The 144,179-nt window shown below is 35.0% G+C and overlaps 1 protein-coding gene across 3 annotated transcripts; it reads left to right on the plus strand.

Annotated features, from left to right (window-relative positions):
• Window positions 1-8,241: 8,241 nt before the first annotated feature.
• On the plus strand, window positions 8,242-83,083 carry LOC149580137 (putative 4-hydroxy-4-methyl-2-oxoglutarate aldolase 2). 3 transcript variants are annotated; one of them, XM_089789706.1, is made up of 2 exons: window positions 8,242-8,958; window positions 82,386-83,083. In XM_089789706.1, the coding sequence occupies exon 2, from the start codon at window positions 82,407-82,409 to the stop codon at window positions 82,905-82,907; it is 501 nt and encodes a 166-aa protein (XP_089645832.1). In that variant the 5' UTR covers window positions 8,242-8,958; window positions 82,386-82,406; the 3' UTR covers window positions 82,908-83,083. The 3 variants fall into 3 exon arrangements, with proteins under 3 accessions (XP_089645832.1, XP_089645836.1, XP_089645841.1); XM_089789710.1 differs by having other exon boundaries at window positions 8,713-8,958; window positions 82,293-83,083; XM_089789715.1 differs by having other exon boundaries at window positions 8,947-9,103.
• The last annotated feature ends 61,096 nt before the right edge of the window (window positions 83,084-144,179 follow it).

The raw sequence follows: 144,179 nt of genomic DNA on the forward strand, positions 1-144,179 counted from the left end.
ATAATTACCCTCTTAAACTCTCTCCCTATCACCATCTCTTTCACTTATTTATCCTCTTTCTCCAACTCATTTGCCTCCCATCTCCTTAATATCTCTTATGTCCCCACACAATCTCTCTCTCTCTCTCTCTCTCACTCTCTCTCTCTCTCTCTCTCTCTCTCTCTTCTCTCTCTCTCTCTCTCTTTCTCTCTCTCTCTCTCTCTCTCTCTCACTCCAACCCATCATCAATTTTATCCATTCAATGTCATAACTATTATTTTTCTCTCTATGTCATCTCTTTTTCCATCCTACCTCTTCTACATTTTATCCTATCTCCTACCCCCCCTCATACCATATTTTTTCACTAATTACCATCTCTCTCTCTCGCTCTCTCTCTCTCTCCCTATATCCCCTTGTCTCACTCTCTCTCACATCTTGTCTCCCACATGCCTCTTTTTCTCTAAAATTCTCTCACTATGTCTATCTCATTGTCTTTCACTCTCTCCCTCTCACTCTCTCTATCTCTATTATTCCATCCTATTATTACCACCTACTTTCTATAGTCTCATACACCTTTACCTCTCACAATCTCTCTTGGTGTCTACTTTATGTCTCACCCTTATCTCTTTATCTTATTGTCTCTGACATATCCTCTCTCTCTCTCTCTCTCTCTCTCTCTCTCTCTCCCTCTCTCCCTCTCTCTCTCTCTCTCTCTCTCTCCTCTCTCTCTCTCTCTCACTCTCTCTCTCTCTCTCTCTTCTCTCTCTCTCTCTCTCTCCATCTATATTGGACCCTATTTATCATTGTTCTCTCTTTACCACATCGCTTCCCCCTCTTATTCTCTCAATCTCTTTATCTCTTACATATACGCTCCTATAATTACCCCAATATCTCTCTCTACAAATATACATGTAAAACTCTTTTGACTTAAATCCACTTCTTGTAATAGTTGAAGTTGCTATTATAGACATAATTTTTACAATCTATAATGGGATTTCAGAACAAAATGCCAAACATCGGATTCCTGCTACAAATCCTCATCTTCGATGAAGTTAAAATATAGAGGGCACACCCCGACCACCTACTACTCCTCGCATTTCTTCATTAATCTCTTCGCCCTCTTTTATAAGAGAATGTCGAATTACTAAGATTAGAGCTGCCATGCTGTGCTTGGAATAGTCCATGGTTGTGGACCCACTTCCAAATGGGTACTTAGCCAGCAAAAGACATGTACCTTTAGAGCTTTTAACTACTGTCGACAAAAGATCGTTTCAATACAATCTCTATGACTGTTAACATATGTGAAACATAGTATGAGCCCACCGTGAATTGATTTTTGCAATCATTAAATTTACAGATTAAAGACTAATGTGTTTCGGTGTGTTGATGGTGTACAGTAAATTTCCATTTCAATCATTTATGACAGTTGTGAGAACCGAATTTAGACAATGGAATGCCTTCTTTCATACGCAACATAATGTTCTGTTCAAGTTTAGAGTAATCAGTCCTTTCAGCTTCCCAATTTCCCCTGGAATTTCTCCTTTGAGATTATTTCCAGATAGGTCAATAACAGTAAAAGCCGCAGGAATTGAAGAATAGTCCAGCTATCCTCAAACGTAAGAACGAAAGTCTTGGCCGTTTAAGGGATTCGCAGTTTGAAATATTCCTTCACGGTTTCCATGCATAACAAAGGTGGCAATTTATTAAAAGAAATTGAGAGTTAAAATGTCAATGAGAATACGAACCGATTCTTTTTTATGTACATTGTAACTGTCGTGCTGTGGCTGTATAGAATGCCTCTCGGTGTAATTATTCATGGATAGACATATTATTTGTAATTATCATATTAATATTAATATTACTTTCTATTAAGAAATTATTAAAAAAATAAAACTAGAATGAATATATAATATAATAAATATTTTTGATGGTAAATTTAAACGACCTTCTTTATCTCTTACTATAATGCCCTCTATCACAATTTCCTCGAAAAAGATTATCCTTTGATTCTCTTCAAAAATATTGTCAAACAAAATAAAACAGAAGGCTAGACATTTCACACATCTACAAGATTATGCATTTTTATATTGGATGGCTCACAAATAAGGAAAGTGTAGATCATCTACAAAAGAAGTGTAGATCATCTACAAAATTATGCATTTGACATATGAAGTAAGTTTTGTTCAAATGTTTTTCTACATCTTTATTATCATTATTAATTCTATTGGTTTCTTTCATCTAATTCTACGATTAAATGAATCAATTATATCAAAGAATTAAATCAATTTCTATAGTTCATAATTATTTTTTATTTTTCATTAATATATTAATCTTATTTACTTTTCATTTGATTGGTCAATCCTTTTTTTTAAGAAGAAAAAACAATTTTAACAAAGTGTACTATATAAATGTGACAAGAAATAAATTTGATGAGACAATGGTCATTAATAACAACTAACTTAATAAATAAGTGTGACAATAATTAATTTACTAACAATTTTAATTGTAGATGTGAAATGATTATGAATCAATTGTTTTTGTTTTTATTAAGGAATGTTTTTTAATGAATTTTTGATTGTTTTTTTTCAATATTAAATACTCTATGTTATCTAAAAAAATTACTATTATTTAAATGGTTAATAATAATTGAATGCTTATCATTCATTGTATTATTTAATTTTTTAAATTTAATTTACATTGATGAGTGATATTATGTTTTTAAAAAAAAATTATAACTATTAATATAAGTTAGTAATATTATGTTAATCTTACATTAATAATATTTTTTTGAAATCTTGATAGAGTTAGTCTTTAGTTTTTTATTATTTCTTTATATCATAGATAAAAAAGTTTGAAGAAAGACAAGAGCTAACTTGTGAGCCTCTCATGTGGGAGGTTGGGGTTCGAGTCTAGTCGAGCTTAACACGTAAACTTTTCTTTTGTCATGTTATTTTTGTGACAAAAATACATGCAATAAAATTGAAAAGAACAATGACTACAATTTTAAACAAAACAAAGACTAATAGATCAATATATCAAACAAAATGGAAGTAAATTGGTGGTGAACCTTTTATATTAATAATTTTAAATTCTTTATTACTTTAATTTATCCAAACACTCTTTCAAGTCAACATTATTGTTTCTCCTTTATTTTAAATTGGACATTATCACCCCTTACATTAACCCATGTCATTCAACTATTGCACCATATACCTTAAATATAAAATTGAAGTTTGTCAAGTACAAATATTTAGTAATTTAATTCTTAAAAAATATCAATAAGCTTATTATTTTAACATTTCATATAATTTTTTAAAGATTTTTTTGTAAATTTATTTTATTTAAATAATACAATCATACTAATTTCACCAAATCTAATTGGCATGAACTTTGACGCTTTGCGTCTCGTCAATTGATACACAATCCTTAAACTCATTTCCAAGTCAATCATATTTATCAATCTTAATTTTCATTCGCGTTTGCTAATATTTATTCTAACTTCCTATTGGAATCTCGACCTTGGTGGAACGTTCTAGGGACAAAAACAAAAACACTCTTCACATTATAAAGTTGTCATTTTTTATTTGAAGACTATTTATTCAACTCTTCTCGAATTATAATAGTATACTTATACTTACTATTCTTAAGATTACATTGACTACTACTTATATGTTTGTTGTTTTAGTTCTTTTTTCCTTGGAGAGTATCGTATGGAAACAAATATTATTTTAGTTTATTTTTCTTTGGAGAGTTGTGTGGAAACAAATATTGTATCTTGATACAAATGGGTATCTTGCATATTTTATTTAGATGTTAAAAAAATAGCTCACATAACATAAAATTTACCATTCTGTGTCAAGGGTTGATGTTCCGGCTATATCAATTTCACCTTGCTTTGGTCTCACCAAGGATTGTTGAGATTGATATCCCTGCTCACCCCAATCCCCATCCCCAACAAGTCCCCCTTAGGATCACAGGTCCTAGAGCCCCTACCCCATAGCCTTCGCCTAGTGGGTCCCCTGTTGAGTTGAAGCCCACCCCCTCAGGTAAAAAAGGGCTGGGAAAAGAGAAAGAACCAAAGGAATTAGAGGATGAGGGGAGAGGTGGTAGGAGGAGGTTGAGGAGGATTGCGAATCCAATGCTAAAAGGAAGTTGAGATTGGGGGCCTCACAGGAGGAGGATTCAAATTTAGAGGATATGGGTTGTCCTAAACAAAGGATTAAAGAGAAGATTTCAAATTTTGGTGAGGGGAGCATGGAGGAGAAGGAAGTGGAGATTTTTGATTCCTTAGGGTCTAGCTCAAGAGATGTGATTAAAGGGAGGAAATATATGACATATGTGTCAGCTACCATTGGGTTGGGATGTGTGGACTTAACTCGGGACTAGTTCCCTGATACTATGGATAGAGTGCCCTCCCCTATTACAATTTCCTCTCCTATAAGGGTTTCCAAGGATAATGTTATAGCTAACCCCCCGATTGTGTAGGATGTCACTAAGGAGTAGGTGGGTGGCTACCATTATGACAAGAAGGAGGTCATTGAGGAGGTCCAAAAGATGACTAGCAATGAATTGAAGGAGAGAATCTATGCTCTAGAGGAAAGAATGCATCCCTTGACTAAATTCACTATTAAGGTGATGCATGATGCTGCTACCATGTTACATCTACTAAAGGACCAGGAGGGTGATTTGACTAACATGGACTCCAGGATGTTGTTCGACTTCCTTGTGAAAGATTGGGCTAAAATCCTTCTAGGGAGGAAGGATGCCAAGAAGCCTCAGGGCCCTTTCCTCCTAGTCTCTTATGTTATTTTTTTGTTGGTCGTTGAACTTTGTTGGGTTTAAGGTGATAGTGTCTTTGTTTTTATACTTTCTTAGTTTTATTAGTTCCACTACAGGCAGTAGTTGTGTTATGCCTGTTGGTACTTTTTTTTTTTGTGATTCCAAACAATGCTTTTGTGTTACAAGTGGTAGGGGGTAATTTTGGTTGATGGTAATCTCCTGGTGGTTCACTAGTTTGATTGTTTAATGGGTCAACCCCCTTGTTTGGCTGCTTTTTAATTCAAACGCATAAATTTTAAAATACAAATATTGTTGTTTTCATATCTTATTTCATGTGACATAACTTTTTTTTTATGTCTATTTTATTGATTAAATATATTGCATAAAACATGTCTATTTGTCTTATATATATATATATATATATATATATATATATATATATATATATATATATATATATATATATATATATATATATATATATATATATATATATATATAAGTTCAATTTGTTTTCATTGGATACAAATAGTTTTGGGCATTAGTTCTATGTGTTTGTTATTTGCTAATATAGGCAAGTATGTGGAAATGCACAAGTACAATCCTCAAGGACATGCCATTATTCTTTCTTTCTTTACATTTTTCAACTCTTGCTTGTAGTTTTCAAAATATTAAGAAAATTATAAATCTATCATTTATAGAAGTATACATGTAAAAATACAAAAAAAATAAGAATATCATTTATTAGAAAGCCAAAGCTAAATAAACATCGAGGCATTCAATAAAACATCTACTATCAATTTTTTTTGTCATCCAATAAATTTAGTTTTAGCAATTCTATTAAATTCTCTACATCGGAATATAAAAGATTTGTAATTCATGATCTAATATTTGTACAAAGAACACATAAGAACAAAACATAATCTAATTGCAACAATATTCCTTGTAAAAGTAATTCTTCCAACTCAAGGAAAAACTAAATCCACAAATTCACTTAATTGCCCATGTTCAAATTGTCCATGTATATATATGATGCTTTATTATTATGAAGCTTTGCATGTGTTTCTAAATACATTATAGATTTACATAGTTCGATTATTGATAGTAATAGATGCATATATTAATATGACAATTAAATGTATTATACTATAATATAGACTCTAAATTAACATTATGTAGGACTTTTTGGAGTTATTTTAGGATAGAAGGGAATTCTTTTATAAATATAGTAAAATTGCATTTAATTAAATAAATAATCTCCAAGCTCTTACATTAGATATTTGCATGTATTCAAACTTTATAATATAGTTGGACAAAATATCAGCTACAATCCTATTATAACACAAGTAATATCTAAACAAATTTGATTATTGTCATTTGATTTCCACAAACCATTAGAAATACAAGAACTTCTTAATTTTTAGCATCAACGTTATCATCAAGATGAAGGAGAGTGCAAGAGAATAGAAAAATAAGTGGATCACTCTCCTTCATCTTGATGATGGATCACGAACTGAAATGTTGATGCTAAAAATTCAGACACAATCAAATTCCACAAAAATTTCTTGTAAGTTTGATTATGCCAATACATTTTGGATCATTGGACCATTTTAACTTTCATACAAAGGACAATATGCACCATTCTTGCAAAAACTATTTAATTATATTATAATGTTAGTTACTATCAAATACTTGCACCACAAATTGCAACAAAAAGTACTCACCACAACTTATTTTATAATGTTAGTTACTATCAAATACGTGCACTACAAATTGTAACAAAAAGTACTCACCACTACACCAAACTTGTTAGTAAATATGACATTTAATGGACTCTTTGTTTCTTGGTTTCAAATGAGTCAATTTGGCATAATGGATATCCCTAAGTGAGTCTATTGTGTTCTTGTATTAGATAGGATATTACTCAACCAATCACTATAGGTAATGTTCTCCTATGAAGCTAAAATTACTTTGTGGAGAGCTTAGTTGGACTAGTGTGCCTACCATGCTCACAATGTGAGCCTCTAGTATAATAATCAATGAATGATTGAAAGACTTTCACAATGTCCTTAATTTATAAACTATTTAAGTTTGGTAAGGATGTTAGTGTTCTAGGAAACACCTTCTAATATGGTACTTATGTGGTTGTATTCTTAATAGTGCAATGATGATTCAAATATTTTCTTGACCCAAACAATGTTAATGTCATGAATATAGATATCTTTATAAATTGTACATTTCATAATAATAAATAAAATAAAGAAAAAATTCAAATAATGTCCAACTGACTAACAATCTAAAGAATCAATAGTCAAAAGATCTTGACAGGTTTTAATATTCTTTTTAATATTGAATATTCATTTCAATATTGATTTCTCTATTGTGAAACTTAATAAGAAAATTACTAGTATCGTAAACCCCCCCTTTCGTCATAGGAAAAAAAACTTATTATGTCAAAGAATTCAATCCTATAGGCGAACATGGCGATAAAGAATACTTGGGAGCCAATATCAAAAGAATACTTGGTAGCTGATATCAAAGGAAAGGCTAAAATTTTAATCGCTCAAGTAAGGTATGGATCACACCATTTGAGATGTGAAATTGGTAGATGGAAGGTCCCTAAAGAAGGGTGAGATGAAAGAATATGTACGTTTTGCAACAAGGGAGTGGTGGAAATAGAATGACATTATGTCAAAGATTGTATTGCATACGAGGATATCTGCTACCAATACAAAGACACCTTATGGATGAACAACATAAAATGACTTTTTAAGGGATGAAACTTCATGGCCATTTTGTTAACATAGATCCACAACAAAAGTGACAACATGGAGAAGTCTCTTCTTTTAGTCCCTTAGACTGTTGGTCTCGTGGACATCATTAAAAGTCTTTCATTTCATTTCATTTGAAATAAATCTTTTTAGTGACACTCATCATGAAAGGGCAAAATAAGTGAATCAACCGTCAAATTTAGTGTCTACCAAGTCATGTGGGAAAAATAGGCAGGGTCCAAGTCACTAGAAGATGACGCTCAGCTATAGATAACACGAATACATCAGCATGAATATAATCTGGATTTGAGAAACGCATGAATCCGAAACTCTGCAGAACAGGGCATCCAGAAAAATGCTTTCGAACGTAGCCCCGTTCATATAAAACAATGAGGAACAAACAAAGTTGCTGACAGATGCTGCCCCAGTGCTGCCACAGGACAAACACTTTATTCCTGTTTTTAATTTAGGGCTTAAAACCAAATGGGCATGCACATTAGATGTATGTTTTCCGGAGTCACGCGCTTGATTCCACATACACAATACATATGTATGGAAGAAATGAACGACATTCATTGTATACAGCTACGAAGATTGTACGTATATACTTAGAAGTGGGCCGGGTTTATTGGCAACATGTATACATCTATGTATAGTGTCAAAACACGTCAAAGTTTATGTTATAGACATCAAGCTATTTTTAGTCTGACGCATTATAAAATCATCTATCTAGTTTAGTACAGAGCTCAATTTTTCGAAAAATAAATACATTGTCTATAATGTGGGAGTTTTTTGGTATGCGACCACTGTGCCTTGTGTTGAGGCGGCTGGAAAAGATTGACCGAGTGTAGGTATACACACATCGTATATCAGAAGGGCCCGCTGCACTGGTTGATATATACACATTGTTAATCGAATCAACTAGTGGTCAGAATTTAGTGGCGCCTAGAGTGTATATGTATTTAAGAAGTGGGTTGGAGTCATTGATATATGTATATATACGATGTATGGGTATACAGTCAAGAAGTGGGTAAAGTTCGATTTTTACATTTTTGGAATCTATTGAGTAAGTTTTTGTTTTATCAACGCTTAGGATTGAATCCGGCGGGTAAAGTTCTTTGGTATGTATACATCATGTATCTATGTGTATAAGATTTTAAGAAGTGGGCAATATTCCGAGGAGGAGAAATGACTGCATAGTTTGAATCATAGTCACACCTGCCAAATTCTGCCATAATCATTACTAGTTTTTTCTCTAACGATAGATTGCAGTTCTATCTACGCCGATTCACCTATCACTTCTTTTGGGGCCCTTCCGAATGCTTTGATGAATGTAGAGTAGAGTTAGATGGAGAGCTTCTGCTAAATTTGGAGGAGAGAATCAATACAAGGCTGTTCTTGCACGATCTCAATATTCTCTGGCGTTTGAGTAAGTATTAGCTCGCCTATTACTCTTTCTGATCTCTTCCTCATTTGTTTCTTTATGTTTGTTTAATCCATATACCCAATTTTGCTACATGGTTTGCCTTTGTAGTTAATTTGGAGGTAGATTGTCGTTAGAGCTTGCTTTGGAGGTGGGTTTGAGTTCTTAATTGATTTTGTGACGGGTTTATTGTTTTGTTAGGTCCTGGATCTTCTCAGCACTGAATTTTGATTGTTCTCATTGTCTAGAATCCAAGTTTTTTATAGTCTATTTTTCAAGAATACATGTTATTTTTCCTGTCAAACTTTGATCGTAGCTATGAGAAGTAATTTAATTTTTTAAAAACATATCTTCAATGAGCAAGAAGCAATTTAAAAAAAAAAAAAAAAAAAAAAAACTCTAAATTGTCGGAGGCTTTATGGTTTAAGTTGGTTTATCTCCATCAAATGTGGCCTGGTGGGCTGCTACTGTTTTTTGCACATACGTAGTATGGCCTTGCTGGAAAGCCTTGGGTAATTTTTAGCAAATGCAGTTGTCAGGTGTTAGCCTTTGTTATCAGACTTACGAATCAGCTTCAGTGGTATGCATACTGTGGAAAGTATATGGCAGCATTATCACTTGCTGAACCGAATGTCGCTATTCCGGCATGGTCTAGTTTTAATGAGTACAGATTCTGGACTGCATAGATTAATGAAGCATTTTAGAACTAGCTTTGACTATACAGAACAGGTTCATCTATGTTTAGTGGGATGACAGGTTCATTCTAGTATGATCCGAAACGTTGATGGTTAAAAATTTATACACAATCCTGGCCCAGAAATACAACTGCTTATACATATCAGGTTCATCTATGCTTAGTGGGATGACAGTTTGTGTTTCAGATATATGTGTTGACATTTTCCAGGCATTACTCTTCTGAGCTAATGGTATTTTTTTTGGTTGCCCGCTTACAACGTTTAGAGAAACAAAAATTGAGAGTCACAGCCATGACACATAGGCAGATAGATTCACGTGCTTTAGAGAACAGCAAGAGAGAAATTCAGTGCCAAGTACATCATGGCACTGATGAAGGCACATATGCCAGAGGTTTACATATAACTTAGAACAACAGCAGAAAACACTAGGTTCATCCCATAGATTTCTTAATTGAATGTTTATTTGTCTTTCACGTTCTTGCTTCACCATATGACTCTTGTTGGAGGTTTACTACAAGAGTTGTTGTAACTCAGAATTATAGGAGTGTTCGGTGAATTGTGACATAAAAAATTACTCAATATGCTTTCATGATGATGGTCCAGTTTCTGGTCTATTTAAAAACGTCACAGCACAAGATGGACAAAGGAGCATCCTTGCTAAGCATGCCAAATTTTGAAGTTTGTATGTTTGTGCGTTCATGGAACTTACCCCTTTTGAGTTTTTCAGACTGATTAGAGAAGTAAACTGTGTGAGTTTAGGCTTGCTAAGTGGTGATCAGCAGTAGCAATTCAGTTGCCTTGAAGTAATAAACTACATTCAATACAATCTGTACTTCATTGCCACTACTGAAAAAACAGATAACAATTCAATTGAATGTGTTTTTGTCTCTGTCAGTATGAGAATATCTTTTGTTCTGAGTAGAACATGTCAGAATTCCCTTATGTGATCAGAACAACTTACCTTTCATATTGATGAAGAATTGCTCCCACCCATTCAAGCTTAAAAAGACATAATTATGATCAATGACCACACCACTTTGAAATGTCAAGGGATATCTTTTGTTCTGAGTAGAACATGTCAGAATTCCCTTATGTGATCAGAACAACTTACCTTTCATATCGATGAAGAATTGCTCCGACCTATTCAAGCTTAAAAAGACATAATTATGATCAATGACCACACCACTTCGAAATGTCAAGGGATATCTTTTGTTCTGAGTAGAACATGTTAGAATTCCCTTATGTGATCAGAACAACTTACTTTTCATATTGATGAAGAATTGCTCCCACCCATTCAAGCTTAAAAAGACATAATTATGATCAATGACCACAGCACTTTGAAATGTCAAGGGACCTACAAATCTAAAATATCATACAAGAGGTGAATCCTCTATTGGTTTGGAGAAACTGGAAAAGATAGTCATAGGGATGCATTGGGTGAATCTTTTGTGTTGGAAGTAAAATGTAAATAGAATCATTTATTGCCGTTTCCTTTCATTTAGTGCCGTTTCCTTACATCATAGTAAAGCAAGCCTGTTGATCCTTAGTTTGAACTAGAAGTTGCCTTTTAAATAATTAATGTTTAGTGTTTCTGGTTTCGAATGTGTGAATTTGTTTGAATCAACGTTTCAGATCACACTCTGTGATTCATCATCAGGATAACCAAAGTGATCTGTGATCCATCATCAGGATAACCAAAGTAATCTCAGTTTGGTTATCGTGATGATGGATCACAAAGTGTGATCCGAAACGTTGATTCAAACAAATTCACACAATCAAAACCAGAAACACGAAAGATAAATCAAATGGATTGTGGAAAATTGATATTTTTAAATAATTGTTGCCCATTTTGAATCAAGCAACTCAATTGAATGCTTTTTGTCTCCATCAAGTGCTAGAACATTTTGCCTTGGTGAGTAGAAAATATCTCAATCCTCTTATGTGATCGGAACAACTTCACTTTCAGTTTGATGAAATGTCGCTTCCACTCATTCAAGTTTAAAGAAATAGAAAATTATGATCTGGGACCACTCTGCAATGCCAAGGGACCTACAAATCTGTAAATTGTCATGCAAGAAGCGAATTATCTACTGGTTCTGAGAACTTGAAAAGATGGTCATAGGGATGTGTTGGGTGAATCTGTTGTGTAGATAAATAGAGTCATTGTTGCTGGCTTACATCATTAAAATGCAAGTGTACCATGTTTGATCTGTAGTGTGAAGTAGGAATTGCCTTTTAAATACTTGTGACACATTTGAATCATAAGCAACTGTACAGTACTGAATATTTACTAGTAAAGATAGTCACAGTCATGGATTGGATGGAATGTATTACATTAGATATCTATATGAATAGTCTTTGTTGTTGGCCTACATTATTAACTATATAGAATAGGAGTGTGTCCTGTTTGATCTCTACTATGAGTTGTAGGACAAAAAGTCATAGCACAGTCAAATCATAGTATTTCTACAGTGTTATGTACAAGAACCCTACCATCTCAAATTGTTAATTTTCATGAAAGTATTATCATAAAACCAATTTAGTGTATTTTGTTTAATGATGAGGAGGAATCAATATGTGGACCTCTGCTGACTATTTTATACAGAAGGCATAGCTAATGTAAAATCAATAATTGTTTTCCCTACCGCATTCCTATATAGAAGGTGCATATCGTCTGTAACTTCATTACGTACAAGGCAAAATACATTTTCTTTGGAAATGCTAAGTATAGGTGGATATTAGGTACAAAGACACAAAGAATTTAACTCATAACATAGTTCATGAAGTATAAGATAATAAAGGCAGGCTTGGGGATTTTTTTAAACAACTAAAGCAACATATAAAGTGATATGACCCTGCCATAGAGGCTCAGATCATAGAGTCAGAATCATTTTGCCCAATAAAGAAAGCACCAAAGAGGAGTCAGGATTATGGACAGCTGTTCTCCAAAGGGATGTGTATCTTAACAAAAAAGGTTTAAGCAAACATTGATTGATTAAAAGCAGCGATTAGCATCAAGGGATGGTTCACTTGGAGGAGTTTTGTCTCTTGTGGAGGACTACTATGAACTTGTGACTCTTCATCTCTTTAAGGGTATTATAAAAGGACAGATCTAGTCTTGGAGAAGGCATCAAATGACCTAACAACAATCAGAAACAAAATTAAGGAATCCTAGCCAAATTAAGAGTAGAGATAAATATTTATAATATTAGCAACTATATTAAAAGATGAGTCCATGAATGAAGTAAAATTATAAGCGCGCATACACACATATCTGTCTATGTGTGTGTGTGTGTGTACATGTCATTGATCTTTGCGAGTATTTTGATGCTTCTCTTATTATAAATATGCTGAGTTACTGGTTCAGATTCAGGGACGGTTGCAGGTGCGGGTGCGGGTGTGGGTGTGCGAACTTGGTATTTGGGTGTGATATTTTTTTTCGGGGTTTGGTTGCGTATGGGAACATGTGTGTGTATATATGCACTTTTTTTACCAAAAAAAAGAGAAATATACAAAATTGTAAAACTAAATAATTTCATTGTATGATACTTGATATTGATCAATGCCAAATGCCAAATATAAATATTAAATACCAATTGATAGTTGAAAATATTTATATAAAGCTATCAATGATATCATATATGTCTATGTTCACAACTCCCAATGAATATCATTCCAATTATTGCATTACAAAATGTAGCTCATGAAATATGATTCAGTGTTCATCAATTATCAAATACAAATCACCTTTGAATACAATCACTTTTCTTCAAAATGCCAAGATGGAGAGAAAATATTGTGACAACAAAATGAGAAAGATGAAATGAATGTATGTTTAAAGGCCATAGATTGGGTCAGTTTAGGGTTAGGAAGGATTTAAAAAAAAAGTTTTTTAAGTTTGGGGCTACATTTTTTTGGGGCTACATTTTTTAAGGCAAGCTTGGGAGTCTACATAGGTACACTTGGGTTTGTGCTAGGTGTGCACATGGTGCAGGCCTAGCATTGTGGGGCACACCCACAATAGTTGGTGTACAACTTGTGCACACCCAACATGTACCCATAGATGCACCCTATCAGGTGCATATTCGAGCCCATATTGGGAATCCAATTTGGGGTTTGTAGGTATTGACCCCACAACTTAGTAAATATGTAATAATAGATTCATATAATAATCCATTTTATATTTATATAAGTGGACTGGAAATAGGAAGGACGACCAGCCTTCCAGGTTCACAAGAGTAGAAGGACAACTAACCTTCATGCTTCTCGTCAAGCTCGCCACACAAATATGGAATGGGTGACCAACCTTTCTAGTTCATGGGCTGGGGATAGAATGGTCAAGAATATTTTTGGTGCTTTTGGAATGGGTGACCAACCTTTCTTGTTCATGGGCTGTGGATAGAATGGTCAAGAATATTTTTGGTGCTTCTAGGTTCACAAGAGTAGAAGGACAATTGACCTTCATGCTTCTTGTCAAGCTCGCCACACAAATATGGAATGGGTGACCAACCTTTCTAGTTCATGGGTTGGGGATAGAATGGTCAAGAATATTTTTGGTGTTTCTGGACTTGATTGAGAAGGTTGACTAGCCTCCAGGGTGAACTAAGGGATGGAAGGAGACCCACCTTTCTTGCTCTTGCAATACAAATGCGACCAACCTTGACAGTTCGCAAATGTTCCAAACAAATTCCTATTGGGATTATTTTAGGAATATATTTTTGAATGACTATTGCCTTATCTAGATTTTAACGTGAATGACATTTATATGATATCATGATGGATTTTAATGCTTAGTCAACATAGATGTTATCTTGGCTTATGATATAATGTCAATTTGTAGGGATTGATATTGTGCACACAACCTAGACTGAGAATTCTCTAAGGGCATTTCAATTGGTGAATTCTCTAATGGCGTTTCTTATTTTTAATTGGAATTGTGGCATTAGGGCAAAATTAGGAATATCCCAAAAGGGGACATTACATAAAGAAAACAAGTACAACCAGTTTTGAATCTCTAATAGTCACAACAAACAATTTTGTTCTAGATTCAAGTAGTTTAAATATCATCTCATTTCGGAAAGTAGATAAGATAAGATAAATTATTAATGCTAAGATAAGATAAATTATTAATGCCCAACAAGAGACCATTCAAAGAGTCTAAGGGATTGAAAGTTACAACAAAGAGACAACCAATAGCTTGCACACCAAATGGTGTCCAAGGAAAGAACAAGCAACCAAGAAACAAAACAAAAGAGAGCCAAAAAAAACCACTACGAGGATGACCAACTAGGGGTCCCCAGTGGTGGTGAAATACCCCAAAACAAAAAGGTATTTGTTGGGGCGCGAGGGGGTCCAAACCTATCTTTGAGACCTACTGGGAGTGGATTGTTGTCGCTGTGATGTGTGACCTTTGTGAGGTCTCACTGACCTGGTATGAATTGAAGTGGAAGGGCCCAATGGATGCTTGACATCTCTGGTGGAGGTGACCGACACGAAGAAGGATGTGATGAGTTGTATAGGCCTCAGTCCTGAGGTAGGTTTTAGCTTTGAGGTGTGATCATGAAGACGAGTAGCCTCTTAGAGGTAGAGCTCTAAGCATTGTTAATCAATGTACATGAAAAAGGAAGCTAAGGACTGACAGTCTTTGAACAAACATTGGAACCTCTCGTGAATCTCATAGTAGATGGGGTTTTGGAATAGAAAGTGTAGCTTTGTCTCAACCAAACTCAACTCATAAAGCTAACAAGTTCGAGCATCTCTATCAATCTGGAGGTCGGTTTAGATGCAAAGACAATGGGATCCCACTTTGAAGGAGCCTAGAGGAATATGTAGGGCATGAGGCTAGCACCGCTCAACATAAGAGGGGCACACAATGATACCATCCTGAATGTCAATGTAGTGCTCAATGTAGAAGGCCATTGTGGGACGGAGCCTCTCTGGAGGGTCGATCTGGGTTGTGTGGATATACCACCTATAGATGTCCATCCTAATATGCTCGTTCAACTCCGATTGGGTAGAGAGGAGATGAGCGAGAGCATCCAAAGAGTATTGGAAGGGAGGCATATCATGAATATCAATGCCCATAGACGCTAAGAGACTAAACGCCTACGTATACCAGCAACGAGCCCTACCAGCAAGTTCGGTCATCACAGTGGCTTCAGAGGAGTGATAAGCCAATTAGGAATATCTTTGAGAACCCTTTGTTGAGTCAGAAAACCCCTAGAGTTGGTGAAGAAACCAGGTCAAATCAAAGATGGCCCCGAGTTTAAAGGGACGAGCCTTGAGAAGACCTCATAAATGTTTTTGATTTCAAATGCGTTTTCCATGTTCTATTATGTATATAATAATATAAAAATTTAAACTCAAAAATAAGCCATCATAGCATAGGAGCTTCTTCCATCTGATACATCCAAGAACATAAAATATTTAATAGCATTAGTGTTAAAGGTCACTTCTACATCCAACATCATTAAATTTCACTACATCCTTGTCCATATTACCTTTGTGGCACATCTATCAATTGAGCTTGACTTTGTATCCGTTATTGGAGGGCTACAATAGTTGTATGCATTTAAGTTTTCATGCGAATATTATATGTTTAGTGCTGCATAGAGATTTAGAATACTTTCTAGTGTTGTTTTGTATACACCACTTATTTTACACTTTGCGGTAATCACATATTAAGAAATTGCCCATTGACAAGCATTATGTTGAAGGAATTATTTGTGGAAACTCCTTGATGCAGGAGCCAAAACTTCTAGAGCACATAACTTTTGATCTAGGGATCTGGATGAGGCCCCCCCTTTTCCTATTTTCATATTGAAGATATCAAAGAGCTCCACATCACATGACCTACTTTATCTGCTACAAACTATTTTGACATATTTTGGCACCAAAATTGACCATCTAAGGCTCAAGTTTTGCAGTTTAATGTTCTGTTTCAGTTTTTTCAACTCTCCAGATTTTATGATTCAAATTTCAGTGTATGAGCATGATCTTGGGTCAATCTCAAAACTTTTAGGAGAGATGACCTAGTAGTTGAGCACCCTAACTTTGTGCTTCCCAAAATCTTACATGGAAATTTCATATCACTCCCAATTTTTTATAGCAGCTTACTTTGCAAGTCCTCTGCCTACAACTAAGATTTCAAGGTAACATCATCAAATATGATGCCACATCAGCATGCTTTTTGCCAAAGTGTCCAAAAAGGCCCAAGAAAGAGAGACCTATACTTCAGCACTAAGTCATGTTTTAATAGTGCGCTGATGTGACATCACAAGATTTGTTTCTTTTAGATCCAAGGAATACATTTCAGTCAATTATGGGTAGTCATCATCGACAATAACAACTTTAAAATTACAACTATTAGAACATTGTGTAGGGGTTAGGGGATAATTTTTAGGCAGTTTTTTTCCTTTTCAAAATTTATCTTTTTTGGTTACTCTAGGGTATTTTGTTATGTTTTTTAGTGTGTTAGTGGGTCGATTAGGGTTTAGTGGAGGAGCTAAATCAATCCAATTGTTGGATGAATCATAATTGTATTTAAAAATAGACTCTTTGAATTTGGTGGGAATGAGGCAAATTTTTTGTTTTTGTGATGGAATCTTCTTTTCTTTTTCCTTTTCATTTAAATTTTTTTTTTTCTTTGTATTCTTTATCTACACTTTTAGTTACACCATTTGGTATCAAAGGGTCTCCAATTTTGGAGAAATGTGAGTTTTATGGAAGATGGCATAAGATGTGGAAGTTATACAAAGATAAACAAGAATATGCAACATGTACAAAGGCAAGTGGAAGAGCTTAGCATAGTTATTGTGGGACATAAACATAGGCAAAGAAGTGCAAATGACACGTATAAAGAATGAAGGCTAGGGGAAGAAGCTGCAGAGGATGACTTACCATGCATTTGCTAGAGAAGAAAGAGTGAGAAGGAAGAGCAAGCTGAATCATGATCAATTGAAGAGAGGATGATTAGAGTATTAGAAGGAAGTGATGATGGAATAAAGGTTGTAAGTATCAAATTATGAGGAAGCATAAAACCAAAGGAGTTGATAAGATTGGTTGAAACGTATGCAAAAGTTTTTTGAATGGAAAACTATGATAGAGTAAAAGATAGTAAGTTTGCATGCACAAAATTAACATATCACACAATGGTTTGGTGGGATCGCTTGCAGAAAGAAAGACAAAGGAATGGCATGGAAAATATCAACACTTGAAAAAAGATGAAGAAGAAGCTTATGGAATCTCTTCTTATTGATTATGCACAAACCTTGTACAAAAGATTTTAGAATCTAAGACTAAAGGAACTTTGTGTATATGAATACACAATGAACTTTATAATCCATCAATTCGAAGCATGACGAAACAAATGATTAGATGGTAAGTATCAAATTATGAGGAAGCCATAAAACCAAAGGAGTTGATAAGATTGATTGAAAGGTATGCAAAAGTTTTTTGAATGGAAAACTATGATAGAGTAAAAGATAGTAAGCTTGCATGCCGAAATTAACGTATCACACAATGGTTTGGTGGGATCGCTTGTAGAAAGAAAGACAAAGGAATGGCATGGAAAATATCAACACTTGAAAAAAGATGAAGAAGAAGCTTATAGAATCTCTTCTTATCGATTATGCACAAACCTTGTACAAAAGATTTTAGAATCTAAGACTAAAGGAACTTTGTGTATATGAATACACAATGAACTTTATAATCCATCGATTCAAAGCATGACGAAACAAATGACAAGATGGGTGTAAGGGATGTAAATGACTGATATTTCTCTATCAAAAAATGGACTATGTATGCATAGTGATAGGATCAATAACATGTAGGATGCCTATCAACTAGCTTTGAAGATAGAAGATAAACAAATAGTTATGATTTTGAGAGATCATTTGGGGTGAAGAGAGGGTCATCATTTCCTTCCAAGAGACATAAGTGGGTTGTATTGCACAAGAGGAGAATGATCTAGTGAGGTGAAGAAAAAAGAAAATTTTAGATAAGGATTTCAAAATGAGAAAAATAATTTCTTAAAGAGACAGAGGATATGTCAATGATGGGGGGTTTAATCAAAATAGATTTGGAGAGGTAGGGACTATTATGGCGATAGAGGACAGAATGCTCAACACAAATTGGTTTGGTGAAGAAGTGTATAAAGCATTTAGAGTGCTTGCACTATCATGCAAAAGGAGGAGGCAAGAAGATTGCCAAGAGTGAATTTGGTTTAGTAGGATGAAGAAGTAATAGGTGTAGGTGAGTGTCTTATGACGAAGATAGTGATAGATCCAAGGAAGTAGAGCCTTGCGATGATAGCTAATGTCTGCATCCAAATTTTTTCCAAACTAAATGACACTTTAGGAGGAAAAGTATACTATTTAATTATTGGTAATGATGAGAAAGGTTATGAGAATGATGAGGAGTTTCATAAAAAATGGATTTTAGAGAGGTAGGGGCTATTATGGTAATAGAAGACAGAATGCTCAACACAAATTGGTCTGGTGAAGAAGTGTATAAAGCATTTATAATGCTTGTATTGTCATGCAAAAGGAGGCAAGAAGATTGCCAAGAGTGAATTTGGTTTAGTTTGAGTAGAAGAAAAGGATGAAGAAGTAATAGGTGTAGGTGAGTGCCTTATGACGAAGATAGTGGTAGATCCAAGGAAGTAGAGCCTTACGATGATAGCTAATGGTTGCATCCAAATATTTTCCAAACTAAATGGTACTTTAGGAGGAAAAGTATACTATTTAATTATTGATAGTTGGAGTTGTGAAAATATAGTTTGTAATCAAATGGTATAGAAATTACATGCAAAAAAATCCTTATCCTTGTATTTTCTTGGTTGAAGAAAGGAAGTGAAGTTACTATTTATATGAGGCGCTCAATCAAATTTTCAATAGGAAAGACTTATCGAGATGAAATTTGGTGTGATGTTATTTCAATGGATGCATGCCATGTGTCTCTAAGGAGGCTATGACAATACAAAGAAAAGCTTATCCATGATGGAAGAAGAATATAAACTTTTTGGAAGCACAATTTAAATGGGGTTCTATTACCTCTTAATGAAGGATGGAGAACATGCTTCCCATAAAAGATTTTATCAAGGAGATGAAGATAATAGAGCTCTATTTTGCTTAAGTGAGAATAAAAAAAGATGCAAATGCTGTGTCATATTAGTAGAAGAACCAAAATTGTTGATGTTGTAACTAACAAGCTACTGGATGTTTATAACCAAAGAGAAGCAATAACCAAAGAGACACATTCATTTTCACATCAATTACAAATTCATTTTACTCAATTAGGGAACTTACATAACGAGCTTGCCTAAACATACAAAATTGAAAAGGCAAGTAATTGAGCCAGTGGTGCAGGAGCACCTAGGCGAGCTCCTAGTCCTAGTTCGACACTTTGGTTTTTGGCTTGTACTGACCTTAGCCAAGTCAGTTGGTTGTATTTGGACCTTAGAAGGTCATGTGTGTTTGCTCCTAGATGGATTTGACTAGGCATTCAAGTTGTTTTTGAGTTGTTTTGCTTACCTTGTGTTTAGGTTGCTAGGAAGCAAGATTAGGGTTATGGGTCTTATACCCTAGAAGTTTGGGGAAAGTTTGTCCTCTATGGTGTTTTTACATCTTTTTACACAAGTTGGAGGTCATAATTTTTCATTTGATGCAAAGTTGGGAAAGATGTCAAAAATATGTAAATTGTTGCAAAAGTTGTTAATTAGATAAATTATGTGAGTGGATGCTTTGAAGGCTAAATCATGCCTAGACATCATAAAGAGACCATAATAGGCCTATTTGGAAGTTTCCAAGAATTATAAGACAAAGTTGATATGAGATGCAAAAAAGTTGTTGGCAACTTTGAAAAGTTTGCTTGACAATTTTTGACAATTTTTTTGCATTTTCAGGAGAATGAGGTTGATGGTTAGGATGACTATCTGAAACCTCTCAAGGAACCTATAAGATCATGAAGGAGGCCCATACCAAGGGTTGGAGTTTGTAATAAGTGAATTTGAAAAGCTAAAGGCACAAATTCGTGTTTAGTTTTGACAAATTTTCATGTTTTTGATTGCTCGAGTACTATGATGGATTGAAAGATTTCTGTTCTCGTTTGGTCCTTGTAGTTCATGTTCTTACAGTGCTTTTTGTTTTGGATTGCAAGTTGATAGGAGTTCATTTGGTAATAGCTCAAAAATCTTTTGTAGATAGGCAGTTTGTTGTTTTTATTTTGACAATTTTGGGAAAAATGGCTCCCCCATGAATCCTCATTGTGGAACCATCATGGCTTTGAGGGACATGGAAGTGGAGTCTTTGTACAGTGTATATGGTAAAGGAGAGGCCTAGACAAACTGGTTTGCTATTTATCAAGTGATGCCCTAGGCAAGCTTTCATTGCATGGCTAGGTGATCATAGTGCTTGCAAGAGGCTTTTGATGGATTGAATGTATCAAATAGTTCAATCTGAGAGTTGCAGATGGAGGAGGGATGTATGAGGCGGAAGGAGAAGTTCCCAAGACAAGTTTTGTTATGTATTTCATTAGACCTTAGTGAATGCTGATTGGAAATGCTTGAAACCCTTGGTTTTAGGCATAAAAATAGCAAAGGGGTGTAAGGATAAGTTGAGGACTTGAGACCCACAAAATCAGGAAGTGTTCCCAAAAGGGTATTCATATCTGAGATTAGTTTTTCACCTGGTTAAGAGAAATTTGGAGTTGTAGCCTAAAACCTAACTTTGGAGGCCTAATTCAGCTAGGCCTAATCAGGACAATTTTGCTAAATTTGAAGGAATCGATAAGGAGATCTATGGGTTTTGAAGTTGGAAGTTTGATAGAAGTCCTAAATCCCTTATTCCTGGATGAAGGTACAATGACCATTTATGGTAAAGTTGTGAGTTTGGGGGACAAGTTGGAATGACCCTATGATGGATGCAAGTTGTAAAACATTGGTGTAGTTGGATAGGGAAGTGTAGAGGATAAGATGACAATCCTCTTGAGGTTAGGGTGACAAAGGAGAACCCTAATAGGCAAGCAGGGAAGCCTAGATGAGTCTTTAGTGAAGAAAAGGGCTAGTAAGCAATCCAACTTACATCAGATTGGTATCAGACCCATCAAAGATTTGGGGTTAGTGGCATGTCTTTAGATACTGAAGAGTCAGTAGGGCAGGTGGACATGGTGACCAATGCAAAATTTGCCAAGGAGATGAAGGAGCAAAAGGAGAGGAATAGGCTCCTAGAGGAAGCATTAGAGAAGATGAAGATAAAATTGGAGGAGGTTGCTCAGGCAACCAAGACAATAGATCAAGAAGGAGAAACTGGTGATAAAGGTAAGGGAAAGGTTGATGAGGAAGACATAATTCCTGAATCAGACCCTCCATTGACTGAGGAGCCATTTGTAAAAGCCATCAAGGCATTGGGTGGAAAGGCCCTAGAAGGAGTCCCTTTGTTTAGTGGGAAGATGGACCCAAAACTTGTGATGGAATGGATTGAAGGGATGGAAAACCATTTTGAATGTGAAGGGGTCATTGAAGCACAAAAGGTCAAGGTAGCCAAATCTAGACTAAGAGGATCAACACTAACCTAGTTGAAGTATCTCCAAGAAGAGAGGGAGAAGATGGGAAAGAAACCAATTGCAAATTGGAAAGCCATGGTGACGAAGGTAAAGGAACAATACCTACCTGAAGACTATGAAATTCAAATACACAAGAAAAGACAAAGCTTAAAGCAAAAAGATATGGATGTGGCAACATATACTGAAGAATTTCAGAAGTTATGTTTGAGATCAAGGACTCAAGAAGAAGAACCTATTAAGGTGGCTAAGTATCTAGGTGGGTTAGAGTGGAACATACAAGAAGAAATCAACCTATGGACACCCTACAATAGTCATAGATGTTTCCAATTGGCACTGAAAGTGGAAGAAAAGAAGAAGAAGAAATCTGACACCAACTTTAGAGGCAGAGGTAGAGGCAGAGATGGTAGGAATCAAAGAGGTTATGGTGGTAGAGGTTCAGACTCAAGAAGCCAAGGGGAAATCAAGTGGATTGAACAAGAAGAAGGGAATTCTAATAGAGGGAGTTTCACTAGGGGAAGAAGCTCTAACAATGGTGGGAAAGGAAGAAGCAACAACCAAGGTAGAGGATCCTACTTTGCAACCATGAAGTGCTACAATTGCAACCAGATGGGACACCTTGCATATAGATACCCTGAGAAAGGTTCTACTTCCTAAGGGAGTGTGAAAATAGTCAATTATGTGCAAGAAGAGTCTAGTAACAACAATAAACCATCTGAAGTACCCTTAGAATTAGAAGAAGGGGAAAATCTAATGATAAGGACATCGATTAAGGAACCTATAAAGGAAGAACCAAGCCAAAGAGGAGCACTATTTAGGGTGAAGTGCAAGATGATGGGAAAAGTGGGTAAGGTCATCATAGACTCAGGTTCCATAGATAATGTCATATCAGAAGAGACAACTAGAAAACTAAATATGAAAAGAATTTCACATAGCAATCCCTATAAAGTTACATGGCTCAACAAGGGGCAACATGTTCTTGTAAGTGAACAAGCATGGGTTGAATTCTCAATAGGAAGGTATAAGGACAAGGTGTTTTGTGACATTCTACCTATGGATGCATGTCACCTCCTACTAGGAAGGCCATGGCAGTTTGATAGACAAGCAATGCATGATGGAGCTAAAAATGCATACTCGTTCAAGAAAGATGGTGTGATATTCAAGATTCAATCTTTAATAGAGTAGGGAGAGGTGAAATCTCCAAATCCTAATGTCCTAATGATGGGTGAGAGAGAGTTCCTAAAGACCTTGGAAGAAGGTGGAGTAGGGTTTGCTGTAGTGTTGAAACCTAAACAAGAAGTTGTTGACAAGGCAGGAAAGAAAACAGAGTTAACTAAGGAAGTGCAAGAAATGCTTGAAGAGTACAAGGACATTGTTAATGATGGACAACCTACTGCCCTACCTCCTAAGAGACCTGCTAGCCATCAAGTTGACTTTATTCCTAGAGCCACCCATCCTAACAAAGCTGCCTATAAAATGACCCCTTAGCAAAATGAGGAAATTGCCAAGCAAATCCAAGAACTCTTAGACCAATGCCTAATTAGGAAAAGTATAATCCCTTGTGTTGTGCCTACTGTTTTAGCACCTAAAAAGGGGGGAACTTGGAGACTTTGTACTGATTTAAGAGCCATTAATAGGATCACCATTAGGTATAGGTTCCCAATACGTAGGATTTGAAGATTTAATGGACTGTTTACGAGAAGCAAGGCACTTTACCAAGATAGATCTTAAAAGTGGCTATCACCAAATTAGGATAAGGGAAGGGGATGAATGGAAAATGGTCTTCAAGACTACAAAACGATTGTATGAATGACTTGTAATGCCATTTGGCTTATCAAATGCTCCATCTACTTTTATGAGGCTTATGAACAAGGTATTGAAGGATTACATTGGTAAGTTAGTTGTTGTCTATTTAGCTGACATATTGATTTTCAGTAATACTAAAGAGGAGCATATTAAACATTTGCAAATTGTTTTCAAGAAATTGCATGAGGAAAAGCTAATGATAATTTTAGAGAAGTGTGACTTAATGAAGCAAGAGCTAGTGTACCTTGGGTTTGTTTTGTCTCAAGGGAACCTCAAGATGGATCAAAGTAAGGTGGATGCCATCCTAAATTGGCCTACTCCTAAAGTTGCAACAGAGGTGAGAAGTTTTCATGGTTTGGCCCAATATTATATGAAGTTTATCAAACATTTCAGTGCTATTTGTGCACCAATGTTGGACACTATCAAAGGTGGGATGAAGAAAAAGTTTCATTGGACTCCTCAAGCAAATGATGGGTTTGTAACACTCAAAAAGAGGATAGCTACTCAGCCCATTCTTGTTCTACCTAGTTTTGACAAACTCTTCACAGTGGAGTGTGATGCTAGCAATGTGGCCATTGGGCAGTCCTAAGCCAAGAAGGGAGACCAGTGGCTTTTCATAGTGAGAAGCTCAATGATGCAAAGAGGAAGTACTCTTCCTATGACTTAGAGTTATATGCTCTAGTCCAAACTTTGAAAAAGTGGAGGCATTAGTTGCTTCCAAACGAGTTTGTGGTATATTCAGATAATCAAGCCCTCAGTTTCCCGAATTCCCAAGACAAACTTAGTAGCATACACATGAAGCGGGTGGAATACCTACAGGCCTACACCTTTAACATCAAGCACAAGAAAGGAGTGCAGAATAAGGTAGTCGGTGCCCTAAGCAGGAGACTCCTCATAGTACAAGAGGTTCAATTACAAAGCATTGGTATTGATAGCTTTAAGGACCTATATGCTGATGATGAAAATTTTTGTAGACATTTACAAGGTATGTAAGGAGTATAAGAACAATTTCCATGGTGAATTTTCTGATTACACTTTGCAAAATAATTTGTTGTTTAAGGGTAGTCAACTATTTGTCCCTAGGGGATCAATGAGGGAGAATTTGATTCAAGAAAAGCACAATGGGGCACTTAGTGGTCATTTTGGAGTCAATAAGACTCAAGAGTTAGTCACTAGGTTCTACTTTTGGCCTAAAATGAATAGGGATATCAGACAATATGTTGAATGTTGTGTGGTATGTCAAAAAGGAAAAGGCACATCTTCCAATGTAGGTCTTTATAAACTCCTTCCAATTCCTAGCAAGCCATGGGAGTGCTTAAGTATGGACTTTGTGGTAGGGTTACGAAGGACTAAGCAAGGGTTTGATAGTATTTATGTTGTAGTGGATAGATTCAGCAAAATGACACATTTTATCCCTTGTAAGATAGTCTATGATGCTTGCCAAATTGCTCATTTGTTCTCTAAGGAGGTGGTAAGAATCCATGGCTTACCTTTGAGCATTGTTTTAGATAGGGACACAAAGTGCACAAGCCATTTTTGGAAGACCTTGTGGCATAAACTAGGAACAAATCTGACTTTTGCATCTGCCTACCATCCTCATACAGATGGTCAAATTGAGGTCATAAATAGGAGTCTTGGCAACTTGCTAAGGTGCTAAGGAATATGGATAGGTTTGGGATCAACTGATTGGATAGGTTGAATATGCATACAATGATACAGTCAATAGGTCAACTGGGAAAAGTCCATTTCAAATTGTTTACGGGTTGCATCCTAGAGGGGTATTAGAACTAAGGGATCTAAAAGATGGTGCAAAATGCAGTGGATATGCTGAGGACTTTGCCCACTCCATGAGGGAAGTCCATGAAATAGTAAGGACGACCTTAACTGCTGAGAAACTTAAGCATAAGGTGGATGAGAGTAAAAGAAATGTGCAATTTCAAGTTGGGGATCTTGTGATGGTTCATCTAAACAAAGCAAGGTTGTAGAAGGGAGTTCCTCATAAGCTTCAAATGAGAAGGTTGGGACCTTGTGCAATACTAGCCAAGTATGACAACAATGCATACAAGGTGGAACTTCTTGAAGACATTGGGTTGTCACTAGTTTTCAATGTAGCTGATTTGGTTAGGTACAAAGGCCCTACTCAGATGTTGATCAGATACTTAAGGAAGTCATTCAAGATGTAGAAGACCTAAACCTAACTCCTCGACCACCTAAGGCAGCTGAAAAGGTACTTGACTCAAGGGTTTACAAGAAGACTAGGACTACAACTTATTGGGAACATCTTGTCAAGTAGCATGGCAAAGAAGATGCAGAGGCTACTTGGATCAAGGAAGCAGATTTCAAGAAGTTGGGTATAGACACTAGCTTGCTCAATCCAAGGATGGATTGAACTTCTGTGTTTGGGGGAGTATGGTGCAGGAGCACCTAGGCTAACTCCTAGTCCTAGTTCGACACTTTGGTTTTTGGCTTGTACTGACCTTAGCCAAGTTGGTTGTGTTTGGACCTTAGAAGGTCATGTGTGTTTGCTCCTAGATGGATTTGACTAGGCTCAATCCATTCTAGCTGTTTTTGAGTTGTTTTGCTTACCTTGTGTTTAGGTTGCTAGGAAGCAAGATTAGGGTTATGGGTCTTATACCCTAGAAATTTGGGGAAAGTTTGTCCTCTATGGTGTTTTTACATCTTTTTACACAAGTTGGAGGTCATAACTTGTCATTTGATGCAAAGTTGGGAAAGATGTCAAAAAGATATAAATTGTTGCAAAAGTTGTCAATTAGATAAAATTGGTCAAAATCATGTGAGTTGATGCTTTGAAGGCTAAATCATGCCCAGACATTATAAAGAGACCATAATAGGCCTATTTGGAAGTTTCCAAGAGTTATATGTCAAAGTTGCTAAGAGATGCAAAAAGTTGTCAGCAACTTTGAAAAGTTGCTTGACAATTTTTGACAAGAATTTTGCATTTTCGAGAGAATGATGTTGATGGTCAGAATAACTGTTTGAAACCTCTCAAGGAACCTATAAGACCACGAAGGAGACCCATTCCAAGGGTTGGAGTTTGTAATCAATGAATTTGAAAAGCTAAAGGCACAAACTGGTGTTCGGTTTTGACAATTTTTCATGTTTTTGATTGCTCAAGTACTATGATGGATTGAAAAACTTCTGTTCTCGTTTGGTCCTTGTAGTTCATGTCCTTACAGTGCTTTTTGTTTCAAATTGCAAGTTGATAGGAGTTCATTTGGTGGTAGTTCAAAAATCTTTTGTAAATAGGCAATCTGCTATTTTTATTTTGACAATTTTGGGAAAAATGGCTCCCCCATGAATCCTATTCATGGAATCATCATGGCTTTGAGGGAGATGGAAGTGGAGTCTTTGTACAATGTATATAGTAAAGGAGAGGCCTAGACAAACTGGTTTGCTATTTTTCAAGTGATGCCCTAGGCAAGCTTTCATTACATGGCTAGGCGATCATAGTGCTTGCAAGAGGATTTTGATGGATTGAATGTATCAGATAGTTCAGTGTGAGAGTTGTAGAAGGAGGAGGGATGTATGAGGGAACTATACGCGGAAGGAGAAGTTCCCAAGACAACTTTTGTTATGTATTTCATTAGACCCTATTGAATGCTGATTGGAAATGCTTGAAACCCTTGGTTTTAGGCATAAAAATAGCAAAGGGGTGTACGAATAGTTTGAGGACCTGAGACCCACAAAATCTTGAAGTGTTCCTAAAAGGTTATTCATATCTGAGATTAGTTTGCGACCTGGATAAGAGAAATTTGAAGTTGTAGCCTAAAAACTAACTTTGGAGGCCTAATTCAACTAGGCCTAATTAGGACAGTTTTGCTAAATTTGAAGGAATCGATAAGGAGATCTATGGATTTTGAAGCTAGAAGTTTGGTAGAAGTCCTAGTTCCCTCAAATTGAATCCCTCACTTCTCGATGAAGATAGAATGACCAGTTGGAATGTCCCTATGATGGATGCAAGTTTTAAAACATTGGTGTAGCTGGATAGGGAAGTGTAGAGGATAAGATAGCAATCCTCTTGGGGTTAGGGTGACAAAGGAGAACCCTAATAAGCTAGGAGAGAAGCCTAGGTGAGTCCTTAGTGAAGAAAAGGGCTAGTAAGCAATCCAGCTTACATCAACTGATGAGGAAGGGTGTATGAATGGAGACTATGACATGTTGCATGAGGGCAGAGGGTGTGTGGAAACAAGAAAAAAACAAAATTGTCATCAAATGCAAATTTCGTATACTTTGGCTTGATGACACAATGGATGTGTTTATAGGAGCTAAATATTTCAATAAGGTTGAGCTATCAGGTGGCTACTATCAAATACGAATTTGAGAAGGCAGCGAATGCAAAACAATCTTCAAGGGGATGGCTTAAACGAGTTGTTGATGGTGCCATTCAAACTGTTCAATTGACCCAACACATTTTTGAGGACGATGGACAAAGTATTGTGAGATTATATTGGTAAGTTTGTGATAGTCTAATTTGATGATATTTTGATATTTAGTGAGAGTAATGAAGAGCACCTAATGCATTGATGAGTTGTATTAGAACTATTATGGAAGGAAAGACACAATTGAAGAAATATAGGTTTATGTTGAAGAGTTAGGCACTCTTGGGATTTTCCATTTTAGAGGATGTCTAAGAATGGATGAGGAAAAGGTAAATGCAAATGTTGACAGGCCTACTCCAAGAAGCATATAAGAGGCAAAACATTTCCATGGTGCAACAACGTATTATAGAATATTTATTGAGAATCTTAGCAGCATTGATGAACCAACAATATATTATGAGGGGGAAAAAAGTTATGTAGACAAGGGAAGCAACAAAAAGCTTCAAATTTATGAAGAAGCTTTTACCAAATTTCAACAAGGTGTATGAGGTGTATTGCGGTAGTTCACATTTGGGAGTTGGAGTAGTAATAATCTAGGAAGAAATTTAATGAATTTTATTTTATTATATAAGCACTAAGACATTAGAGGCATTACTTGGTGCCTAAGGAGTTTATACTATATATAGAAAATGCCGCTCTAAGGTATTTGATCTCCTCCAAAAGAAGTTCAATAGAAAACATGCAAAATGTATAAGCTTCTTCTGGGGTTATACCCTTGTTTTCAATAATGACTTTGAAAAACAAGACTCAGTTGTAGAGACCATAATTTGCAAATTTAGACTCAACTAGGATTCAGTAGATAAAACATGCTAAATATACCATAGATGCATTTGCATATGAGTTTGTGTTGGGATTTCCATTAACATAAAGAATTAATGATTCAATTTTTGTTGTTATGGATATATTTTTAAAGATGATTCATCTTATTACATGCAAAATTACCAACGTTATCACTAAAATAGTTGATTTATTCTTCAAAGAAGTTGTTAGATTACACAGTGTTTCAAAGACCATTATTTTAGATAGGGATACACAATTCTTCTCATTTTTGGAGGACTTATGGCAAAAGTTGGGGTTCAAAATTTAAACCATAATTTGTAGTGCATGCTACCCTCAAACATATGGGTAGATCTAGGAAATAAGATTTGGGAAATCTATGGAGTTGTATCATTGGAGATAAGCCCAAGTAATGGGACTTGGCTTTACCAAAGATTAAGTTTGCCAATAGTAATTCTACAAATTTTAAGGGTATTTTAGTCATTGTACAATTGCCAGTTGTAGAAGGGGTTAATGACTATGCATAGGCACTAATAGAGTATGATTGATATTATAGGATGAAGTGAGGAGAAAGTTATAAAAGAACAATGATAAATGTAAGGTAGCGACAAATAAAACAAAGAGGTCAAATGAAGTTTAAAGAGGGCGATTTAGTGGTGGGATATTTGAGATGGAAACTTTAACAAACTTAATGCATGAGAAGAACATTTGGATATGACCACATTTACTTTTTATCAATGTTTCATATCACACTCCATGATCTATCATTAGCATTTTACTTCCACCTCTACTCCTTTAGAGGGAGCATGGTTTGCAACTAATTCTTTCTCGTTATCTTGATGATGGATCATGGAGTCTAATGGTTATACCTAGAAGCTCTTCTCATGCACAATGGAGATTTCCCCAAGGGATATACAATAATATGAAGCACAAGAGAATCGGTTCATGCAAGATCCTAAAGAAAATTATGACATTGCTTGAGAGGTGGTGTCACCACAAAATTTTGTTATCTCTAGCATATATAATGTTTGTGATTTATATGCATTTCATGGAGAAGATAATGAAGAAGAAGTGGATGGAGGGTAGTAGGTCCGAAGAAAGAAGAGATGATAGCATATGTTTAATGCTGAACGCAAGGTAGTTCGGCTACAAGAGGTGTTTGTTTTAGTGGGAAGGATTACAACAAAAAGGATGATATTTGGATTGCATGATGGGAATTAAAGAAACTTGATAGGAGCAAATAGTAGGAGCTTTATTAGAGCAACTTGTAGGAGCTAAGCTTTTTCTTAAAACTAGGGGACAATGAAATGGAGTAACCTACTGGGTGTTCATGATATATATTTTTTGTTTCAAGTAACTTGATCTCAATCTTGTTGAGTTTCAAAAACAAGATCCCTCAAGTTCTTAGCAAGTGATTTACCCACAAATTCTTGAAAATATCATGCATAGTGGACACATCATATTTTCACATTTTTTACTTTTAGTTCACTTAATTAAGTCAAAATTGTCAAAAGCTGATGAGTTTGAAGGTTTGTGTAGTTTTGAAGGCCTCAATTTGGGCTTTGAGGTGTGAGATCCACCCCTTTACCTTGTATTGTGACAAGGAACATGTGAGCAAAATTGCGCCTCAATTGGATGCTATCTCTCAACATCATAGGGGGTTTTCCCCCACTTTCGGTTTTAAAATGCAAAAATTAAAATTTGTTTTGGGTCCATATTTTCCACAAATGCAATTTGTGAAAATAACTATGTTGTTTGTTTTGGTATGGATCTCGGTCCAGCTTCATGGATCCGACTAATGTTTTTTGGGTTTGGGTTTAACCACTAATTTTAAACTTTTAATCATGAAATGGATTTTCTATATCATCAATATCATCATCATCGTTGACATTAGATGACGTAGGAACATTAGATGAACCACAAGTAGTGCTAGTGCCATTGCTGCTTGCACTAAAATGTGTTGTCTATCAAACTCCTCAAATGCACTATTCTAGGAAGTAAAAGCAATTAAATTAGTATCCTCTAGCTCTATATCTCACAACTTTGTGTCCCCATCCAATAATATTGTTTGTGTAAGGAGACACAAGTTGGAATGCTCATATACTAAGTTTTATGCTATTTTGAGTGCAATCTATTGTGCTCTATTGAGTGAATGAAGAAATATGTGCTCTAATTCCACTGAGATGCAATTATCTAGCAACCTACGAAGACAATAAACCATTAAAGTCCTACATTATACAAAAAAGTGAAAACAAGAAGTTAAACATTGTTAATAAAACTGAAAGTTGCAAGTTGAAACTTTAAAGTGTTAAAGATAAAAATAAAACATTATTTAACTTGTGATAAAACTTTGATTGCGAGGGGTTGTTGATTTTCAAATTGTTGCCCCAAACTACGATCTTCTCTCTTAAACCAATAACGAATAGCCTTAATACTTTGTGTACACAAAATCAATGAATGACTTGACCATATTTTGCAATTGAGTTTTAGGTTTGAATCTATAGCTACCTTGTTCCTTTTGGTCACTTTACATTCTAAATGGGGGAACTCTACTTGGCATAGAAAGAATCTCAATTTGAAATATTTTGGAGTCAATGTGTAACATCCAGATTTTCCAGGTCTATATTATCATCTAACATAAGCATAGAATATAGTTATAACTTCAATTTCATAAGAAGGCAGTTACATCATTCATGTTCATGTGAAGAAGATATACCGTTAAAGTCAATTGAACAAAAATTTCTTAACTAAATACTTGAAATACCTTTTAATGAAATTACTTCAGAAACTGAAATCACATACCTCGGAAAACTGAGACTGAAAATCATCTAAGTATGCTTCTGCAACCACTCGGGTTAGTCCACAAATACACTATAACAATTTCTCAAATCGACTGCTATCTCAAAAATCATTTGATGAATACAACTAAATACCACTACAACTTAAATTAGGGCATCACATATCATCTTACCAATTAGGGCATCAATTACCATCGGTTTATTTAGGGCTTCTGATACCGCTTTACCAATTAGGGCTTTCGCGACCACGGATTCAATTTAGGGCTTCCGCGACAACGGTTTATCTAGGGTTTTCGCGACGACGGATTCAATTTAGGGCTTCCACAACCACGGATTCAACTAGGGCTTTCGATACCACGGATTCAGTTAGGGCTTCCAATACCACTGTATCAATTAAGGTTCCAACTGTCACACAATCAATTAGGGCTTCGGATTTCTTTTCCTTCCGATTGCTTATCTTCTCATAAACAAAAATGATAATACCTGTTTCTGATAAACAATTGAATGCATGGCTTATCCCTGTCTGATGCATATCCGACATCTTGAGAGAGGTAAAACATTGTCAGGGGCTTAACCACCCAACCTTAGACCACAATATATCCCCACATGATCTCTAACGAGAAAGGCCCTCCCTACCCGGAATTGACAGGGAACATGATTCCATCCATTGGGCATCATGATATATAACACGCCATACGACTTGGCAATGGTAGATCACCATAATAGGAATATGCATGAGCAAATAAATATTAGTTTGTTTATACATGAACGTATAGATTACTGATTTCATTCTTGCATTTCTTTTTCACAGGCTCATCTACACCTCACCATAATCAAGCCATCAGGCCGGTGATTCCTTGGTGCTTGAACATTTAGTTTTTACTGATATGACAAGTACCTTATTCACCCTAATCTGACTCTTAGCCTGGTGATTTTCATTGGTCCATTGACTTATCTCAGTATCAATCATTAATTCAAATTTGAATATTGAATTTGCTTATGAAGGAAAGGCCATCCAAGTACGATTTACTATCTTATGACATCTTCTGTTATAAATATAAATTGATTCAAACTCAAATCACTATGGTAGTCGGTTTGATCTTTCATGATTAAAAAAAATTGTTCTATGGCAGACGGCTTCAACTATATATTTACAATAAGATGAAACATGGAATTCAGATCCACAATTTGAATATAGGATTTCTCATGCTCAGCTTGGGTTTGGAATTTTATTTGCATAACTCACACCTTCATCACCTCAATCTAGCATTTAGTTGGGTGAGCTCCTTGGTGCTCTTATTACAGTTATCAGTGATAAAATCTTATTTTGAAATGAATAGAAATAAAGTTTCATGAAGAACTTCAGAGACTGTTCATAGAGATTGTTTTCTTGAATGTAATCTATCTTTTGAGACATTCGACTAAAACAAAAGTATTTCCTTGGACAGGAAGATAATATCTATCTTTGGTTTTTGCCTAATTACATGGCACATAAAAAGTAGAGGCAGACTCTAAAGAAGATTTCAACTAGTCTGAAACATATTGAAGGTGGCATGCTTAAAACAAAATCTGGAACATGGAAATCTTAAATAGAATAATTCACAGCCGGCTCTAATTAAACATAGTAGATAAGAAATAAGCACGTCTCCTTATGTCACACACACTATTCTGTAGTCGAAAATGCTTCCTCTTAATTCAAATCGTTTCCTACTGGTCTTTTCATGGAATTGCACTTGTTTTTTGGGATGCATGAATAAATTTAGTTGGGTGCTATTGACACCGTAGAAGAGCAGGGAATATTCGAAGAGAATTTGTAAAGAAAAGAAGCTGGAAACTAGCAAGGGTGCCGGTATACGTCAAGGCTAACATATATTATCTTTTACCGAGGAAGAAAGTTATTAAAAAGAATCTATAGAATATTACTAGCAAGGAAATCAATGAAAGTTCATGTATGAAAGAAAGCCGATTTCCTCCCCTTTTTTATGTCGAGTTACATTGATGGTTTAATATTAAAGTTATGGCCAGACCTTTTGGCTTCCTTCGGTTACAAGATCATATTCCATGGCTTCCATAAGAGACGAACAATGACTTTTCGGCTCCCATCAATTTATAAAGAAAGCCCTTCGAATTCCCAAGATAACTATATGAATACATCACAAAAATTCAAATTTAAAAATAAGAAAAAGGAGTTGGAAAGATTAAAACTCAAATTGCCAAATGTTTAAATCGATCAATAATGCCAAGTGTTATCATTTAAACACAAATAATATTAAATTGGAAGAATAGAGTTGGAAAGTTATACTTCGAGAATTATAATAATTTATTATAATTCTAACGTTATTAAAATCTTATAAGTACAAGCAACAATTATTTTATTAATTATTAAATTATAATGGTACCAAAAATCATTTTATTTATTAAATGCATGTATATAAATTATTATTAAAATAATATGACGAAAAATAAAAATCCTTGAAGGTAAGTTAATTTATTTAATTTAATTATTAAATAACTCATGCAAGACCCGCAGATGTATTCTGGTTAGGTCTTTTACCCGTCTGCCCAGTGATGGTGATGACCTGCCTAATTCTTTTCTGACAATGCTTCCACCCCTTCGACAAGCTCCTTGCAAGGAATTCCTCTATAATTAAATTATAAATTATAAATAATCACATCAGTTAAGCATTCATCTTAATTCCATGAATTTGCGATTAACGAATAACTAGCATGTCATCTTCACTTGAAATCATAACGACTAACTATCTTACCATTTCGCCAGATTATATCAAATTAAACTGCCAATTGACTTCATGTGAACCTCAACGTCTATATTTCAAGCTAGGTCAAAAATTGGGATGTAACACAATGCAAAAGGAAGATTTAATGGGGTGGTTAGTTTGTTCCCTCTGTCCTCAATAATTGTGTGCAATTGTTGGAAGATAGTCTCTTCAAGTACTTGTTCTTTCACATTATGATGCTTTTCATCTTCTTAGTCATTGAGTCGATGCCATCATATATTTTCCCTTTCAAGGCTTGTCAATGTTAATTTAGCACATCATGCTCAAAATGGACTTGATGAAATTAAGGAGATACTCTAGATGATCCCATCACCAATTATTTAATATCATGTGAGTTGATGTACCTCATATAGATTGATTTTGGTTAATCACTATGCTAGAAAGTGCCTCTCTAACTTTCTCAAGTTGTCTCAAGATGATTATATTAGAGAAAAAATGAGACTTTGCAACCTCGTAAAAAATAATAAAATTTAGAAGTAAACTTTTAAAAAGAATTAAAATATAAATTAAATAATGAAAATGTAAGATTTTATAAAATTCACTAACAATTAAATAGCTCCAATTTTGAAAATGATTTGAAGATGCCTTGAGAAATGTGGTGATTGGTGATGAACATTTGGATGTTCTCAATGTCTATGTACAACTCTTTGATCCAATCAATTTTAATCCCAATCTCTTGTAGCATAAGCTTGAGAGTGGGCTACACAAGGTGTGCAAAAGATATGTGTGTATTGTTTCTTAATCAATGTTTACTGCTATACTTGATAAATTATATACATGGAATAATAATGATGGCAGCTCATATTTTATGCAAGAGTAAAATCTATCTTTATTTGCTTATGAATTTATTGTTGGAGAGGACTAGAGATGGCCAGCCTAGGATTACAATTCATCTGATAACACCACACTTCCTTGGCTGTATAAAACATAGTTAAAGGATCCGATGGTTGCCAAGAAGAACACAACCATCAATTAACCAAGATAGGCTTACAACTACCTAAGAGTGAGAACCAACTCAGTATGAACAATTAATACATTGCTGGATAACCAATACAATTAAACATAACAATATGCATTGTACACTGACTACAACCAACAATTAGAAGCACTAAAATTCTCTGTGTTGTCCATTATGAATTGAACGGTAATACTAGGTCCCACTTCAGTGGCTGCAGTGAGATCATCAGCAATAAATTGGCCATCTTTCACCTATCCTTCACAAATCATTGACTTTGCCTCTTAGGGGGCCTCTGGTATGACATCTATCTAGTGTCACCTTTTCATATCTTTTCTCCCAACTGAAACAATGGACATACCTCAATGAGTCTCTAACAATCTTGACCTCTTTTTCTCGTAAGGCACCATACACCACCTTATAATCTAGGACTTTGTACCCTTTTAGAGCCTTATTAATTTTATTTATTAGCGCTTGCCAATATGGCGAGCGAACCACATTGAGAGCAAACCCATTTGCATAAATACATCTCTCTATGTGTTAGTGGGTAATGTTTCAAGTTTCAATCGTCATTTTGAAATACAACTTCCAAAGGCCCCTTGGTTTTTGTTTGTGGTGGGTTCACTATGAAGTGACAAGTGGTACAAAAATGGGTTGTTTTCTACCACAACACTGGGATTAGATGAGGGTAAAGGGGCTGCATTTTTGTTGACCTTTTTTATCAAGCGGTGACTTGGTTTATGTTCTGCCCATTCATTTTCTTATTCTCGCCCCATAATATATCCTATCTGTGTCTCTGATTATGGTGGGCTCACTTTGATGTGAGAAGTGATAAAAAATGGGTGGTTTTCTACAACACTGGGATTAGATGAAGGTATAGGGGGCTGCGTTCCCTTTTGATCTTTTTTAATAAGGGGTGACTTGGTCTTATGGTCTGCTCATTCATTTGCATGTTCTCGCTCCATATATCTTATCTTTGTCACTGATGTTATATGTACATCATTCTTTCCATGGCAAGGTTTGATGTCATAGCTCTCAGTCCACACAAATGGGCTTTCACCCAATTACATGGACTAGAACATTTAACATCACTTCCATTGCAAATCCAGCTGTAACCCCCACCACTTGGTTCTGGTTGTATCATAAGAACATGTTTTCTATATAGAAGAGTTTGGATATGTTTTGTACTTAGGTTGAGCTATGGAGATAGTACTAGTTGCCATTGTGATTCCTTTGACAAAAAAATTTGTAAGCATACACATTAAACAAAATGAATACAAAAATTGGATATAGAAAACCTAGCTCATTTGAATCGTTGATACATTCATGTAACAAGCTAAACTTTCATACTAATTAATGAATTGAAAATATCTAGAAATAACATTTCATTTCAAGGTAACATGAAAGACAATTATAACTACCTATGCATGGATTGTCGTTTTCCTTTCCATTTATACATAATCAATTAAAGAAATAACTGTTTTAATTGCTTTTAATCCAACTAAAGAGAAATTAATCATATTATCTAACTATAATACATACTGAAAATGTAGAACACAAATATAAAGTCCAGTACCCAAATTTCAGATGTTTTGCAAATAGACTTTGACCTTGACCTTGAGTTGTGCAAGCCTTGGCTACTGGAGTAGAGGAGAAGCATTGCCATGGGCTTAACCTCCCAACTTTAGACCCTTAAATATCCCCACACAATCTCTACTAAGGAAGGCCCTCCTTACCTTGGGAATTAGGCTTGTGGCACCACTGTCCAGCCACTGAGCATCCTGGTGTTAGAGCGTTAGATAAACAACCAACTAGGCTTAGGATACCTTCCATACACCTTTCTGCTAACTATTAGCAACTCTGACCTCTAATGATCACAATAGCAAGCATACCACTAACCTACTTTGCCCAAGGATTTGTGAGGGCACTATGTACTCGATCACTCACCACTCAACTTGACAATAAGACTATACTAAGGACAATCATGAGCTGACACAGATTTTAAATATTACATATTACTTGCTTAAATTACTAATGGTCTTTTCTTTATCATGCAGGAATAACCTAGTTCAATGATTTCCATTTCACACCTTTCATCTCGACCATGCTGGTCTTCCTAGATGAATTACCAAGTGAATGTATAAACATTTGAAATCACAACCATTGTATCTGCCGATCTGGCCTTGGCATTATAAAAGATATTCTGAATGTTTAAGCATTTATATTCACAGCCAATACATCTGCCAACCTGGCCTTCGTGTTATAAAAGGTATTCTAAATGTTAAAGTATTTATATTCATGCCAATACATCTACTGATTTGGCCTTGGCATTATAAAAGATATTCTGAATGTTCAAGCATTTATATTCACAACCAATACATCTACCGATTTGGCCTTGGCATTACAAAAGATATTCTGAATGTTCAAGCATTTATATTCACAACCAATACATCTACTGATTTGGCCTTGGCGTTACAAAGCTATTATGAAATATCTATTCTTGATTTACTTGGAGCAGTTTCTTATCTCAAGGGATATATTACTGATATCCTTGTATAAGCCACACTCCAGATTTTCATGATTCTGAAAAGAGAATTCTTATATGAGAAAAAGCCACAGTTCTGAAGCATTCTTCAATTATAAACATAAGGAAAGAGTACTTGGATCATTTCTTGTTCGGTTCTATTATTATGACTTTGTTTCTCCAAGTAGATTTCGGCTATGACGCACTATATCATGTGAAAATAAAACATAATTTAAGTGGAGGTGAATTCCATGACTTGACTGGAGATCGACCTTGCATGGCCTCGAATACTTCTCGAATCAATGCAAGAATGCCCGATCACTGAATGCTTATGAAAACAAGAAGGTATCAACTGGTTACTGCCGTTCTTGTGTAGGAACCTCACAACGAAAATGCTAGTTGTGATCAACTCAATGCGTAGAGGAGGCAGAAGCAATTTTCGATGCAGAAATGGTGAAAACGGATGGTGTGTCTACTGGAAGAAATGGAAGGAACACGCAGCGATAATTGGGATGCAATAATGAGAGCAAATATGATCGTAGGTGGTAACATTTTTCTCATAGGTAAGAATGTTATATCTAAATTAGCTTTAATATCAAAATCTCTGCCTTCTCGGATGCATGCTCGGTTACAAGCAAGAATGAGAAAGGTGGCAGTGAGCTACGAGATACAAGGCCATCGGCTCAATGTGGCAATAATATTAATGTAGTCACCGAAAATAATATAAGGCCAATGAAATGAAATATAAAACTCTGGTCGCTCAAGATGAATGATAAAACTATTGCCAAAGAGTAATATTAACCCATGCTAATTACCTTAATATAATAGTATCATACCCTACCTACCTATACTCGTGTGTATGTACGCACACATATATATGCATAATATTCTAGCAACGTATATGTCTTATATTATGTGGGTGTATACATATGTCTTACATTAATTCACGCGCACACACACACACACATATATGCAAGCGTACGTAGATAATGTGGTATTTATTGTATTAAGGCATGCCAATATCACATTAAGCTTTGAGATCAACCAATTCATAAGGTAACACACACACACACACACACATATATATGCAAGTGTACGTAGATAATGTGGTATTATTGTATTAAGGCATGACAGTATCACATGAAGCTCTGAGATCAACCAATTCATAAGGTAACACACTTAAATTAACGTTCTTTGATTTTTTTAAAATAATGTATAATTATTGACTGGGTAGCTCATGGCAGTCCCTAGTATACTCTTGCTTGCCTAGCCGTTACCCCTTAAGCCTTGGTGGTTAGAATTCATACCCGTCGACTCATAGGTAAAGTGGTGTACCTTGTCCAATTCCTTTCTTGGAAATGCTTTCCCCCCTTCGATGTGCTCTTGCAAGAAGAAATTCTCCACGATAATATCATATTCCTCAAATAATCATAATTAATATAACAAGGTATTGATCATAAAACATCATAACGACTAACTACCATTTCACTTCTCATGAATGAATAACCAACTTTCCAAGATTTCAAGATAACATCATAATAACATCATAACGACTAACTAACATGTCATCTTCACATGAAATTATAACGATTAACTATCTTATCCTTTTACATGATCATAACTAATTTTAGCTGTCAACTGACTTCACATGAAAACTCAACAGCTATATGAGAAATTTTAAATTAGGCAAAAATTGGGATGTAACAATTCATAGAAAAATGAAAAAAATATAGATAAACAAAACAATGAATTTGTTTCTATTAGAATATTATGATGTTTCTTTAATGGTCATCCGAGTTAGTCTTTAGTTTGTTAGGAAGTTTCTATTTTCGTCTTTAGTTCACGATTGCTTCTTTTAGAAACACTGTCTTTGTAAATCTATAATAGGAGCTTTCATCTCCTTTTTTTAATACAACTACAACAACATTGATTTACCATAACATGGTATCAGAGTAAGTTGATGGGATTTTATAAAATTTGACACATTTTTGAAGGAAAATTCAAGCCTCTTTTGATCTGGAATTTTTTCTGAAAATTTGCTTTTCAATTTTTAGAAATAAAAATCATTAGAGTTATTTTATGAAACTTTTGTGGTTCGTTTTTGAGGATTTTTTGCTGGAAATTGCAAGCTTGTTTAAGTGTTTTGATCCCGTGATTTCTTGGTTGCAACAAGAGTCTTTGATTTTTGAGGGTCGCACGTACTTGCATATGCTGGTTTACCATGTGAAGTCTTGTGTTTTGCTGCCCTTAAGAAGATTTGATGGGTTTTCATAATTTTTTCCCTTAAAATTTTTTTGATAGGTTTTCATAATTTTTCCCGTAAAAAGTTTTTAATGGGTTTTCATAATTTTTTGCCTTACAAAAAAATTCTGTTGGGTTTTCATAAAATTTTCCCTTAAAAAATTTCTTATAAGTTTCTATAACTTTTCCCTTAAAAATTTGTAATTCTATAATTCGCAAAGTTGCGTTGGATTCCTTTGTGGGTTTATAATTTTTTCCTCAAAATTTATCTAGTGGGTTTTGCTGATTTTCCTCAAAAATGAAGTTGTATTCTCTTATTTGTGTCAAGTCAAAATTTATCTAGTGGGTTTTGCTGATTTTCCTCAAAAATGAAGTTGTATTCTCTTATCTGTGTCAAGTACATGCAACCCTCAACATGCATGTAACCAAGAATCAACCATGCAAGTACATGGAACCCTCGAACATGCATGTAACACTGTCTATGGTTTTTTCATCCTTTAAAGTCTATGCATTGTGTCTTGACTGAAATTTCTACTCCTTGTTTGTGCTGACCTAAATAATATGGTCTTTGTGTTTCTTTGATTGCAACCCAAGCTCTTATACCAAACTTTGTGAAGTCAGGTTTGCATGAGGACAAGTATCAAAGACTGCACCTACTTTTCTACTTTTGAGCTGTATCCAGACATGAGAAACCATGTTAACCCTATCCTGAGCTTGAGCATCATCCTTCACTGCATAATTGCACAAGAAATTCTTTCTTCTTTGTCCAACACATATTCAATGTCTTTCATTCAATGAGTTGTACTGATGTTCTTGTTGTTCTTCAACTTTTTGAAGGGATGTATCTCTATGCAACTTCTAATAGGCCTCTTCATTATGAAACTCCTTGTCACACTATTTGCATTCTCTCTTTTCTTTGCCCTTATTTTTGCTTGTCCTAGTGCTGTTTGTGGTTTTCTAGCTTTCCAATTGCTTTTACTCTCAATGGAATCCTTGCTTTATTGCTCCTTTTACCTTTCTGTTTTTCCTTATATGAGCTAGATTTCTTTGTATCCATCTTCATATAATGAGCCTGCATGTTAGCCTCATCAAGACTTTGAGGTTTAGCCATGACGACAACCTATTAAAGATGACTCCCAAACAATCCTCTGATGTGCTTCATGAGCGCATCTTTGTCCAACACATCTTGTCCAACCTACATTGTTGTTGCCACAACTCGCTCACATAGACTTGGACATTTTGCTCTTGTCATTGATGAAAGAAGTGTCGCTGGATTGTTCTCTCTCATAGTAAAATGGGTGAATTTATTTTGACAAGTCTCTAAGATAAGATAGATTTATTAATGTCCAACAAGAGACCAAAAAGAGGGTTTGAGGGATTGGAAGCAACCACCAAAGCAACAACCAACAACAGGAACACCAAACGGTGCTCAGGGAAAGAACAAAACAAGAAAGAATCAATCAAAAGCCCAAAGGAGTGAATGAGTCGCAAAGCAAACCTAAGCCCTTCTAGCCAAGAAGTAACCCAAAATAGAAGGGTAAGGACCAATGCAAGAGCGAGTCTCGGGTTGCCTCAAAGGTGTGGTAGAGGTGGAATGCTGCCGTTGCCGAGTGTACTCTCTATGCGGCCTCACAACCTTGGTGTGTCTAGTCATAGAGGATCTAGATGGTCACTTTGTGCCTTGGGTCAAAGACACATGCATGAAGGAGGTGATGACATAATCCAATTCATGTCTTAGCGGGAACATAATCTGCGAAGTGTGGTCTTGAAATTGCAAAGCCTCCTAATGGTACAATGCATGGCATCATTGATTGATGTAGCCAAAGAAAGAGGCAAAAGATTTGCGATCCCTGAATATGCGGTAAAATCTCTCTCTAATCTCATAGCAGGTGGGGAAAAAGAAAATAAAATGTCTCATCTTCCGTTACACCCAAGGAGCGAAGGCGACAGGTCCTATCGTCTTTGTTAATCTAATGATCTGTTCGAATGCGGAGTTGATGTGAGCCCACCCTAAAAGGGCCCAAGGAGATGCAGAGGGCGTGGGTCTAGTGACGAGTGAGGTATTGAGGGCAAATAATAATTACATCTTGAATATCCAAAAAAGTGCTTAGCATAAAAGGCCATCCTCAGACAGACTCCCCCCAGGGGATTACTTCATGTTGTGATAATATACTATATGTAAATGTCGAGTCTCACGTGATCATTTAGCACTTGCCAAGAAGGAAGGAGGTGAGTGGGGCATCTAGTGAGAACTGAAAGTGGGGAAGACAATCCATTTCAATCCTCACCGATCTCAATAATGTGGAGGCCTGAGCATACCAATAATAGGGCCTATTAGTGGAATCAATACCCATGATCTCCTTAGAAGAGCAATAGGCTGGGTAGAAGTATCTGTGGCAAACCTTGACCAAGTTAGCAAAACCTTGAAGCCAATGAAAGAACTAGATCTGATCGAAGATAGCCTTGAGACTAAAAGCATATGCCTCAAACTCTTTCGAAATGATACTGTGGGGAGTAGTCCGATGACACTTGATGATGAGACAAAGGAAGGGGATCTGAACTCTCTTAATTGAACCCCAATCAAACTCTAGGAGAAAGGGCCCCAAAACAACAAAGCCATAAAGCATGATCGATCTAGCTAGAGAGTCCAAGAGGGACATCTTGGACGTGGTGTTTGAAGTACTGTCTCTCCACCATAGAAAGGGAACCAAGCCCCTTATTGACATGGGGCTACATGACATGTCTCATACTCAAACAGGGACCATAAAACTTGACCCCTTGGTAAGTATAAGACGAAGTTATCTTGATCTCCCCGCCCTAGAAAAAGAGGTGGAGATGTGAGGTCTTCAAGTAGTTGAAGACCATCGCCCGAGTCTTGCTCAAATTCACAACCAATTGGTCAAGGGTGGAAGGGGGTGGTAGGGGAACAAAGTGCACCAAAAGAGATTGGGGGATTGCAAAAGGGAGGCACCAAGGGATCTATATTGCATTGTGAAGAACGTGCGCTTCCTATGGCAAAGAAAGCAATGATGAGCAAGTCTAAACTAGGCGAACAAGGGAGAAAGGGTGGAGAAGGCTGAGTGAACTAAATGATGGAAGGACGTACAGTCCTTATCGAATCAATGACTCATGGAACATGTATTCCTGTATTTGGTGTTGCAAAAAGAGGTGGTGCAATAGGGGATGGAGAGGAGGGCAGACTCTCATACCGTGGGCACAAGCAGGTCAAACAAGTTAGGGGTAGGCGTGGTGGGGGGATCCTAAGGAAGGAGTTGCTTGAGGTGGGTGACGAAGAGGTTGTGGTCACCATCGACGAATCAAAAGTGGGGGTGAGGGGCAACGACAGAGATTTGGAGAGGGGGTGGGAGACCATGAGGGTAAGGTTAAGGAGGGTGTAGTTAGTTAGGGGCAAGTGGGAAACAGTGAAGCACTTGATGAATGGGATGAAAGAAGCACAAGAGAGTGTAATTCTCCGTACTCGCACCATCGCAATGAGGCCAACATGTGAAAGCACTAGACCAAGGAAAATAGGAGAGCCTATTTAGGATTACCAAGTTCGAGGACTTGCGAAGCCAGAGTAAATGGTGACTCCCACTGTCTTGCGAGGAGCATTGTAAGTCCAGGATGGTCCAAGAGGGACATCTTGGACGTGGTGTCTGAAGCACTGTCTCTCCAACATATAAAGGGAACCAAGCCCCTTATTGACATGGGGTTGCATGACATGTCTCATACTCAAACAGGGACCATAAAACTTGACCCCTTTGTAAGTATAAGATGAAGTTATCTTGATCTCCCCGCCTTGGAAAAAGAGGTGGAGATGTGAGGTCTTCAAATAGTTGAAGACCATTGCCCGAGTCTTGCTCAAATTCACAAACAATTGGTCCAGGGTGGAAGGGGGTGGCAGGGGAACACAGTGCACCAAAAGAGATTGGGGGATTGCAAAAGGGAGGCACTAAGGGACCTACACTACATTGTGAAGAATGTGCGCTTCCTATGGCAAAGAAAGCAACAATAAGCATCTCTAAATTGGGCGAACAAGGGAGAAAGGGTGGAGAAGGCTGAGAGAATTAAACGATGGAAGGACTTACAGTCCTCATCGAATCAATGACTCATGGAACATGTATTCTTGTATTTGGTGCTAAAGAAAGAGGTGGTGCGATAGGGGATAGAGAGGAGGGCAGACTCTCATATTGTGGGCACAAGCAGGTCAAACAAATTAGGGGTAGGTGTGGTGGGGGGATCCTAAGGAAGGAGTTGTTTGAGGTGGGGGACGAAGAGGTTGTGGTCACCATCGACGAATCAAAAGTGGGGGTGAGGGTCATACTTGGGGGGAAGGGTGACAACAGAGATTTGGAGAGGGGATGGGAGACCATGAGGGTAAGGTTAAGGAGGGTGTAGTTAGTTAGGGGAGGTGGGAAACAGTGAAGCACTTGATGAATGGAATGAAAGAAGCACAAGAGAGTGTAGTTCTCCGTACTCGCACCACCGCAATGAGGCCAATAGGTGAAAGCACTAGACCAAGGAAAATAGGAGAGCCTATTCAGGATCACCAAGTTCGAGGACTCGCGAACCTAGAGTAAATGACGACTCCCACTGTCTTGCGAGGAGCATTGTAAGTCCAGGATGCTTGGATTCAATTCTGCAATGCAAATCAAATTATAACCACGGTCATGGACGGTAGTTCGAAAGTTTTTGGTTTGTGCATTAAAGTCTTCAAGAATGATGATGTCTTTCATGGTTGAAAGCTTGATAATGCACTCATGCAGGTCCTCATAAGGATCATTGCTCTCCGTACTGTGTATAGCATAGGACGAGGAAGTTGACGAAAAGTAGCACAAAACAATGAAGTTGTCCTTGTGATGTGATATCATCTGACAATGTGGATCCACATGAATTTGGCCAAATTGTTAGAGTGAGCCACAAAAGTCATGTTGAAGCAATGGTATCTAACCAAATAACTCTGCAATCGCCCTGACCCCACCAAAAAATCTTACCTCATCTCTAAAAGTAGATAGCCACTGGTAATCGGAAATGCTGGGGAGAGGACGATTGAGTCTCTCATGGGTCTCCATGACAAGGAGAATGTTTGTAGAACCAAGAGCATCCAAGAAGAGTTTCGGCAAGGACTGAAGGGTACCATTGTTGTTCTAGCAGTTGACATGCAGGGAACTAGTGCAAGGTTCCAACATGCTCAACTATCATTTTGCTTTGGTGGCTGACCTTGATTCTCATCTATAAGGAAGGGTACCATTGTTGTTCCAGCAGTTGACAAGTAGGGAACTAGTACGAGGTTCCGACATGCTCAACTGTCATTTGGCCTTGGTGGCCGACCTTGATTCTCATCTATAAGGAGGAGAATCCCAAACAATTGCTCTGAGGTTCTTGATAACCTCCCACTTCTGTTGTGTCTAGCCTCTGCAACAAGTCCCCAAGAATGTTTCAGCTCTATCACTTGTGATTTAGTGAGATCGTCATCAAGACAAATCTTAGTGAGAAGAGGAAAAAGTTTCTTCCTCACCCTAAGAACTCGAAAGTGGTCGACCAAGGAGAGGAGCTTGAGAAACAGGGTGCCATCAAGGCTAGCCCATGCCCCATCAAATGAAATGTATGCAATTTCTAGCTGATCGATGTGGAAAGAGTGACCCATTGAGATAGGATTGACAAAAAAGGGGGTAGCCCCCGAACTCTAAGATTGAGTTCATGAGCCTGCCTAACTAGTTCATTCGTTAGCCTAGCCTGAACTAGCTCTTCCACGCTAGAGAGGGCTGCAAAACTAGTGGTGCTGCAAATGGAGGCCCACAGCTTGAGTTGCTACTCTATTTCCATCAGTAGAGAAGTTTGCTTTCTATTGAGTTCCTTTTGTTTTTCCTTGATAAAATTGATTTCCGAGACCTGTTTTTTATTGTAGTTCACTTGCATTTGAAGGTCTATAGTTTTATCTTTCAGCAACTGGGTATTAGAATCAATGTGCAGCCACAAATCTACCAATGCTGTAGACAAAGAGCGCAAGGTATCTTGTAGGCTAAGATTATCCACTTCCAACTTAGCCATGCGATCAACGAGTCTTTGATACTTGACTTGTGTGGATTGGGTCTCCATCACGACCAAGGTTGCAGGTCAAAATTGTTGCAAAAAATGACATGAGGGGAGTGAGCGTGACTGGACAGAGTGAACAAAATGGCCGAAAGCAAGCACAAGATGTGCATAAGTGATTGTAGGAGAGTGTGTTGAGTATTGGAACTAGCAGGCGGCACAAGCTTGATGCAGACCACAAAAATGTAGGCCACAAAAATGATGTGCAATAAAACATGATTAGCCTAGGTGTGAAACAAATTAAATGCCATAGAGAGAGCCCACACAACCATCTCCAGGGAGACACATCAACACACAAATGCCTAGAGGAAGAAATAAATGATTGGATGAGGTTCTGGCAAGGTCCAGGAAAACACACGAACAACAGGCGAAGCCCGCCATGAGCTAGCGGCAACCAATGCAAGAGCAAACAACTAACAAATGCAAGAGAAAACAGGGTTGACGAGCTTTTTTTATTTGCAATCAAGTATCATATACCTCATACCATGTCAAAGCATGGCTAAATAGTTTCAAATGGGAAAAATATATTTTCTGGTGGGGATTCAAATTATGCAAGTTAAAGTTGATCTCCATTTGTGAAATTATTGGTATATAACTTCACCATATTCACCTTTTCATCAAAAGGCTGTATTTCAATCTTTGTCTTAGCTCTGAATGGACAATTGTCCCCACTGTTTCATATTTCACCATGTATGTAAGTGCTCCCAGGGTTGCTGTCCATTGGCGCTCTCTTGTGTACATATTTGTATGAATGATAGCAAGTAAAACATTCCCAAACATGTCTACTGTTTCCATGTGACAAGAAATCATGGTATAATCAGCTTCTAATTTCTGTAATCTCACCTCAGCTGTAGCACTGTCTCTGTTATATTCACATGTCATCCTTGTTTGTGCTTGATACCAATGTCAGGTACCAATTTTGCGCTTACTTTATTCCAATCTCCACTTTCACTCAACCTTATCATGAGCATAATTACTGAAACTAAACAGAAGTCTGGAAATTTTAAGTTACCTGTGTGAACCTGCTCTGATACCAATCTGATCCACAAACTGACCAAGATATGCCTAATGAGTTCACCAATTACACATCTGACTCTGTGACCACTCAATACATGCCTCAAACAAGCCAAGGTATAAACTGTAATAAAACCATGTTACAATTATTCATTTACATCTTAATATGATAATATCATCAGTAACCAATGTAAAACATAAGACAACAACAAGAGATCATATGATGTGGACATGCAACCCCACATGCTCCAAGAGGTAAACATGAATGCCAATCTGTGTGCAGTCTTCAAATCTGGTTTAAATGACCTCTGCACATTTACCAAGGATGTGGACATGCAAAAAAATTCTTGGAAGATGAAATGATCATAAGAAACCCTTCATATTCTAAGTTTATCATGTATAGTGATGAATTTACTGGTTTCTCATAGAAATCTGATGAGTTAGCTGGGAGGAATTACTATTTACTGCTGTGCTTTTTATGATTTTGTTAGGGTGAACATCTTTTCCTTATCTGCTGATATCCACAAACTCGTTAAAGTTGGAATTTTTTTGTCTTGAGACCTCCAGACTGTCTCTCCGTAAAGTGCTTTGGATCATCTCAAGTCTTCAACCACCCTATGTGCATGCTCCTGATTCTCCAAAACTGATGAAAACCAATTTATTTTCATGAAGGAACTCTTTGACTGGTCTTCCTTGCCTGAAGCAGAGGGAAAAAGATCAATTAATCATGAAGAAGACTGAATTTTCCAGATCAAAAACCTATGAGAATGAATATAACTATTTTTTGCCTATCCCTACTCCCCTGTTGTATTTACTGGATCTTTGCCATGTGCTAGATCTCTTGCAGTGTACTGTCCAATTGCCACTTTGTTCTTCAATCAACTCTAGTTCAAAGGACATCTGGCAAGATTTGCAATGTGTTGCCTGCACCACCCAAAAAATTGTGATAACCATTGCTCTAGGAAAAGTGAACCGATAGCGAGTTTCAATGATAATGTTGATGCATGACATGCACAGGCAACATATTGTCCAAGTACTTGGTTTATTTTCTGTAACGTCAATGAATGATAAGTTGTGATTAAACTAAGCATTGTATGCATTATCACTTCGAAACTTTTCTAGAACCTAGAATGGACATATCTGTGGAATGATCTTCCTCAGAACATTGTGCCACCCCAAAATTTCTTTGATAATTTCTTTTGCTGCTTTCCATTTTATGCTACCTTGTTTGCAACATGCTTCATCTCTCACCATGTACAATCCAAAAGTCACACGTCCCTCAAATTAGTTCCAGCACAGTCTTTTCTTACAATGTTTTCCACGCATTGTCTTATAAGATACATTGCCCAAGAAAATATAATAGGTATTGTTGCAGACTAGGAATTGTAAGTGCCCAGTGACAGTGTTAATGGGCTATGCTGCGAAGATTGAAAGATAGGTCACAATTTTCTATGCAAGATAGTCTAGAAAATTCCCCTACAATATACTTCGTAAACAATGTAATGTTAAACTAGTAACCTAAAACTCTTCGTTCATTCACTCTATTTGCCATGTACAATTAAGATTTGTGGTTGTGCACATTGCTGATCCAGAATCTTGAAGCAAACAATGAGTCTTTTGCTTAATCTTCCTTACAACTGTGTACAACATGACAATGTTCATCAAATGTGTCCCACCAAGAAGCCAATAGAAATCACATCCCTCTTCCATTCTTAGATTTTATGAAGCTATATGATAATCTTGTTGGTTGATGATATTTGTTTTTCACTCATTGACCCTAAAACATTTCTCAAGCTGATGGATAGTTTATTTCCTCGCCTATGCACAAAATAATAGCAATTTTCAAGTCTCTATGCATCGTTGATAGTAAAGGGTGTGCCGAATAAGGTGTTGTATTCCCCTCGGGCCTCGACCATAATGGATTCTTGAAGATTGATATCTCTATAGAGTTCCCTATATCCAGTTGTGATCAAAGCTATCTAGCAACCTTAGCAACTTCTAACCTCAGAGATTGTGTATTGTCCAATTTTCTGATTCTTCTGTAGTGGAATTGGTGTTGGTCTTTTGAGTTGGTGACAATAGGATCAGAGGAGTATTTTGATGTTGCTAGTGTGTTCAAATGGATTAATGGAGATGGACATGTTTTGGAGTGATTTCAGACAACTATTTATATTAAGTCACTATTTTAATGAAGTGCCAGTTTGGACACCAGTTGGTTAGGAGTTTTCTCGTATTATTTTAAATAACTTCTATTTTTGGCAGCTGGTCATAGCTTCAGCCTTCTCTTAGCTTCAACAAGTAGCATCTTCAGTTTTAGGACTTTTGGTGAACATTTCTATTTTTTAGCATTTCGCAATTTTTAGTAAGTGCTATATCTGTCAAGTCTCAATCATAGTTCTCTGTAGCATTAGAGAGTAGTATCTTCATTTTCAGAGTTTGGATGGGTTTGGCTATTTTAACATATTACTTTATGTAGTAAATGCTATTTTGAAAACTGGTCTTAGTCTCATCGTTTCCTTAACTTCAAGAACAAAGTCTTCAATTTTGAGTCTCACTAAGGCTAGGAAATATTATTCTATTATTTCACTTAAATGTTTATAAAGTAACTTTATGAGTTAACTGCAATAAAGTGTATAAAAGACCCCCTTTTGGGCCATGTCTAGGTGGTGATGAAATGTCCTCATCTCCTAGGTCAATAATTCCATATTATGCGTTGCTTAGTGCTGGTAGCATTTTGGAGCAGACTTAAATGATTTTTGAAGATAATTTCAGGTCTGAGTTTAATTAAATTAGAAGTCTTATTTATGTTTGCTTGATGTGAAGACATATTTTCTCTTGTAATGCTATAGTAGTTTATATGGTAATTTTTCCTAGCAATCTAGAAGATACTTCTTTTCTTTTTGGTCAGTAAGAGATTACATTTTTATCAATAAGATAAAAGTATTACATAAGAGTATTTAGACTATCATTTCCATATACAGCTTTCCACCATGGCCTTTGCACTTAGAACCCCCTTACCCCTCCCACCACTATTAACTATGCTTATTCATAAAAGTGGGCTAATCATCATTAGCCCCAACTTTTACACTTTCAGTTGTCCTTTCAATATCAACATTTTATATGTTCAGATTTACACATATTACAATGATTCAAACTATGACAAAGACCAAGATCCCAAAATACGTTTGCTGCTTCACCAGACGGAAGATCCTTATAGTACTGTGTAGAAGAGGACTCCCAAATCTACCATTCCTGGTCAGCTCTCCGTCATCAATCAGCCCTCCAAAAACCAGGGAATCCATTAAACCCTTGTCCCAAAATACAAAACTAAACTCCATTTCAATGCCTTCGAAAGCACACTTGAACATGCTTCACCTAGAATGAGTGTCTCCGCAGAAAAATCACAGGCATTGGAGGCCATGGATGCCCACCAAAATCCTGATAGCCCTTTATCGCTTGTTTCAGATTCTGCCATTCATTTCAAACACCTTCCTTGTATTGCTCCTAGTTTATCCGCTTTGGCCTAAGTTATCGATTTGGATGTGTATCCAGAAGCGGATGCGGGAAGCGGGTGCATAGATGAGTGATTTTTTTTGGGAGATGTGGATGCGTGTGTGTGTATATATATATGTTTTTTTCAATATATATACACACCCAATTATACTATGTATATGCAAAGAAATGAAATAAATATACAAAATTAAAACATTTGATACCTTGTAACTTCACCAATACAGATTCAAATAGTCAATACGATTATAAAATATAAACCATATCAATGATATGAATATCATATATGTCTATGTTCACTATTCTAATGCAAATCAATAAATCATCACAACTACAAAATCAAAATATAGTTCATCATTCAATGTTTATCAATCTGAATCCATATCATATGGATTCACAAAAAACTCATCATCATCTCCATCTCCTTCACCTGCTGCAAGTTCAAGATCTTTTGAACCAAAAATGATTCCACTTGTGCTAGATACACCACGTGTTATGATGTTATCAGAATTGTCATTCGTGATTGTGGTAAGATCTTGAATCGTTGCATCCAAGTTTGCACACTCAGGTTATACATCCCAAAGCATGGCTGACCCTTGTAGTGATCCTCCTTACGTGACAAAAGACGCAAGTTGGTATGAATGAAAACAAACTCTTCAATGTTTTTAGAGCCCAACTGATTACACTTTACTGAGTGGATAAAGGAGTATGTACTCCAATTCCTTTCAGCAGCAGAAAGAACTTGCAACCTAGACAATGTCTACAATTACAAAATTAATTATTAAGCTAAAACATAAAAATGAAAATCAATTTTAAGAATTGTAGAATACGTGAAAAAAAAGGAGTTAAAAAAAAATAAAACTTTAGAGAGGATTTTAATATCGAGAGGTTGTAGATGCTTGAATAGTTGACCATAAAGGTACCACCATGTGATAGGTTCCATGTCACATTGGTCCTTTATTGCAAGAGGACTAAGTTTTGTTCCCGAAGCAAAAAATCCAAATTCAGTCCTAGCTTTTCTGTGAACGTCATCATCTAGGAAGAGTCTTGTAAAAGCTTTGTAGCACCCACTAGCAACTTCTTCATCTGTATATGGTGCTACTCTATCAAGCATACCAAGTACTTCCTTGCTATGGTACCTTGGAGAGAAGGTATATGCAAGTAGGTGCAATGGTGTAGTCATCTTTTCTCAATGATTATGAATGATTGATTGAAGTTGATTGCATAAAGCTTCGCATTTTGTGGGGTCATCCTCATGTGCATGTATTGAAAGTTTTACCTTCTCAACCATTGTGTCCATGCCATCATATACATCTGCCAAACAAGGTTGTTTTGATCAGCAAAGTGGAGCATACTCATGATAGGGTCTGTGAAATCTAATACAAATTGCACACGATCCCAGCAACTGCCATCCAAGATCAATGCCCTGACCTTTCGTGCCCTCTTTGAATTTGAAGCCTTCCATATACCCCATTTACCTGAAATAACAATTTGGCTTAATGCTTCTTGCACCCTAACAAATCGTTTCCTAACAATAGTATGAGATGCGAATTGGGTCTCAGCCACCTAAGTAAGTTAATCATAACAATATTTCAATAAATATTGAACATGACATAAAATATATTCAAATAATTTAATTAAATAAATAAAAGAAATTTAGTATTTATTAATTACAAATTTGCAATTTGAGTTTACCTTTAGCAACTCCAAATTGGAGAATGATTTGAATATGGATTGTGACATGTGGGGCTCGTCACAAACATTTGTATCTCCTCTCCCTCCTATTATATTTTATTTACCTAATCTATTTGGATTCCAATTTGTTGCATGTCCAAGTTTAGGGAGTGTACGGTGCATGGTGTCCAAAAATTATGGTCATACCAACCCTCAACCAAAGCACTTGCACCTTGGCAACTTTTTGCATTATCTATAATCACTTGAACTACAATCTCACTACCCACTATATCAATGGCTTCAATGAGAATTTTGGAAACGAATTGTGAATCTTTCACTTCCCCTTCACAATCAGCTGCCTTCAAGAACATTTTGCCCCTTTGACATTGCAATCACATTAATCAATGACCGATTTCTCGTATCTTTCCATCCAACCAAAACAATAGAAACACCCGAACTTCTCCATGAATTTCTAATTGGTTGAATAGCTCTATCTACCCAAATCCTCTCTTTTGTTAATAAAGTAGTACGCACCTTTTCATATCCGAGACTTGTTTAATCAGCCGATGCTTTATTTATTGCTGTCACCATTTCCTTCTAATATGGTGATCTCCAAATTGAAAGGAAGACCATTGGCTTAGAGACATCTTGTAATGGCTTCATGAACAAGCTCTCTTGTGTCCATTTAAAATGTGGTGTCCAATGGACCTCTTTTGCGGGCAATAATTTCTACTTCTTCCTCTTCCACTTTTGGTATAGCTACTTGCAAGAATGGGTGTTTGGAGCATACAATTGGCTCCTTGGGTAATTGTATTGTTTTCTTCGAGGATAAATGTTGATCAAAACTTTGTTTTGACTTTTTTACCAATTTATCAGCAGCTTGTTCTTTCACAAATGAAGCTATTTGTGCATCAGAGAACCCCTTCCTATCTAAGACTTTGCACATTGAAAATCCTTTACCAACAGGGCCCATAAAATAAAGTTCTACCCTAGAATAGTAACCATTGAATGGTTTTCCTTTGTTACTTCGACAATAATTACACTTCCAAACATAGGAGCCACCTCCAGAAACTTGTGATATTCTTGTGGTTTGTCTCCATAAAGGAGACGTTTCATCAATTCGAAAACTATCGGCTTCTTGGCCCATTGAACTTTGACTACTGGTAGCAACCATTTTTCCACAATAAAATATAATTTCTTCGTGCATATAATAAGAAATTAAATAAATCTAAGTTAAAAAAAACTATGAAAATCAAGCATATAAGGGCAAAACAATGATAGAAAACTACTAAAATAAGTAGCTAAACTTCTTGCTTTACTTCTTTTTTTTCAAAAAATAAATTGAAAAAATTGGAAAAAATTCTTCCAAACTTGAAAAAATTCATTAAAAAACTCGAAAATGGGATTAAATGCTTACCTTAGTTGCTTAAAACTCATTTATGGAAGCTATCTCTTGCTCTATGAACGATCCTCTTTGAAAATAATTAGCTTGCCTTCAAAACCCAAAATGGAGAGCAAATGAGAAAAGAGAGGAGATGCAATCAAAATGCAACAAATAGTGGTCGAATGACCTCTTTTAGGGCCCTTTTTGGGGTTTCCAAGCAAAAAATAGGTTAACAAACCTTTTTCCCCATGTGCTAAATGGGTGTCTTAAGTGAAAAAAGGTAAAAAGTGCTTAATGAGTTGTGTGTTGTACATATGATTGATGTACTTGTGACTTATCATTGAGGGCTTTAGAATAGTGGGGTTGCTAGTCACTCTCAAGTAGTTCTAAGCGAGTTAAGGTCCCAAGTAGTCCCTCTTTTAGGGTCGGTTTAGGGTTTACAAGCAAAAAATAGGTTTAAAAACTATTTTCCCCATGTGCTAAATGGGTGTCTTTAAGTGCAAAAAAGGTACAAAGGGCTTAAACTTGTGGCTGGGCCTGTGGATTCCAACAGAGGCTTCTGGATGCGTGTGGAAGCCATTCTCGGCCAACCGAATCTGATCGAAAGCCATTGTGTGGCTTCTTGCCGCATCCAGCTAGTTGGGAATGGCTTCCGGCCTGGCTTTAGGTTGCATTAGGCTATCTGAGAATGGCTTCGGCTAGCTTCCATGCGCTTCAACTCCCACCTAGCCTTTGCCAGCCTTTGCTTTTGCTTCCATACTCCCAAGGGACGCATCAGTATCTAAGGTTTTGGCCAATGGACAAACAACACACCCAACTCTCTATCATTCTCTAGGTCTTCATAACATTCCTGATAATCAAAGGCAAAGCCAGGGTGCACCCTCTCCAAAAGTGATTCTAAGCCAATAATAACTCCTTTCTGAATAGATAATTCGTCACCTAATGTACCACACTCACATCCTCTTCTAATTCCAAACCCCGGACAAGAATCATGGTGACTATATCCACATTCAGTTTCCATCTCTGCGAGGCATTTTGAAACAACTCACCCAAATTTTTTCAACCATCGTCACCACCTGCCTTGTTAGGCATTTTAGAAAGAACTACAATCTATGGTCCTCCATCGGGCTGACCAAAGCTTTTTGTAGTAGACTAGGTACATGTCGCCTCCATTTTGCCCTCTTCCACACTCACCACACCAAAACATTGCAAGTAAAGTCCAATACCCCTCTATAATGACACTTCAAATTACACTAATGAAAACATCTCGACTACTTGCTTAAAAACACTTCTACCCTAAATCCTAATTGAACATCCATTCATGGTATATAGGTTACATTTAGTTATCAACCTAGGGACATGGTCTTGAAATGGGTCTGCACTGTATGTGCATTATAACCTCATCTAAGTTGCTATCCTACTTAATGAAAAGCAATTGCAGTAATACATAAATTAATCAACCCAAGATAACAACATGCAACAATGAACTAATATAGTAAAATTGGATGTACAAAGGATTCTATAGTGATATTGAACCTCGATTGATTAAGTAAATGGTCATTGCTACTAGATATTGTTTGCAATAACCAAAGCAATATTCTACAACTTCCTCAAATTCAGTAATAGATTCAATATCTAATAATGCACAAACAAAGATTGTAGATATATTACGTCAAGTGGCCCCCCCTGGGTAACAATCCCAGATGAACAATGGAATGGATAAACTAAATTATGAACTCATATATTCATGCATTCAACATCTATTTGTTACAATATTGTTGCACTTAGTAGGAAAGAGACTTAAAACATTAACTTTCATCGATATTGCCCTTAGCCTAATGACCTCAACCTCTACCTACCTATCACTCCTCTTCTATATCCAGGAGGAGATTTATTAAAATATAGGAGAGCATTAATACTAAAGAGTTGCGAAAGGATTGAATCACTTAACTATATCAAATAATATAAATATTCTATTTGTAATTATAGAACACAATCAATAAATGGCATATTGGAGCTGATAAGTCGACTCTTGAATAAGTCTCTAGTAACTCACATCCTCCAACTGCCCAAGATAACCAGACTATTGTTTTGACTCTTTCTAGATGAGTTTTGCCCATGGTTGAAGGAGCTCACATAGTCTCAATTGCAAGATATGGCTCAGTTGACCTTCTTGAGATGCTGCAAAAAATATTAGCATTCCAAACATCACACATAACACTTAACCATTCAAATTCATCACATTACACATGTAATATATATATATATATATATATATCAGCATCCATTAATGAAGATACCATAGTGCTTTATATGTATCTTTGGATAATAAAAAGAGTTAAGTCTTGATTATGTTCGCGACATACTGAACATAGAGTTTAACTAAGCTTGATAAAGGTCATATAGAAAGGCAAAGCCTAGGCTCATTGGTCTTTATGAACACAAGTTTGCCATTGGAGAAGCCCAACATCATGATCTTAAGATGGATGCATGGGCCCATGCCCATCATGACTTTTAAAGCTAATTGCATCTCCTTCTATTGAGAGTTTCTTTGAAGCTGTCCAAAATTTATTCCCGAGTGTGTTTACATACATGGGGTCTATAATGCAAGTTTTCTACGACATCGTTTTTTCCTTTGTCTAAATTGACAAGAGTGGTATGGGGTTGAGTAAGGGTATAAGATTTGGGTAAGTTGGGTCAACATTTGTTTTTCTTGGGTATGGTACAATTGGGTATGAATATACATATGAAAAGATCTAAAAAGTCTACATAATTGAAAAGAGAATTGACATATCATATTGATTTATAATAATATTGACATTTGAATTTGTGATGGTACAATACTTCATCGTTGATCAATGATTGTGACAAAGATAGATGATTGTCGATTGATAGGTCAAATTTCCAATGTTATGTCATATTTCATATTGTTGGTTAACAGTTTGTTCCCCTATTAGATTTTATAACTTGACTCTTTTAATGCCCAATGTTTTGGAGAAACAAAAGGATGTTATTGACAATGAAATGGCCCTTGCTGTAAAAGCCACTAAAAACCACTGCTGATCTGTAGCAATTCCTTAAATACTTGGCTAGCAACTGTTAATTGGGTGAGGATGTAATGTCTTAAAGTTGTAGCAACAGATTTACCTCATGTGATTGATGTAACAATTGCAATGAAGTACAATAAAAATAACAGTATCATAACATTCAGGAAATGTGATTACAATTCCTAATATGAGTATTTATGGTAATAGCTAGCTTCTACAAAATGGTATAACAATCCAATTGAAGCTAATGATTACAACATCTGATTCAAACATAAACTGGACTGTTACCACTAGGGCTGAGCATCTATAATCTGTACTTAATAATAATGTTTTTTTTGCAATCAAATAAATATCAAGAACCTGAAAATCCTTGCCTCTGTTGTTGACACCTATATGAAGCACTGATGGCAATCCTGCAGCCCGAAATATATACCTCTGCACCCTGCTGACAGCCTCCTGGTACAGGCCGTACAGTATGGCACCTGTACTGAGAAAAAAACTCAATGATGGCAGTCAAAATTACTCCAAACAGGGACGCCTAGGGATGTTTGGTAGTCCCTTAAAAACATTTAATGCAACTCTGAGCCGTTTGTGAGATAAAAACAATTTTTGTGACCCAAGCCCTAGTACGGCTTTGATATATTCGGCCCTGTTATAAAATAATCTGCTGGGTATTGGAGGCCGAAAATGGTATGATCTGGAACATCTAGGGTAAATATATATCCCCTCCAAAGCATAAATTCAAACTCCCAAGCAATATGGAGTTATGAGTAAAAATGTGAGTCCAGGCCCTGGTACGGACTGATCAGAAATTCTCACTAAATGACCTCTGAATTTTGCCAAACTGATTCTGTACTGTGATGAAGAATTTCCAAGCCTTCTACGAACAGTTCCAAATCCTCCTAATCAATTCTCAGAATAATTCACCATGAAATGGCTGAATACCATCTCCAATGAGCAACCCTTCAGAAGATATCTCACTTCCTCAGTTATGCAAATCCAAGGGAGTTTTCGTTCCCAAAGACCTAATGAAAATTTGCAGACCAAAGACCACAAATTGCTCCAATATAATAAGAAGTAGAATCCACAAAATCGCCTGCTCAAATGGGTGCCTCCTGCCCTCTATTTATTCACCTTTTTAAGAAGTCACTAGGAGCTTCTAGAAACATCTTTTATAAAATCTTATTATAATGCACTTTATTATTAAATAACTTTATAAAATTAAATTAATAACTTTATAAAATTAAAAGTGCAATCTCAATTCGAAATTAGAACATGTAGGCCCCACTTACTGGATGTAGACTCAATTATAACTCTCCGAGAGCAATATGCAATTGTCTGGCAACAGGATGACTCTCTCCGAAATCATTTGCCTACGAGAGTCAATGATAGGCAAATCTATTGTAGGATCATGTCACTAGAAAGGGGACATGACAGACAAATGGGTCAGTGTATGTGTTCTATCACTGCCCTCTGAATTACAAGGTACAACTCCCTTAGCACTTGCAATGATGTGCAATGAATATATCTTTTTTAGATCAGAAGTTTATGGTAGAATAAGCTCTTAACCTGAGAGCAGTAAAGGCTAACCAAATTGCTTGTAGACAAACAATTCAGGCAAGATGGATTTGAATAACTCACAACCCCAATGGAATGTTTGTCATGAATTATCTTGCAACACTTTTATCTATCTTCTAACTACAATCTATCTCTACTTATGCAATCCTAATTGTTAACTTTAACAAAGCAAAACAACAAGATGGAGAGAAGAAACATAATCATATATGGACAGTAAATAGAATTACTTATACTGCTAACACCATGATGGAATGGAATTCAAAAGGAGATAACAAAGCGACACAATTGTCTTTCAACTCTTTCTGCATAAACTACTTTAAACTAAGTTGGAACAACAAAACCTTAACAACAAATAGGGTTAGTGGAATTATAGAGCCAATTCACCATCAAGTTTGCAGATCTTTTCATTATCATCAGAAATTACATTTATAGTCGTCTATCATTCCTTATTTTTTGCAGTGCAACAGTCACACAACAGAAAGAAAACATGAAAATATTTAATTTGTAGCATGGTATAGATGTGTAGCATCCTTCTCAGCAATGATTTTGATCCCATGGCACCTTTGATAACACCTAGTGACTATTTATCTTCAGGCGACTTCAAAAGTCTTGCGAAAATCTTTATTTCTTTCATATTCTGTTGTTGGCACCTAATCTATGTAATTTGTATTTCAACGGTTATATTAAGTTTAAATTCTAGTCGTTGATCTTGAATTGACGATCACGATCTTATTCGTTAATGACTTTTTCTGTGTGTCCCTCTGTGTACACATGTCCAGTTCTCATTTTCCCGCATTGGTTATCTTCACACATCTTTGAAAAGTGGGAAAGCGACAGGTGTTGATTTGATTTTGATCAACGGCTTCCATAAACTAAAGGTCTTTTATAATAGTTAAGAAATCTAACCAACCCAAGCGTGCCATCTAGACAACTTTTTCTAAAGCATTCCCTTTTGCGGTCCACAATTGAGTCCAGTCCCACCATTTCTATGTGTTGGATGCTCGCTTTCTCACTTTGGTTATTTCTCGTGCAACTTTATAAAGTGTGAAAGTGACAGTCGTTGATCCTTAAAAATCTGACAGCTGACTACTATCTCCTCTTTCCATGTTGCATCTTCACTGCAATTCAAGACTTAACATTTCTTCTAATTGCGAAACAACGATGACTTAAACAATTAACCATATCGCAACTTCACAACTGCTAGAAATCATGTGATGTTGCGACCATTGTTTATATTAACTTTCATGTACTCTTCGCAATTTCACAACTTAGAACGTCTGCTTATGGCTTAACCATGCGATGATGTGAAAGCTCAGATCCGAACTGCCGTTGTTAGCTCTTTATCACTTTATCGAAAAGCCAGATGCGGCTTCTTTCGATCACTTAACTCATTTGATTACTGAATTCCTTATCGCCTCTTCGCAACTTAACATGTCTCCATCCTACTAATCGCAGTGAAGTAGCGATGACTTCCTTTGTGGGTCCCTTTGTGTACACGTGTCCAGTGCTCGTTTTCCCACATTGGTTATCCTTAATGCATCTTTGAAAAGCGGGAAAGTGATAGGCGTTGATCTGATTTTGTTGGGTGATTAGGATGCGATGATGATTCGGGTTATGTTCGTAGCTTTGCTACTTAAGATCTCTTAACTGTATTACTTCATGTGATGTTACGATCACTACATACTTAACTGCCCAGATTACCTTTCGTGGCTTCACAACCCAAATTTGAAAGTCAACCTAAACACTTGCAAGGCTGTGATTGTTAGCTTTGACTGTCATTTTATGCTCTGTGTACCATTGCAATTTGGAAACCTTCAAACCAAAATCAAGCCGCGATCATACGATCACCCATGAATTGACTACCTCGCATCTTTGTTGTGGTCTTGGACTTAGCATTTCTTTCACCTGCGATGTCGTGCCAGTCTTCCTCGAAAGTTAACATTAATGCCTTGCGACACTGCGAAGATCATTTTGAGTTTAACTATTACCCCATTCGCAAGCTTGCAACCCAACAAACTCACTCATCCTTTAACCTTGCGAAGCTGCGAAAAGGAGTTTTTGCTACTTCACAACCTTGACCTAGAGTTAACTTAAACCTCTGGCGAACATGCGATAATTGTTTGACTTAACCATTGTTTTCTCTCGCATCTTCGCAACCTTCTTTGAGGGTCAACATTAACATTGTGCGACGGTGCAATTTATATACTTTCGCCGCTTTGCAACTTAAAATGTCTTGAATGCTTCTTAGCTGGCGACCTTGCGAAAACTGTTCACCTTAATTGTTGTTGTCTTTCGCACTCTCGCAACCTTCTTTAAGAATTAACCTAAATACCTTGCAACACCGCAAATGCATGCCTTTGTTGCTTCGCAATCTTAACTCATGATTAGCTAACTGCCTGTGACCATGCGATAGCTTTAAATCTTAACTGTCATGTTCATTATTCACATCCTCGCAATATTAAACTGTTTTGCCACTTGCGATGTTGCATTAACCATGTGAAATTGACTATCCCTTTGTGTGCAACTTCATGACTTAAGATTTAACTTTCCATTGAATTGTGCAATGTTGCGATGACCTTTGATCTGATCTCTGATGGTCAAGGATCTATCTCTAAGAGCAATTGACTTTTCAACCAACCAATAGCATGTGTTCCTTTGTTGATTGACTTTTCCACCCGTCTACGTAGCTGCTGACACAAATTGGTTTCTCTGCATTCTGAGCTCGATCGCCTGTGATATCTTCCATGGAAATTATAACACATCGTGAATCTTCACCTCCAACATGATTAAGAATAGGGAGTGATGGATCAGTAAAGTATCCAGACCTTCTCATCAAAGGAACGCATAAACAAACCCTCCACAACTTAATCACCTAGCCTTTTGACTAGTGGAATGCTTACATAATTTCCCGCATAGGTTAGCTTGAAAGGGGATGATGAGAAGAGAAGTCGTCCTAGAGGCATTCTAGATATAGACTCAACATTGACACATGGACTTGACTACAACTTAGAGCAAAAAGGAATGGAACTAAAAACTAGGCAAAACATATATGTCTAGAATTCTAGAGTCAATATTAAATGAAAATCATTACAATAACAAAATTACGAAAAGTTTCAATATTACGTCATATTTCATATACATCTAGAATTCTAAACTCAATACTAAATGAAAGTCATTACAATTCAAAATTTGAAAACAATACAATAAAGTTGTTGTATCTTGGTCTTTAATCTTCATTGAAAGCATCCAATTAAAGTCATTGCTTGGTTCAACATCATTTGAACCACTAGAAAATGGAGTGCCACTCCTCGGTACATCATGTTTAAGAGACTTTTCATCATCCATGCATTCAAGTTGGTACACTGTAATAACTCTGACCTGGCTATAACTTGCACAACTCCGACTTCACCAATTTTTTACACCAATCAGGTGGTTTGGCATTTTGTCAAACACTTAGCAGATAAACTCTCTAGCAGTGTAATTGGAAATGCAAAATATTTAATGTTCTTTGATGTAGCCAAAGTGTATGTTCTGCTTTGTGTTTAATTCTCCTTTGAAATTTTGAAGATTGGCAATAATTGAAAAAATTCAATGCCAAGGAATAATGCAGCAATTTTAATTCTGCCAATTTATTTGATGAAAAGTAAATACAGTTCTGAAATTAACTTATTCCAAATTGAAATTGCACATAAGGAACCTGTTGTTCTGATTGATATGAATCTCAAGCTTGCCCAGCCTCAACGTGCAACTCCAGACTTGAAACACTGGCTTTAGACTCCTCCAAATCCAATTGCAGGGCTTCCGGTATGATTGCGGCCCTCACCCAATCCTCCTAAACACTTCACAGGTCACCCCCTTTGCTAACGCCAGCCTTTGTGAGGTATTACAAGCCTCTAAAAATTGCAACAGCAGGCCCAATTGCAAATCGCAGGGCAGAATGACAGATTGTGGGCCAAGAATAGGTAATGCAGAGCCCTAAATAATGGTCGCAGGCTATCATAGAGTGACTGCAGGCCACAAGAAACTCCCATCGTGCCCTAGTTAATGCACAAAAGCCTCTATATATGCACAGATATCTCCTAGACTCCAAATGCAGGGGTGATTTTACCACAGCAGTTTCAATAATCCCTAGACACAGTGCTTACGGTAGGGATGTTGGCAAGTAATGCTCCAGAATTTCAATCCACCCAGCATTATTAAATTTCCAGAATTTAATCCAACAAAGACTTCTCCCAAAGCAACAGGATTCACAGAAATGGAAGATACAATACTCAAAATTTGATCCACAATACTTAAGCAGTGGAATTAATGCACAAATTAAAATCAAACCCTTATACTTCAGCAAGGGCACATAAATCACCAAACTCAGAAATGTCCACAAAAGAAACAAAAGAAAATAATCCCAAATCTGATAAAGCCTCCCCGGATGTAATATCGCCGTCATAAAATAAGTTATTGATCAAATCTTTGTTAATGGGCCGATTGATTTAAAATATCTCGGGTCCATTTTAGTTTTGTTTCCGTAGGTAAGTTTAGCTGTCGGCTATCTTTGTACACCCTTAGAAAAGTTTTCCCGAAGGGTATTTAAGCACGGCTTGTAGGTAGTTGTAGGGAAGCAATTTGGATTATTTTTCTTTGTATTGCAAATTCCTGTTGGGATTCTCTATTGTTCGCCATTTCGGAAGTGAAAGACCTTCCCTATTTGGCTCTTTTGGTTTCAGTGGGATTCAACCCTAACCCTATTCCATCGCCTGTAGCACTTCGCTCGGATTTGGCAAGTTAGAGCATCATCATTTTGCGAATTGGATAAATAACTTGTTTAATTGGTTCTGCTCTCTTGTGTTCAATCTTTGGCAAACATTTGTGTTCTCTGGCATTATTAGTGTATCATCCATACTCTCTGTCATCTGCATTGCCATACATTATCAGCTCCGTCCCTCATCCATATGGCCACTGGGCAAGGACTTAGCCACTGAACGTACAACCTCCATAGTTGCCCATCATCCAACTACTTACCGTACAACCTTAAACCACCGTACGACTTTGTCTCCACTTCCTCGTACGGCTTGTAGTTATCCATCGTACGGCTTATCTTTAAACCACTGTATGACCTATAGGCATCTATTGTGCGGCCACCCTATTTGCCACCGTATGGCTGCCCTATCTGCCACCGTATGGCCTGTAGGTATCTACCATACGACCACCTTGTCTGTTACCGTACAACCTCCATATCTCTTCTTCAATCAACTCCGTATGGCCCTCCATAGCTTGAACTACCGTACGACCCACAAACCATTGTATACTGTACATTTCTTGTCCCACACACAGAGATCAAGAACACTACACTAGATACTCTCTTCTCCCCTATAAGGAAAGATGGGCTGGAAATTTTTAGGGCCCCCACTAATAAGCTGGATGTGCAGGACAAAAGGAACTCTTTGGCGAATTGCAGCAGGGCTCTAAATCTAGGTGTTTCGAAGGATGGGGCTGTTACTCGTAAAGACTTGCAGGAGTTGAAGGACAGGTGCATTGCGCTGGAGGAGGGCTTCACCCTCTTCTCGAAGTTCACTCTAAAGGTGACCCATGCGGCTGCAACCACTCTCCAACTTTTGGCTCACGAGTTGGAGGAGGGCTTGGGGAAGGAGGAATCGAAGCTGCTCTACAACTTTTTAGCCGAAGATTGGGCTAAAGTCCTCCTTGCTGGGAAGGGAAAGAAAAAAGATGCCAGTTAGTGGCCTCCTGGTGCCTGGTGTTTTTTTGGTTCTCTACTAGTTTTTCTATCCATCCTATGGTGATGGTTTTGTTTTTTCTGTTAAACTTGGATATTGGCTAGAGGTGGTACGATGCGATGACCACCTACATGCCTACTGTTAACTTGATAAACTTTGCTGTTTTTAAGAGTAGGAACTCTAGCATTGATAATTACTGTTATGTTGATACTTATGTTTTTGATGTAAATCCTTATGGGTTTGTGTAGCTCTTTGTTTGTTTTCTACTGGTTGGTTCACCACTGTTGTAAAGGGTTAATCCCCTAGTTTTGGCTGCTTTTATATCAAAAACAAAAGCAAATAATCTAAGTTATCGGTTTGAGTTCGTTTCAAGTTCGGGCTCGAAGAACCGATTCGCTGGTAAGTCAAAATCTTAAAATGGGTTTTGTGTTCATAAGTACAAAAACACACACACACACACACACATATATGTATGTATGCAGCTTGGAAAAATGAGTTAAGATTAGAATGCCACATAGTATTATAAAAACAACAAAAACACTATAAACTTGTAATCTGCATCATATCCATTAGCAACACTAAAATATTAAATTAATATCGAGTTCAAGTATCATTGTTTAGACTTTCAACAATTAAAACTTATGCTAAGTTTCAATCATCTAATGGATTATCTAAATCTTCATCTTCTTCTTCTTCTTCATCAAAAGCATTAGTTGGTTCACAAACTTTGTTGAAGTTACTAGGATCAATTGCACTAATAACATTCCTGCATTCCGAGTTGTCCAACGCTTATTACTTTTTCATTGTACAAAGAGCTTGTTTGTTTGTAATTAACATCCTACTTGAAAAAATGTTATATAAGTAGCTTGTAACTCCATCTATTGAAGATGTTGTTTAATGTTTCAAATATGATTTATCACTATACGAAGCTTCTAATTATTCGGATAGGGGCCATTATTTGTGTTGCCCTGGTTTTTCACCTTGTTGAGATCCCCAAAATTCGTTGCTAAAATCCAATGTTTCCCATCTAAGCAATTAGAGTTTGCAATTCTCATGTTCAATCGTGCCTTGGAAAAACCCAAATTTTTGTGCCCTATTGTCTCATAATTTCCTTTAGGTATTTAAAAAATTTTAACAATAACACCTTTGATCAGGGTGGGAGTTTAAAATAAAAACCTAGTTACTAATGTAAAATATTTTGAAAAACCCTTTTACCTTTCTAAGTTTATTCTATAAGGTTTTCTTTGTTATTTTTGTAACTTTTCACGAAATTATGTTTTTACCCAAGCTTGTGACTCTGTTTTTAACCCATGGTTGCGTTGTGGTTAGCCTATCCCCCAAGTTTCCTATTTGCAACCCTCCTGGTGAGTTATTATTGTAACCGTTGATCTCTTAGAAGATCTACGGATGGCGCATTCTCATGGTTTGAAGATGCAAAGCTTTGAACCAAAGCGAGAGTGACACTTGTCCTGTGGGACCTAAGGAGATGCAGAAATCAGTTCTTTAATAACAACCCTACGATCTTTGCCAAAATCAACAGATGTCGCATCCTCGCAAAATCAAGATGCTCTGTGTTTAAAGAAAGCAAGAATGCGAGATTTTGATGTGTGTCCTTGTGGGTCCCCAAAGCATGGAACAAGGTAGATTTTCCCAATCGTTGATCAAAAGGCAGATCGATGGTCCTCGTATTCTCGCATAATGAAGATGCAAGTAGTTTAAAAAGTGTGACAATATGAGAAATTGACAAGTGTCCCTATGGGCCCATATTACTTTCAAGAGGGCTGAAGAACGAGCATCTTTTCAGTCATAGATTCTGATGAAGATCATTGGTGGTCGTATTCTTGCAAAGGCAAAGTGCAAAGTGTTTAACCAAAGTGAGAAAGCGAGAACTCGACACATGGAATTTGTAGGACCAGCTTGTGTTGTGAGTAGCAAAACGATGATATCAGTGTAGATTTCCAGGTGGCATGCTTTGATTCGCTCTATGTACTAAGTATGACAAAGACTAATAATTTCTCCCAACCGTTAGATCAAGCTATGATCAATGGCTGTCACATCCTTGCAAAATAAAGATGTTTGAAGTTTACCTAAAGCGAGAATGCGAGAATTCACCACGTGTTCGTGTGGGCCAAATTTTGAATAGAGCAGCAGACAAAACTCTTAACCATTCATGTCCCACTAGGTAAAAGGTGATGCAATTTCAAAGTTTAAATCACAGCCGTTAGATTCTGCCCAGATCAATTGCCAGTTTTCAAATTTATAGTGTAACATGCACAATTTGACTATTGGAGCATTAATGGTGTTTCAGGGCAACCTCGTGCGAAAGAATTCTGCATAAAGTTTGTAATTTACTCCATAACTTGTTACAAAGCGAAAGAGATTTGAAGCTTAATAAAGCAGAGCTTGGATTGTGGGTTTTCATGCAGTGAATTGTTACAAACAAATTATCTTGCCGAGATCAAAAAGTTTGTGAATAAGTGCCTAAACTTTTGTTGTTTGAACAGTTCCTATTTTCAAAATTTACTGAATTGATAAAAATGCCTCCACGAAGAGATTTTTTTGGAAAGATGGATTATCAACATAGGAATGTACATGACGATTTCCTTGAACAATTGCCCCTCTCTACCAACGAAATAGCCCAAGGAAAGGAGTTGGTTCCCAAGAACCCTAGATTGATAATTGGTCAAGGTTTTTATGACAAAGGAAATTGGTTGAGAGATGTAGAGACATCAATAGGCAGTTTGGAGTTATTCAGAAAATGGTTTTCGTAGAGGAAACATGATACCCCGCAGAGTAATGTATGGGAATTTGATATTGGTAAGCTGGTTGCCCCTAGTGTTTTTATGGATGATGACTTACTGACAATGTTGGCAAAAAGATATGATCTTGTGCTGAGGGTTGTGAAGAACCACATTGGAGATAACCTTTTCAAGGTAACAACTGGGGTGATCAGAGAAGTCTTCATGCTGAACCCTAACCACGCATTGCATGAACAGATTGACTTGGAAGATTTGCAATCAAGGTATGATGCTCAAAGAGTATACCTTCGGGGAGGACCATTGCAAGAACACTTTGTAAATGTAGGGCATCTTTCACTGGTACTCATACACTAGAGGCCTTACTAAAGAAGTACTTCAATCCTAGGGCATAGTCCCTTTATATTTCCCCTTGCAAAATCTTTGGCATGGACGAGCAAGATCACATCCAAGGGTCTTTAGTTTTTATGATTGCTCAAACTTTGCAGTATGGTATGAGTTCTATTTTTGATTTTGCATCTTACCTAGCTAAGGAGATTCATAATTGGCCAATTGGCATTAGCAAGGGTAAGGTTGATAAGCCCTTTTGCTGGTATTCAATTTTGATGTACATGTGCCCGTACAAGGGAATTTTTGTCTTTGCAAAGGATATGGAAGTAGAGTTAGAGAAGGATGGGGAGAAGCTACGAGTTCAGCTCTGGAGTGTAGACATGACATGGGAGGTCACAGATGCCAGTTTTGTCCATTTTGACAGGTATTTTGCCTCAAAGACGAGGATTTTTTTAACTAGAGACAACCCTAGGATTCCCCAACCCTTATTAGAGATGATCAGACCTAAAGATCATGCTAAGGGTTTGAAAGTTTGAGGAGATATTATCCCTTACTCTATTTCAACTGTATTTATGGTTTCCAAGGGAAACCTCATGTCCTGCCATACCAGGTGCTCTTAAAGGTAGGAATTTCTGAATTCTTATGGTAGGTAGGTGGACTTGATGAGAGCGAGTTGCTGGGGAGATCTAGGGGAACGATCTTTCCAAACCTTATAGTCATCTACAGTTTTGTGCTCACTAAGGGAGGATGGAGACACTTAGGTAAGTTCCTAGATAAATATCAAATGACACAGTCCCATTCTCGTTTTATTGATTCAAAAGGTTTTTATGGCATGTTCAAAGAAAGAACTAAAGCCAAGTCATATGAACAAGTAGTTTACTTTCCTGAAGATATTATTAGGAATGAGTTTTCTTTACAAGAGCAAGAAGTGAAGAAAGAAAAATGAAAAGTATACAGTAGGGTTTTGGAATTTGTAAATGCCCTAGATAGGAAGTATGACCCCTTAGCTGATATTAAATACTAGGGAGATAAGATAAATAAACTAATAGTTCATGTTGTTGGGATCATGCAAACTTTATATGAGAAGAAAGAGATACTAATAAAAGCATACCCAAATCAAGCTAGGGAGGTAGAGAAGAGAATGGCTAATAAAGTAGTAATAAGCCTAGGGCAGTACACCCTACAGAGGAGAGTAGGGTATGTAGTTGCCAGAAATGTGGGGTACAACCTATACCTTTATACAAAAGACAACATTCAGAGAGCCCACCCTCGACACCAGTTGCAAAAAGGCTAAAATTGGAGCAAGGATCTTCATCTAACGCTGAAGAATATTCCCCATCCTAAACCCCTATCCACTTGACGGTGAAGACTACTTAAAGGAGCAATTGAAACAAATAGGGGAGCCTGATGACATTTTGATAATTGGAGCAAGGATCTTCATCTAAGGCTGAAGAATATTCCCCATCCTAAACCCCTATCCACTTGACGGTGAAGACTACTTAAAGGAGCAATTGAAACAAATAGGGGAGCCTGATGACATTTTGATAATTGGAGCAAGGATCTTCATCTAAGGCTGAAGAATATTCCCCATCCTAAACCCCTGTCCACTTTGATAGTGAAGACTACTTAAAGGAGCAATTGAAACAAATAGGGGGGCTTGATGACATTTTGATAACTACATCAGAAGTAGAGGAGGGAATACCTGAAGAACCTCCAATGTCACTCTTGGCCCTTACTGTTGAAGATTTCAAAGGGAAACAATTGATCCTGTTGTAGAGCAGGTTGCTAGAAAATTCTTGGATGATGACAATTTTGTAAAATCTAGGGCCTTCATCTAGTTTTTGTGGAGGAGTAACATAGAAAGTTTTGAGGCCAAGTGTAAAAACAGAGCAACCTAACAGACAAGACTCTGATATAGAAGAGGAAATAAAGACTAATCCAATGCACGAGTTTAGTCAGATAGCCCCTTCATGGGGGAGGCAACTACTGAAGGATTCAGGAGTGCTCATACTTTTGGAATGAGACATTGCTCATGCAATGATTTTTGATGCAGTGAGAAAAGAGAAGGAAACAAAATTCAGAAATGAAGAAGAGGTCAAGGAAGCCCATAAAGGGGTAAAGTATGGTGATGATCACAAGGCCTTAGTCATATGGTCTATATAGAAGAGAGATAAGGCAAGAGTCCAAGAACTCTCAGATGTTGAACACATAGGAAGCTTGGTGGTGTACAAGGTTGGAGAAGTGGACAGTGAGCAAGTTGCTTAGATGAATAAAGAGGTGGCTGATTTTGGTGTGGAGGTAGCTGCAAAAGACAGAAATTTCTTAAGATGAATGCAAAATTTGAAAAGGTGCTAGAGGCATATGATGAGAGGGGAAGAAGAATAAATGAAATGGAAAAAATAATTTCAAACTTACAGAAGCAACAAGGAAAAAGAAAGGTGGGAGAAGAACCTAGCTAGCCTTTAATTGCTTCCTCTGCTGCTCCCTCTCCTTCCCACTGGACCTATAATTGAGATCCTAGATACACCTTAGCATCAAGATGTTTACACTGTAGAGGAATTAGATGAGGAAAAGACAAAGCTTTGGGCATTACATGTAGAATTGGGTATACAACATGAAGATAGGATAAGAGATACTATCTTGTTTTTGGTGGATAGAATTAATTGGCCCCTTTACTATTTCGAGTTGTCAAGGTTGGTAGATGTATGGAAATAATTGGATAGCAATGAAGCTACCTTGAGGGAAATTTTGAATAAATGGATCAGCAGGGAAGATGATATCAATGCTTTATTTTTCTCTATCATTCACAAATCTGATGATAAGATCGAGAAGACTTATGATCAAGCATGGGACCTGCTAAATTTTGATCAAAAAAGAGATGTGCTACAAAGGAAATTGAGAATCTGCTTCTCAAGATATCTTAGTAAAAATTCTGATCTTTTCCCCCATGTATTAAAAGGCTTAGGTGGTATAAAAGGTAAGGAGAAGTGGGACAATGAACTAAAGAAATTAATGAGTGTCAGATTGAATAATGTGGTAAATAAGGAGAACTATATATGGTTTGCAAGAATAGTTGAAGAAATAGTTGAAGTACAATTATTGTTTGATTCTTTCCAAAAGGATTTTGATTAAAAAAAGAAGTTGGGAAAAGAGATCCTGAACTTCAATTGGCCAGATGACACAATTTTCAATAAGTGGATGGCAGATTATTCTTCAGCCTCACAATTGCTATAGGTGGCATCTGAAGAAAGGTTCGTAGACAAGGCAACAATTACAAAGGAATTGCAGTCAGTTGACAAGGCTGCCCAAATAGATGATAAAGAAGAAGATCAGCAAACTACTATAGACATTCAAGTGTCAGAGCCAAGCACAGTAGAGGAAGAGAAAGTGGTCCCACAACCTGAGGAGAAACAGGAAGAAAAAGATCAATCATCAGGTATAGGGGGAACAAGAAACTGCCAAAATAGAATTGGCCCCACCACAAAGCAACTAATGAAGGGGTTATTCTATTATCAAACAAAAGGTCACAAGTATTTTGGTTCTTCTCATGCAGCATTTGAAAGTGACATTTTTGTCTTTTATGTAATTCTTTTGTTCCAAGGACAACTATCCTTTTCCCTCTAGATCTGAACCTTGTTGCAACTCACTATATAAGTGAGTTTCAAAGGCTAGAGGAAGCTTTGAGTTTCTTTTGGCTACACTAAGTTTGTAATTTCTGAGTTGGTCAATGAATATTGCAATTCCATTCCAGAATTGAATAGGAAAGTTAATAGTTGCTGGTCTATTTGTGTTATTTTCTGATAGGGATAAGCACTGAATTATATACAATTTCAAAGAAGTTAATACAAATGCAAAGAGCTAATTTTTCATCCCAAATCTTGTCTCTTCTCTTATTTCCATTCTGTTCTCTGAAATCTAATAGCAAAGTTTATTAAGTTTCAATTGTGATTCATTTTGAATTATATTTCTATTTACTTTTGCTAATAATCTAATGAGTTATGTAAATGCTTACTGTGAATTGGAAGAACCTTATGGTTTTTATTTGAAGATACGATAAGTATGAGATCTGGAAATGAATACTGACAATCTTTTCGCAAAGTGTGAAGATAAGATCTAGAAATAGGTGTATAATTCCTGTGAGTTATAGCCCAATAGATAAGGCATTGGCCATCTTTAGAAGTTGATTTAGTTGGGATGCTTTACATGATGCAGAAATTCATACTAATTAATCATTTAATATTCTATTGTTGAAGTTTAAAATATTAGCCTATACTTGATTTATGGAGTTTAAGGTTTGATAAAATAGCTAGTTATCATATCTTTGTCACCATTGAATTAGAAGAAAGAAGGCTAAACCATCTGTAATTTTTGAAGTTCATGTTGAGAGTCTGAATACTAAGTGAATAAGAATGAATTCTTAGGTAAACCCGCCTGAATCTTGCAGAATTCAAAGTGGAGAAGACATCAAGGTCTTGTTAGTTGGTCCTTTTATTTTGCTGCTCAAAATGCCCATAATGGTTTTTAGCTAATTCCTAAGTTTTCTGACATTGTAAAAGGTTGTTGCAATTCTGTCAAATTAGAAGCCATCAATCTGCAATTGGATATAAAAATTTCATTGGAAGAAATCTTGAGGGCTAGTTTAATTTGATGTAATAAATATCTGAACTGCAACATATTTTGTTTGTAATGTTAAAAATCTTTATTCAAATTTTGTAATAATTGTTTTCTGCACTAAATTATAGATTGCTCAGAATGGTACTGTACTTGGTTCACACTTGGTCTACTTGGGTTTGCCTTGGTTTGACCTAAGTTTGACTTGGAGGAACCAACCTTCTTGGGTTAAAACCCAAATGGAACCCAAAAGGGAACTGGGACCAGAACCAAGAACTGGTTCAAAATTCGCTTGGTTTGAAAGCCCAAGGGGAGAATTGGGTAACTAAGCAAATAATCAATTTGATGCTTTTCCATAAAAATGAGCTCATATTTATAACCCTCATTGGCACAGAGTTTCCCAAATGCAACTTCAGTTAAGAAGCTTCACCAACACAACATTATTTTATAATATTATTATAAGAAAGTGCTCTTATAATGATGAACTTTTAATAAATAATTAATAAATATAAACCGGTACAATAAATAGCCCCATCTGATGGAGGTGATGACCAATTGCCAACAGCACCACTTGCATTGCCAAATATGGCAACTACTTGAATTTGACTTACTAAAAATGATAAGTCCACAACTGAGACCCCCAAATCACCCTGTCAGCTCACAAGGGTTGCTATAGTGAACTGACTCAATCCACTGCTGGAGCTTGCCAAAACTGGGGATATTACATACACTTATAGGTTATATCATAGTTCTTCATTGACCCTTTCTTGTAGTCATCTTTCTTATGTGATAAGAGTTATAAGTTGGAATGGATATAGACCAAATCTTTTGTTTTTTGTCGACCAACTAGTTATGTTTATTGTGAATATGTACTCCAATTCCATCTAGTTGAAGAGAAACATGCAACCTCTTGAAATTGGAGAGACTCAATACAAATTAGCAATAAGAAATTCAGAAGAATGGTATGTAATAATAATATAAAAAATATCCTTACTTATGATGAAATTTTGATTGTAAGATATTGGGGGAACAAATAATTTGTCCATGGAGGTACGACTTGTTGATGCGAGTTTTATTCCACTGCAACATGTAGAATCAAACACTTCATGTTTCATAGTGAAACACCAAATATTCAATCCTCTCTTGATTTAAGGTCATCTCTCATGCTAAGCTTTCAAAGTAAGATCATGAAATGACTTCAAGGTTCCCTTCAACGGTGGATACTCGTTTAGTGAAATAATGTGATTCGTTGGTAATCACTTGGGGGACTTACACTATTTATTCAATGGACATCAATTGTTTGCACTTTAGAGCTAGCTTCACAATGTGCAATGAAAATATGGTTTAACTTTTCCACTTCAGCTCTAACTTAAACTTCTAACCTCTATTTCTACTTCTACCATGAATGCAAGGAAGTGTGGATGGACTTGGACACTACTAGATGTAGCTTAATTAGTGAATCCACCCACCTAGTGCAAGTTTCTAAGGATATACTTAAATGGTTTTCAATTCAATATCTACCCTCTTCAATCCCATTAATGGATGCAAACTAAAATTGGATATCAATTGAAGTTAAGTACTTTCACTAGCTCACCACACAAGGCACTCCTACCATCAGCAAGAGGCTAGTGGCTTAGTTTATATTCGAGTCAAACAAGTAAACATCCATAATTCTTTTATCCAACTAAACTACTAAACAACATGAAATGAAATCCTAAGCTAAGTGAGGAAATATGGATCACCATGCAATAATGCAAACTTGATCACCAAAATTAACCATGCAAGACACAACAATGAAAACTAGAGCAAATTTGGTATTATATTAGCAACAATTCTCCAACAAGTCCTGCTTTACAAATGAGGGGGGTGGGGTTTATATAGGAGCTCCAATTACAATGAATGACCAAGATTGATTTAAAAAAAATAAAATCAAGGGCCCAAATTAATCACAAACCCTATTTAGGGCAACCAAAAGTAGCCAATAGAAATGAAGCACCACAAAATGAGCCAATGAAAAAAATCAAAGGCTTGGGGACCAATAAGAAGCATGGAAGCCGCCTAGTCATCATACAAGTCATCATCCAAGATGTAGACTCCCTTCTCCTTTCTAGCAAGATCAAGGAACTTAAGCAAAATTCTACAAAGTTCCTCCATGTCAATACTATGAAGGCCTCCATGCTATAACTTTATGACTTCTAACTTCTCCATACAATTTTTTATCTTAATTGACCACCTTATCCTTAGGAATTCTTCATCGTTCTTGGACCTTTCTCTTGAATGGATGGACTTTACAGTGCTTGAAGTCTTGGTATTTTCACCTTCATTGTTTGGAATTCTTTTGTCCTCTTCATCTTCGGATTTAATCCTAGAGCAATCCCCTAAACACATTAACATCTTCCTTGGCATATTAAGTCCATTTCCTTTTGTGGCTCGATCATCATCAGGATCACTCCTTGGATGGGACCTTTATCCTTGAATTCTTTGTTTATATCCTTGCTTGATGAAGGTTTGGTCTTGGGATAATTCCTTCATCTTGATCCTTCATCTTCTTTCCTTTATTCCAGCTTCAAATTGCATCATCTTAAAGTGTTGTCCTTTGAACTCAATCGCGTTTAGACTAGTCCTCTTTCATTTTCTATCCTTCACCTTGAGCTTGAACTTGTCTTCCAACCTCTTTTGTTCACTTCTTTGTGACTATCTCTGCTCTTGATCCGAACATGATTCTTGGTACAAAGCTCAAAGTTAGTAAGGATTAAAGACTTAAGAAACTATTCAGTTTAGATCATGAAAGTGCTGGATTGTATCCATGAACTAAACGATTAATTTCACATTTAGTCTTAACGAACTAATCCAAGGAAAACAAGAATCAAAATGCAAGCAAGAATATCAAAAGACCAAAGATCCTTAATACTTGGCCAAACTTACGAATTCTGATTTTCAAATCAGTCATGATAACATCCTCAAATCAGTCCCTTAACTTATCAAACTAACTCCAAATCATGACCTAAGATTTATACAAGACCTTGGAAACAAACAGGAATCCAATCATGACAATGAAGTAGTTGCTTAAAACTTCTGAAGAGAAGTCTACAATTTCATTTTAATTCCACCTATGGCGATCCCAGCGTTCCACATTAAGAAAATTCTATAATCATGGAATCATTGGTGAACATTGAACAAAATGACCAAGCATTAAAATCAAGTTCATGATCGAAACTAATTAAAATTTTTCTGAGGACAAGTCTGAAAATAAGTTGCAACTGATCCAAACCATGCTCAAAATCCATGCACAGTAATTGTTATTAAGGTTGGAACCTGAGTTTGTGCTTATCCACGAGTTGGAACAATAATCCATCACTAAGAATAATAGAATCAGACCTCAGCAAAGTTCTGTTTTTCTGAAGACAATCCATGGAATGTCTGAAAATGCTCACATAACAGTCCTAATTTATCTTAGATCATGACTCAAAATCTCACTATGGAGTAAGAATCAAGTTGGAGATCAAACATAACAGCAAATTCATCATCATCATTCTGAAATTCTTCCGAGGACAGGGCATGGTAAGTCTGGAGACATACCTGCAACATACATCCACTGTGGCAATTTGTATTGAAAGTTAGTGATTCCTGCACAAGAACAAACCCCTAACATAGTAATGATCCTTAGGATGATCTTTCAATTTGGTCACTTATGGGATTTTTTTTTTTTCAAAATCACCCGTGTACATAGATACTTCAGATTTGGTCTGTAACTTTCGTTTCAGACTTTCAGATGGCTTAGAATGTGCCTTAAGATGTTACCAAAAGCCTGTAACAAGGTTAGGATTAGATTGCAAACAAAAAAAAAAAAACCCAGATTGTTTTGATAGAAAATTAGAGTTTCACAGCAGCCTTACCACAGGCTTTCACTGTCCAGTAATGGTTGGAAATGATGGGCAATGGATAGGAGAAGACTCGGCAAACAAGTTTGGACAGGTTGGGTACTTAGGTGATTTTTAATGAATTTTCTGACAAAATTGCCACTGTTTAGGAAATTTTCAGATCTGTGCTTGCCTACCTCTGAGTTGGCCCTCAAATGGCTTCCAGATTGATGTCTAAGGATGGGGGAATGATTTAGAACGAGTGCATGGCAGTTTGGGCACATAACGAATCTCTGAGATTTTTCAAAAAAAAATCCCTTTCCAAGTAGTTTGCAGACCTGGTCTATAAAATCCTTGTCTTTGGCCTTCCAACGACCTTCAATGTCTCAAAATCCACTCTCGATAAGTCTGTAGTCATAGCTAGACTAGTTTAGAAGTTAGGATGAAAATCTCAAGTTTGGCACAAAATTACGTCCATGGAGATCATTCTCAGTTTTCAGTCACATTCATGGCTTACCTCAGAGTTATAGAAAGTCGGGCCTCCCTCTAATGACAGCCACCTTCCTTCCTCACCTAGACTCCAATCACCAATGTTGGATCGTGCCTCACCTTGGTCACTTGCTCCAGACTTTACAGCCACCTTCCTTCCTCACCTAGACTCCAATCACCAATGTTGGATCGTGCCTTTGCCTTTATAAATCCTTATGATTTCTTCTCTCAGTTCATGGCCTTTTAAAGGGGTTCAGCTTGTTGATTTACCTCCCACAAGCAATGTAGGATAAAATTTTTATACCCTTCTAAAGGCTTCTTACTTTACTCCATTAATTTCCCTTTATTTGCTTTATTTAATAATAGAAAAGGCCCTAAAAGGGAAAAACGACCCAGGTATGGATTCCCCCCAAAAATGCTTAAGTCCACATTTCACTCTCCAACACATCATCCATGGATCCGAAGGTCACATCCACACTCTAATTTCATCCATGCAAAGTGGAAAAATCAATCAATAGAATTTTTTTGATCTTGCTTTGCTATCACAAGAGGAAATATCCACCCTAGTATGGACATTATCAACACTTTGAAAAATTTAAAATCCACCCCAGTCCAGACATTTCCAATACTTAGAAAAATTTCCACCCTTCCAAAGTCTCCTTGAGGGAAAAATCAGCCTAGTTAGGACAAATTTGATACTTAGAAAATTTTTGGACTCCATACTCGCCACCTAGGGAAAAACGACCCTAATCTGGACAGACTTAGAAAAAAATGCATAGTCTACTCTTGGTCTTCGGGGAAAAACAACCCGTTTGGATTTTTCCCTGACTTAGAAAAATTTTGAGTTCCAAACTTCCCCCAAGGGAAAAGAGACCCTAGTCCTGACAATTTCTAGACTTGAAAATTTTCAAGCTCACACTTGGGGAAAAATCACCTCTTGTCTGGATTTTTTGAACACTTGCAAAATTTTCTAGCCAAGATCCTCTAAAGTGGTGGAAATATATGGTAGTCCACTTGACCTTGAACACTTGGAACTTCTTTTGGGAAATTCATGTGTAGTCCAGATTTTGGCGAAAATATGAAGGGAAATTCATGTATAGTCCGGATTTTGGGCCAAATATGAAGGGAACTTCATGTATAGTCTGGATTTTGTATTAATTTATAAAGAAAAACTGATTTTCCTTAGGATTTTTGCCGTTTTACGTGTGGAAAATCAATTTTTATAAGGATTTTAAGGCCCTTATGCATGAAATATGCCTTTACACTGAATTTTGGACTAATTGACTAGCCAAAATTTACATACAACTAGGATTTTACATTCAACCCATTACAACATGATCCCGATAGACTTCAATTTTAATGTTCCCACTTTAAAATCACAACTTGGACATTTGGCTTTTTGCGTTACCTCTCAGTCTTTAAAGCCCTAAATTGCCAAACCCTAACGGACCTAACAACTACGAGAAAAAACTTAAAAGAGGGGGCCCTCATTTGCAATGGGGTGATGGTGTGAAAATCTCACAACACGACCATGTATACGCATCTTCCTTGTATTGGTCTCAAAGAGTTCAAACACTATGAACCTGTCTTGAGATGAATTTGCCAAACTCTTTTCTAGCATAATCCACAACTTTTGGATGTGAAAAGATTCTTTGGAATGCTAACTCGTATCCATGAGGAGCTTTGCTATCTCTATATGATGCAATTCTTCTTGTCAAATAATGTATCTGTGAGCTGTAATGGTTCAGCTATAATGCATATGCAAAGAGATGCACATGTCAGTCCGTTTTGTTCTAAGAGTGATGAATAATTTTTTTTCACACTTAGACAAATGCTTCTTTGTAGTCATTCTCTGTTTAAGTTATTGTGACCTTTATTTTTTCTACAAAGGAGTAGTCACCATCATAGATTTCCCCCAATGGCCAACCTGTATTAATAAACCTGATCATACTCATGATAGGCTCAATGGAATTTAAGACATAATTCACATGGACCTAATAATAATCATATAGAGACTAGGATCAATGACCTGACCTTTTGCGCTCTCTCAAAATCAGATTGCTTCCAAACACTCCATTGGTATTCAAGGACCATTCCACTCGATGCCTCTTGCACCTTCACAAGTTGTCTCAAAACTATTCTTCTTGATGCCAAATTTGTATGAGGTACTTCTGGTCAAATACTCAAAACAGTAGTTTCTCCTCTGAAAGACAGTATGTTTTTTGTATTCTCTTCTTCATTGCAAGGAAAAAGAAATCCATTTAATATATGAAAGACATGCCATATTTAAGGGCATGCACTTGGAAGTTTCTCCTTAATCTGCAGGTGAAATGATTTATATAATATCTATCAACAGAGGTTGTAAACTAGGACTTGTTTTATTCTTTGTATAAATCTTGAATGTAGAGTAGCTTTTCTTTTATGTTTACTGGAGAGGGCATGAGAATTAGATGCTACCAGTATACTCGATTAAAATTTCTTGGGAGAAGCATCCACCCAATTTAAGATCTCGACAGGAAACATTTAGTTTGAGCAGCCCTCTCAAGATCAGAAATCTTGAAACCTACTAGGCAGCTATCGATCTTGTCCAAAAGAGGGTGATCACTGCGATTCTCAGCAGTTGGACAAAAATATCTTGTCATGAACTTGAATCTGCAATATTCTGGTCAGCAAAGCAAAGCCAGTTGCACAGAAAATCATACATATGAATTTTCTCAACTAATAAATTTGATGAATATTAATCTGAAATTTACACGGAGATATATATGCACCAAGAAAACACTAGCATAGTTTTAATATATGTAAAGGAGTCTTGCAATCAATTATTGAAAATTTGAGTTTGGTCTATATTTCCCAATTTCTGAATGGAAGATTGAGAGTCACAAGGCAGATTTGTCGTGATAGACACAAAGTATTTACATCTCTTAGAAAACTAATTTATCAATATCGGTCAAATGTTATGGAAGAATAAATTAACAGACAAGTGCTAGGAAATATATTTTGCACCAAAAAATAGTTTTCTCTTGAATGTATATCTCAAGCTAAATCAATATTCTTGAACTATTTACTGTCATCTCCATCTGCTAAGCAGCATATCCAATAAAATAAAAAAGGATTTATCTTCAGCTGCGCAGAATAGTATCCATTACAATGTGGCTTCGAGCTGGTCCAAAAGCTGTCAATGAATCTCCCTAATTCTGGATATCATCCGAGAAAATGCATATATGATCCTAATTTTATAGCATCACTTGGGAAATGAACAAGACTAATCATGGATAGAATTTTTAACTCTGCCACATCATATGCCATTCAATCTAGGAACCATTGGGTCAACCTCATAGTTATCTGAGGAAAAAACAATGTGATAAAAGAACAAAATCTGTTTTACCTTTTTTATCGAGTTTCATTACTAGACTTAGCTGCTGGTTTGGATTCAGGAACGGATGTGGGTTCGAGATTCATGTTTGAAATTTGTCCATTTTTTTCAGTTGGGCTTGGATTCATTTGGGTTTGTCTGTACAAGTTTTGTTTTAAAATATATATGTTTGTGTGTGTATAACCCTGTTTAGATAATACTGTAACTTTATGTGAATATAATATTTTTTCAAGGTTTAGATTTTATGTAAAGGGATGTGCCCCCTCACTCCCTTTATTAAATTATTTTTCTGTAAAGGAGGAAAATTTAGAGAACCTGTTGGGTTTTGGGGTATGGCTAGTCTAGTCTCTGGGATTTTGATAAATACCCCTGACATGTCTCCAAATTCGACAAAATATTGAGAATGGCATTAGGACATTGCTGACCCTGCATACTTGAAACATCTCTTGCTGGGGACATCCCTTGTTTGGCCCAAAATGCATCCTTAGGTTTCATAGTATGGTATCATTTTTTGTTAATTTAATTAATAGCCAGGTAACATTGGACAGTTGCCTTACCATTAGCTCCTTACATTTTCTGACCTCATTTATTGATAATAATTTAATATGGATATAGGGTATATGATATTTTGTTTTCTGCTTGTTGTGCAGTCCATGCGTTGCATTTCAGACAAATGATTTAAGCACTGGTTGGTACTGTGGAGGTGGTAGGGAATATTTATAATGTTAGTGTTATAGTGTGGATATTATAACATTTCATACAAATGATTTCAGTTTTCAACATTTGGACTGGAATTTGTCCGAAATTCCAAACACTGTCATTATAACATTACAACATTACAACTGATACACTGTCTGAATTAGAACTGATATATTTCAACCCAAATTTGTCGGAATTCCATCCGGGTTTGCATGACATTGTCAAAATTCGTCGAAAGTCGCAGCAAATTCGCCCAGGGTCTCGTTCGCTGAATTTGAAATGATTTTCTCTGACTGATGCCAAATTTTCGACAACTCCAAGTTGAATTCGAATTGTAAATGAGATGAATTTCGAACCCTAGGGTTCTTGAGCGAATGTGGTAACGTGTTTACTAGACATGACAAGAATGAAACAGAACAACAAGATTATATAGTTATACTACCAACGTTTTGGAATTTTGTAGTTGAGCCCTATAGCTAAAGATCCATGTGCAGAGATCTAGAGCTATGTTAGCGGGTTCAAATGTTTTATGGTCAGGCCAGGGTTGGTTTCAAACCAGTTCCTGGTGTGGGTCTTGCTAGTTCGTCCAGGCCAAACCCAGGTCGAACTAGAGCAGACCCAGGCAGATCAAGTGTGAACTAGGAACATTTCCACTGAGGAACATTCTACAATTTAGTTGGGAAACAATTATTACAGAATTTGAATAATATCTTTAACATTATTACAAAACAAGATTACATCAAAGTAAACTAGCCCTGAAGATTTTTTCCGGTGAAATTTTTATTTTCAATTGCTGATAATGATGCCCATCTGGTTAATTGCAAGCATTCTACAGTGATAAGTTATATTTTAAACATTAAACAATATCTTCAATAGGTAAAGGGATTTGCAAGCTACTTTTTAACTTTTTTTCAAGTAGTATGTTAATTACAAACAAACAAGCTCTCTGTACAGTGAAAAATTAATAAACATTTAAGGACTTGGAAAGCAAGAATGTTAGTGGTGTAGCTAATCCCATTGGCATTGGCACTGTCTTTGGATTAACTAATGCCAAGTTCAACTGATCCCATTGGCATTGGCATGATGAAGAAGAAGATTTAGATAATCCATTAGATGATTGAAACTTAGTATAAAGTTCCAGTTGTTGAAAGTGCAAACAATGATACTTGAACTTATAAGTTTTTTGATGTTGCTGTGATGCTATGATGACAAGTTTATGGTGTTATTTTTTAATGATACTATGTGACATTCTAATCTTGATTGACGCTTCTAGGCTTGTATATATATAAAATTTATACATGTTTCTGAACAAGCAAACCCAAACCCTATTTCAAAATTTTTCTGTACGGGCAAACTGGTTCTTCGAACCTGAACTTGAACTGGCAACTTAGATCTAAAGTAATAAATTATACATCCAGAACTTCAATTTTTATTTGACTTTAAAAAATTGATGAACCTTAATCTTTCTTATACATTTTGAATGTTTATTCATTATTAGCTTTGTTTCATTCAATTTCAATGGCTCAAAAGCATTTATGTATTGGTCTTTTCATCAGAAATTATTTGTCTTTTGATCTAGCTACCAGATCTTTTGAGCTGTTCATTTATAGTTTTGGTTTGGTGATATTTCTGGTACAGGAAAATTTCAGCAAACATCAGCTCTGATCTCCATTTCACAGAAATTGAATGAACTTAAACTAATAGCAATATTAAATTCCATGTTACATGCAGGTTGGTAACAAATAAGCTTTCATGGCAGTATTAGCAACTACTGAGATTTGCGACACATACCCTGCTCTTGTGGAAAGTGGTGATCTCCGTGTCTTACTGCCAACTTTCCAGATATATGGTGGTCGTCGAGCCTTTTCAGGGCCTATAGTGACACTTAAAGTCTTTGAGGACAATGTTCTCCTGCGAGAAATTCTGGAAGAGAGAGGTAATGGAAGAGTTTTGGTCGTCGATGGGGGAGGAAGTCTCCGATGTGCCATATTGGGGGGTAATATTGTTGTTTCAGCGCAAAACAATGGGTGGTCTGGAATAATTGTGAATGGTTGCATACGAGATGTCGATGAAATAAACAGGTGTGACATTGGGGTGAGAGCTCTGGCATCAAATCCACTGAAAGCCAACAAGAAAGGGGTGGGTGAAAAAAATGTGCCAATTTATATTGGTGGCACTCGTATTGTCAAAGGGGAGTGGTGCTATGCAGATAGTGATGGTATCCTTGTTTCACAGAGTGAATTAATCATATAATTACTTGTAAGTGGGTAGGGCAATTCAATTAGATTTGATTGCCCTAATTTATGGATTCTTAGAATCTAGTACATCATTAATCTCAGTGCACTTATTATCTTGCTTGTGATTGCAGTACTGAAGTTTATCTCCTTATATTCATGCACACTATATTTATTGTGTACTTTTTTCTGCAATCACTATCTATCAAGCTTTGTTAGAGATCTAAGCTCCCTAAATCATTTTAGACTGGATGTTGTTTATAGTTTTAAGAGTTCATTTTTTCTCAGCCCCAAAGAACCAACATTACAGTGTAATGGATTTACCATGTAAATATATTGTTTACAGGGTTGTGATCTACTGCTTTTTTAAAAAGAAACTGTGTGTAGAGGGAGCAACTTAAGTTAAAATCATCACTCAATAATAAGGCGACTCTTAACATAGAGAGCATGTGTTTAAGAATGCAAGAAAGATTTGGACTCGTTCACATCACAAAAGGCTTAAGGTTCAATGTTACCCTTACAAAAAGGCAGACTACATTTTCTTTTTGTATTACTTTCTGCTATAATTCTAGCTTATTTGTAGAAAAACAAATTCCACTTAAAATATTGTGAAGGGAGTCTACACTAGTTTAAGCACTGTACAATGAATTTTTGAATGCAATGTGGATTTGAGAAGAAAACATAGGAATCAACTGGTTTTTGACACATTTTTTTTGTGATGAATATGAAAGCATCTTAATGGTTGATAGCATGCCTATTTTAGATGTGGTAATAATGAGGCTGAATCCCTCTCAAGACACTCCAAAGCTACTTATCTCGTATTTGAATCATGGCCCTCCAAAAGTTAAAGCAAAAGTGACTAATAAAAAATGACTCTCCAATGGCTACACAATGAAACCTTCTATAAATCTAGTACCATATCAAAAATTTGAAATTACTTTCATATCAAATAAGAATTTTCCCAAGGCAACAAATGAAATTCCAAGATCTAGATGCTTGATTGATAGTACAAGAGAGATAGACTAAATGATATGATCAACTAATTGATTCAATACTGATCAATAATACAATGCTCAATAGCTTATTCAAATACAATGTAGAAATTCATAAATATATAGGCTATACATGATAACTAGAAGATATGCAAAAGATAACCTATCAATCATGTACTAGGTGTAATCAACATGTCAACTAATGGTGAATCATCTTGCATTGTCAAATAAAGCATGTGCAAAATTTCCAAAAATAAGAAGATAATAATGTGATAGGATCACTAAAGGTGGATGTTACACATAAAGACATATGAGATAGCAGCTAACTTCACCTTAAGTGGATTTCTCTACCACCATGTGCTAAAATGAAATGCCAACTCCTATATTTCTACATGAAAACTAATATGCAAATGTATTACCCTAAGTAAGCTTCATTAAAGTGTAATTATTGAGTATTTAATCACACAATTGCTATACTATTCATCATATGTGTCATATACATGTTATATCATGCACGTGTTATTATATGTAAATGTTCCTTTGCTTTATTTGATTGATGATGATGCAAAATGATAGCACAATGTTGTCCCAAAAAGACTCTTCTTTATGCCTTTTATGTGACCTCCTTCCATTGCACTTTAAGGGATGGTGATACTTTATTTTAATATACTCTTGATATCCATGAGTTATCATCTTATCATACAGGCCCTAGAGTTCGTAGATCTACTTTTTAATCTCTTTTATCATGTATTTCATTTCCCTTGGTTTTGTCTTGCTTGGGATCATATCAAAATTAAAATGTCTCTTGTGGGTGCATGTATTCTTTGCTAAAACCATTTATTTTGTTAAGAAATTTATAGTTTCTTTAACATGAAGGCATACACTTTGCTCCTTGATTTATATTTTATATACACACATATTGAAATCTCTTATATCGATGGCTAAGGAGATGATGATTTTTGTTGTGTTCACTTTATATTATCTTGATCTATGCATTATTCAATGGTTCCTAAGTATGATCCTTAGTTTATTTGGTCCTTAGATTGACAACTTTTTTGGATGCCTTAATAGAGACAAGCTTTAATAAGAACTTATCCCTATGTTTTGATGGGTTGATTAGTTTTTTATCCTTTTCTAGACTATGAAATTCATCTTTCACAACAATGCTTTCCCTTTTCATGATCAATAGAAAGGCAATACCTTACTAGGCTAGATGGTCATATTTTTCTTTATCTCTAAGCGTTTCCTCATTTATCTTTGTTCTAAATTTCATGAGGACCTAATCAGTCACTTGAGAGCTTGGTGTTTCCTTGTCTCCTTAACCTTGATGGAATTTTCCAATGCATTTATCTACTTTATCATGAGAGGTTGTTTCATAATCTTGCTAAATGGGAGGCTAAATGAACCATCCTACAAAGTCAACAACCATATTTGGATGCTTTGTTAAGCCACATTTTGTCAATTTCAAGATTCCATGTTCGTTATGCTTGATCGACCTACCTATCTCCCCTTGATCTAGCATATATCATATCTTCCTACCTTTTCATTTAAATTTTGATACTTATTCCTAGGTAAATAATCTCTAGGAATCTATTTTATGTAGACTCCTACACTATTAGCCTCTAACACCCCCTATGTTTTCCCCTTAGCTTAGTGGTTGTGTGGGACACAAACAAATTTATGTTTTGACAAAGGCTAATACATATTGGTCTATATAAGTTTATAACCACTCTACAAAGGCTGTCTTCTCTCCAATTCCCATAAAGTTTTCATGTGTTCCTCCAAAAACTTATGCTTGAAAGGGGTCCACCAATGCATATTTGGGGAATAATATTCCATGTAAATACTCCCATGACCAACAACATTATAGACAACTTTTTCCTTAACATTGTTTGGATCAGCTCATGTAATAATGGTACACTTGATCAAACCACCATGGTTTTTCTTTCAAACATAATTTCAAGGCATGTTGTGAATAACCAATTAGAGATACATTTTCCTACAATACATACACTAAAGAAATTAATGTCTGATTCTTTGGAATCACAGTCAAATGAAACAAATTTATAAGTTTCATTATATGGTCATGTCAATTGAGGGTTTATCTATACTTCCATAATGACTTTTGAAATTATAAAGGTTGGAAATATTGGATTTTTGTTCTATAGGAGAGAAAATATTTCGTATTATTCATAGAGTTTTACTTATCTTAGAATAGGACTATATGGTCTATTGACTAGGGGCACACATTGTAACATTTATTTTTTGTGGCATCCTCTCTCACCTTGGCATGTTTTCTTGAAAAAATCATCGGAACTATGCAATGGTATCATTTTCCTTTTTGTTAATCAATGTGTCATGTGTTGAATCTTTATAGATTTCATCTTGTTTATTTGTCTTCAACTTTCTCCTCAAGAAGGTTATCTTTAGGAAGTGAGGCCTTTTCTTTCGACCCTTATTTGAACTTTTTTTTGTCTAGCATGAAATAGTGTTGAGTATCATGTCCTTGGATGGGAAGGTTTTCACTTTTTCGTGCCTTAATTCAAACCCTTGCACATTCTTCCCATAATTATATATGAATGAGTGATCCCTATGTCCAACCACTTTGGCTCCTCATTCTCCTTCCAATAATGAAGGGAATGTTTTCACCATTTCTTGATCCAATAAGAGCATAAAACTCTAACAAGAAAGGTCAAAACCCTACAAAAAAATCAAAAAAATTATTAGTGCGTCCAATAAATCTTTGACCTAACACTTCCCCTCCGTTTATCTTAGGTTTTTTTTATTAAGGTTTCTATTTTATTTTTTCTCAAACACCACCCATGAAGAGCTGAATTATAAAATCCAGGAGTTTTTGAACTTCAAAGATCACCTTGCTCTACTCTTGTAAAACTTCCCAAGTTTCCATCTTTTAGGTGTGAGCCTAACAAAGGGATTGCCATGCTTCTATGAAAAAAATCCTAGGGCATTTTGTTCCCCAAGGACTGGACTTGAATTTGAACTAGAACCCTATTGCGATATTTCAATAGGAAACTAGATCCCATGGTTGGCATAGCTTAATTTTGAATCCCAAGACAAGTCATGAATTATATAAATACCCCATCTCTCTTCATTTTTGCATCCATCTATTATTGAGAACTATGAAGAAACCAAGCAATCAAGCAAGTTCAAGCTTTCAAGGCATTTTAAAGGAAATCTTCTCCATTATAGAAAACATGTCTCCCATTATGGTTAATTAGAGGGTTTATCAAGCAATAAATAAAATCCTTTGTCTATTCTTATAAATCTTTCCTCCATAAAAACTGTTTAGTCAAGCATAAGAACATTGAAGATAGGAGTGGAATTTATATATCCATGCATTTGCAAAGGCATCCTTGATTCCCTTATACATTCCAAGGTCAAGAAATAAAATTAAAGCATCTTCATGAATATTTACAATCTCAATTTTCATTGATGAAGTTATTGGAAATGTAGATCTAATATTTTCCTTCATATTTACTTTCCTTCACATAATATTATATCATTTTCAAGATTGATTCATAAATAGATGTTTGATCAAGGCTTTCTAGAAGATTTTCCCTTTTTTCCTATGTATGGGTACAAGTGACATAACTGTCAAGAAAAAAAACATTAAGGTCAGGATCTATGAGACTAATTGTCAAAGTTTTGAGAAGGATCCCTAGGAACACAATAAACTAGATTGTTTTGTTTCCATTGGATTCCAATTTGTATTCCATACACCACCCATAAATTTAGATATCAAGTTAGTAGTGCTTTTGAGTTTTCATGTTAAGTCATTGTAGCTTCCTATCTATTTTCCTTTAGCCTATCTTTTTAAAAACTTCTTATATGTGGTCATTGTCATTTATCTTGCATCAAGAGATCATTTTTATCCAAATTCACCTTATCCTAATCATCACCAAGAAGGATCATTGCACTTAGTGTTGAAGTCATTCTTGATCCTATTAGGTCATCTTCCTTCCAAATGTGCACGAGAAAAATAAAGACAAATCCTTTGTCTATATCCCCTCCTCTCTTTCTTATTGTATATTTTCTTACTTCATTTTTCTACCTATCCACTTTTTCTCCTAAGATACCTTCTTCTATTAACAATTTCTTTCTTTGATTTTCTACTTAGCAACTTTGTCTATTTAGACATCCTTAATTCTCTCCAACTCTTCTCCTAGTTTTCTTATTCATCCACTAAAGGTTCTTAAATTAATAATCTTAATATTGTACTAAATAATAATGTATTTGTGTACTTTGATATTCTACTTAACCACTTTATCTATCTAGACATATTCCATTCTCACCAATTCTTCTCTTAATTTACTTATACTCATCTACTAGTGGTTCATAAATTAATTAACTCAATGATTTTACTGAATGGTAATGTCCAATTGTTCTTATTCTCTCGACATTTATTTGAAATAAAAATAAAAATATATTTGTATTCCCTCTAATTCATATCTTAAGCTTATTTGTCTACATCTAACTATTACTTGTAGTTTATTTCTCCTAAATCCCCTTTTCAATCTTATATACCCTTAGATATTACAACTAATATCTTAGTAGGCATGTGTTTGTAGGATCACCTCCCTTCTTTCATGTCATCGCATTGGTGCCTAGTCCCTTGGGGGAGCTAGGTGTGGTCGATTCTCTACTCAAACCTCCTCCCCTCTAAAAATTGGGCACCAAAATGAAAATGGTGCCACCAAAATTTATATACTGTTTTAAAAATTTATATACTGTTTTAGGTTGTTAGATTAATTATATCCTTTTGGTTGTTTCTAGTCTTGGTTTAATGTCCTCAAATGAGAGAAATGTTTATGTAATACATGCATACAAGGTTTACTATGTTTAAAAAAAGGTTCTATATATCTAAATTTTACATATGCCATTTCTTTCAATATAATTCATATTCACTATGTGTACTCACATAAAATAGTTGGTTTGCTAGTCACAAATGTATCTTGCATTAGTATCTTTGTTATATAGACTCATTATGCCTCTTCATGCCATATTTTCCTAACAACTTGTAGTACACTCCTTTCCATGTGATTCTCTCATTTTAAACCATTTTATCATGTTATACTACTCATGTATTCATATAATAATTAAGGGGTACTTAAGGAATATATAACCCATTTTATGTTAAAAAAAACTTTAATTTCATGTATGCTATTGTTCAACCTCTTGTATTTTATATTTTATCATATTAATAATCTATGTAGTGCCATTGAGACTTTTTATACTCAATCTTACCAACAATACTTATGAGATCAACCATTATCCAAGCAAAAAGAAAAATGATTTTCTAATAAGTTTTAAAAATAGAACATGTATAAATACACAATCATAAATGTTTAAGGGGATTTATAATTAATGGTTCCTAAGGTACAATATCTCCCACTTATTAATTGACAAGTTAAATAAGGTCTTTAATGAATAGTTCATTAGGCACAATATTTGTTGAAGGTTTTATAAATGGTGTAGCAAGCTAAGGGGTCTTAACATTATAGGAAATTTCATACTTCAGTGCACTTGAGTTGTAGTAGTATTGGTATGGTTGACATCTTGGGAAGACCCAATGCTCAATCACCTTGGATATCTTTTATCAACCATCACCGTTTCCCCTCTTTCTTTAGACCCAACATTAATCTTAGATTATATAGACTTTGCATCACAAATTGTTTCTTGCAAGGAACTATTGTCAGATTAGGGTAATGTATGAAAGGATATTTTGCTACCTCATGCCCTCACAATGGAGATAATAGTAGTCATTTGGAGGAGGAATACCCAAGTCATTGTCCACATTCTCAAGCACACAATGTTCCATTTATTCTCACGAGAGATGAGTTCTTCAAAACCATTACACATCAAACACGAGTCAGTAAGTTTGAATAAAAACTAAATAATTGAATCTTAATAAATTTATGACAATTTATTGTGCTGTAAAAAAATACATATCTTACTTAAATTCAAGATATTTTGATACATATACTCAAAAAGAACAATCAATTTTTAAAAGTACTAATTCGAAAAAAATATATTAAACTTTTAAATATAAAATAAGATAATTACATCATTCAATTTTTTTAAAAAATCACATGTATAACCTTATCCACAAGGGGAAAAAATGCTAAAATTTCACACTTATCTTATGTACAAGACAACTAAGATGATTCTAAATAAAAAATTAAATACTAAGATTATAGATTATAGTTTAAGAGACATATATATCTTGAAAGGTTTTTAAAATATACATTTATATTCCTAACACGTTTACATGTGTTTGACCTCAAACAAGTTTTTTAAACAGTTGATCATTTACATAAAAGTTATTCTAAACAACACATGTGAAGGAACAATAACTCATACTACCCAACACAAAGAATAGGTTATAATTATTGATCTATTCTAAATTAGATTCTCTATTATGTTGGTAAACAATAAAGGTTAAAATAGTTCAAATGAATGCTCAACCACAAGTGTTGCCTCTTAATTGTTTTCATAAGATATGGACAATAATGTCTAATCTTTCTCTTTTTCGAATGTAGGTAACGTTTCTCTATCTAGCTAATCCATCTTCTCTATAGTATGGCCAATAATGGATTAATATTTTACATCAATCATTTCAAAGTTCTAACTATCATACTTGTCACATAGATTGTCTTTCAACCTTTTAGGCGCATATTTAATAATGGATTTTTTTTGTTTTTGTGGGGAACACCAAGTATATGACAAACATGAGTATATGCAATGAATTAGAATATCTTGAATTGGATTGAATGGCCATTTATTGACAAAGAGCACTAGTACCCACAACTCTACCGTTTTTTGGGTTCTTGATATGGATTTCACTTTACGATGGAATTATAGGTAATTTTAAAATATTTATAAATAAAGTTGTTTAAGAAAGTCAATTGTTTGTTATATTAATATTGGAAGGATTTTTTTAATAATAAACAAGAGTCAAAATATTAAATTATTTAAATAATACAAGTCAAATCAACATAAAATAAGTTAATTCTGGACAGTTCTTTTGTTCATGACTAGTGTGTGGGGTAGAAAATCGATTCAAATGGCTAGATGGGTAGTTTCTTCCCCATCTTAGTTTGGTATCTAATTGTTGTTGCATGTTGTTACAATGGCATGGAAAGACTTTTTGAGATGACTTTGTCTTTTGTTGTTTGGTTTGGTCTTGCCCCAACTTGGAGCAGGGGTGGGTTGTAGCTATTTAGTGATGTTGCCTTTTCCTTGGTTTGTCCCTACTCCTCAGAGGCGGTGAGCACAGTGATATTTTGAATGAAATTAAGGTTGTTTCCTCTTGGTTCTTCTCTTTGGTTCGTCCTGACCCAAATAGGGAAGAATAAGGAATGGTTGCAGTGGGTTTGGTACTTCTGGATGAATTCTTCTGTCATACGATAGAGGTGGATGAGTGTCCTATTGAGGTGGTGACTACTATTGTGAAGTTGGAGGCAGTCATCTCTCTTAATGAGTTGGTGATTTTAGGTGCAGGCCCTTTCAGGCTTCAAAGAATGGTTTATGGTTCCCCTATTGTGTTGGAGATTTTCTAGGCTCTCCATTATGAGGAGGTTGATGGTTGGTGGTTTCATGGCTTCCTTGTAGTGTTGTTCATTTAGCTTGTTGTTCCTATTAAGATGAACCCCTTTGCTATTGAGATGAGAAGGGAGACTGCAGTTGGGGCTCATAATGATTGGCAAGTTATTGTTGTGTACAAGAAGATCTTTGTGAGACTTGCCCTCTCAAAATGTTTTTTTGAGCTTTCTTTTGTGGGTGGCTTCTAGTGTGTTGTTGATTTCCTCTCTTTTAGCTATAATGATAGTATCTTTTAGTTTCTTTCCTCCTTGTGATCAGGTGATTGCTGGAAGTTTTAAAGGGATCACTCTCGTCTCTCGTTTTTGTTTTTGGTTAAAGCTTGCAACTTTTGTGGAGGCTTGTCCCAAGATGATCTTTGACAATGTTGACCATGTTTGGTGGCCTAGTCACTTCCAAAATTTTTATTTGACAAAGGTAGATTTGAGTATTGTTTCACCTAGTCTTGTGGCACTACTTATTGTTAATGCTTGTTAATGTGTTGTTAATAGAATGTTAGAGTGTTGTTAATGCATTGATTAATGGTTTCTAGTGTCATTCCTTTGGGCTTTCTCTCTGATTGTTCAATGGCCCAACACTCTCTTGCTGCTTTTTAAATTAAAAAAACATAAAATAAGTCAATTCAAATATTATTAATCTATTAAATATTTAATTTTAAATTATAAAATAGAAAGGAGAGAATGTTTGGGTGGATGACATTTAGTGCAGAACAATTTTTTAAGAGTTGAATAGAGATCAAGTTTTTTAATCACTTTCTTCCTTCTCTTAGCTAAATCATTTTGATTTTCCAACAACATCTACTTAATCTTAAAATACAATCCATTAGCTTCTTGAGCTCAGTGTTTTCCTAAATGGTATCATGCTAAATATTGGCAAGATTGATAACAATAGTTGACAAGAGTTTTCCATAATCCATACAATATTGAAAATATTTATTTTAAAATTAATTACGTCTATTTTAAAGAATTTGATGATTTAGAAAGGAATGCTAGATTATGACTACATTATTTCAACTCCAAGAGGTGGGATTTCATTAGATTTGTTTTTAATAGTATAACTCCTTGCTTTGAGATAAAAATAATCATTGTATGATGGCATGATTTAGATATGACATGGCAAGAAGTCTTAAATTGGAATAAGGTATATTTTGAAGTCAATTTCACAAGTAGAGAAAGGAAGATAGATTCCTATAAGGTCTAGGAATGATAATATGAGGAAAATATGTGTTTGATAGTATTTAGGTTGCAAAATAGACAACACGGTGGATTGGTTGAAGGTTACAAAATTGAATGCTAATAGGAAATCGATAATGGATATTTTAGACTAGAGATCTAATGTGCAGTTACCTTTGATTTTGAAAGTGCATTATCTCAATTTCATTTTTGGTAGAAAAGGAGCATCTAAATTTACATTTTACTCTCTCATATATACCACAAATAAAAGTAAATGTTGGAAGTAAGGTCAATGGTTATTATTCTTGGTTTTCATTGATGTCAGCATCTTTATCTAGACCTTGGTTATTCTGGTGGTGCATCGATGCTTGTAAACCAGTTGGTTTCTAACAATTATGGCATATTAGGTGGCTATGTATTAGTTCTCATTCTAATCAATATCACATTCTTTGTACTTTTTTCATGATTATTGTCTAAGCATTACTTGATTCATTATTTCATAACTTAGTGGCTTCTTAGATTGTCTTGGTGATGTATGGAGCTTATGTTTTGGATTGGTCCTTTATGAAGCATGTTGTTGTTGTTTGGTCACTTTTCTCATAGAATTTTCATAATAACCTTTGGCATTGATGTTTGTAGAGGTGTGTCAACATGATTGAGAGCCTTCACATTTCTCAAGGTGACGTGTCCCTTCCTTTATATATCTATGTGTATACATATATATCTATATGGGTGTATATGTGTGTGTGTGTGTGTGTGTGTGTGTGTGTGTGTGTGTGTGTGTGTGTGTGTGTGTGTGTGTGTGTGTAGAAGAGACTTCTACTTCTCAAACATTCAAATACACGAGAAATAGGGGCTTCCAAACATAACTCTCAATCTAACTCAAGTTAGATTAGAAAAACCCAAATAGGATGAAGGGATTCTAATACTAAATCCAAATTATAGTAACAAAGTATGTAAGAAAGCCCACATTCATGTATTGTTCATTAACTTTAGATGTACAATGTGAAAGTAATTTGATATAATTGATTAAATGAAAAAGATGAATTAAGACACTAAAGATTACTATATCTAGGTTAAATATGACAAAAATCATTCCAATTAAAGTAGGAAACAAGATCCATGATACAAAATGAAAATAAAGGAGAAATATGTCCTCAAAATGTGCAAGGATTGGTACCTTTCTTCTCAGAAAACTATGGATATGGAACTAATATAGGAAAACTAACTACGAATCTAGGATCAAAATAAAAATCCCAGAAAATCCTAAGTATATCATATCTCTAGGTATAGGTTTAATAGGTGGACCTATAGGGGTAGGTTTATGACCGAACACACATGTTCTTAGAGGGAAAAAAAAAAAGTTGACCTCAAATCTCCCAGAAGCTTCCAACTCTAGGTTTCCAAATTCAAATTTACAATTTCAATAACTTGTTCTTACACACAAGAAAAAATAATTTTGTTTTTTGGGGGGCTTTCCTTGGTCAAGCCCTAGATTAAGGAATCAAACTTGAAATTAAAATGATAATAATGATAAAGGAAATTCTAGCAAGTAGTATAACTTGATCTAATAATGAGTAATAAAATTACATTTGTAGATGAAATTGGATTTAGTATGTAATCAAGTATGACAATGTAATAGCCTTGACTCAACACGAATAAACCAAAAGGAAACTATGAATGTCAAAACTTCATGAATGAGAATGCTTGTGGTCTTCCTTGATGAAGAATGGAAGAATTTTAATGAGTGAATGGAAGATCTCCTCCTTGGAAGCCAAAATCCATTACCACCTTGAAGGAAGAATCTTGATGCTAGAAGGAAATAATAGATCTTGATGAATGCTTGAAGATCACTTGATGTATGCCTTGAAAAATATTTGCATGAAATCTCATAAGTGAGCATAAAATTGATCTTGAATACCTTATGGGTTGATGCATGAAAATGAAATACCAAGACCCCCTAAATAGTAGTTTTTAGGATTAAAAAAAAAGAAATCCAACTAAGGCATAAATAAAATAATTTAAACACATAGATAACATGTTTCTCAAGACCAAAATCCCTCTAGGTATATGTTAACCACATTGACATATACATGAGGGTATCCCAAGGAGAGGTGTAGACATAAATGAGAAATAATGAAAGTGATGAACAATATTACAAAAAGGTGATAAACTAGCACCTAAAGGGCCATGCATAGAAATGAGAGATGCCCTATATATTTGGGAGAGATTGAAAGAAGATAAAGGGAACAAAACCACACTAAGGAGGGATACTAAGGTCTCAAGATCAAGTTCTTCCATTTTAAGATAGTTCATTTAGACCTCACTTAAGTAGGAGTATGAAGCATGACATACTCTCAGTAAAGAAAGAAGAATAAGAGAAATGAAAAGACAAGTTGAAATGAGATATAACATCACCAAGCTCAAGGATATAAGCTCCCAAATCTAGTGCCCTAACAACATTCCCATGTATAGGAACGTGAAAGAACAGAAAAAGAAACAAATGAAATGAAAAGAAAAATAATAATAAAATAAAAAAAGACTTAAAGAGGTTAGTACTAAAATCCAAATCAATTAGTAGAAGAGACCTCATCCGAAGAACCCTCTCACCTAATAATATCATGTTTAAATGGCTATTACAAAAGTATAAATGATCATATATAAATTGAAAAGGCATTATAATCCCTCATGATTATATCCTACTACCATGAAATCATAAAAGAGATGTGATTATCTTACCCAAAAAGGTTTGTGTGCCTTACTATGAATTAGAAAAAGGAAAAACAAAAAAACAGGATTGAATGGTCTAACAAGTTTATGCTCCTAGTAGTCAATCATATGCACCTTCCAGTGGCTTTTTCATTCATGTCTATAAATGTGTGTGCACACTAGTGGATTAATTCATTGGTATAATCATGGAATGTAAATATGTCCATGCTCATGATGGATTGACAAGAGTCAATTGTCCATAGAGTTATATGTGTGCATGTAAATTTATTTCCATTGGATGGACTAGGGTCACTTATACCTATTAAAGGGTGATATGTTTCAACATAAAAGTAAGAATGCATAAAAATTAAACTATAATACAAGGAAGGTTGTAATGCCCCATCCAGAGATCCTTGGAAACAAGGAAAAGCAAAGACAAACCATTTTTTTTTTTGAGATAAAGCATAGAAACATGCAACAACAAAAATAAAAGAGATTGAAACAGAAGACATAACTAACTAGTCAACTAAAGATCTACAAGCGTTCATCACTTACAAAAACACTTATTTCCATCTACATGAGTTAAACATACAAGGTTCATTCCATTAACATACTAACAATATTACGATGTTCAATTGAAATCCCAAACACAAATTCCTAAATGATTAAACCATAAAAGTTCATTTACTAAAAGCATAGAGCATGAACAAATTTGTGAAGCCATCCTAAAATTAGGCTAAGTCAGAGTCCTGAACTCTTGAAATAAGACTAAGTTTGAAATTCTATAAACTTTAAAATCCTGGAATTTTTATCTCAACTCCTACAGAGATGAAACTATCTCAAATGAATCATCGTATATATATATATATATATATATATATGTATGTATGTATGTATGTATGTATGTATGTATGTATGTATGTATGTATGTATGAGGAATAAGAAGAAGAAGAGTAAATTAAGAAGAGAATGCCACTTATACTTAAATGATATATTTTATATGTGACCCAAGCTCTTCAAGAAGCAATATGAAACTTCTTACTATAGCAGTGTGATACTTCTCACTATAGAAGTGTGATACTTCTCTTAACTATGGTCTGATACTTCACCAGTATTGTATGGTATTTCATATAATTGTGGTGTGATACTTCACTAGTATCATACAATACTTCTTCCAACTAAGGGTGATACTTTACCAGTAATGTTGAGATATTGTCTTAGTGTCATCCAAGAACAACAAGGTTAAAAGACTAAACTAGGATGCAAATAAGGTTAGAACCTTCACATAGGGGAGTACCAGAACCACCAAACATAAGAAATGAACACTTGAGAGCATCAAATGCATAGAGAAGATCTAGATAAATCACATAAACAACATGCTACTCTAAATAATGATAAATAACATTGCAATGAAGTAAAAACAAGATCCACATAAATACATGGACATAAGAAACATCTCAAGAAGGAAAGTACAATCATATGATGAAACCAAATCTAATCAACTATGCTCATTTCCACCCTTCCATAATGACATCATGAGACCTCAAGGGCCCTAACCATACCCCTGAGCATAAATCTCAAATTTCCAACAAGATAGTGTAATGATCCAACCCATGCAACTACTCTCAATAATCTTTCTTCCGATATGGAAATTAGATGGAGACCTGTATGATATTTTGGAGGGTAGTATGGTTAGGTGGAGTTGGTGCATTGATTCCAAATGCAATGGTATAGACAATCTGGAGGCCATACAGTTTGATACAGATGTATCGTATGATGACATAGGGGAAGGCCGTACGATATTTGGGTGATTGTACGATATGAGGGAATGGAGATGGCAGATGGGGGCCAAACACTAGTGATGTGAAGGTTGTATGATGTGAAGGAGTTGTATGATGGATATGTGGGGTTTGTATGGTGAAAAAGCACAATGGTTGTACAGGGTAGAGAAGCACAATGGCCGTATGGAGGAGATTCGTGGCCATACGATATGGGAAAGACTGCGTGTTGCTATTGTATAAAGGGAAGATGTTTTCCAATCTTTCAAGCATAAAATTGTAGTTCCAAATTCCATAGATAAAATCCAAAAAATAATGGAGATCATACATAAAATAATTCTTCAATTTATATTTGCCAAAAGATGGTGCTTTGATTTTCTCGATTCGAGTGAAGTATTACAAGTGATAGAATAGGATGAGGGTTGGATACCACCAAAATTGGAAGAGCCAAGTAGGAAAGATCTTTCACTTTCAAAATGATGAATAACAGAGAATCCCAATTGCATTTTGTAGTACAAAGAAATAATCTAAATCACATCCTTGATGACAACCTACAAGTCGTGCTTAAATACCCATCAGGGATTACTTTCCAAGGGTGTATAAAGATAGTCCACGGTAACACAAACTATGAAAAAAAAATAAAAATGGGTTTGAGATATATCAAATCAACAGTCCCATTAACAATAGTTTGATTAACGATTTATTTTATAATGGGAACATTATAGTCCCCTCGTACCAAATTTTTCTTGTCCTCAAGCAATTGCAATGCTAGATGCTGTAGAATTTGCTCACCCTCCCATGTCACATCCTCCAATGAAAAGTGTTTCTAAGGTACCAAAAATTCCTTCACCATGTAGTTCTGTAGGGTCTTCTTATGTACTTCTATAATCTCAACTAGTTCCAATATGAGCTTTCCTTCTTCATTGAGTGGCTGTAGGTTTGTAGCTACTATGACATTCTGTCCCACAACTTTCTTCAGGCAAGAAACATGAAAAATATTATGAATACAACTCCCCTCTGAAAGTTTTAGCTCATAGGTGACTTCACCAATGCGAAAAACTACACGATAAGGGCCATAAAATTGTGGCTTCAATTTTTATTTTCCCTTTTCCTTTAATGAGGATTGTCGGTATGGATAGAGCCTTAGGTAGACCAAGTCTCCTAATTTGAAACTCCTCTTTTTTTGATGCCTGTCGGCGTACACATTTTGTTGATTTTGTGCCCATTGTAAGTTTTCCTTTAAGTATCTTAGGATGTCCTGTCCTTCCTAAAGCTAGTCCCTTACCCTTAGTGCACAACTATCTCCCAGAATTATGTCGATGAAGGAAAGGGGGTTTGTACCCATATAGAGCTTTGAATGGTGCCATCCCAATGGACATGTGGTACGTGGTATTGTAATAATATTCCCCTAGGTGTATCCATTTGACCCATGCCCATTGTTGTGTCGACACATAGTTCTAAAGGTATCCTTTGAGCCACTTGTTTACAATCTCTATTTGTCCATCTGTTTGAGGGTGGTAACTAGTACTTGGTGACAATTCTATCCCTACCAACTAAAATAGTTCTGTCTAGAAGATATTTATAAATTGCCCATCCCAATCACTAACAATGTTTTGAGGTAACCCTTGTAGATAAAAAACTTCTCTAAAAAATAGATTGACAACTTGTGCAGCCTAAAATTTTGAGGAAATAGTGAAGAAATGCATGTACCCTATCAATCTATCAACCACCACAAAGATACAATCCTTTTCATTCACCTTGGGAAGTCCAATTATGAAATCCATTGAGATAATTTCCCACTTCTATTCTGGAATTGGTAGAGGTTGCAGTAACCCAACAAGTAGAGTATGTTTGGATTTTTTTTGTTCGTAGACCACACACTCTCTTACATACTACAATACATCTCCTTTAAAACCCTTCCATGAAAGCCTCTCCTTGAGATGTCTATAAGTTTTGAAGAAACCCAGGTGTCTGCCCAAGGATGAGTTGTGTACCTCCTTCAAGATTTTTTCCATCAATTTGGATTTCAACACTAAATATATCTAATTCTTATGGTAAATCATGTCATTCACCACTTTTTACTGATCATCCTAGGCATTTTTTTCCATTAGCTCATAGAAAAATGTGTTTTTGGAATATTCTACCAACAAATGTACTTTCCAGTCCACTGAAATCTAGGCCAGTAAGCAGATGGCAGGTTTCCTAGACAAAGCATCTGCAACCACATTATTTTTTTCCTTTCACATATTCAATGTCAAAATCAAAAGCCTAAACCTTGCTTACCCATTTTTGTTGCCTCTCATTGAAGTCTTGTTGCTCCAGAAAATATGTCAAGCTATTGTAATTGATATGAACGACAAACTTGGCACCCACTAGATACTGCCGGAAGTTGGTTAGTGCATGTACGATGACCAACATCTCTTTCTCATAAATGGAATATAATTGTTCCATTTGTGTAAGCTTCTTGATTTCATAGGCTATGGGGTGTCTATCTCGCATTAGTACTATGCCAATTCCTTCTCCAGACGTGTCGCACTCCATAATGAACAATTGAGTGAAATTAGGTAATGCAAGTATGGGACAAGTGCTCATTGCCTCTTTCAGCTTATCAAAAATGCGTTGTGCCTTTTCATTCCATTGGAAAAAACCCTTCATTATTAGATTTTTTAAGGGTGTGCTGAGCTAAGAGAATCATTTAACAAACATCTAGTAATAACTATACAGTGTAAAAAATCCTTGCGATATCATGAGTGATTTTGGGGGAGGCTAATCAAGGATAGCTTGAATCTTCTCCTAATGAACGTGTACTCCATATTTATTGACAACATGCCCCAAGTACAATATTTCTGTCATATTGAATTCACACTTGGATTGCTTGGAAAATAAAGATTGATCCTTCATGATCCTTAGGACTTCATCTAGATACGGTAGTTTCTCTTCCCATGTCCTGCTATAAATAAGAATATCATCAAAAAATACTAGTAAATACTTACACAATTATTTGTTGAAGATGTGATTCATGCATGATTGGAATGAAGTAGGTGCATTCGTTAATGTGAATGGCATGACCAGGAACTCATAATTCCCATAGTGATAACAAAAGGCTATCTTTTCCATGTTTTCCTCCCTCATGTAGATTTGATGGTATCTAGAATGATGATCTAGTTTTGAAAAATAGACTGCGCCATGTAATTCATCCAATAAATCATCTAGCCTTGGAATGGGATATCTATTCTTTATTGTTTTTTGGTTCAACACACAATAGTCCACACACATACGCATCATCTCGTCCTTCTTTTTGACCAATACCAATGATGACATGAAGGGGCTAGAACTATGATAGATCCATCCTTTCTCCATCAATTCTTGAATTGTCTTTTTGATCTCATCTTTGAATTTCTTGGGATGGTGGTAGGGTGTGGTTATGATTGGTTTGGCTTCAGCTTCCAAATTGATAGTATGTTCAAACCCTTGATGAGGCAGTATGCTGGGAGGAATGTCTATATTTTTTTTATCATGTTCACTAAAAATATTCTAGAGATCATCACCCTGGGGAGGTGTCTATTTCCCTTTGATAGGTTCTGCCAAGACAAAATAATGTGCAACCTAAGCAATGTTATCACGCCAAAAAATTGCCTCCATCCTATGTGCAAAAAATTCCTTCATACCCTCATTTGCCATCCTACAGAGAACAACCTTCGTTCCATCGACAACAAAAGTGAAGTCCATCCATTTGAAGCTTTGAGTGTATTCATCAAGTGTCTCCATCCATTGTATGCCCAAAATAACCTCCATATCATCAAGGTCTACTATGAAGAAATCCTTAGTCATCGTGTGACTCACCATTGTGATACTTAGCTAAGGAATAAGGTGCGTTCAGGGCAGAAGTTTCAATCCAACAACTTTGACCTAGAATCCTCTGTGAGTCTTCGTAGGTAGACCTCTTCGCTTTACCAAAGATGAGTTTATAAAGTTTAGACTGGATTTTCTATGGAGCATCACCATAACCCTTTGTCCTTGAAGGGTTCTTGATACATAGAAAATTGTGCACCTTAGGCTACTAGCTAGGGTGATAGTTCCTCCACACCGCACTAATGCTACAATTCTTTCCATACGGGTCAAACCAACCATTTTGGTGTCCTCATGGGGTTGGTTGTCTTTGGAGGGTATATCTTCATGTTCATCCTTGTCATCAGACATGACCTCAATGTAGTGGATTTTTCCTTTCTTGAGGCATCTATGCCCAAGTTCTCATGGTCTTTTGTAGTTGAAACATAGTTTCTTCCTTCAGAGCTCCTGTCTAGTAGCTTCGTCCAACAATGACTTTCTCGGTGGAGGTTTGTTATCTTTGTCCCTTGAAAATATCAATAGTTTGGAATGTGAGTAACTTTGTGAGGATGACACCACTGATGATGCCATACTCCTTTCCTTCTTAATGGCCTCCGACATGGTGGTAGGATTGAATCCTTTTACCCAACCCTTCAGTGGTTCTATCAGTCCATCCATGAAGAGCACTATTTGTCTCATTTCAGAAATGTTTGTGACCAAAGTAGAAAGTTTTTGAAATTTTGCAATGTACTAATCGACTGATCCAATTTTTCTTAGTTGTGCCAAATCTTTGAAATTGAGTTCTAGATCTTTAGCATCAAATCAATCTATCAATCTTTCAGTGAATTTTGCATAGGTATTTATTTGATCATACCCCAATGTGATGGTGTCATGATTCCACCATTCATACGCAACTCCCTCCAAGTGTAAGGCTACAAATTTAATTACTTCTTCTTCTGGCATGTGATTAAGCTAGAAGTAAGTATCTGCCTTCATTACCCACACTTGCAAAGATATGAATCCAAATCCATCAAATGGTGACATATTTACTTTACTCAATTTCGTCTTGAGATCATCATTAAAATATTCTTTGTTTTTGCCTCCCAAATATCTCATTCTCAGATTTTCATAATCTTTGTAGGATATATCTTCCTCCAAATTTATATTCTTCCAATCTTCTCTCAATTGATCTTGCATTTATTTAAAGGTCAGATGCTTCCCTCCAGGTGGTGCCTCTGTCCGTGGGGGAAAAGATGACATGTAAGGTCAAGAGTGTGCTAGATGACAATTTTCTTTACTCAACACCGAGTCTGCGCTATGACCATTTTGTTCTCTTGATATTTTATTGTCTTCCAACTTCTTGAGAGTCTCTTCCATGAGTCACTAAGTATCATTGATCTATGCTTGATTTCTTGCAAGTTCTCTTAGTAGTGCCATGAGTTCGCTAGCTGTGGGCTCTGGTTTGGCAATCATTCTATTAGTATAATGGGTTCTTCTTCTCTTGTAGCTATAAAATCTCATTCACTTTCCATAGTCTAGTAGGATCGAAGCTCCAATATGACTGTACTAATTTGACCCACACAACTACTCTCAATAATCTTTCTCCTGATATGGCAATCAGATGGAAACCTGTGCAATATTTTGGAGGGTAGTATGATTAGGTGAAGTTGGTGTACAGATGCCAAATACAATGGTATAGACAATGTAGAGTCCATATGGTATAGGCTATAGGGTTTGATAGAGATGTGCCATATGGTGACACAAGGGGAAGGCCATATAGTGTTTAGGTGGCTATAAAGTATGAGGGAATGGAGATGGCAAATGGGGGCCATACACCAGTGATGTGAAGACTGTACGATGTGAAGGAGTTGTACGGTGGATATGTGGGGTCCGTATGGTGGAGAAGCACAATGGCCATGCCATACGAGGGGGGGGGGGGGGGGGGGGAAGCAAAATGGCAGTACAGAGGAGATTTGTGGCCACATGGTATGGAAAAGACTGTGTGTTGCTATTTTATGTAGCAAAGGTGTTTTCCAACCTTTCAAGCATAAACTTGTAGTTCCAAATTCCTCAGATAAAATATAGACAATAATGGAGATTGCACATAAAATAATTCTTCAATTTATATTTACCAAAAGATGGTGCTCCAATTTTCCAGATTTGAGTGAAGTATTATAAGCAATGGAATAGGGTGAGGGTTGTATCCCACCGAAATTAGAAGAGCCAAGTAGAGAAGATCTTTCACTTCCAAAATGGTGAACAACAAAGAATCCCAACTGGAATTCACAATACAAAGAAATAATCTAAATCACAACACTAATGACTACCTACAAACCGTGCTTAAATACTTATCGGGGAATTTTTTTTGAGGGTGTACAAAGATAGTTGATGACAACCCAAACTACATAAATAAACTAAAAATGGCCCCGAGATATATTAAGTTAATCAACCCATTAACAATAGTTTGATTAATGATTTATTTTATAACGAGAACATTATAGATAGTTGGAGTTGTCTTATGAGATTGTTCTTACCAATAAACCATCCATTAACGTCACATAAAATATGAAAAATCTAGCATGTTAACCTGCCAATAACATCACTAATCCAAAGTAGTGTTAATAAGTCTCAACTAAGCAATATAATAAATCATCATGATAAATGAATGCATCAAGTAACATACTAAACATTATCTAAACATGATATCGAATACATCCAAAGTAAAACATAAATCACAAGAGAACATACTCTGGATACATTGAAGTACCGAGTGAATATCTAGCATCGACCTTAAACTAGAAGTAGACCATCTCTATACACCACTCCCTAGTAGTGGTATAAGTAACCATGCCTCCCAACCATGTGGTAACCTGCAGGCCCACTCCCACCATGTTGATGAAAATAATGACTCAACCACAATCAGATAGGACAATTACCCAAGGCTAACACACACACACACACACACACACACACACACACACACACACACACACACACACACACACACACACACACACACACACACACACACACCAATCAAGTATGATATCAACATCTATATGATCATGAGGAAAATGTAGTACATCAAGTCACTAGTTAGACCCAATATAGGATAACTATGTGGGGACTCTTCTAGAGTGTAAGCACTTAGCACTGGAAATTCCAAGCTATATGTGACATAGAAATGTAATTTCCCTAAGAGGATCAATACCTAGTGTGGTACCACACTCTCGCTAGAGGCTCAACACCTAGTGTGGTAACATGCTCCCACAAGAGGCCCAACTCTACACCCTCACACTAACTCCCTCAAGATGCTTAAAGAACATACATGTATTCACTTATCTTATAATTAAGTTTATCTCCCATTTATTAATTTTGATTATCAATTATTAAAACCTCTTCATATTATCTTGTCGTCTAATTTTGGGTCAATATACATGAGAGAAGCTAGTTCGCATGTCTGCCCTATATACTCATGATCATTACATGATGAGTGCCCAAGGCAATGTAAGTTCCCAATTCAAGCCCCAATTGAATAATCCCTCAACCGGCCTATATCCAAGAGTTCGTGTCTTGCAAGATCTTGTCATATACATACACGTGCTTGTGTGTGGGCACAACCAAATTTAGGAATGTAATCACATAAAACTAATGCAAGGGTTGGATATGAGAAGTGAAACAAATGATACAAGCATAAAAATATCACTGCACCCACCTATATTCGGGAGAATGAATTGCACATGAATCCCATTAATACAATAAATTTCCAAGCATCATGAAATCACTCAATTGGCATAAATCTAGGTGTATGGATTCTACACAAATCCTAATGTCCATGAAGTAGAAGCATAACAAGAAAGGCAAGATATCATACAATCCATTTTCGTAATCCAGGAAAGAACTACCAAAACCCCAACTAAATATGGGTGCCACACAAAATGAGGCAAGACTAAAAGCCCAAAATTCAAACTTCTCGGATATTGACAAAAATAAAACCTCAACTCAAGAATATGGTCACAAGACTAAGGGTCCAATAAAATTCCCTAAATAGGCTCAAATTCACAAATCGTCAAATCGACCAAAACACATAAATCCAGAAAATCTAATATGGAAACGCGAGTTCAGTTTAGGAAATAAAATGCCCTATGTCCTATAATCATTTTGATTCCATGATCTTAAAAATTAAGGCAATATCTACAAGATACAAACTCTAAATAAGCCAAATAGAGAATTGAGCAATAACCAGATGACATGCAAAATGAGACAATGCCAAATATACCCAAATTTCAAATACAATATAAAATGATAGAATTAAAACCCATTGGTTTAAATCCACACAAAATTACACTTTTCAAATGAAATCATGAATTCAGAAACTTCTTAAAAATCCAACAACATAACAATAGGAAAACCCCAAACCCACATGCTAAAAACATAAAATTCTCACACCCATCCAACCGAGTGTTGGAATTGCATGAAAATGGAGGGGAACACTAGTTCTCCACTACCTAACACATTTGGTAAAAACCAAAAATAGAGAGAAATAAATGAATACCATTAATGCGATCAGATTTCCACAATACCATATCAAATTTTTTGAAACCTTCAGTAAAGCAGAGAAATCCTGATACAAATCCAACGAGACCAATCTCACAAAAATCAGCCAAGCCAAACTCCCTCAAAGAACAAATCTTCGTTTCAGCCCAAAGAGGGTTTGAGCATTTTTCTCTTCAAAACATGAAACTCAAAGTGAAAAGTGAACAATAAAGTTTATTTTTGCCAATATAAGCACTTTTCCAAAGTGACTTATAAGTTAGGTTATTAAAATAACTTAATAACCAACCCCTTAACCCAAATAAACTAGGCAATTCTAATTGCTTGGTATTCAACTATGATAAATTAGCCAAAAATAAAATAAAGATTAAATTAAATAATTAAAATCCCTCTAAGCCATTAAAATAACATTTAATTTAATCTTTTATACAACAACTGTGGAATCCTAAATATACAAACATGCTCATGAGTTTAATCACATAATGTATTATGAATCAAGGCTTACCAATTACTAGAGGATTTAAAAAAAGAAGAAGATACATTGCCTATATAGGGATGATATTGGCTTAACATGGAAGGTTTGATCACTAACTCCATGTGCTATTGCCATGGATATAAGTCCTCCACACTAAACTAAAACAATCAAGTGTAGATGCACAATATCATAGCCAAAACAACAAGTACGTAAAATCATGTAACTAAAGCATCTAATAAATTTTATTTAAATAATTATTTAAATATCCCATCGTAGCACATAATTTCATAAATCTAACATGGATAGATCATTTTAAATTACTCTAAGCATTTAATAATGGAAATAATTATGAGTTACTCAATAACAATTAAGGCACAATAAACACATAAGTCAACATGGTCAAACACATGAGTAAACACTATTGTAGGAATCTAGTCTAGTGCAATAGGATAAATAATACATAGTAAAACCACTATTCACATCATAGGGTAATCATGACACAATATTGTGATGCTACATCAATCTAGGTAACTACTCGTACAAACCTCAGTAAAACCACCAATCATCATAATCTCAAGAATCAAGCATAAGTACAAACTAATTCAATTGATACAATGACATAAAAAAATCACCAAAGGGTGTTGACCACTCATGGGTCCCAATCGTGATTAGTTATGAAGAAATATCATCAAGGTTGCATCCTTCAAGATGAATTATAAAGATCAAATGGGAGAGGCACTACAAGGGTACATATGTATGACCCAACTCCCTATGATTACTACATAGCTACCCATATCATAAGGAAGAGAATCAAGGATAACTACTTCTAGAAAAAAAGAGATATCATTTAAGAAATAATGTATGCCACAAATTTAGCTAAGAGAGTTGGCTCTTGTAAGCAAAGAAAATAGATAATTCTGAAAGGACATGTCACTTATGAGAAGAGACCCTTCAAAGGAAGAGATCATATTAGAATGTCATCTACCTTCAAGAGGAGTGTTTGAATAAAGATGACACATTCAAGAAAAAAGAGAGTGACAATAACAAGAATGCACATATTATCCCCATGTGTCTAGGTAAAGTAGGGGTCCTTCGATGAAGGATGATAAAATTTTCCCCAAAAAGTAAGGGTAAATACTTACAATGGACATAGTTTTATAAATGAGGAAGAGACGATGATCAATGACACACACCTCTTTAAGAGAGAATTCTAATCAAGACAATAATTCCTTATAACACAAGAATGTCACATGATAAGAAATACCACTATACTAAGGAAAGTTGATCCTTAGACAAAGATAGTAGGAATTTACAAACAACCTTTTCCCCCAAGTATAGAGGAAATAAATGAAAAATAAGAAATAGGAAGAATGAGAAGTCCATGGTGGATTATGGAGAAATAAACATAATCTTGTAAGATATTAAGAATAATTTGTAAGTAACAATCATAAAAACTTTGCAAAAAATCAAACACCATACCTGAAAAAAGATGTATCATAGAATAATGCAACACCATAGATAGAAAGAAGGAAAGAGACATTATAAGATAAACAACATAAGGTATAACATAAATGATAGAAAAAGGATGATGTTATAGATGATTAGTAATTAACAAACACTCAAATCCAAGGCATATTAAGACTTTGTTAGGCAATGAAAATTGTGTCTTACATGAAACAAAGAACTAAATATCTAAAAATAGGAACATATCATAAAATAATATAAAGAATCTATAGCGAAATGAACTTAGAGATAAAAGGATATAGTGTTATACTTATTGATCACAAAGGTAATAGAAAAGAGATAATATATTCTTGGGGGAAATGAGAAATAATGTCCAATATATGCCCTAAATGATAGATCATGATGCGCTACAAGGTAGTTGTACCTCCAAAGGAGATGACCAATCCCCCAACAAATACAAAACAATAGAATATAACATGGTAAAAAATTGCAAATAACACACTTACAAGAAAGAGATCTTCATATACAACACTAAATACTGATTGATAAGACAACTTATGCTATAAAATGATAAGTAACATGTTAGGTTATAAGGCCTTCCTAGTTAGGGCCATTCACATTCCAGATTATAGACCAAATTTTCTCTACCAAGATTTCTCAGGTATCTCCTTAATCACCACTTCCCTTAGTATCCTTTCTATGACTCAAGGACACTACATATATAGCCATCATGACACATAGGTCAGCTAGAGATCACAATATCCAATAATAGGAAACATGCATTACAATATAGAACTAATCATCAAATAACTAATGACTAAATACATAATACAAGAGATAATAAAATGTGGCCTTAGGTTTAGTTCCACATGTTAATTGACTGTCTAGATCCAAGAGCACATAAGATAACTCTTAAATATGGAATGTTGGTGTGAAATTTAAGGTTCTCCAATCATCTTGAAGAGTTAATAGGTTACACATAGGGTTAATGTGATCATGATCATCTTTTTTAACAAGACGTAATTTGATTTGAGATGCTTCTTCCAAGGAAAAAAAAATCATGAAGGATGTGTTTCTCCATTTCTAAAGTACTATTTGGAGAAGGAGAAATGTAACTCATCAATGCCTCATATATAGAAGGGATATCAAGGAAATTCATAGGAAGTGGTCGATCATTATAAGAAATAAGCATGTTATCATCTAGTTGTTTAAAATTTTCTTAATGAGGAAGGAAGTAATTAGTGTCCTTATCCAAGGGTTCATCAATGTTAGGAAAAAAATGACTCACTAGAGATTGATCAACATAATATTTGGAAATATTACTCTATGGAGAAGAAGTGTTTTCATGATAATCAATGAAATAAAAGTTTCATCATAAGAATCAAATAGAATATATTGAAGATCATGAAGAAAAAATGAAATTGAACTAGCGAATAGAGATAAAAACTATGTTGAGAGAAAAATACAATTACTAGGAATGTATATATTTTTGTATAATTTTAAACAAATGAAATGCAATTTAATAATGTAGGATGCATTTTTTTGTATTTTCACAATGCAAAGAAGATAATCTAAAATGAAATATAAATGCCACTAATGCAAATAAGAGCATACAAAGTAGATCTATATACACAAAGAAGTAATCTAAATCCACAAAAAAGAAAGGGACACAAGTGTGGTTCACTAAAATATTTAGGTGAAATCGATGTAAAACAAGAGAGGTTTAGGGATCTAATTCCAAAATTAAAAAGTGGAGATGCATTGGGTTCACAAAAATGTTTATGGGAAAAATGTAAGTATTCAATAAAATATGTAAGTATAAGACTTCCACTTTGCAAACATCCAAATACAAGAGAAAGAAGGGCTTCCAAAAATAATTCTCAATATAACTCAAGTTAGATTATAAAAATCCAAATAGGATGAAGGATGCCAATAATAAACCCAAAATATTGTAAGGAAGTACACAATCAAGTCCTCTTTTTGATGGAATGTTCATTAACTTTTTATGTGCAATGTGAAAGTATATTGATCCAATTGATTAAATGACAAAGATAAATTACAATACTTAGGATTATTAGACCTAGGAGAAATATGTATGAAATCATTCCAATTAAAGTAGGAAACTAGATCTATGATATGGAATAAAAAGTAGGGATAAATCTAAGCTTAGAATGTGCAATGGAAGTTTAATTTCTATTAAAAAAACTATGGATCTAAAGTTAATACAAAAAAATTGATTGAATATTTAGGGTTAGAATAGAAAACATAAAAACCCTTAAAGTTTCATATCTCTTGGTATAGGTCAACTTGGTTAACCTAGATGAGTAGGTTTATGCCTAACAAACATGTTCCCAAAGGGAAAAACAAAATTAACCTTAGATCTCCTAGAAGATTCACATTATTAGTTTTAGAATCCAAATTTGCAACTTAGATAGCCTATACTTGAACACACAACAATTTATTTGTTTTTGTTGGGGAAGGGCTTGCCTTGGTCAAGCCCTAGATTTAATAACTGACCTTGAAATTAAAATAATAATAATGATAAAGTAAATGCTAGCAAATAGTATAACTATTACTAACAACAAGGAATATAATTGCATTTGTAGATCCAATTGAATTTAGTATGTGATATAGTATGATAATGTAATAGCCTTGACTCAAAATGAATAAATCAAAAGGAAACTATGAAATTAAAAACCTCATGGATGGGAATTTTTGTGGTCTACCTTGATCAAGAATCAAATAATCTAAATGAGTGAATGGAATATCTCCTCCTTGGAAGCCAAACTTTGCTACCACCTTGAAGGAAGAAGCTTGATGTAAGAAGGAAATTATAGATCTTGATGTATGCCTTGAAAAATTCTCTCTTAATATCTCATGCATGTGTGTAGACTTTATCTTGAATGTATCATACATTTTGATGGATGAAAATGAAATTCCCAAGCTCCCTTATATACTAGTTTTTGGGATAAAAAATTAAGCAAGCAGAGTGGGGCATAAAATAAAATAATATAAACACCCAAGATAAAACTAGCCTCAAGACCAAAATTATTCTACCTATAGGTTGAATTTATCAACCTATACTTGTATTGGTCAACTAGGTTGTCTAATGCATAAGGGTATCACAAGGAAAGGTGACCTTGAGGTCTTGGGGGAAGTGCAAAAAAAATGAGAAATAATGAAAGCATTGGAAGATATGAAAAAAAAGTGAAAATATAGAACCTAAAGGGCCATACATATAAATGAGAGTTGAATTAGATATTTGGGAGAAATTGGGAGAACAAAAAGGGACCAAAATCACACTAAGGAAGGTAGAAATGTCTCAAAATTAAGTGCTTCCATTTTAAGACAATGCATATATACACATGCATAAATTTATAGATACATATAGACATGTTTACATATTATTTCATTATATATACATATACATATACTTTCACATGCATTATTTTCTTTGGACTGAAAATGTTGAATATGCTTTCAAAGCTAAGTTGTCATTGAAAGAGCCTAAAGAAAAGAAAAAGGAAAAGATAAAACATGTTTCCAATGATAGTGATATAGATGATGTTAATGTTGAAGAGCTTAAATCATTACTGGCTAGGATATTTCATAGAGGCAAAGGAAAATACAAAGGTAAGTTATGCATCACACATTTCAATTGCAAGGAGGTTGGTCATATTGCTGCTAAGAGTCCAGAGAGAAAGAAAAATATAAGTGGAGACAAATTCAAAACAAAGAGAGATGAGAACAATAAAGATTATAAAGACAAAGGAAAGAAGGCTTTCTACATTGCTAAAGAGGAATCCAATGAAGAATCTGATGATCATGATGATGAAGTTGTCTATGTTGCAATGAAGTATGATTCTAATGAAGATGAGGCAACTACATTGGTATCTTATGTGAACAAGAGTGATAGATGGATCATTGATAGTGAATGTTCCAATCACATGACTGGAGATAAAAGTAAGTTCAAATCCCTTATTCATTATGGTGGTAATAGTGTTAGATTTGGAAATGATGTACCATGTTTGATCAAAGGAAAAGGAATAATTAAATTGATAGATAAGATCATATGTGACAATGCTTACTATGTAGAAGGTCTTAACTATAATCTATTAAGTGTATCACAATTGAATAGTGCTAGATGTAAAGTTGAATTTGGAAACAAAAAAGCTAAGATTTATGATGCTAATGGAGAACTAATTGGTAATGGTGATCAAACTAGAGGCAATTTGTTCTACCTTGACATGAATGATGCTACTTGTCTACTTGTACAATTTGATGATGTGTTTCTATCAAAAAAAAGACTATGTCAAGTAAATTTTGATAATTTGGTCAGTACCAGTAAGATGAAGAGAGTCAGAGGTTTGCCCAAAATGAAGAAACTTGATAATGTGATCTGCAAACAATGTTAGGAAAAATGACAAACTCTAGTTTTAAGAGTAAGACTCAAACTTCTAAAGGAATTTTGGAGTTAGTTCATATTGATTTATGTGGACTAATAAATGTGAAAAGCTACAAAGGTGATCCTATTTATTGATTATTATTCTAGGATGATGCCAGTTATGTTTTTAAAGAAAAAATTTGATGCATTTCAAATGTTTAAGTGGTATTTAGCAAGAGTTAAGAAGGAAACTAGCAAGATCTTGAAATGTCTGAGATTTGACAGAGGTGGAGAATTTACATCAAATGAGTTTGAGATATTTTGTAATGATAGAGGAATCAAGAGACATACTTCTGCACCTAGAACCCCTCCACAAAATGGGATTGCTGAAAGGAGAAACATGTCTATAATGGATTGTGCTAGAACACTCATAATGGAGAAGAATGTTGCTTTGAAATAATGGAGAGAAGCTGTAAGTACAACTATATATACCCCTAATAGAGTACAAGTCAAGAAAGGTACAAATTTCACACCTTTTGAATTATGGTATGGATACTCACCCAATGTAAAATATTTTAAGGTATTTGGAAGCAAGTGCTACATTTTTAAGGATAATAGGAATGGAAAACTTGATACAAAAAGTGAAGAAGGTATATTCCTAGGATATTCCAAAAGAAGTAAAGCTTATAAGTTTTAAATACTAACATTAACAAAGTTGTGGAAAGTGCAAATGTGAAGTTTGATGAATATACAAAGGCACATGAAGTTGAACCTGCAAAGGAACCTAAAGAATACATAAATTTTGTGTATTTCTATGATGGCACAAGTGGTGATGAAGTTGTGAACCAAGTTGCAAATCAATGAAAAGTTTTAGTCACTACTGATTCACATACAATGAATGCCAAGTTGCATTCAGGAACTGAGCTACATTTAGATGCCGAGTTGCAAACAAAAACTAAAGTACATTTTGATACTAAGATTAGTGCACATGAAAGGAATGCTGAGATACTTGATAGAGAAGCACACAATGATTCTAAAGCTGAGAGATCTACTGAAGAAAATAGAGTAGAACCAATATTGTCAAAGTATGTTAGAAGAAATCACCTTGGTACACAAATTATTGGAGATAAAGAGGCTAGACTTATGACAAGGAACAAGTTAAGAAGTGATACATGTCTACTAAGAATGCATGATCCTAAATCAGTAAAGGATGCATTAGAAAATGATGACTAGAGTTAAGCTATGAGAGAAGAGATTGACCAAATTGAGAAGAACAAAACTTGGTCACTTGTACCTAGACCAGAGAACAAGAATGTTATTGAAACCAAGTGGGTATATAGAAATAAATTGAATGAGAATGATGAAGTCACAAGAAATAAGGCAAGATTAGTTTGCAAGGGTTATGCTCAAGAAGAAGGAATTAACTATGGAGAAACATTTACCCTTGTTTCTAGATTGGAAGGAGTAAGAACTCTACTTTCTTACTCTGCATACAAAGGTTTCAAAGTTTATCAAATTGATGCCAAATTTGCATTTCTGAATGATATATTAGAAGGAGAGGTTTATATTGAACAATCTGAAGGAATTTTTTGATCCAAACAACAAGAACACGATATGTAGATTACAAAGAGCTTTATATGGTTTAAAGCAAGCACCTAGAGAATGGCATGAGAGACTTCATACTCATCTTGTGAAGATTGGTTTTGAGAGAACTAATGACAATAGTAATCTATACTTGAAGATTGAAGGTGGTAAAGGTATTTTACTAGCTGAAATTTTTGTTGATGATATCATATTTGGAGGACCAAATGCACTATGCAAGCCATTTGCTAATGAAATGATGAAAGAATTTGAGATGTCCATGTTTGGAGAGATTAAATTCTTTGTTGGCCTACAAGTGTATCAAATGAAATATGGTATTTGCATCACTCAGTCTAAGTATGTGAAAGAAATTTTAAATTTTTTTGGAATGGAAGAATCAAGACTAGTTTGCACACCTATGGTGATAGGACATAAACTTTCCAAGACTAATGATTCACTAGAGGTAAATCAAACATTGTATAGGTCTATGATTAATAAATTTCAATATGTAGTTCATAGTGTAGACACCTAAATCTAATTACACCACTAGGTAATCTTATTTAGTCATCTTCTATGACATTATTTATTAAATATTTATTATCTAATTAATTAATCATCATTCCATAGTTAATTAATTAATTAAATTAAGTATAATCCAATTTATAAAATTAAATTATAACCCAAAATCAATTTATCAATTAAATTCCTATTCCTCTATTAAATTAAATAAATCCTCAAATCTATTTAATTTAATCCCACATCCCCCAATTAATTAAATAAATCATCCTAAACCTAAAACCATCCCTAAACCCTATCTTTACCCCTAATCCAACCCATCCACCCATTCTAACCTCACTTAGGCTCCTAATCAACCCATCCCATCAAAACTAAGCCACTTACCCCCTAACCCCCTTTCTAAGCTAAGTCTAATCCCCCTCCTAAACATGTGCACAACTTTAATCAAGGGTTAAGACTTGCTAACCTAAGCCAAAGTCAATAATTCTCCCTTTTCCTCTTCCATCCCTATCTAAGAGCATTAATGGCTCTTACATGCCATTAATGTCTCTTACATCCCTCTTACACACTCCTCCTCCCTCATAACTCCCTTTGACCAACCATCTTGCCCATCCCCTCATACTCATCCTCCTTGCAACAAGTGTCACTCCTTGATTGGGTACAAATAAGCACAATCCATATGCTCCCCTTTCAAGCATCTTAGCTCTCCTTCACCATTGTTCCATCCTTGCATCTTGACCCTCCATCTCACTACCCCTTGGCCTATAAATAATCCCTTCCCCTCTCACAATCCATATCATCTACTCATGAAAACTTATAATTCCCCACTAACCACTACAATATAGCCATTTTACACCATTACCATGTCAAAATCCACCTTCACCTTCATTTACCCCCATACTAGATAAACACCCCATCCCTTGAAGCTTGAACACATCGTGAGCACACATCCCCTATCCATCAGGGACATACTGATGTTATCATAGGCAACACATTTGAGGCTCTTACCATTCTTGGTCTGCTTCCCGCCATAATATTTTTGTTTGTCCTATCATAAGTGTTAACTTATTTTGTATTGCGAATGCTCTTGTTAAATCTTAGTATTCAATTTGCACTACTAAAATAGGGCTACAAACAAGCACAATCCATGTGCTCCCCTTTCAAAGCATCCTAGCCCCCCCTCACCATTCTTCCATCCTAACCTTCCATCTCACTACCCCTTGGCCTATAAATAAAGCCCTTCTCCTCTCACAATCCATATCATCTACACATGCAAACTTATAATGTCCCACTAGCCACTACAGTATAGCCATTTTACACCATTACCATGTAAAAATCCACCTTCACCTCCATTTACCCCCATACTTGATAAACACCCCATCCCTTGAAGCTTGAGCACATCATGAGCACACATCTCTTATCCATCAGGGACATACTGGCATTATCATAGGTAACACATTTGAGGAGCTTACCATTCTTGGTTTGCTTCCCTCCATAATGTTTACCTTCATCTTCTCATAAGTGTTAAATTGTTTTGTAGTGTGAATGCACTTGTTAAATCTTAATATTCAATTTGCACTACTAAAGTAGGTAATACACATAGTAGACTTGATATTGCATTAGTTGTTGGGATTGTTGTAAGGTTTTTTGAAAATCCTAAGGAAAATCATTTAATGGCTATCAAAAGGATAATGAGATATCTAAAAGGGACAAAAGACTATGATTTTTACTACAAAAAGAGTGAAAAATTTGAATTGAGAGCCTATACAAATGCTGATTAGGCTAGAAATACTAATGATAGAAAAAGTACAAGTGGTGGAGCATTCTTTTTGGGAAAGAGATTAGTGTCATGGACTAGTAAGAAACAAAATTGTATTGTACAATCTACTACTAAAGTTGAATACGTGGCTACTGCAGTGAACTATACAAATGTTGTGTGGATTAAACAATTACTCAAAGGTATGAAGGAGGAAATCACTGAACCTATTGTAATCTACTGTGACAATACTAGTGCTATAAACATATCAAAGAACCTTGTGATTTATACAAAGAAAAAACATATAGCTATCAGGTATCATTATTTGAGAGAGCTAGTTCAAGACAAGGAAGTAAGGTTGAAGTATGTGAATACAACAAAATAGATAGATGACATATTCACAAAAGCTTTACCTAAGGATGCTCATGAGTATCTAAGAGGTAAACTAGGGGTATCCCAAGCTATTTAAGAAATAAAAGATGTGCCATGCATCAACTGAGTTGAATGTCATATTTTACAAATTGATGAAGTAGATCTTACTTTAGGAGTTGCCTAAAGTAAAACCAAAGCTAGAACAAAAGATCAGTGAAAAGCAAGGTGACAGAGGGAGAACCTGAATTCTTAAACATCTACATGTTGAGATGGCAAGTCTTTGACATTGTTGTAAAAGAGGGAGATAGAGTCAACATACCAAACAACAAAGAAGGAGATAAAATACCCTATAATGAAATAAAGTGAGGGAGATAGAGATCAAAGAAACAAAAGGATGACATATGCAAAAGAGGGAGATATAACTTAAGAAGATTACCAAGCCAGAGGGAGAAGTACATCAAGAGGGAGTCATAAGAAACATTATTGTCCAAGAGGGAGAACTTGAGGAGAACTAGAAAATCTGGGAAGTGCTGATCAGAATAGATTTTGTTGTAGCCTATACAAAAGATGGAATGATATTGATAGAAGGAGATATTTCAGTACAATGTATTATTTTCTTTTTGGAATTATTTTCTGGTATTGGTTGGCCATCAATTCCAAAGAGGGAGATTGTTGAGAAAAGATTATTTCAAGTATGAGAATGTGATACAATCATTATTTTGTCGCTGATGTCAAACCTGCTACTTGCTGGTGAGACAATTACTTACTTTGATCTGGATGCTATCATGTGTTTGATTGATGAAGAGGATTTGATTAGATGAGATAATAAGAGAAACTAGAGGAAAGGTTGAGTTATTTGGTATATAAAAGGAGCACTAAGATCAGATAAGACAATAATTTTATGGTTTATTATTTATCTACTTAAGGTTGCAAAGGATAGATACACTAACTTAAGTAAGAAGAAGAAGAAAAGAAAAATGTGTTTGCTAAGCTTGACCAAGTGATTGGTAGGAGCCAAGAAAAGACAATGCAAGCTAAGTAGAAAATCAATTGGTGTTGAGAAAAATGAAAAATAGTTTATGTCGAGTGAATTTAGTATGTGCCGAGTGAATTATAGTGGATGTCAAGTAATACTATATGTGCTGAGCATTAGAAGATAGTTGATGCTGAGCGACAATATTATGAGTTTAATCAAAGTTTCATTGAATCTAAGACAAAAAAGTTGATTTCTTGAATTGTGTGAAGCATGTGGAAGATAATCTTGATGAGATGGAGGCATAGAATTCAAAATAAATATTTTTGAGGTGAATCTGATAAGGATTAAGAAGGAAGTCTCTAAAAGAGGAATAAAATAGAAACCTGGTTAGATTCAATGCATCCTACCTAACTCTAAGATGGATAATTATGATTAAGAGGAAAAAGATCATAATTCTATTTTTAAGGGAATACAAGGCTTGAAGCAACTGTTGGCATGTGTGAGAACCCAAGGAAGACAAGGAGTCTAGGGTGTTGCTTCATATGGTGGCCTAAGGAAAGAATCTGCAATTAGCATGCAAAGAAAGAAGGCTTAAGAGGATGAATTCCTGAAGAGTGAACAAGCTATCAGAGGAGAAGTGTGAAATCCAAGCACAATGGAGGATTGAAACAAAGATATGTAATCTGCAAGTGAGTTTTATTTTGTTATTAGATCAAGTCCTACTGTTACTCTCTAGAAATTGTATCAGTCTAGGATAAATCCTTTGGATTAATGTTGACCTGACAATCATTTGTAAATCCTTTAACCAGGTGACATTCTAATGGAATGTTCTAGAATCCTCTAACAAGGATCACTCCTAATAGGGTGATTGAAATCCTCTAACTAGGTCACATTTAATAGTGTGTATTGTAACCTTTAACAGGGTTGGCCTTTCATAGAGCATCACTTCAAAAGAGTGAGAATTGGTAGCATGTTACTAGTGGCTTTTCCCAAATTGGGTTTCCACATAAAATCCTTGTGTCAAATGTGTGAATGATTCTATTATGTTTAATGTTTTTATTTTTGCAAAGTTATTTTGACCTAGGATAGTAACTTACAATTTTAAGTATTGGATGATCTAATGGATGCATGCAAGATACATGATAAGGATATATATATGTATGAGTTTTGTTAAGTGTTGAAAAGTTTTATTGGGACATGAGGACCTTGGATAACTGATTCACCCCCGTCTCAGTTATTCTTAAGTATTCCAACACACACACAGTATATATATATATATATATGGAATTGTATTCTTAGTTTCATTGTTTGTGTATCACATATGTGGAATTGTTGATAATTTGTGTTTCTTTGTAATGGAAGTGCAAACCACTTCGATTAGTTGGTCAGGGAGTTGTAGACATTTCATAATTGGCAATTGCAATGGTCTAACACTATACTTTGTTTTGGTTATACTTTTTGTTTTGGTGGTGAGTCTTTCTAGATTTCGAGGCATAGCTCTCAAGTAGTTACCCTACCAACAATACCCTTTCCTCTTTTTAAAAATTAGCCTTGTATCAAATCACCTAATTAGTGTCACCTTAAATAATGTTTTTCATTTCATGATAATTAATTTTTTTGTGGTTTTTCCAAGTTTGGGTTTCCACATCATATTTGGTGTTCATTATGTTAGTGTACCCATGTTCTTAATCTCTATTCATTTTATGATGCATTATTATGCATTAACTGAAATATCTTTTGTAGCAATGGATGTATGTTTCTCTATAACCAATAGTTGAGAAAGTTTTATGAGTGTTTGATATAACTAATTCACCCCCCTAGTTATTCGACCCTTTGAACAACAATATTATGTGCACAAATTTTGCTAGGAAATAATTGATATTTTGGTTAATCGAATTTACTTGAAGTTAAAAATGAACTACATTTTACTTATATCACATACTTCATGGAAATCTAAATCTAATTTGATGAGAAGAATATTTTTGTAATTTTTTGTGTCTATTTAACCAACTTCCAAGCTTAAAAAGATCATCTACAATGAAGCGTCCTCATATGATTATTATTATTTCTCTCTCATGTCATCTTCAAAGTATAAAAGGCTTGCATTAGCTTAATAATTTGACTGCATCTCAACTTTAAATTATAAGGGTAGCGACCTCTAAGCCAATAATCACCTAGGTAGGAATACATATTTTCTTACTAAATGAAAGTGTGCATGTTAAGTGGTTATTGATAAATTTAAATAATCATCTTCACAAATATGTAGAAAACTAAGCTATAAGTATTGCTCACGCGCGTGCACGAACACACACACAATTTGAAATTTTATAATTTAAATACAACTTATAAAGATTCTAATCATTTAAACTTAAATTCAATAATGCATACATACATTAAACAATGCATGCTATTCAATGTAAACATCATTTTTATCGCAGTTTGTATAAATGAAACATAGGAACCTTGTAAAATCATATCTCAAATCTCATCTTCAAAGAGACAAAGATCCCTTTCCTATATTAGATCGTAGCCTTCACAAAGATGATGATTCCTCTCCTCTCCTCTCTTAGACCCCACTCCCAAAGAGACAAGAAGACATCTCATTTTCACATTTATTTGATTAGGTTTCTGATGTTGTAAGAAAATTATTGTAATGACTTACACATGAACCATTAATTTTAATCAATGTAAACATAATATTTCCACTGAACTAAAGAACTTTTGACCCCACATTCAATGAGAGACAAAGAATCTTCTTATTATCACATCTAATTGATATGGGTTTGATCTTGCAAGAGGATCATTACACTTACATATGCACTTGAAACTTCAGGTATGTGGTCCACACAACTTTTGCTTATATTTCAATCAAAGATTATTGTCTTCTACTTATGGCCCAAGATCTCAAGGATGATTCTCTTTAGAAATTTAGAATGACTAGTTTTTATTCATGTCATGATTTGTGGGAGACTCTTGTCTTTGTCTAAAGATGTCATGACTTTAATTCACGTGAAAGTGACCTTGATGGGAGGCCCAAAAGCAAAAGGTAAAGAAAAGTAATACGGTTATAGAGCAAATCAATCCATTCATTAAATATTTCATTCCATCCACCAATTAAAATTTAAAATGAAATCTTGCATTATATGTGTCAAGCATTACAAATACAAGGGAGTACTAAAATAATTTACCTAATCAAATTAAAGATCTCGTTCTTCTTTTATTTTTATTATTTTATAGAAATTTGAGTTCATCTCCTTAAGTTGGTACTACTCTAGTTGAAAAAATGGTAGTAATGGTGGAATATTCATTTCCCATCACATCCCTCTACTAGTGAAATTTATATTTGAGTTGAGTGCCCATATTCATGATTATACCACCACCATGGGAGAAGGAATGGTTTGACTATATATTTAAGGCATAAAGTTAAAGCAGTACGTTGAAAGATCATGCAATGTAGGTCATATGCACTCATATATATATATATATATATATAAAATTTGTAGGTTAAAATATTTTGATATTAATGCATTTTTGGTTTGTTGATAAAGTTTAAAGTTTATAGTGGGTCTATTAAGGATCAAATATAAATGATTATAATTTTGTATGTTAAATAAATTTTGGTGTTAATGAATTTTTGTTTTATTTTTTATTTTTTAAATTTTTTGATAAAGTTAAAAAATTCTTAGTATCTATTATGGATTAAAGATAAATGATTAGAATTTTGTAGGTTAAATATATTTTGGTATTAATGGATTTTGGGTTTGTTGATAAAGTTAAAATGTTCTTAGTGAGTCTCTTAAGGATCAAGTCTTGTTCAGTGCAAACTTTTGAAATTGCTAGAGTTGAATCCAAATTTTGTAGGTATTGATGGGTTTTTGGCTTACTCGTAATGTTAACAAGTGCCACATAGTGGCTTAGTACTTACCTTTAGTTTTTATATATAACTAATTTTAATTTAATAAATTTATTATAGTATGTTAAATTTTTTTATCAATAAATATAACTATTGATATATTATAAATAATTTATAATATGAAAATAGTAACATTTTCATAATAATAATATTAAATATTTTTAAAAAATAATTATATAATATAAATAATATTATTTTTTAGTATTTTTGAACAACAAAAGAAAATACTATATACAAATATAAAAATCTAAATCAATGTACTTACATTAAAAAAAAATATGAAATACATTAGCTTAATAAAAAATTAGTATTAAAAAGTCTTAGTTTTAAAATCTCAAACCAAAAAATTTAATCAGTGGTTAAAATATAAAATTAAAAAATTTATCACAATAGCACTTAGCCTACCGCTAATAAGTCTTATTATTATAAAGATTGAATTCATACAACCAAAATAACTTAATACATAAAAACTCTTACAATAATTTTTTTAATCATAAACTATTAACAAATGATAATAATATATTTATTTCTACATATTTTTAAAAATTCTAAAAGTTAATATTGACAAATAACAATATTATACTTTCTAGTATATTAAAAAGTCAATCGATAAATAATTTCACTTGAATTATTTAAATTTCTATGAACCATGATTGCCATTGATATTTTCAAAAAAATGCTTCTTATTTGTAAATAATAATTCATATTATAAAAAATAAAACAGTCTCCATATGGTGACATAAAAATACTAATTTGCTAGTTGTATTACCCATTTATCTTTGGAACAATTTGCCATTAAGAATTTATTATTATTATCTAGCTATCACTAAAGATGGTACTCTTAATATTAAAATGGTTGTCAAATCTTGTGATGTAACTATTTGGCTTCATTATTATGACTAATGTGTTTTTAGGAAGCACTTATGCCCTTACTTAAACAAATTTTTTTTATGAGTTTACTTTCCATATAAAACTATTTGAAATCATCCATGGGCAATTTTGTTGGGCTCTCAAAGTTCAAAAGTAAGTGGCCTACCTAATAAACCAATTATTTCATACCACTATCCATACTATTTGGAAGAATTTGTCTTCTACGGTTTCCCTCTATACTAAATTGGGATGAATTGAAAGAATGCCTTGCCAATGTTATCTCTTCTTACAAAATCAAAAACTCCAAGTACAACAATGATCAACTAAATGATTTCTTTTTCAAATCACCATGTATTGCTTTTATTATATTTTTATTTAGGACTCCATAGATCACTTTTCATAACTTTTAAATTTATTGGATTAACCATTAAAATTTAGATATGATATTATAGTTTTTTAATAAGATTTAGTGTGATTAATTCAGAAATAATATTTAAAAAGTATAGTCTAGTAAGACATTCTTATATAGATTTAAATAAAAATTGGAAATGTAAAATCTAAAAACTGATGTCAAATAATAATCTATAAGTTACATAAGACATGATTGATATACTATCATTATAACATTTTTTACTAATATTTTTTTATACAAGGAACTCTAGAATTTGGTCAATGGTGTTAGAATTACTGTGTTCCCTACTCCCTGCTTGAGATACATTTGTTTGGATAAAAGCCAATCTATAGAATTTACTATTTGCTCCTCCTACCTCCTAAGGTCAATTTTTTCTTGTGGGCTATTATGCACGATAAAATATTGGCAATTGACAATATGAGGAGAGGATTCCATCTCCCCAACATATGTGTTTTATGCAAAAATATTGAGGAGGATATTAAACACCTCTTTATTGTTAGCATAACTAATTTACAAGTTGCTAATGAAGAGAGGAACCTATGGATTACATGTTCATCAATTATATTGTTTGTCATTGATGTCAAAATGTTTGACATATTATTTTAACTTGTTACCATATATTTAGAAAGTATACTATACAAGGAGGTTGATAAGGGCGCAAAGAAATAATAGTAAGAGAAGACTTATTGGGTAACAATTGGAATCAACAATGGGAAGCAATGTTAGTGATGGTATTTCTTATCGGATTATCGAAGACTTGAGGGCTTATCAGGATAATGAATATCTTATCGGAATAGTGGGGAAAGTCAAAGTCAGTATTAGGTTACACAAAAGGAAGATTATTTGAGAAGTTTCTACATGAAAGGATGAAATGACATTATTGTGATCATTGCATCTAGGTTTAGGGTATTCATGAATTTGATATGTTTTAGGAAAGAAAGAAGAAAAGTTTGGTATCGTAATTGAAAGAAGTATGGTTGGAAAAAGGATGAAGAATATAGGTTGTAGATATAGTTATCAAAGTGTAGTAGCAATAAGTGGGCTAGGACTGAAGTTGGAAATAAAAGACAGAAAATGGTATGTAATTGTGCTGAAGAGTTTTAAAGAATCTAATATAGCAAGACAATGTAAACTATAGATCATTCCGACTCTATTACTTTCTTACCATTGTGATAGTCAAAATCCCTTAAAAGGGTGGTCCTAATTGGTCTACTGTAAAACTTTTAATAACCCATAGAACTCTTAGATTAGAGTGTTAAAATCCCTTCACAAGGTTACATCTAGCAAAGTAAATATCCTAATAGATCTAGAGGAAAATCCTTTAAAATGGTACACCTAATAGTGTTTTGTAACCCTTAACTAGACATGATCCTAATGTTAAATAATTGGGGGGGGGGAGGCGCGAATCAATTATCCTTAGGCCCTTAAACACTTTCCCAGAGACTTATCAACTTTAACTTTCAATTCACAAGCTCGGTAAATAGATCAAACTTCACAATAATAATGAAATCAATCTTTGTAGTAAACTATTAACTTATATATACGGAGTATCATAGTAAAATTCATTAACCTTATGTATATGCTAAGGTGTACTATGAAACAATAAACATGAAATGTTCACATGCAACACAATCTACATCCATAGATTTTGACACATTTATTTTAATGTGGAAACCTTGTAAAGGGAAAATCCACCTAGGAACATGTAATCCATAATTTTCACCCTTCTAAAGTGAGCTTTGTTAGGAGCCAACTTGGTTAAAGGTTACATAAACATTGTTAATGTGACCCTGATAGGAGCTTTGCACCAAAGATCATCTAGACCTTATCATTCCTCAATTGAATGGCATGCTCTAAAGGACTTACAAATATTCAAAAGAATGTCACCATAAAACTGAATTTACAAATAAGATTGTTAAGTCAACTTGGTTAAGATTTTTTTGCTACAATGATTAGATAGTAATAGTGAAATGATCTAAGAATAATAAAACTACCTTTGTTGATTCAGATCTCCATTTGTCTCATTCTTTCTTCTCTTTTCTTTCCCTTTCTTCCTTCTAGCTAATCCACTCACATACACATCAACTTCACACTTCACTTACTAGATCTCATGATGCTATTCTTCTCAATTTCACCTTTAATCTTCTTCTTCACAAATAACTTGATCAACAATAATGAAGATCTTGTGCATCCCTTAAATAGATGGCTTATTTTTGCTTCACCAGATTCTCTTGTGTGTTGTTGCTTAATCAAAATCATCTGATTTTCATCCAACTAATATACATTTAATCTAGACATTTGGGTATCACACTTTCTCCTCGAACTTTGAGCTTCAATGAAAATTATTAAATCTTAGATCTTCATCCAACTGAGATATATTGAATCTAGGCACTTAGGTATCACGTTTTCTCCTTGAATTTTGAGCTTCAATTCAAATCATTAAATCTCCATCATCAAATATTATTTGATAATCTCTAGCCATAGATATTATAGGAAACCTCATCCTTATCTTTGAAACTTCTTTCTCAATACATATTTTCATCAAATTTCAGCCTTCAATTGAATATTCTAGAATCTATTCTTGTTTCCTTTGCTCAGTTAATACTACACTCGCTCACCAATACTAAGCTCCGTTAACACTATTCTTGCTTTATTCACTTTACATATGCTTGATAACAATTGTAATAGCTTGATGACCACCAATCCTTCATTTATCAACCATATCTAACTAGCTTAGTGCAACTTAATATTCCTTTGTCTTTCCACTACATGGTTATTTTTATTCTTTATTGACCAACATATATTTCTTACACATGATCTCAAAACATAATCAATTCATGTAAACCAATCAAATCAACATTATACTATCAAAGTCTAGCCACCAAATACCTATTGAAATTCCTCATACTTATCAATACTTTATTCTAGTCCATTCATTTCAAATTGTCTTCATCAATCAAATCCTCTTCATTAATCAACACTACATCCTTTAGATGATTTGGCACCTTACTGAATTAGCATAATGTCTTATAAATTTAGGGTTGAAATTAATGATAATATAACAAATGATATGACTCTTTTACATACATTATCTCCCTTATCTTCATTACTATTGGTTGAGGCTAACAATCTCCTCCTTTGGCATTGATGGCAACACATTATTACAAATTGTTACATTATGAAATAAACCATGTCTGGTATTGGATGGTTCTCTATATTATGTTTGGATTTTCTACCTCAAAAACTTGTAACTTCATTCATGATCTTCCATATAGTCCCCCTTAGGATATACTTCAATGTGAAACAAGTTGTAGCATCTCTTCATTTGACATCATCACACAATCTCTCATCCTTTAACCATTCTTAACATCACTCATTTAGTATTCCCTCCTTTACTACTTCTCTCCCCCTTTGATGATAATGCCAAAGGTAACTATAAGCTTCAATGAGAAACTTATAAAACCTTTTGGTCATACATTGTACCTTACATGTATTTATTACATCTTTTGTATTACAAACATTTTCACAACTCTAGGATAGTTACTAAAGAATGAAATCCTACATCGTCTCCATAAAGATATTCTAAGCAACCATGAATTGATGCAATCCCACATCTTCACTTAATGAATATTTGATAGGGGAAGGACCCCTAATTTAATTCTTAAAATTTCAAAATTATCCTTAGCTAATGACTTGGGGAATATATCTCCTATCTACTTCTTGGATTTCACATACTCTACTCTAGCTTGTTTTTCTTGAGCTTTGTCCCTCGAGTAGTAATACTTGATAAATATGTGTTTTATCTTTGCATGCATCACCAAATTATTTGATTTATTAATAGTACTAGTATAGTAACAATAGATAGCTACTGGTTCTATGACTTCCTCTTGCATACCTTCCAATAGTTGTTTGATCCATATAGTATTTGAACAATCTATTGTTGTAGCTACATACTAAACTTCAGTAGTAGACTAAGAGATACAACTCCACTTCTTACTTATCCATGTCACCAATCTTTCTCTTAAAAAGAAAGCTCCTCCACTAGTACTCTTTATGTCATAAACATTTCCTGCCCAATCAACATCAGTGTAGACTTAACTCAAAATATCCTTCTTTCTTGTATCATAATAAAAAAATTCTTATATTCCCTTCAAATATCTAAAGATTGTTTTCATTGCACTCATATGTGTCTACTTAGGATTGGCTGAAAATCATGCCACTATTCCAACTACATGTGTAATATGAGGTCAGCTATGAACTGCATATTGCAAATTTCAATCATAATTTTTTAGAATGTCTCATTCACTTATACCAAGTTGTCTTCCTTAGACAATTTACATCTTTTGACCATAGGAATTCCTACTAGTCTTGAGTCATCCATGCCAAATATTTTTAGTGTCCTTGATGTATTTAGACTAAGTAATATATATTCCTCCTTTAGTTTGGTAAACTTGCAAACCAATAAATATTTTTATCTCATAAAACGTAGACATCTCGAACTCTTTACTCATCTTTTCAAAAAATGACTTACACATCAATTCATTTCCATCAAATATAATGTTATCAAAAGATATTTTTGATATCAGGACCTTATCTCCAACTTCATTTTTCAAGTATAATCTATTGTTGTCATTGGTTCTAAAAAAACTAATTATGATCAAATAGGAATGTAATCTTTCATACCATACTCAAGGTACCTACTTCAATCTATATAAAGCTTTGTGCAATTTTCGTACCACATGATTCTGGTATTTCTCCACAAACCTTTTAGGTTGATCAATTTAGACCTCTTCTCCTAGAATTCCACTCATAAATGTAGACTAGACATCCATTTGATAGATCTTGAATCTTTTTTATGTGGCATATGCAAGTAATATTCTTACTCCTTCCAATCTTGAAATTGTTGGAAATATTCAAGATATGATAGGTTACTGAGAGGGGAGGGGTGAGTCAGTAACTTCAAAACTTTAATCAATTCATCACTTTAACTATTCATCATTCATTCATCTAATCTATTGCATATATGAGAAATAAAACATCCATAACACATGTACACAATGATTTGGTGACCTAGAAACCTTCCAAATAGAAAGTAAAACTAGGGTGGGAATGATACCCACAAAACTTCATTACTGCAGTATGAAGTTGGCTGGTTAAGGCTTACATTGACCACTTCTGGTGATTTGCCTTGTTAGGAGCAAAAAGGACTGCTAGGTCCACCTTGTTAGAGGATTTACAAACATACACTTAAGTATGCACTTTGTTAGGAGATTTATACAAAGATTGTTAAGTCTACCCTGTTAAAGGATTTACAAAACTGGTTCACCTGTTAGGATGAAATAGTGGATCTACTTACAAACTTGATTTGTTGATTAGATCCTTGATGTATTGATCACCTTTGGTGACTGATAAATCTTTACTATTCCTTGCAGACCTTGCTGAATACTCTACTCTTATGCTGATTCACTTTCATTTTTATCAAAATATTACATGCCTATCTTGATATGCTTCATATATAATACACCTTACAAATGATCATTACATATATACCATTCCAATAATTACAATTGCAAAGTCAGCTAAAACACAAGTGAACAAAATATTACTGAGTCGGCCAAATAGTAAATAACTTCGGTTCACTAAACTCACTCGATGACCTTCTGATACTTGGTGTCCATTGCATTACTCGGCATCATCATGCACTTGGTAGAAGTGAAGGTTTGGTCCATACTAATCACTTGATGTATTTCTAAACTCAGTAACCATTGGAGACTCGGTAGATGTAGTGTCACTCGATAAAAATTGTATCCTTCATTTACCTTGCTTTCACTCGGTAAACACTGCACTTGCATTACTCTGTAGGCACTGTGCTTTCATCACTCGGTAAATGCTGTGAAGTTCGGTGAACACTGTAAACTCGGTAGACACTACTGGATTGCACATTTACTCAATAGCTATACTCAACTCGGTTAATACTTGAATGCTCGGTGTGAATTGCGAAGCTCAGTTAACACTTAGAATGCTCGGTGTGAACTACGAAGCTCAGTTAACACTTAGAATGCTTGGTGTGAACTGCAGAGCTCGGTGTAAACTGCTTAAGTGATGAATGTACAAGGTAACCATTGAATGCTCGTAATACATTGTAGATTGAGTGATGATCTTAGTAGCTATACTGATACATATAAGTGTTGTCACTAATGGCAATAATAACTTAATGCCAACAATCTCCCCCTTTGGCATTAGTGACAAAAACACTTATAAGCCAAAACATATGTGTTCATAACCTGACTGAATGAATTTTGGTTGCATATACATTTTTATATACAAAGATACTTATGTACACATGCTAACTCAAATGAGTGCTAACTCCCCCTATCACTTATAGTGATGACTCTCCTTATTTATTATGGTGAATCTCTGAATCTCCGAATCTCTCCCCCTTTTTGACAATAATGCCAAAGGACTACATATGTACAATTTATATGGCTACACCAAAATGAGATAGAAATTCTTGATGTACCTTAAGAATATTTGCAAAAGTACTATCCCATGTCTGCTACAAAATCTGATAGTTGGAGAGGGCAGTTTGAACTTCTGCTGATTATTGGACCAAGTGATCAGCCATTGAGAAGTTCTAATCTTGGACCAATGTTTTGCAATGTACAAGATGTTTTTGCATTGTGTCCATATAGGAAGGATCATGTTCTGGATGTCTATGAGTGTAGACTGGATCCTTGCTTCCTCTCTCAATAATTCTGCCTGAACATATGCCAAATATCTGATCTTGGTGTGATGGGAGGTTGTGGAGGAGGAGTCCACCTTCAACTTTGATGCACTTGATTGCATATCAATGTCAATATTATTTAGCTTATATTTTATTTCTTTGGTGAAGCTAGAAACATCACAAAGTTTAGCAAAAAGTGATGCTACATTATTAAAAGATTTTTCAAAATTTTTGAAAAATGTTGACAATTCAACTTGCTTTATCGCTATCTTTTGAGCAATGTGCTCTAGCACCTTATTATCAAATTTATTTTCTGCTTTCTCAATAAGTTTTTCTTGTCTGGAAGAATCCTTATTGAATTTTTGTACAACCTCTTCTAACTGAATCAAAATGTGTTGAGCAGAATCTACTTCAACACCTATAGAATCTGTAATAATATTCTTGGCATTCTCAATGATTCTATATTCCTTATCCCTTTTAGACCTTAACTGCTTTTGTGTAGCTTTCATCTCTATTAGTTGACTAGCAAACCTCATCTCTTCAATGGTAGCATTTTCATAGTCAATCTTTGGAATTACTATCTCTGTGTCTAAGTCAATATCTTCTAGAATTTTCTTTCTAGTGATTAGAAGTCTTAATGGATGCTTTTGTTTGACTTCTGTGATGACTAGTTTGACCTTAGGAATAGACACAATAGTGGAGATGGAAGGACTAGCAGTAAAAATTGGGATAGGACTTGAGGATTGAATGCGAATAGAAGTATTAACCGGATAAAAAATTGGAATGCTTCCCAAAAATGATGATACACTCGGTATAGCAGTATCTGAATTGATTGGATTTAAAGTAGATTCAGATAATGCTGACAAAATTGTAGAACTAGCTGGAACTGATGAAAACAAAATTATGGAACTTACTGGTGCACTAATTTTTGATGAAGGAGTTGAGGTGGCTAGCTTGGTAGTTGAAGAAGTGATAGAAAAATCGATAGATGAAGTGCTTGGCACCTCTATTTCAGATACTTGGAGCTGGGAGGTAGCTGGTGAAGATTGACCAATTGATGTGACTGTTGTGCTCACAATCTCACTTGCAAAAGCTGTCTCTAATAGTGGATGCAATGGTCTTTGGTGGAGAGTGAGGAAGGGATGCAATCACTTCTGTTGCAATTTCGACTGGATCTTCTTCTTCCTCATTTGCTTCTTCCTCCTTCTCTTCTTCCCCTTTTTCTTCCATAAGTGCATGCAGTTCTCCTGGAGTAACTATGATGGATGGAGTGCTCTCAAAATCATCACCATCACTGCTATCATCATCCTTGATCTCCACTGGATCTTCACTAGGCTTTTGCAGATGATAGATATTTTTCCACATGTTTGTTGCATCATTCACAACATGCTCAATGTCTTTAATTAAGATCAAACATGTGTGAAATCTTATCATCATTTTACCTTCCCGATTTTTCATTGCTGCCTTTATTTCTGCTCCAGTGAGACTCGATAGAAGATTCTTTAGAGATTGCTCATATATATCTTTAACCATTTGGGTGGCTGACTCCCATTTTGGTTGCAATCTCTCCAATAGTTTTTTGAAGATTTGAGAGGCAAGTTGGTTTGGGGAGTATTTCCATTTACCCATCTTGTTGAGTAGCAGTTCCTCAATCTGTATTTTCTCAGCATTAGTTCTTGTTTAAAATTTCAATGCCTTGAAATTTGTGATACCAGATCCTTCTTCTAATTGTTTAAGCCTTTTCTTGAATGTCGGTGGAGGCCTGACCAGTATAGGTTCCTGCTTGCCTTTTCTGGTTCTTTTGGTGAATATTGCAATGGGCTTTTTCTTAGGTTTGGTAATAGTTACTTTACCTTTCTTCTCTGGCTGTTCCTCTTCAGATTCATGATCTTCTTTTTCTTCTTCTCCTTCTTCTTCTTCATCATCTTCTTCATCCTCACCTTTTCCGTCCTGAAGCATAAGAGGACCAGTAGTAGTTTTTAATTTTTCTATCTTCCTCTTGCCTTTGCTTATGGCCTGGGGTAGCTTGATTTCAAGCTCAATTCTGGCCTTTGCCTCATCATATGTTTTGAAGATTGGTTGCCTTGGGTTTATTGGCTCATTGACAAGTGCTTCAATGATATCCTTGGCCTCATCAATATTTACGTTATAAGGAAGAGGTTTTACCCATGCAACTCGAGGTCTGACTGCCTGAATGTACACCTTATCACACTCAACCATAAAACATACATCATTTCTGTAGTCTTCAACTAATTTTGGTGGGATCCGAAACCTGTTATTCATTCTCTCCTTGAAATCTTCAAAATAATTGTCCATAATGCTTTCGAAATTTTTACCCATTTCAGCTACAAACTCATTAATCTGATAAAGAGTGGGAATGTCTTTTCTCCATACTATTGTTCCTTTTGATGGAAATAATTTTTGAACATAGAAAAATAAATAGATTAATAGAGAACCAAATTTACAAGGATTATTCTTTGAGGTCCTTATGCTATCCATATTTTTATTCAGCTATCTCAACAATAATTTTGACAGATCAAATTCAATGTTCTTCTTTACAATTTTGAAGGCCAAATCCACAGCTTCACAAGGTACACTATTCAGTTGGCTAGAGCTATAAATTTTGTGGGCAATGACATGAATGTAAAATCTTCATTTGACATCAGATACAGTATTAACCTTTAAACCTCTACCGTTCCACTTGGCTAGAGTTTTCTTCTGTAACTCCTCCTGACCTAGGGTTTTGGTAGTTTTTGCCTTGTTGAGCATAGGGAGACCCGTGATTTTGTGAATCATCTTCTTTGTGATTAACACTGGCTGCTCTAATCATAGTTGCCCATTGTGCACCCGACTCAAAATATGCCTAATCCATTTTCTTTGGAAGCTTCTAGGCATATGCGAGATATGAGTCAAGCCTTTGGTTTCAAGATGCATGAATTTGGGTTTCAGAGAGCCATCTACACACACTTTTCCTGGGGCATTGTCCATCTCTAGGTTTCCAATTTCTTGAACATAACATTTGAAATGAGTGGAATATCATTGATAAAAAGTACCTTAGGTGGAATTTGCAATTGAGCTCTATTTGGGTTGAGTGATTCTGCAATGGTCAGAATAATTTTGAAGTTGGGTGCTTTCCATTCTGTGCCCTTTACCAGCATTTTTGAACCTCTTTTTGCCTTGGTGCTGCTGCTACTCCCAGATGCCATTGCAGCTCAGTAAGTGCAAGAAAATTTTGAATAGTTTTTTTTGCTTTAAAATCGCTTGAAATCACTTGAAGTTGCTTGGAATTCGCTTGGGAATCATTGGAAATTTCTTAACTCTAAAACCGCAATGAAGAATGAAATCGAATTCTGCCCTTTTGACAAAAAAATTGCCATAAATGCTTGGTACAAGGTAGATGAGATGACATAATGTTTGATAGGCTATCATTTACTTGCTCGGTAGAAGCTTGCAACTCGGTGATCGAACAAAACTTTTAGTTGTTACCAACCTAGCTCGGTAAGGTCTTCAACCGACTTCCCTTGGTATATGCAACTCGGCAAAAGATATGTTTTCTTTGATCTTCGTGTATCTGGAATACTAATTTGATCATTCCACTTTCTTGCATTTGGAACTGCTTTGGATATAGCTTGATGATACAGTTCGAGATCCTTTATAAATCTAATTGGAAATGATGGAGTCACCCACTTCTTGAGTGACATTTCCATCACTTGAACTATCTTTCTCGGTAGATTTTGGAATCCACTGCTGCCTCATTTGCTTTCGAATGTTTTCAGCTTTAGCTTTCTTTTTATCTTCAACTCTTCCTATATTCATGCAGTTTTTATCTATATGACCAAGTTCAGTGCATGTATAACATCTTACTGTTGTGTCTCTTTTCCTCAAGTGATGCCTCAAGCAATCTTTACCAATGTGTCCATATTCTCCACAATAATGACATCTACACCAGGTATTGTAATCCCATCTAAAGATTGCCTTGACAAGTTGTTCAGCTAGATTGAATGATTTGGATCTGTATTGGAATGCCTTGTGACCATGCTTCTTGCACTTGTGACAATTGCCTTCAAATTTTGGTTTCTCCTTGCATTCATTAGCTTTATGACCATGCTGACTGGAATTGTAGCATTTACCATTGAATTTACCTTTTCCATTGCTCCAACACTTGTTTGATGTGTGACCTAGCTTACCACAGTGATTGCAAGTAGGTCTTTGATTCCTTTGGGCACCTTGTTTGGAGGTTTCACCTTCTTCCTTGTAACCAAGTCCAGCTTTTCCTTTTTGTCTATGAAGATTTTTCTCACTTTGCTGATTTAATTGTGTCATGTTTTCTTGAGATTTCATCATTCTCTCATTGATTTGCTTTTTAGTGATCAAGTCATGTTCCAAACTTTCATTGATTTGTCTTTCAGATCTCAAGTCACCTTTTAAGCTTTCATTGATTTGTCTTTCAGTGATCAAGTCATTCCTCATATTTTCATTTTCACATCTTAGATTTATGATTTCTTCATTTGCATTAGATAGTTGATTTACAAGATCTTCATGCTAAAGAGATTGACTATTTCTTACCTCCAAGTCTTCATTTTCCTTGTCTCTCTATTCCAAAACTTCACATAGCCTGATTGATTGAATTTTTTGTTCTCTTTTAAGATTTCTTACTTCTTGCTATAGAGAACCATTCTTTTCTAGGAGTTCCTTAATTGCCTTATTAGCTTCATTTGAACTGCTTGATGGTAAATGGTCTTCAATCTTTTCTTCAACATACTGATGATCATTCATTTGTCTTGCAAGTTACTTTCTTCTCTTCAGGGATTGAGAAAGATGCTCCTTAGCTTCTTTGAGTTGAGCCATGGCCAATTCCAGATCTAGCTTTTCATTTTCAATAGCTTTGTCAAGTCTAAATATCTCCATTGTCCTTGATCTTTGCTCAACATGTCAAACCTTATCCTGAGAACCATAAAGCTCTGATACCAATTGTTGGAAATATTCAAGATATGATAGGTTAGTGAGAGGGGAGGGGTGAATTAGTAACTTCAAAACTTTAATCAATTTAGCACTTTAACTATTCATCATTCATTCATCTAATCTACTGCATATATGAGAAATAAAACATCCATAACACATTTACACAGTGATTTGGTGATCTAGAAACCTTCCAAATAGAAAGTAAAACTGGGGTGGTGTTGATACCCACAAAACTTCATTACTGTAGTATGAAGTTGGCCGGTTAAGGCTTACATTGACCTCTTTTGGTGATCTGCCCTATTAGGAGAAAAAAGTATTGCTAGGTCCACCTTGTTAGAGGATTTTCAAACACACTTAAGTATGCACTCTGTTAGGAGATTTATACAAAGACTGTTAAGTCTACCCTATTAAAGGATTTACAAAACTGATTCACCTATTAGGATGAAATAGTGGATCTACTTAAAAACTTGATTTTCTGATTAGATGCTCTATGTATTGATCACCTTTGGTGACTGATGAATCTTTATTGCTCCTTACAAACCTTGCTGAATACTCTGCTCTTCTGTTGATTCGCTTTCATTCTTATCAAAATATTACATGCCTATCTTGATATGCTTCATATATAATACACCTTACAAATGATCATTACATATATACCATTCCAATAATTACAATTGCAAAGTCGGCTAAAACACAAGTGAACAAAATATTACTGAGTCGATCAAACAGTAAATAACTTGGGTTCACTAAACTGACTCGGTGACCTTCTGATACTCAGTGTCCACTGCATTACTCGACATCATCATGCACTCAGTAGAAGTGAAGGCTCGATCCATACTAATCACCTGACGTAGTTCTAAACTCGGTAACCATTGGAGACTTGGTAGATGTAGTGTCACTCGGTAAAAACTGTATCCTTCGTTTACCTTGCTTTCACTCGATAAACACTGCACTTGCATTACTTGGTAGGCATTATGCTTTGATCACTCGGTAAACACTGTGAAGTTCAGTGAACACTGTAAACTCGGTAGACACTATTGGATTGCACATTTACTCGATAGCTATACTCAGCTCAGTTAATACTTGAATGCTCAGTGTGAACTACGAAGCTCGGTTAACACTTAGAATGCTCAGTGTGAACTGCAAAGCTTGATTAACACTTAGAATGCTCGGTGTGAATTGCAAAGCTTGGTTAACACTTAGAATGCTTGGTGTGAATTGTGAAGCTCAGTGTAAACTGCTTAAGTGATGAATGTACAAGGTAACCACTAAATGCTTGGTATACATTGTAGATTGAGTGATGAGCTCAGTAGTTATATTGATACAGATAAGTGTTGTCACTAATGGAAATAATAACTTAATGCCAGTAGAAATAGGGACAAATATCTTACCATAGTAAATTCCTTCTTCCTATGCATAACCTTTACAAACACATCTTTCTTTGTTCCTCACAACTTCTCCTCTTTCATTCAACTTGTTCTCGAAAATCCATTCTGTGCCAATCACAATTTTTCCTTAGGTCTTAGTAACAATTTCTACATGTTTTCCTTCTCAATATGGCCCATCTCTTCATTCATTGCTTTGATCTAAATTTCATCTTCAAGTGCCTCTTTAACATTTCTATGGTCAAATTAAAAAATCAATCTAATGCAAGAGTATCTTGTTGGAAAATTTACTAAGTAGGATAAGTTGTAAAAGATTTGGAGTTGTCATTTATGGAAACATTTACCTAATATGAAGAAGAAATTATGTGTAGAAGAAGATTCTACAATTAAATGTAAAAATTGTCTAAGTACAAGATAGTTTCTCTAGTAGAATGGAAACAATTTTTATATGTATGACTGATAGAAGAATTATTGGCACATGCATAGTTAGGTGCATATAGTATAGAGTTTCAGGATTATGTGTGTAAGTGTGTGTGTCATTATAGTTTGTATGGAAGAATATATGGTAATTTTACTAGTTACAGCTATATACAGACAAAACAAAGTATAATAGGAAAGGGATAATTGTGAGTTAAGTAATTATTTTGTTTACAAAGTAATTGCTTGACTAATTAGGGATGAAATCCTAGATGTTAACCCTAAGAGAGAAAGAGTTAGTTTTATATTTTTCCAAGCATGTAAAATCTTGAAGGCCAGCTGGATAGTAATTTGTAAATTGTAAGGATATCAAGAAAAGATTGCAATATGCGAAGTAGTGTGGAAGTTGTAAGATATTTACAAAGTTTAGTGTGCTTCTTATGAATACTATGAAAATTTTATATGATACAAATTTAGATGTAAGTTTAGAGGATTGTGAGTTATGTAATGAGTAATAGAGGCAAAGATCAGATATTGAAGATATTAACATTGTAAAGAGGTTTTGTAATTATCTCTTGTATTGAAGAACTTTATTGTATATTGCATGTTAGGGAAGTGGGCTCTGCTTGTATACATTTTGTATATGTACCAACTCCTAATAGGGTTGAGGCTTCTAACAAGGCCTAAGTCCTCTAACAAGGGTTGGGACACTATATGCATGTAATGGACTCCTAACAGGGTCAATATCTTTAACTAGATACTTTTGTTTAGTGGTTCATTTTGTGGGTACCATACCCACTAGGGTTTTCCCTTAGCCAAAGTTTTCCTAGTTAACAAAATATGGTGTTGTGAGTTCTCTTATTGCTTTGTCATGTTTACTATTCAAAATTGTTAGTCTATTTTCATATTAAAGTTATAAGTCAGTTAATAATATCTAGTTTTAGGCTAAAGTTTGTAGAATACTGATTTAGACCCCTCTTAGTATTTCCCATTTCCAATAATTGGTATTAGAGCACAATTACTTAGAAGAGACTTAAAAACTTGAGTAAGATCCCTATGTATATGAAATAGTTACAAAAGAACCTTGAAGAAGATCTTGAGAAGATTGATAGTTTTATTCAAGAAAGAGACAATCCAAAAGAGAGAAGATGCAAAGGACTACATTGGAAAATTGAAAGATAAGATCAATCATCTCAAATCTAGAAAGGAACCTAAAGGTCAAACACAATATAGTGATGAAATATCAAGATTGAAGAAATAAAATGAGATTCTAAAACATGAGTTGAAGATCACTAAAGGAAAGCTAAGTTTGAAGAAATATGATAAAAAAGTTTAGCCAGAGTTGAAATCTGAGAATGGTGATCTAAGATCCCATCTTACAAAAGTGACATCTGAAATTGAATCCATCAAGTTAGAACATGTAGAACTTGAGAAGTATAATAATAGTGTGAATAGAGAGCTAACCCAGACTAAGAAAAAATTAGAGAAGTTATATTCCAGTAGTGAGAAAGTTGATGAGCAATTATATTTTCAAAGACCTTCCTATGATAAGAATGGTCTTGGATATTGTATTGGAGAAAAGTCAACAAAGACATCTAAAACAAGAAAGGAACCAGATCTAGTTGTTGAACATCCTTCACATAAGAAGGATGACTAGAATAAGATCAAATCAAGTCAATCTATAGATGCACCAAAAGAAGTTGAAAAAGAAAGTCAATCTGAGAAAGTTAATGAATTAGAGGCAACTAAGCAAGTCGAATCACCTAAAGAAGTAAGGTATGAGTTTAAAGGTAGATTATTTATATGTAATGAAGTTGGTCATATGAGGAGAAACTGTATAGGTAAGTCATTTAAGCCTATTACTAATTTCTACTGTTATAAATGTCATGGTTTCGGTCATAAAGAAATTGAGTGTAAGAAACAAAAATTTGATAGTAATAATAGCAATACTAGAATGTTTAGAGATACTAACCCTATAGATAATGAAAGAAGAAGATCCAATGAAAGGACATCAAGTGAAAGAAGGAAATAAAATGAAGGAACTAATGGAACAAGAAGCAGCATTGTGTGTTACAAATGTAACAACATTGGACACATTGCCCAAAATTGTAGAACACTTGTTAACTAGCCTAGACCTTATTATGGGAACAATGCACTAGTATCTCAACTATGCAACTACTTTGGCCGTATAGCAAGATTTTATAGAATGGATATGAGAAACATCAACAAGAATCCAAATTTTAGAAGGAACAACAACATGAATGTCATAAGGAATGATAACAATAATAACAACTAGAAAGATGAGTTGAGAGAACATGTGGAAGGATTCAAAGAGGTATTTTTCAAAGAAAAAGATCCATGAAGCTCACACATAGTATTGGAAGAATAGTATTTTGATGCACCTGATGAAAGATTGAAGTTAGTTATTTTATGTGATTATCCTTTTTAAATTAAGCACCTTTCTATTGAAGATCGAGTACCAAAGAGATGAAACTATGGTTAAAGATAGAGTTAAGATTTATGAAGTAAATATGAGGTAGAAGAAGATATGTGGAAGCTATGGTTAAGAGTGCATGTCATTCGAAGATCTCACATGTATGCACAATGAAAATAAGTTTACTGGTAATTATAAATAGCTTTTTATGAATTGTGTACTTTTTCAATTAATGTAGAGATTGATTTGGTAAGATATAAGCCAAGCAAACAAGATTGTATGTACCATTTGATCATGTGAAGAGTTAAGAAGTAGTTCAGAGAAAAGTGACAGTGAATTGAAGGATAATTGAAGTGTTTTCAAGTATGAACTAAAAGAAGCCCTAGCTACATGTTAAATCAAGGTATTTCTCTTTACAAAAGAATTAGAGCAATTAATTAGATTACAAATTTAAGTGTGAAAATGGATGAGTATTTGATACATAATGTAGAAGATGAAGCAAGACCTAAGCCTAAGATAAATCCTATTAAAACTCTAGTTTCACATTTTCAAAAATTCCAAAAAAAATGTCATTTACTAGGAAGACATAAGCATTTACTGTAGGAGAAAGTTTGAGTCAGTTGGTAAAGAACACATTTCCAAGGAATTTGGTTTGATATATAATCAAGATATAATTTTTAAGAAAGGATTTCAACATTTGAAGGATGGTGATTTGGTAAAGTTTCTATTTTACTATGAGTTTGATAATGAATAATGGACAAAAGTCATACTAAGCCAAATTCATGATGGAAAGTTATAGTTATAAGATAATGCTATAGAAATCTCAACAAAATTGATTCATGAGTTAAATGGTTTGTGTAATGAAGGTAGCATACTAGTTAATGAGAAAAATGTTAAGAAAATTGTCCTAGACAATACTAAGTCTATATACAATAGTAGAGGAATAGTGATAAGAAAGATGAATCCTGATGATGTGAGGTTCATGAGTAGAATTATGGCTACCAAGATATATGTTTTATCTCTAGATAAGATGATATGGCAACTAGTTTCATTCAAGAAGCCTATATTTTCAACATCACTTGAGATTATAATGTGTGCACACCTGTATTTGCAATTATTGGCAATGCCTAAAATTTAAATCATGAATTTAAAGTGGATAAAGAATGAATGGATGGTATAAGTGTCAATAGTTTGATAGATAGCTATTTGGGAGGTGTCTAAAATGTATTTTCATTGCTTTGTTTGAAATTTTGAATGTATGCACGAGGCGTTAGGAACATTACAACATTCTCATAGTTGTTTTAAGGTCAAATAGGATTTTTTTTTTTGAGTTGTTGAAACAATTCATATATTAGGGAGTCCTTGTAGGGTGGTTCCTATATTATAAGATTTGAAAAAAGAAGAGCATTATGTTTATTCTTATTAAATAGAGACAAAAAATAAAAGTGTAATATTATTTTTATAAAGTCTTTGCATGCTTCCATAATTCTACCTAGAGTCTCACATGGTATCATCATAGAAAAATTATTCCATGAGAAAAATGCAATCAGATAATTTTGGGGGATATGAGCTGAAGAATATTTAGACTATTATAGAGAGGCCTCTATTGTAGACAGTTATGGAGTACATGGTTGATCACTCTATTTCATGTTCACATGAAATAGGTCCTTTTTCTAGATGAAGAGTTTATTGCATAGATCTTATGAGACATGGTACATGAAATTTGTATCTGCCACTAAAGAAAGAACCTATTCATACCCTATTGTATATTGTCTTTGTACTGCATTCTAATTAATTTTTGTGATCTAATTTTAATTAAACTTTGTTGAATATTAGTTTGATTTGTGTTCTAATAAATGATCCTTTTCACAACATAATAATTTAGAGATGGAATCTACATGCTTGTAGAGTTCAAATCTTAGCAACCACACAAACAACCACACCAATAGAAGTTGCGACCAAAACCACATGAGAAAGAGGAACCTCTAAGCAATAGACGAGCAAGGAAGAAAAATATCCCCAATTGAAATACCATTAGACAGAGCAGATCAATAAAAGAAAATGATCTCTGATGACATCATCAACAACAAGAGGAACTCAAACTGTGATAGAAGCAACTGGAACCATCGCAACAGGTTCTTGAATCACATGATCTTCTACATAATGTCGTGAGTTATTAAGCATGATTTTAAGATCATACTCACAATATGTTAGTATACATTATTTAGAGGCAAGTGATTCTTGGCAAACACTCCACAAAGTCACATTCATTGCTCATTGATTTTAGGGGATACTTACATAATGTTATGTATTAAATATTTTCTATTGAAAGCAGCTATTATAAAAAGATAATAAAAGACACATAGATTTAGAAGACAATAGTTAAAGTAGACCTTGTGCAATTGAGGATGTTTGCAATATTAGGTAGACCTGCACAAGAGAAAATGGAGTGTGCTTCAGAATGAGGAAATGTGTGCTACATGAATGAAGCTGCAATGCATTGAAAGGACCTTATAAAAGAAATGCTAAGAAATAAAAAGGTGTGATAAATCCCTTTGGAGATGTGTAGATAAGTAAATACAACACAATATCTCATTATGTGTCAAGACATGAGATATAACATTGAATGATACCACAAGGAAAACATCTAAAGAACATGTTAAAATAAAAATTCTATTCTTTGTTAGAAATACATTTTACTATGTTGATAACACATGTACATTGTTTAGCACAGGTCATGTAGTTTTCTCTTTGGACCTTCTAATGGAGATTGTGTTTGACATTCTTCTAAATTGTCTGATTGATACTACTTCTACTCAAGCATTTCGTAGATAGTATTGCATTTCCATTTCCTTTTTATATTACTATAGATAAGAAGCCCAACATCATGTTTATTTCTCCATGCAGGAAGCCATAAATTCAATATACATTTTGTGTGTAGGATTAGTTTATTGAGGACTTGACATCAAAATAGGCAGACCACTACAAAAAGGCAACTTGGAAACATTTGGCGGTGGTCCACCTATTTTTATGTGAAGTCCTCAATAAACTAATGATGAACACATAATGTATGTTGAATCCACAACTTCCTACATGGAGAAATAATCATGACGTTGGGATTATTCTCTACAGTAGAATAAAATGGAAATGGAAATACAACACTATCTATGAAATGCCTAAGCATAAGTAGTATCAGTCAGACAACTTAGAAGAATGTCAAACACAATCTCTGTGAGAGGGGCCAAAGAGGAAATTGCATGAATTGTGCTAATAGTGTATGTGTGTAATCAACATAGTAAAATATATTTTAATAAAGAAGAACATTTTTTTAATATATGAATATTTTGTTGCAATTACAATGGTCAAGTCTGACAGAATGTAGTTGGAACAAGGGCACTATTGTCACATATTTGTTGCACTATGATAGACAAAGACAATAGAGAGTTGTTACTCCCACATAACTATTGTCACATGATATTAGAGTTATGATGGTCATTCTGAAACTTGACTATTAGACAAAAAATATGACCATCTCTATTAGGATGAAAAAGTGAAACTATTTGATGTTGTAATTGTGATGTCGACCTATCACAATTATGACAATGCCACAGTGACCTGTTGGCCCTACCTTCTGCCAAATTGTGATGACTTTTGGAATCATAATTATGATGAATGAGGTTTCCATCGTAATGTTTAACACCAAAAGTCTGATTCCCATTCAATGGGAGCCAATTCTTGGTCTTGTCAATTGGGAAATAGTTAGCCATCACAATTGTGATGTCCTGCCATCACAATTTGGGTCCAAATGTAATAGTGTGGTGAATCCACACAACTTTTAGTTTTAGGTTCATGAACTATCTCCTTAGAGGGTGGTTCACTATATGATGTTCTCTTGGCTCCCACTATTTATACGAACCTCTTGACTATCTTTTAGATTTATCATTCTAGCTCTTGTAAGATAGTTGAATTATCAACACATGATGTGGTTATTCAAGACCTTCGTGATCCTGACTCGGTTGTTGCTACTAGGAGTGTTGATCTTTAGTCTCACTTATATAAGTTTGATGGCTTTGAGAGCTTTAATTCTATAGGTGTTTCTCTTATTTCTCATGCAAAAATAGTGAGAAAGCTCTGGCATGATCATTTTTTCCATGTGAACTACATATATCTACATTAGATGAGTACATAGGAGCTAGAAATTGGGCTATCTAAGATCTCTTATACTGATAGTGTTTTTCAAGGTTGTGCACATGGAAAACATCATGGAGATCCATTTGCAGTAGGTAGATCCACATGTACTAAGGCAATATTAGAGTTGATGCACAATGATCTTATGTCATTCCCCACTCCATCTTTTTAAAGTTCTCAATATGTGCTTACCTTCATAGATGACTTCTCTAGATGTACATGGGTGAACATTTTGAAGTACAAGTTGGATATCTTTGATTCATTTTGAATCTTTATGACATTTATGGAGAACCAGTCTAGTCTTTTTGTTGTCACAAAATTTTTCACCCTTGTCTAATGTCTTTACCTAAAGAGAACCTTGTGAAACATGGAAAAAACCTCCAAGTTGTGGGACTTGAATAATGAGGTTGAGTCACCGGAGAAGGTTAGCTTCCTTTGCTATCAGGATGAACCTAGACTACTAATGTAGGAGCATCCAGAGGTATAAGGGCAATCCTGTGTCATCCAAAAAATGTACTTAGACTTAGTTTCTATTTCATGTGTTTTCATTTCTGGATACCCATTTGGGTCAAATAAAGGTTCCAACTCTCACAGTTCTATTATTAGTGTTCTAGGATAGAGTATCTAAACACCTTGGGATACATGTAAATGTCAAAAAATAGGAGTATGTAATTGAGCCATAATTTTGGTGAATTAGAGGGTGTAAATTGTCCAAATAAATTTTATTGTAATTTAGAGCATTCCAAAAAAAGAATTAGGTCAAAAGGCCCCACGATTTGAAAGTTATCGCAGTTTTTCAATTTTTGGAGACCTCTTAAGAATGCTTCAAAGTTAGGTTAGGGGCATTAAATGAACTCAAACAAGGCCAAAAAATGGGGGGTGAGAAAAGTTTTCCATAGGGCTATAGAGTGCTTCGAGAGCTTTCCAAAAATGTAAACGGTTCATCAATCAGAGCTACGGCTCAAAAGTTATGCCTCCCAGAAGTTCGGTTACCATTTCTAGATTCTTCTAATTTTGTGCCGACTTCTAGAGCCTTCTATTTGGTTAGTGGATGCCAAATAGTACTTTATAGAATTTATTCCTAATCCTTAACCCTCTAGGGTTTATTTAAGAACATTTTTGGCATTGTAAAAGGCAGTTAGGAGTGGTGTTTGGGAGAAGGTACTAGGAGAGAATTTATCTTCAGATTTATGCAATTGTAAGCCCATAGGGTATGTTTTGGAGTCTGTTTCTCTGTACTAAGTGTACTAGCATATTTTTATAGTTAATAAAATTTTCCCTTTCCTGTTGTGCCCATTCTATGCTTGGGTTGTGTCCCCATCAACTATACTTGGAGAGGAAAAGGGAGAAGGGATTCATAAAAGAAAGGTACCTAATTTATTCTAAGGAGATGATGCACCAAAATAGAGTGTTGAGACCAATCTCTACCTATACATGCACAGTAAAACTACCATGACAATTCAAAGATATACATATTTGGACTTATTTTAATCTAAATCCAAATGTAAATTAGATAACCAAATGGGTACCACAAGGAAAAAGAGCTTCACTATATATCATTCCTAGGTTGCAAAGAGATACAATAATCTAGATTATAGACATTCACAATACATTAATGAGAGGGAAATGAGTCTTGCATAGTACATCAATGGTTGAAAGGGATAAAACATAGTGTCATATAATTTAGAGGCAAAGGGAATTTATAGTAGTATGCCAGAGCAACACCAGAGAAACATAAAGAGTCCAACCATAAGAAAGGTTACAAAATCTGCTTTTATAGTGCAAGCATAACTCAAATAACTTCTATCC

This window comes from Cupressus sempervirens, chromosome 1 (assembly GCF_028749045.1).
Source record: "Cupressus sempervirens isolate cs-2001-9-10 chromosome 1, ASM2874904v1, whole genome shotgun sequence".
In the NCBI taxonomy this organism is placed as follows: Eukaryota; Viridiplantae; Streptophyta; class Pinopsida; order Cupressales; family Cupressaceae; genus Cupressus; species Cupressus sempervirens.

Coding starts and splice junctions, on each gene's coding strand:
- LOC149580137 (XM_089789706.1), top strand. CDS start 82,407: ATGGCAGTATTAGCAACTACTGAGATTTGCGACACATACCCTGCTCTT.